Source organism: Pseudorasbora parva, chromosome 13, assembly GCF_024679245.1.
Source record: "Pseudorasbora parva isolate DD20220531a chromosome 13, ASM2467924v1, whole genome shotgun sequence".
NCBI classification, from domain to species: Eukaryota; Metazoa; Chordata; class Actinopteri; order Cypriniformes; family Gobionidae; genus Pseudorasbora; species Pseudorasbora parva.
Genome location: NC_090184.1, coordinates 6,219,139 through 6,349,491, shown reverse-complemented (window position 1 = coordinate 6,349,491; position 130,353 = coordinate 6,219,139). Strand labels below are relative to the sequence as shown.

Below are 130,353 nucleotides of genomic sequence, written 5' to 3'. Positions count from 1 at the left end.
TAAAATATGCAAAGCTTATCCAATCATAGCAGCAGGCGTTTACTTCCGAGTCTGCAGTGCGTCACGTACATAGAAACCCAAGGTTCAAAACCAGGGTAGAAAATAGCCTATTACTTATTCATGTATGTTTTTGAATGTAAAAAGCACACAAACGTCATAAGCTGACTTCAGACAACAGTATAAAAAAGCCAGTTCATGACCCCTTTAAATGACTTTAAAACCTCTAACTTAACATAAATAAAACTAGTACCTATCAAATGTACAAGTGAAGGTGATATCCAGACTTTGTTTTTGGCTCATACCAAGCCTCTTTTACTTCATCTGCCAAAAATACACCAGTCTGCATCCTCACCATATGTGATTATGGAGACACAGTGTACAGATGTCACGTCCAGAACTCATCACTGTGACTTTTATTTTATTATAAACTGGCTATCTTGGCATATTAGACACAAACTTTATTGGCTTACTTTTGTTTACTGGGCCTTGCTTTGGTCTGGGATCAGTCTGTAAGGTTTGAGGTTGAAGGAGTGAGCATAGACTCAGACGCGGAGGTCATTGGGCTTTTATTAATACAAACAATAAACCAAAACAAACAAAAGCTGCCCGAGGGGAAAACTAACTGTCACCAGGTCAAGAAGGGCAAGGCGAGGTAAATTTTAGACAACAGTCTAGCACAGAAAAGAGAACACAAGGAGAATAAATATGAGAGGAAATGAGGAGGATAATGAGGGAGATCAGGTGTGATAATGGACCGATATGCAGGTAACAATAGGGGCGGGGTAAAAAAGACAATAGAGGGTATGCGCATGACGTCCCCGTCCGCTGGAGTGACTGCGGTTAAGCCCACTGAGTGTCAAAAAGACCAGCACTTGTTTACAGTGTGAATGCTGTGCAAACCACAAAACACCCCTGAAATGAGAGAGCTGGAGATGGACTCTACAAATACATTTGACAAGATATCTGAGGTATATTTTTACAGACTGCTGAAAGCTAGATTTAAAAAAAGCAAAACCATCTCTGCAATTCACAGAAACAACTGGACTCTAGGCAGCGAAATGTGCATTTGCAGTTATCATTTTGTGTCAATATGTTGAACTTTGGTTTAAAACTCTATAATGGCTCTATAATTACATACTCTATAATTGTATTATTATTGTATAGACAACTCATCAATTAAATATTATACAGCTTATATTCTGCATAGTTAGGTGTTTTTAGTAATAAACACTGACATAAACTACAAGTTTTAGGGCTGGGTGATATGATGATATACACTTAGGCCCCATCCACACGGAGACACATTTAGCTGTATAAATATACATTTTGTACCGTATCAGCGTTTCGTCCACATGGATCCGGCGTTTTGGGAGCATGAAACATATTTTTTGAAACCGTGTCCCAGAGTGGATAAATCTGAAAATGACACCCTTGCTTTTTCGTGTGTACAGCCAATCCGTATATTTTGTGAAAGGGTGATGTCATCACACCACGTCCCACACGGTAAAGACTAGAAGAGATACAGCCACGGCCACATCAATATTACGTCATTTAATTACTGTACTTGCATTATTGTAAGGGTATGTTTTAGGGTCTACCCCAACCCTAAACATACCCTTACAATAATGCAAGTACAGTAATTAAATGACGTAATATTAATGTGCGCATGCCCAGTGCCTGTAGCTGAATCTAGCTGTTTTGTGGTTTTGTGGTGGTGTAGGCGTTTAATAAAAATAATCTGGTAAATTGCACATTTATTTACTGTTATTTTACTGTGCAATTTTGCTTCACCTTCATTGCTGTACCCCTTCTAGCTTGACTCTTCTTCTCTGTTTTTAGTGTATTTCTGTGGGAGAATTACAGCACACGCACTGGTCTGCAGTGTAAACTACATCGTTTTGAGTTGGTTTCGGTGATCTCATGTGTAGGCAGATATTTCTTGAAACGAGGAAAAACAACATTGGCTTGGGAAAGCTCTGGCTTCGTGTGGAAGGGGGCCTAATATTGCCAAAAGTATTGGGACAGTCCTCCAAATCATTGAATTCAGGTGTTCCAGTCATTTCCATGGCCACAGGTGTATAAATCAAGCACTAGAAAGTTCTACAAACATTTGTGAAAGAATGTTTCGCTCTCAGGAGCTCAGTGAACTCAAGCGTGGTACCGTGATAGGTTGCCATCTGTGCAATAAGTCCATTCGTGAAATTTCCTCACTAATAAATATTTTTAACGTCAACTGTTTGTGGGATTATAACAAAGTGGAAGCAATTGGGAACAACAGCAACTCAGCCACGAAGTGGTAGGCCACATAAAACCACAGAGCGGGGTCAGCGCATGCTGAGGCTCACAGTGCGCAGAAGTTGTCAACTTTCTGAAGAGTCAATAGTTACAGTCCTCCAAACTTTGTGTGGCCTTCAGATTAGCTCAAGAGCAGTGTGTAGAAAGCTTCATAGAAAGGGTTTCAATGGCTGAGCAGCTCATCCAAGCCTTACATCACCAAGTGCAATGTAAAGAGTGGGATGCAGTGGAGTAAAGCACACCGCCAATGGACTCTAAAGCAGTGGAGACGTGTTCTCTGGAGTTACTCTTCTCTGTCTGGCAATCCGATGGACAAGTCTGGGTTTGGCGGTTGCCAGGAGAACGGTATAGCGAGGCAGGCATCTCAAAACTTTTGAGAAATATAGTGTAGACTATATCAGCTGATACCAATACGGCGGCCGATACTGTCATGTATGTTCTGTTTTCATCGTATAAAATTTAATTGTTAATCTCTCAGTTTGTTAATTACTTCAGTCTTCCTCCATCCCCTGCCTGTTTGTCTCCCTGGTTACAGATTTGATTAGAGTCTTTAGTTCAGGAGTGTGTTGTTAATTAGTCTCATTAGTTCCTCTGTTTGTGGTGTACTGAAGCCCTGCATTTAGTCCTGTCTAGTTGTCTGTCGATGTCGCTATACTGGCTGTTCTGTCCTTGTCATTAAGACTGCTGCACTAAGATCCAGTTTCATCTCTGATGCATCCGGGATTGTGACAGATATTGTGCCACCCTATTAAATAATGTTAAGTCATATCTATTTAATATAATATTGTTTAAAAATGAGCATTAATAATTAACCCTTTATAAACCCTTTATTAATTAATATCATTAATATTAATCCTCTTCCACGCTTCAAAAAATCCACTGCCCAGTTGCAGTTAATGCAACAGAGACGATTAGTGTATTCCCAACAAAAATAGATTAAGTACACTTTAGTTTTAAATATATTAGGTGTAGCCTGACAGAACCGAACCGCCCGATCTAAATATGTTGTGGGTGCGGCTAAGTTCGGCTGGCATCCAGGCTATATTAGGTGGATTAAACGCAATGAAATTAAATAGCTTTAGCTCATTTTGATTACAAGTATATTTATTTTTGATGCCTCAAATGTGGCAAGGGGTACGTGTACATGAGAGAGCGAGAACTGACTGCAACAGGACGTGTGGAAGAATGTGAGGGTGAAAGATTCTAGATGCTGAGGAAAATAAAATGCTGAAGTTTCCAGCCTGCAGTTTTACTGAGATTGCCTTTAAATCTCTCTTCTCAGGATCTGTCATCTGCTCTAATCGCTAATACCTGGAATCCAATGCCACTCGGAGCTGATAGATAGAGGTAATTTGAAACAGACCCATATATGACCTCACCCTCATGAGGCTCGGTGCATTTACAGAACAGCAAAATTACCACCAGTCAGGATAAAAAGTTAGCCGAATCAATTCACTGCAGAAATAAATTCCTTTTATCGGTCATTTAGGCACATCAAGCAGCATGTATTGATGTTCCATTGATCTGTTGCCACAGGATTCAGCTTATCGCTTATAATGAAGCTGCTAATTACACTTTAAAACAGTTATGATGTTTCAGAAAGTGGTGTTTTTATAACAGTCTTAAAAATGCTTCTGTTGTTCCTACAGAGACTTAAATATAGCCTGTATAAAAGTTGTGATGCATTAGCACAGCTATTGATTTCAACAGTCGCTGCCTCGAGAGGCAAATGTGGCAGCAAGCGTTCTTCAGTCGGATTCACAGGAGGCCTAGATCTGAGCTGTTTGTTCTGCATGATCTTCACAGAAAGAATTCAAATTTTAAAGTGAATGTGAGCGGCGCTTGCCTGTGCCACAATGCTAGTTTCAATTTCATTTCAATTTATCTGTATAGTGCTTTTTGAAATGCATATTCTCCCAAGGCGGCTTTACAAAGAATAGTGTCTTCCTTCAGAAAAACCCTTCAGAGGTTCTTTTTCCCTGTAGGAGGATAGTTCACCCTAAAATACAAATTCTGTCATCATTTACTCACCATCATGAAAACCTGTAAGTTCTTCTTTCTCATTGGAACATAAAAGAAGATATTTTGAGAAATGTCCCAAACGTGGCTGGCAGGGTGTTCTGGATGGTTGTTAAAGCATCCTCAAACCTGCTTGCCTATTTTCAGGCGCTGCGTAATATCATTGCGCCGCTGACCCATGGCATGGCAACAAAGTTCCTAAACAATAATTAGGATGTTATTTTATTACATATGCATTTATTCTTATTATACCAAGCATATAGCATTTTATTTACAGCATACAATCATGTTAGTGACCACGTGAGTAACGCGTTCCCGATCACAAAACTCACTCCTACACCGTGAATAAATCACCAACCGAATGTATCCGAAAATCACCATCTGAGTTTATCACTGAGGTGGCATGCAAATTTATTTTTTATGGACTTTCATGTGAGAAACAATTACAGCCCGAATAGGGTTATAGCGAATAGTAGTTTTTGTGTAACCCAGATCCTGGGTCAGACATAACAACCCAGTGTTTGGGTAGTTTTTGTGTTAATCAGATCCTGGGTCAGACATAACAACCCAGTGTTTGGGTAGTTTTTGTGTCACCTAGATCCAGGGTCAGACATAACAACCCAGTGTTTGGGTAGTTTTTGTGTTAATCAGATCCTGGGTCAGACATAACAACCCAGTGTTTGGGTAGTTTTTGTCTTACACAGATCCTGGGTCAGATATAACAACCCAGTGTTTGGGTAGTTTTTGTGTTAATCAGATCCAGGGTCAGACATGACAACCCAGTGTTTGGGTAGTTTTTGTGTTAATCAGATCCAGGGTCAGACATGACAACCCAGTGTTTGGGTAGTTTTTGTGTTAATCAGATCCTGGGTCAGACATAACAACCCAGTGTTTGGGTAGTTTTTGTGTTAATCAGATCCTGGGTCAGACATAACAACCCAGTGTTTGGGTAGTTTTTGTGTTAATCAGATCCTGGGTCAGACATAACAACCAGTGTTTGGGTAGTTTTTGTGTCACCTAGATCCAGGGTCAGACATAACAACCCAGTGTTTGGGTAGTTTTTGTGTCACCTAGATCCAGGGTCAGACATAACAACCCAGTGTTTGGGTAGTTTTTGTGTTAATCAGATCCTGGGTCAGACATAACAACCCAGTGTTTGGGTAGTTTTTGTCTTACACAGATCCTGGGTCAGATATAACAACCCAGTGTTTGGGTAGTTTTTGTGTTAATCAGATCCTGGGTCAGACATAACAACCAGTGTTTGGGTAGTTTTTGTGTTAATCAGATCCTGGGTCAGACGTAACAACCCAGTGTTTGGGTAGTTTTTGTGTCACCTAGATCCAGGGTCAGACGTAACAACCCAGTGTTTGGGTAGTTTTTGTGTTACCCAGATTCTGGGTCAGACGTAACAACCCAGTGTTTGGGTAGTTTTTGTGTTACCCAGATCCTGGGTCAGACGTAACAACCCAGTGTTTGGGTAGTTTTTGTGTCACCTAGATCCAGGGTCAGACGTAACAACTCAGTGTTTGGGTAGTTTTTGTGTTAATCAGATCCAGGGTCAGACATAACAACCCAGTGTTTGGGTAGTTTTTGTGTTAATCAGATCCAGGGTCAGACATAACAACCCAGTGTTTGGGTAGTTTTTGTGTTACCCAGATCCTGGGTCAGACGTAACAACCCAGTGTTTGGGTAGTTTTTGTGTTAATCAGATCCAGGGTCAGACATAACAACCCAGTGTTTGGGTAGTTTTTGTGTTAATCAGGTCCTGCGTCAGACATAACAACCCAGTGTTTGGGTAGTTTTTGTGTTACCCAGATCCTGGGTCAGACGTAACAACCCAGTGTTTGGGTAGTTTTTGTGTTACCCAGATCCTGGGTCAGACGTAACAACCCAGTGTTTGGGTAGTTTTTGTGTTAATCAGATCCTGGGTCAGACGTAACAACCCAGGGTTTGGGTAGATTTTGTGTTACCCAGATCCAGGGTCAGACATAACAACCCAGTGTTTGGGTAGTTTTTGTGTTAATCAGGTCCTGCGTCAGACGTAACAACAGTGTTTGGGTAGTTTTTGTGTTAATCAGGTCCTGCGTCAGACATAACAACCCAGTGTTTGGGTAGTTTTTGTGTTACCCAGATCTTGGGTCAGACGTAACAACCCAGTGTTTGGGTAGTTTTTGTGTCACCTAGATCCAGGGTCAGACATAACAACCCAGTGTTTGGGTAGTTTTTGTGTTAATCAGATCCTGGGTCAGACGTAACAACCCAGGGTTTGGGTAGATTTTGTGTTACCCAGATCCAGGGTCAGACATAACAACCCAGTGTTTGGGTAGTTTTTGTGTTAATCAGATCCTGGGTCAGACGTAACAACAGTGTTTGGGTAGTTTTTGTGTTAATCAGATCCTGGGTCAGACGTAACAACAGTGTTTGGGTAGTTTTTGTGTAACCCAGCTCCTGAGTCAGACTTAAAGGACAACTCCGGCGATTTTTTATGTTTATCTTGATCGTTATATCTTTGTGAGTACAGTCTATAGGGGAAAAAAACGAACCGGATTGGTGCTTGCAACACGGAGTTATTACAGTTAATAACCAGAGACCCCCCTCAGCTAAAACGGCAGCTTTGGGGGCATAAACGTAAAGATATGTCTGAATAAACGTATGTCTTTGTGCCTCTTAACACAAAATGCAATTAAAATGTCTGTCCAACATGAACAGGTCCCTCACACGACACAGGATACGTTTAGCCACTTAGCCATTCTTTAAATTCACCTGTTGTAGGTGGCTAGCTGTGTCTCGCGCTGAAGTCCCATGGGAACGCAGCTGTAGCTGAAACTTAAAAATCCGCCAGAGTTGTCCTTTAACGGGTAGTGCGTTCCTGTAATAACTAGTACTGGCGCTCACGCACTCATGTCATAAAAAACCGGTACACAATATTCACTTCAGGAGGTTTTATTATTAGTATTGTATTATTTCTTATCATATACCTTATAGAAAAGAAGAGAGTGGCTTTTTTTTCTTTTGGGCCTGATTTCTCAAAATGTTGCGTGCGTTTATCTTGCGTGCCATGATAACAGTGCATGAGCGCCGCGCATGTGGACGGTTCGTACTAATCATTACACAGAGTGACAGCTGAGCTCAGTGTTTTGACTGAATAATAGTTTATTTCCCCCAAATCCTTATAGTACGCCTCCTGGACACTTCCCATATATGGCGCGCGTCTCACTGTATCCTTCGCGCTATACTTTTGTATCATTTTTGTAATGTTTTACCCTGGTCGCTATCCACTGCAGGAAGAAGCGTGCAGAACTATTTTTAAAATGACCGCTTTTGAGGTCAGAAAGGGATTGAAGGACATAGGGCATTGAATCAACAGCAGGGTGAGTAAAAGATGGCTTTAATTTCATTTCAGGGTGAACTATCCCTTTAATAAAAGTGATGTTTTAAATAATTTTATTTTAAATGAAAAAACAACAGGTGGTTGTTTTCTGTGATATTCTGTGGCCAGTTGCATAAACTGCTTAGACCTAAAAGTTTTTATTTTTACCTCTTCAAGACATTTTACGACTCAAGACAACTATTTAATGTCAGTGTCATTTAAAGGGGAGATTCAGATGTTTTTCAAGTGCCTCCTCCTATGTAAGTCTGGGATTCCCCATGTAAAAAAAGATGTGTGCTTATAAAAAACAGTAGTAAATACAATATAATAATAATATCGACCTCATTACAAATGTGTAATTACAAATATATTTAAAAACACAACATAGAAGTTTCAATAGAAATGACACTTTTTGTCTAAAAAAAGACATGTTTGTCTACCATGAATACTTGTCAGTGCATTCAGCAGTGCATTTTAGCCACATTTCAGAGATAATAAGAGTTATTATAAAATGTAAAATCCTACTTAAGTGTGTCAAAAAAAGCATGTTCATTTAAGTGCAATTAGCATGTATGTAATTAATTAATGTAATTACATGTGTAAAACAATACACCCAGTTTGCACTTTGGATGGATTATTTCCATAATAAGTATTCTTTTTTTAAAGTATGCTAAAATGCACTTTTTCCACTAAGGTATCTCAGCTGTTTTATTGTCCAGCAGGCAAAAATAATTTGGAAAAGAAATAGCACCTCTCCTCAACAAGCAACTGGAGGTAGACCTATTATTCATGCCCAGAACAGTGCAAGGCGAGTTATTCGTCAAGGGGTTTCCTCAATTCCCTTACTCGAAGTATGAGCAATAGTTATAGTGATGCTTGCCTTGAAAACACAAGTAGCGAATAGCAAGAACAAATGCTTCAAAGTAGATTGAGACACAAAATCAATGTGTACAAAACAGACAGTACACACTTATTTCTGCTTTTGCAAATAAAAACAAGACCTTTGTATTCAAAGAAGGGGATAATGAAATGCACCATAAACAGCAGGTGTACGAACACACTGGTTTTTATTATGAAGTCGTACTGTGAATGAGATGCATTTCATCTTATGCAACAGTTACGGCTCTCTAATCTGATTGGACAAGCAGCGTTCCAGGAGTAATGATATACATCATATCTGTAGCACTCCACTGCTCCAGAAAGACTGTCAGTGTTCTTTGAGATGCACTGACAAAGTAACTGGAAATATTCTCTAAAATGTAAGTTCCTCACTATTAACTTCCATGTTTGTAACAAGATCATTTATATGAAAGTGATGATGACATATATTTAAGAGACAGTTCATCTTCGGGTCATTCCTTTAACCATTTAAGAAAGTATTAAAGGGGTGAGTACTTCAGCGCTGGGAAGATGAATCTGTATTTAAACTGGGTCATTAATGTAGTAGAAATGTGAAATTATTTTTGAATTTGGTGCTTTCTAGACTGAGAAAAGAGAGAAAATTTATTTTTGTCTCATGGAGATGAAAGACTACAATTCCCAGAATGCTTCGCTGCCCTGTGAGGCCATTCCCAAAGCCACCTACTGGATTACTGTGACTGAGTTAGAGAAGACACTACAATTAAAAACTGAACGTGTCTGTTCAATATAAAGATCGAGTCGCCACGTGAGTCTCACAGCACTAACTCAGATTAGGAGTCAGATTACATTTAACGTCATAAATGAGCTGATGAGCTCTCGTGATGAGAGCTGAGGTAATCACGACCACACTCGCGGCATACATTCACAGCGCGTGTTCAGTCTGGCGTGTTTTCAGTTCATGCCTTTGGAAGCTTAACTTTCATAGAAATTAATTTGAGAAGTTAAAACACTTACATTGCTCAGCATCCGTTTAAATGAATGCCTGTAGCTGCGAGCTGAGCTGTGAGTGTGATCTCCATCTCTCATGCGCGGGTTCAAAACATGAGGAAATGGTGCCCTCTGCTGGCTGTAGTCTTTAGCCTTTGGCCAAACATTCCAAAGATGAGGAGAGGAATTTTTCACGGGAGGAATTTTTCCAGAAAAAAAAATGCATAAATCTCTCGTCTCAAGGGGATATAGGAGGGGAAAGCACAATCATTTTAATATATAATCCAGGGTTTCTACTGATAAAAAGCCATATGCTAATCGCTGAAGTAACCCTTTAAATCAGCACTAGGTAACTTTTCAACCTTCATAATATATTTTCAAGACTCTTGTGATGATAAATCGACTTACAATAGGTTGAATCACATGTCGGCCATAGCTTGATGGGGTCTGTATTGTTTTTAATCGTACTTTTAAACTTCGGGTTTTGGGTAGTAACCTGAGAACAAAAAGAGCTACAAAATTCGACTGCTTTACGGCATATACGTCACTTCCACCAACACCCGCACTTCCTTACATTCGGACACACGAGCCCAACTTTGTTCGTTGGATAATATAGTCATGTCCGAAGCAGCACAGACAAATAAGAAAGAAAAGGTTTTGTTGGAGGAAAGTCAAAGATACAGGAGACACATAGCAGCCAATACAATCTGTTGTTTAATATCTGCTTGTATTGCCTCATGACTGATGAAAAATTTGCTTTGTGTGCAGTAGAATTTTGATGCATCACAATGCATCGTAGAATCGAATCGAATCGTTACCTGGTGAATCGTAATCGAATCGAATCGTGAAGGCAGTGCCAATGCACACCCCTAACTGTTAGTGCTACACCAACCCGTGGGCCGCTTTTATGAAGTTATTTGGCCCGCCCCGCACCACTGTATATATTTTTACAACCCGCCCCGCACCCGCGACCATTAAATAGACATACGGGGTCCACAGGTTATGAGATGACACGCGCATCACTAGCTCAGGGCTATCAGGGTTGTCATGTCAACAAATGCACGCGCGATGGCATCCCCTGTTGTAGGATGACAGCTCTTACGACAGTAGTTGAGGACATTATTTTTTCCCAACTGTAGGGGGACCCCGAGAGCAAAAGTTACCCAGTGCTGCTTTAAAATGTTCTTTAAGCGCCAGAGAAGCAAGCGCACAGCCATCTTTAGAATTTTGTCTTTAAATGTTGATTTTTTGTGTATCTCTGTATATTTCTGGCATGGCTGGTGAAGTGGATTCACTTATTGTAGAGTTAACTAAAGTTATCATGAGCACTGTACGTTTGGAGCGGATGTCATAACGAAGGTCAGGAATGTTTAAAAACCAGCGGTTCATTCATAAATCTGTAATCTTACCTTCATTCTGTGGAAATACAAATTAAACCATTGCGCAAATTATTCGCACATCAAAATCGCGTTCAGTGTGAAAGGGCCTTAAGTCTAACTAATTATATTTCACAGTGTTGTAATAAAAGGAAAAATTGTGTTGTCATTTTTTGCTATGTCCCAAATTCTACCATGAAAATTAAGATTTATAAAGAAATGTTGCTTCATGCTTTCTTAAATGAATCAAAATGTTTTACACTATAACTCAATGTAAAGCTATCTTTAACATCACTTCCTGTCCTGTGTTTTGTAAAGCTCCATAGTACAACAATAATTAATAATGACGAACTTTTGTCCCACATAATATCATTTTGGAGCTAGAAACTAACAGCAGACATCCGTCTCATCGATGGGTTTGATGAATTCTGTGATATTTTGTGGGTTTAGATTGTTTGTGTCGCTCCCATGGGGAACACCGTCCCATAATGCCTGAAACACAGTCACATTAACATATTTCTGATCTTATTTAATAACGGAGAGGTTTGCGGATCAGTAATGAAGTTTGTTGTTGTCATGAAGGTTTTATCAGTTCAATTACTGTACATCTTCATTGTTTCCTTCTGCAGCATCAGACACATTTCATATCTGGAAATAAACTGAAGGCAAATATGAGATTGACATTTACTGGCATGTTACTGATGTCGGTTGTCATAACGGCACCTCCCAACTCCCATAAGTGCCTGCCGAGCTGAAATAACTGCTAGTCTCATATTCCCATTCAATCTGAAATGAGGTCATAAACTGTCAGGATTCACTGTGACAAACAGGAAATGGCTGCCTCGAATAATATCGTACAAAACTATCTATCTATCTATCTATCTATCTATCTATCTATCTATCTATCTATCTATCTATCTATCTATCTATCTATCTATCTATCTATCTATCTATCTATCTATCTATCCATCTATCCATCCATCCATCCATCCATCCATCCATCCATCCATCCATCATTCTAACCAACCAATCGTTACATCCATTTAACCAACTGATCCATCTATCCAACCAACCAATCGATCCTTTCATCCAATCTAACCCATCCATCTATCTATCCATCCATCCATCCAACCGATCCATCTATCCAACCAACCAATTGATCCACCCATCCATCGATCCATCCATCCAACCGATCCATCCATCCATCCATCCAATCTAACCCATCCATCCACCCATCCATCCATCTTTCTAACCAACCAATCGTTTCATCCATTTAACCAACTGATCCATCTATCCAACCAACTAATCGATCCTTTCATCCAATCTAACCCATCCATCCATCCATCCGATCCATCTATCCAACCAACCAATTGATCCATCCATCCAAGCTAACCAAGCCATCCATCCATCCAAGCTAATCAAGCCATCCATCAATCCATCCATCCATCCATCTTTCTAACCAATCAATTGGTCCATCCAACCAACCAATCCATCCATCCAAGCTAACCAATCCATTCATCTAACCCATCCATCCATCCTACTAACCAACCAATCGATCCATCCATCCATCCATCCAATCTAACCCATCCATCCACCCATCCATCCATCCATCCATCCAACCAGCCAACCATCCATCCATCTTTCTAACCAACCAATCGTTCCATCCATTTAACCAACTGATTCATCTATCCAACCAACCAATCGATCCTTTCATCCAATCTAACCCATCCATCCAACCAACCAATTGATCCATCCATCCATCCATCCATCCATCCATCCATCTTTCTAACCAACCAATCATTCCATCCATTTAACCAATTGATCCATCAATCCAACCAACCAATCGATCCTTTCATCCAAACTAACTTATCCATCCATCCAACCAACTAATTGATTCATCCATCCATCCATCCATCCAATCTAACCAATCCATCCATCCATCATTCTAACCAACCAACCAATCGATCCATCCAACCAACTAATTGATCCATCCATCCAATCTAACCCATCCATCCATCCATCCATCCATCCATCTTTCTAACCAACCATCCATCTTTCTAACCAACCAATCGTTCCATCCATTTAACCAACTGATCCATCTATCCAACCAACCAATCGATCGATCCTTTCATCCAATCTAACCCATCTAACCCATCCATCCATCCATCCATCCAACCAACCAATCGATCCACCCATCCAAGCTATCCAATCCATTGATCTAATCAATCTATCCATCCATCCTTCCAACCAGCCAACCATCCATCCATCCATCCATCCATCTTTCTAACCAACCAATCGTTCCATCCATTTAACCAACTGATCCATCTATCCAACCAACCAATCGATCCTTTCATCCAATCTAACTTATCCATCCATCCAACCAACCAATTGATTCATCCATCCATCCATCCATCCATCCATCCATCCATCCATCCATCCATCCATCCATCCATCCATCCACCCACCCAATCTAACCAATCCATCCATCCATCCTTCTAACCAACCAACCAATCGATCCATCCAACCAACCAATGGATCCATCCATCCATCCATCCAATCCAATCCAACCCATCATCCATCCATCCATCCATCCATCCATCCATCCATCCATCCATCCATCCAACCAACCAACCATCCATCTTTCTAACCAACCAATCGATCCTTTCATCCAATCTAACTTATCCATCCATCCAACCAACTAATTGATTCATCCATCCATCCATCCATCCATCCATCCAATCTAACCAATCCATCCATCCATCCTTCTAACCAACCAACCAATCGATCCATCCAACCAACTAATTGATCCATCCATCCAATCTAACCCATCCATCCATCCATCCATCCAACCTACCAACCAACCATCCATTTTTCTAACCAACCAATCGTTCCATCCATTTAACCAACTGATCCATCTATCCAACCAACCAATCGATCGATCCTTTCATCCAATCTAACCCATCTAACCCATCCATCCATCCATCCATCCATCCAACCAACCAATCGATCCATCCATCCATCCAAGCTAACCAATCCATTGATCGAATCAATCTATCCATCCATCCTTCCAACCAGCCAACCATCCATCCATCCATCTTTCTAACCAACCAATCGTTCCATCCATTTAACCAACTGATCCATCTATCCAACCAACCAATCGATCCTTTCATCCAATCTAACTTATCCATCCATCCAACCAACCAATTGATTCATCCATCCATCCATCCATCCATCCACCCACCCAATCTAACCAATCCATCCATCCATCCTTCTAACCAACCAACCAATCGATCCATTCATCCATCCAATCCAATCCAACCCATCCATCCATCCATCCATCCATCCAACCAACCAACCATCCATCTTTCTAACCAACCAATCGTTCCATCCATTTAACCAACTGATCCATCTATCCAACCAACCAATCGATCCTTTCATCCAATCTAACCCATCCATCCATCCATCCATCCAACCAACCAATCGATCCATCCATCCAAGCTAACCAATCCATTCATCCATCCATCCATCCAAGCCGAATAACTGTCATCAGCATAGATGCTGCATGAACGTTATGTATTCCTTCAGCACACATTTTCCTGTTTTTGTGTCGAGACTGCAATAAGTCACCAGTTTTCTGATGATGGGCAAAAAATAGCCTGCGTGCCCACGGCCTTGACACGAGTGCTGACAGAGTGAGTTTTTGTAATGTTTGGATGTTTGCGCAATTCCTCAGGGAAAGATCCACTACAGCACGTCTCCCACTGAGGGAGAAACCACAGAGCGAGGTCTGTTTTCTCCTACATTTCTAATCTAATTTTAGCTGCTAAATACTTTAGCACACATTGAGGAGAGGATGACCTTTTATGCTGGCACATCAGAAGGCCGTTCTTCAGCACTGGGCGTTCACATGTCTCTGCCAGGTCTCTGAGTGAGGTCCATCTGACGGCAGCCTCTTTTGTGAGAAGGAACTCCAGTGTGTGTCCTGAGGCAAATCCAGCTATTACTGCATTCATGGGTTACAGCCTGCAGGCACTGCACTAATAGACTACCTTCATTCTGAAAGTCATTTGTTTGCTGAAATGTTTTTGTTTGTTTTGTTGGTGCAATACAAGGATTGTCTCATTTATTATGGTAATTTGCAGACGCTTGTATGGAGAATTACAGTGCATTGTGTTCCCTGGGAATTGAACCCATGACCTTGGCTGCGCTGTTAAGCTACAGGAAGGCAAATGAGAGACGCAAATAATGCACTCACAATATAAATTGGAGTCACATTATGTTTACCAGGGATAATGCAACTACTAGGCTGTTTTTTTTTTAAATTGGCCTACACTTTATTTCCCCCATCAGCTCCACTTATAATAGTTTTTTAACAGCAAAACATTTGGAATTTAGTTCCACGTGTCTATTTTCCACCATCTCTCTGGACTTTAGAATTAAACAGGCTATTTTTTTATTGCTGTACCTTTAAAGTTGGGATGAACACATTTCTATACACATACAGTCTCTGGAAAGTAATAGTTGCACTGTAAAAAGTGATCTGCTGACTTAGTAAGGAAATACGTTGACTTAAATAGTAAATAAACGTCATGATTAATTGAAAAAAAAGTTGAATTGTCAAGTTCACATAACTTAATTTTTTTCAATAACACGAAGTTTATAACTAAATTTTAAAGCAGCGTGTTTCCTCACTTTTTTAAGTTAAGTCAACTGTTTACTGTGTACAATAAATTAAATATTCTAAGTAGGTTAATGGAATTCTTAAATGGACTAAAACATATTATATGATCTTATAAGCATTATTACACAATAGAAAGGACTTACAATTAAAGTTAATTAAAATATACATCATTTTTCTTGAAAATTAAAAATAAGGTATTTTCTTTGAAATGTTCATTTATGAATGTAAAATTTGGGGTAAAACTATTTTACAGTGTCCTTTTTACATGTACTTACTATAGAGATAACAGTACAACAAGCAGCTAACCCTCAACCAAACCCTAAGCCTAATTATATAGTAGGTACATGCTGTGAATTACATTAAATGTATAATTACACTGTAACATTGACACCTTAAAATAAAGTGTAACAAAATTTTGCAAGGAACAGAAAAATAAATAAATACAAAACATAATATGAAAGGGTTTACCAAAGACACATTTTTGGCTAATATAGAAATTTGGGGATGAACACCTTTTTATCAAATTAGAGTCAATCCAAAACCCAATAATTAAACACTAAACGCAATGCAAAAGAAGTGGGTGAAATACACAGTCATTAAACAGCAAGTTTATAATTTACTCTGTCTGGGTTACCAATTATTAATTATTTTAAATGAAAACTTCTTGCTGGGTAAAATAAACTTCATCAAACAAGTACTTTTAATTCTGTGTCACTGAATTTGATATTTCAAAACCTTACACCCCCATACTTACCCTCGTGTTGTTTCAAACCTGTAAGACTTTCATTAAATTTCAGAACATAAATGAGGATATTACTGATGAAATATGAGATAGTTCTGTCTCTCCAGTGCATATTCAACTACAACTTTTAAGCCCTATAAAGGGAGTAAAGACATCGTTACAGTAATCATGTGACTCCAATGGTTTAAAGGTCCCATTCTTCGCGTGTTTTCGAAGCTTTGATTATGTTTACAGTGTGCAATATAACATGAGTTCATGTTTCGCGTGTAAAAAAAACAGTATTTTTCACACAATTTACTTATCTGTACAGCGCTGTTTCCTCTCTCCTAAAAACGGCCTGATGATTTCCTTGTTCTATGAAGTCCCTCCTTCAGAAACACGTAACGAGTTCTGATTAGGCCAGCGCTTCCCGCGCTGTGATTGGACAGCAGCTTAGTGCACATTGCCCGGAAAGGTCCCGCCTCTTTCCATAACGTGTAGATACGCGCTCAATGTTATTGCAAAAATGTCTATATTGCCTTATCAATTTGAGCCGGAATCAGATCCGGAGAATATCGAAGAGGATCGATTACAACCTGCTCAGGAAAGACTTTTGCTGGATGTTTCAGAATGGTGAGCTGTCTATTCAGTAGTTTAAACTGATCATTACAAACACCAACAATCGATGGTGTCTGAATGAATTACTACACTTTTATATGCTAAGTTTTTCGGATTAGTTTCAATTACCATCTAACGTTAGTTAACAAAGCTAAACAGCGTTGCACTTTGTGTCATGAGTTACATAAACTGTTAAAAGGACCAACTTAAATAATAAAATACACTTACCGGTTGTCCACCATAAACAACGCCTTCTCCACACAAAGAGGGAACTACGTCATCTTTTAAGAATAATCTTTCTGCGAATCCGGCATTAAACTGATTGAGATTGAGGAAGCAGTCCTCAGCAAAATGTGCTGCACATAGTTTTAAATTGTGATTATAATTTTCCAGAACCGAGTTAACCATAAACTGTAGCCATTGATCTCGTACATCGTCCGTGGGAAGGCCAAACAAAGGTGATTTGACTCCGGGATGAAAATAACAGCGTTTCAATGGCATGGCAACAAACACACTCTACAAAAACAAGCTTCTCTCGACCTGCGAGAGCAAAAGGACCACGCCCCCGAATTTGCGTGTTCTTGTGGGCGGAGGGTTCGTCAACAAACGGTTTTAGTTGCGTCATTAAAGCAGGAAGTGCAGGGCTGTAGTCCAAACCGGCCGTTCGCTGTAGGCTTTGAAAGGGAACTTCTGTTAAATAAAATATCTCGCTTGGCATTGAACTTTGAGCTTTATAATTTTAGAGGTATTATTTATGCTCTAACAGCAACATTACACACTAACTAAAGTTTGAAAGATGGAATCGCAAAGAATGGGACCTTTAACCTCAATGTGAGTGCTTTGTTTGCACAACAAAACATGCATACGTCGTTATGCTCTTTTGAACGTGTTGGAGATTCACTCTTTCGCTGCCATTGACGAGTTAGCTTGTCTTTTATGAGACAATGCTTCCCGGCATTGACAGAATTTTCCGGCTTTCCGTGTTAGTCCTATGACCTTTAACTTACGACACATCTTCTGAAGAGTAGCGTATACCGAATCACAGATCTTGCGTTTCCTCACAATTTTAATCGGTCAAATAAACCTGCATGACCTGTATGAGCGCTTGCGTTTAGTTCGGTAGAATGTCATTTCCTTGTTTCTTTAAATCCCCCAGGACTGGCATGTGGCGATGAAATCTGTCTCTTATTAGTAATCGCGGCCTACTTCATATACCAGTCATGTTAAAAACATGAATGCATTCACTCATCCAGAATCATTGTTTCCACATAAACATTATTAAATCCATCGCTATGACGACAAGTCCCATGACTCCACGCTCATTCACTGCGTCATCAATATATACCTTTGTTATTGTTTTAAAGAGGTAAGCGACCCCTAGCGGCGAATAAATACATATTGTAGCTTTAAACCACCAGAATCACATGGATTACTCGATGTCTTTACTCTCTGTCCGAAAGAGTGAAAGTGAATAGTTGTGTGTCAATGGAGTGACAGAAAGCTGTTAGATTTCAGATTTATTAAAGGGGAGGTTGATTATGATTTCACTTTTTAACTTTTGTTAGTGTGTAATGTTTCTGTTTGAGCATAAACAACATCTGCAGAGATATGACGCTCAAAGTTCAAAGCAAAGAGAGATATTTTATTTTAGGCAAGGCAAGTTTATTTATATAGCACATTTCATATACAATGGCAATTCAAAGTGCTTTACATAGAAAGGAATTAAAATAAGGATTTTACAGAAATCGCTTTTTATGGACTACACCAAACAACTGGTAGGGACTACACAAGCTTCCTCCCAGGTTCGTGAAATCATTAACCTTAAAAAATCTACATAAACCCTTCCCATAGGAACACACATATTGGGTGTGTCTCAATGAGCTCCCTAGTTCAGTAGTCAGGGCAATGTTCAGGGAGTCAGCCCATTGACTTGTCCAGATGTCCAGATCAGTGCCCTGTCTTCTGAACCAGGGGGCTGACTGAGACGCACCCCTTGAGGATTTATAGATTATCATGACAGACAGAATATGCTAATCAGTGACATGAAGATTAACTCCAGATCAGCTCCATAAATTCAACTAACCAATCAGAAATGTCCTGTCTCATTCTACAAGTTGTCACTTCTTCCTAATGGGGTACTTCAGCGCTGGAAAGATGAATCTGTATTTAAACTGGGTCATTAATGTAGTAGAAATGTGAAATTATTTTTGAATTTGGTGCCTTCTAGACTGAGAAAAGACAGACAATGTATTTTTGTCTCATGGGGATGAAAGACTACAATTCCCAGAATGCTTCGCTGCCCTGTGAGGCCATTCCCAAAAGCCACCGCTACTGGATTACTGTGACTGAGAGAGAGAGAGAGAGAGAGAGAGAGAGAGAGAGAGAGAGAGAGAGAGAGAGAGAGAGAGAGAGAGAGAGAGAGAGAGAGAGAGAGAGAGAGAGAGAGAGAGAGAGAGAGAGAGAACGCAGTGCTTACATCTACTGTGTTTATGTAAATACACGTCTTGGCATTTTGATATATTTCTGTGTTTTTTTGGGCCGTTTAGGCGCACATCCGAAGACAGGCTACTGCTTGTCCGTGTTGCGTTGGAGCGCGACTTTCGCAACTTATCGCACTTTTAATATAAATATTTTATATAATTCAATATAAAGCACATACCGCTCTTTTCGTTCTCATTCATCCATTCATGGTTCATTTTTAATAACTTTATCTGCGCAGATTATGATAGGGCCGGCTGGCAAAAGCGAAAGTAACCTGTGGGTGAAATGTTTGGAAATGTGTTTTTGCAAGCACCAGTTTCAATAAAAGCAAGGATATTAAAGTTTAGATAGCCTACTTTTACATTTTCGCTGCTGTTCTAAAAATGGTTTTGCACAGCTGCTTGAATCCCAGTGCAGGAGCTGTTACCACAGAAACGTGAGTGGTTGCTGTCGCGTCTCGTGACACTCACTCGCGAACAGCGCATTTACATGTGCGGCTGGTACAATTTGAATATTATTATCATAAACGTTTTATTTACTTCGGTAGGATGTACAAGGGAATTGTAATTGGATGCCTTTCTGTAGAGAGCGGATCTCCATTGACGTGTGTCTCTTTTTTTTATCGATCATTTTTGGTAAAGGGTGAGAGACCTTGCGAGCCATATGATTTTTGTCAAAGAGCCAGATCTGGCTCGCGAGCCATAGGTTCCCGACCCCTGGTTTAAATGAATGCCTGCAGCTGCGAGCTGAGCTGTGAGTGTGATCTCCACCCCCCATGAGCGGGTTGAAAACATGTGGAAATAGCTCCCTCTGCTGGCTGTAGTCATTCCAAAGATGACGCAAATATCGTCAATTTGCGTCACGGGAGGAATTTTTCCAGAAATAAAATGCATAAATCTCTCGTCTCAGGGGGATATGAGGGGGGGGAAGCACAATCATTTGAATATACTCCAGGGTTTCTACTGATACAAAGCCATATGCTAATCGCTGAAGTAACCCTTTAAGTCTCTCCATCCTTGTCGACTTTTGAATATAAAAGGCTGAACAGTTTCTGACCATTTCTGTGCGAGGTAATCAGAGCTGCTAACACAAGCACTTGAAGCTCCGCCCCATGAGCAGCAGCTCATTTGCATTTAAAGGGACACAAAAAGGGCATGTTTTTGCTCACCCTCAAAAAGTGACAATTTTAACATGCTAAAAATTATCTGTGCGGTATTTTGAGCTAAATCTTCAAATACACACCATTAAGAGGCTTATTTTACATCTTGTAAAAAGGAGCAATCAACCACCCCTTTAAAGATGAACAAATGTCTTATGGATGTGAGGGAGAGTAATTAATGACAGAATTTACATTTTTGGCAAGGCAAAGGGAGGAGGAGGAGGACCCCAAGCTACGGATGGGGCCTATGCCAAAGTACTTTATTGCTTGCTGGGTTATTAAGAAATGGATAATTGTCACCGTATTTATTCTCCCGAGTGTTTCTGGCAGAACTATCTTTAAGGTCCACTTGTCCCTTTTATTGTGCTCGTGGTTGTGCTCATTTGTGCTACTTGGGTGCAGTAATATCACGCAACACATTGCGATCGCTCAACAGCCGGAGGACGTGAGGGATGAGAGCCGTGATATCTCTGCACCCAAGTAGCAGTGCTTCGCCTGTGCTTCCTCATAATATAGTCCCAAGTCAATATCTGCCTAGGAAATGCCTAGTCTTAATCTGCATCGCTATCTGTAATCGTTGTGAATACGCAGGCCACACCTTTTTTTTTTTTTGGATCACTTTTATTGGGGACATGGTAGCTGGCAACATAGGATGCGATTCATTATGCTAAGCTAAGCGAGCGGTGACCCTGCCAAACTAAAACAATGCATGCACTGAGACAAATGCATTCGCCCACATATCTAAATGTAGAAAAGAAGACGAATAAGCCCTATTTCTAAAAACGGTGGAGTGTTCCTTTAAAGAATGTATGATATTCATTACAGCACCCAAATAACAACACAGTACTTTCTAAATGGAGCACAAACTTCAACTTCAACTCAAGTTTGTACAACATAAATAAGCAATGCGTCTGAATTGTTGCATCTGCTTGCAGGATAGAGCATCAACGACTGGCCCAGATCAGTCACAAAAAAAGACACCAGCCTCCCTCCGTCAGTCACCTTATCATAATTCACAACAGCTTTCCCTCATATTTGCCTCGTGTCGCAATTACTTCATTCCCATTACTCCATATCAGCCTCTGGATTGTGATAGTGTGTAATTTCGATGTGATTAATGGCTGCTGTCTTTCCAGACGTGTCGGTGCATTACATTTACATGGGCCGACACCAGCTGATGAGTTTTATATGAAAACTTCTCCAGGTTAACCTGATTTTGATACTCGAGTGGTGAATGAATAGCATCTCATTTGCATCTTCAGTTTGATGAAGTTTTTCCTCTGAAAGGCAAGCTGTCATCACAGCTCTGTTAATGCAAACTTTAGTGTATTTATGCTCGGGTTCCCAGAAACCCCGGTGCTCCATGTTTAAAAATACATTCAAAAATATGTTCATCTGACCTAATTAAACCCAGTAGATACATATGTTTTCCAGCTACGCATTATCTAAAAGAAGTCAAGTTTTTTACAACGCATAACGCTTTTCCCTCTGCATTTCGTTTGATTGCCTGTGGGCACTTAGCTGGGGAAAAAAATCAGAGCGAGCTGATAAAATGTGTGACTTTGTAGAAAGAAATTACCCGCGACTTTTTTCACTCCAGCACAGATAAGGGCAAAGAAAAAGCTTTTATTCGGTGTGACTATAACAAGAATAATGTGAGATCTGCACAGTATTGAAAAATCTGCTCTATTCAATAAGAGGAAAGCGGAGAGGTTTTCATTTGATTTTAATGTAGTTCTGAACAGTGAACAGCACAACATGTATCACAAAAATAAAATGGCAGCAAGGTGCTTAAAGGCATCTGTCAAAAAATGGCAAGTTATTTCAAATGATTCACAGCGAGCTCCCACACGTACAATTACTCTCTGTCACACAAACACACGTATGGATGCGGACACATGCTCAACAGGAAGGCTGAATGAGTTTTATATCATTAAAATACACTTTCTTTAAGCACACTGAACGACTATGAAACAATGCTAAACACAGGTAATGGAGACGTCCCTTTGGACTAGAAGGAGATGGACAGTTTCTCTTAGCCTGTCCAGGTCATATTTCACCACAAAGTCGGGACGGAAATTACAAATGATATTTTGCATAAAGACAATCATGCTGATTTTTTATACTACATTATTAAGCACAATTCTCATTACTGTAATGTGAAGTGATTATGTTTTATATAATTATATATGTATTATATAATTGCATTATATATGATAATTTTTGTTATACATTAGGGTAGAATTTGTTATATTGGCTTAAATATATGGTGTTTTTGTAATGTTAATGCACTAATGTTAGTCTCTCTGTTTATCCTGAGGTTTACTGCAGTCAGCCGGATCCGGGCCGTATCCAGATCAGATGTGCCTGTGCCTGGATATGACCAGCTCATCCCTAAAGTGTCTGCTGAGAGCGTGTCAATTAAACTCTCCACTGTAAATGCTGCATCGACACGACATCTTCAATAAACCCGTCTCCACTGAAATAACTCCGATCCTTTGAAAATTCATATTTTTGTTTAATCTACGTGTCAACCTCAGTAAACCCGTCTCTTGCGTGATTCCTCGAACTTTCGAATATTCCGATCTAATATGATTTCTAACCTGTAAGGTGGCCAGAATAATAATTGTAATAATAATAACTGTTTGACAATAGGCCAGAGGAGAACTGGCACCCTGACTGAGCCTGGTTTCTCCCAAGGTTTATTTTTCTCCATCATGCCCTCGTGGAGTTTTGGTTCCTTGGGGACACTAAAATTATGATCTAAGATTTCAACTAAATGCCCAAATAAAATTAATTACTAAATGAACTGTATCAACTATATCACTGATCTGCCCTCATCGTCGCTATATGATACATTGAAATGAGCTGATGACTACAGCCGAATCAAATTTTTTTAGAGAGCAGAGCAAGGGCCAGATTTACTAAAAGCACAAACCCTCTGTTGGCGTTAAAAACTACTGTCAGTATTTCCTAAAGACATGCAGTGAGACATTAGTGCTGAAAAGACATGACCACGGCTGACCGCAAAAGTATCCCTTTCAGATGCAAAATTTATGGGAGGAGAGTATTTAAGAGTCATGTGAGGTGATTTACTAAGGTTTGCACTCGTCAGTTTACTGGTGTTTGCGCCATTATTTACTGCACAAAAAACATGTCTTAAACCAGATGCTAATGGGTAGATTGCGCTGGCCATTGTGGAAATTATCCACTGCGTCTGTGTTCTTTAATTTGTGTGTTGTCAGTAAATCCCGTGCAGAAATTTCTACTCCCATCGACATTTATGGGATTGCACTCTGGCGTCAATTTGCCCTTTTTTACTAAATCTGGCCCTGAGAGTCTTAAATACCACAGTATCGACGCACATGCAAACACTATTCTTTGTTGTATTTTCCTGTCAAAATTAAAGAAAGTTAATTTGGAATTATTCAGGTTTTAAGAACAAGCAGAAGATACGCAGTTTCTCCAGTAGTGGGCGGGACTAATGCGTAAACGGCAATCTCATCGGTTGGCGCTCATCTATTATGTTTTGATTTCAGCAAATCAGCTCGAGGAAATACTAACAATGTGATTAATATTCACAAACCCAGTAGCTCATCAATCTTTAGTGCATTATATATTGTGCATTATATATATGAATTGTTACAGTATCTTTTTATAATAATTACTACTATAAATGTCTTTAGAACCACCACCAGTCCTAAGTCCAGTTAAATTGACAAATATGCATTCATTGCCATGTTCTAGTTCTAATTACTAACGTTATATCATTAAATAATGCTTGATTATCATAAAATCATAATATAATGCTTGATTGACAGTTTAACAGTGCATGTTCAGATATTTAACAAGCTGTGCCATTTTACAACCATAAACTGATTTGGTGGAATCATACATACTATTTTATTTATATTTATATATACACTGATATACTATTGTGTGTGTTTGTGTTTATATTATATTATATATATATAGAGAGAGAGTAAACAGATAAATGTACTAGTCAATGAAGAGTCTAAAAATAATTTAAAAAGTTAAAAAAAAAATCCAACATAATAGCAATGAGAGTAAGAATATTTTTTCTTGCATTATGGTAATGAGAATTAGATTTTTGTCTTGCATTATAATTACATTAATAATATTTTTTTTCTTACTTGATTGTAATGACATTTTTTCTTTCTTTCACTACAGTAATGAGTAAGATCATTTTTTCTTGCATAATGGCAATGAGAAAGATATATTTTTCCTGCATGAAAACAATGAGAATGAGTTTTTGTGTTACAATATTTTGTATACATGTTTGACATTATGATATAACGATAATATGATGACGATAATGCGTTTTCTTTCTGATATTAAGTTAATGAGAATCAGACTTTCTTTCCTGCATTACAGTAATAGGAAAGATTTGATGTATTTTATTGCTTTATGAATGAGAATTTCTTATTCTCATTGCCCTTAAGCAAGTTTTAAAATATGTTTCTCATTACCACAATTACCATGATTTTTTCTTACATTAAGGTAATGGGAAATTGGCAAAATGTGCTTAATTGTGAAGTAAATGTTACAGTGCAAAATGGTAATGTTCTTAAAGACAGGCTTTCTTGACCTGATTATGTTATTGATAGGCTCCACGAGATTGATTCAAATGCTGAGGACTATTTAGGATCAGATTGCAGTGCTTCAGCAAACACACAGCATCATGTAATCAGTGCTGAGATTGCAATGGGGCTCATTAAAATCCCTTTCTACAGATCTCACTTCGCTCGAGCAGCCTACTAAGTAATTTGCTCAAATCTCTTGAAATGTATTACATCTGTACAGTTCATCCTCACGGCGTCACACACATCCGGCGGAATATTCTCAAAAATATGGGGCACAACACAATGTAGCGGTATAAAGTTTGAGGTCGACAACAAATGCATGCTTATTATTACATTATCAGGTATTTGACAATGTATATAAATATGTTTATGTATATATATATATATATATATTTTTTTTTTAAACCCGTTCTATAGCTTCTCGCTCTTTCTGGCACGTCTGCTTTTTATGGTTGATTGGTTGGTAGAGGAGTGCAATGTTAACACTGCGTCCCAACGCAAGAAATCAATAAAATCATGTGACATTGCCTCAACATAAACACCCACACACATTAAAATTGGTTTTAACTGGCAATACAACAACTAACAAATTCTCTACAGGTTTTAATTGTGCACTTTATGTATTTGACACGAAGCACTATGTCCATTCTCGGCATTGAATGCTTCAAACAGCCATTCAGATGGAATGTTTCATTTCTTTGTTCTTTCTTATTTGACCTTCTTTGACACAGCCGTACTCATTCTCACAATAAATATTCATACAAGCATAAATATTACATGGCAGTCAAGTCTCCGGCACATCCAAGCGTGGATTGAAGTGTTTCAGAGCACAACCAAACACAATGGCTCTTTGTTCTATGGCTGTTCACGCCGCACTAGCGTTTATTTGCACCATGTCTAGACATCGCTCACGGGTTACAGCATTCATTATTCTAAAGGTAACATGATAATTGAGTTTCTTTCATCTATCTCACTCACATGATATTGTATCCGTTATTGTTATCCAATATAAATATTGTTTTTAGCCCATATTGGCTGTGAAATTAACTTAAGTTCGTATGTACAATAGTGTACACATGCATGAATTTTACCGAATTTAATAAAGGGGCAGTTCTAGATTAACTGTAAAGCTGGACAACACATAAATGACATTATATGTACAGCATATTAATGGAGCAATACTAAAAACAATACTAAAAAAAAAAGCCATTATTTACTCGCCATCATATGGAAGCTTGTTTCTGCCATAGAATAAAAAATTAAAAAGGCTAAATGTGATTTTTATCTAAATTTTTTTACCCCCTTGTAATTTCAAATTTACATTTATTCTGACTTTTTTCCCCACATTTCAGGCTTTTTTCTTGCAATTGAGTGTTTATATCCCGCAATTCTTAAAAAAAGCCTGTCTTTTTCCCTTCTGAATTGGACTTTATAACTTTATATCACAATCCAATTAAAAAAAGTTGAGATGTAAACTCACAATTGTGAGATAAAAAGTTGCAATTATCTTTTAAAATGTTTTATTCTGTTGCAGAAACAAGCTTCCATACAGTCAGGTCATTCCACATCAATATTCAGTGAGTAATGACTTACATTTCAGTCTGTTCCTCACACAAAACTATTGCATGTGTCAGATTGACTAGTTGTATGATGATTTATGGTGCATTTATGATGCTTTTATTAAATTTTGGAGCTTGAATGCACTCAATGTTTCGCTGAATGTGAAAAGCAGCGTCGACATTCTTCAAAACACCTCCTATATTCTATAGTAGATAAAGTAGAACTTCACACGGCTTTTGAATGACATGGTGAGTAAATGATGAAAATCTTTACAATTTTAATCGTTTTTTTTTTCATTGGTAAACTATTACTGTTATCAGTCGTAAGTTTATGAGAGCTCGATTTGGTGCAAGACTGGTCTTGGGCTGTTCTTAGTACCATTTGAGACATTACACGATTCGTATAACTAAATGAAAGAGCAATTGTCAATGTCAAAAAATCTTTATGAAATGATGTGACGACTTGATATGTTCACTATATCTGAGCTACGGAGTACACACACAAACACACACGCACACACACACACGCACACACGCGCACGCACACACGCACACAAAATCTTTGTGAGGACATTCCTTGACACAATGCAATCTCTGGCTCCTTACCCAAACTAAAACCTAAACCTAATCCTAAAACCAAGTCTTGACCCTCAAACAGGCCTTTAAAGCAGTCTCAGAGAATGAAGAATGGCCAAAATGTCCTAATTTTACTCTCTTTGTCCTCACACCGATGGTCTAAAACTCAAACCGCTCCTCATAAAGATAGTTGTACAAGTACACACTCACTTTTGTCAAACACACAGTTATGGAATCAGTGCATATTCAGTAGAAATAAAGAGCATTTGGAAAACTGTACACATTTTGTTGAATGTTCATGCTGGCAGAGGCATTGAATTCCTTCAGATATTTGACATATGTCATACACTCACACATACCGCACGCACAAACATGTAAACACTTTCCTGGACAGAATGTTCAAGAGAACATTTTGGCTACCAAAGATGAGTCTCCCGGATCTCTGAGATAATGTTACTGGCTTTCTTGAGGGCCTAAAAGAGAAGGAGTCAGAAAGAGCAGTATTGGTAATACACATACTGTATATTTCTCATAAATCATTACAATTGTTCACCCTTTATGCCTGTCTTTGGGTTTTGCTACTATTTAACCAATGAAAAGTATTAAAAAGAGCTTGTGAATAAACCTCATAACGTCATTGCATCCTCAAACAGTCTGTCAAACATTATAACTCCACCCCGCCTCAATCCTGAATAAAGTGCCACACACATTTTTAACCTTTTCTGCTTGTTTGCAATGCGATGATAACTGAAGAACTGTTTCTGTGAATAAGTACAGCGTTTTCTTTACTCAAGTCTATAAAGGCAAAAGTTTTATGTATTTGAGAAGGGAGAAGTATATTTGTCTAACATTTATTGTCGAGTTATAGCCTATACGCAGGCTTGTGTAACATTTCATCTTTTACAACATGAGATTTTGACCAAAGGACAGAAAAAACTCAATGCCCACATAGCTACAGTAAACTTTATAACTTGTAAGTTGATGAAAACATAGGGCCAGATTTACTAACAGCTCGCTCCAGCGCAAACCCTCTCTTGGCGTAAAAAACTAGTCAGGGTTTACTAAAGATTTACAAATTTGCACTGAAAAGGCATGGACATGGTTATTTTTGTGGCTGATCTTACTGCATATGCATTTGTAGGAGTATCCCTTTCAGATGCAAGGGAACGTCAGACTATAACTATACTGCATCTGATTATTAATTTTAGATGAATCATTATTATTATTTCAGAACCTGAAATTAAAAAGTACAAAACATTTTAAAGTTTGGAATGGTACCTTTTTATTACCATGTTATTACTAATTTAGCCCATTTTTATTAATTAATTAATGAATTAATGAATGAAATTATTTGAACTGTTTAATTATAAAAGGAAATATATATCTTAGAATTACCAATATTAACTGAAATCAATAGATTTAACGAAATATCTTTGTATTTATACTTTTACTTTTATCCTCAAAAATAAAATCTCTTTGGGCTGATTTGCAAAGTTTGGTTCTTATATTAAAATATGACTTTTTTTTTTATCTCTTTTGGGTCAAAACGAGGCTCATATGTGTTTCAGACGCACACAAAACGTACCTCCAGCATGTGTGCCACCTCGGTGCGCTGCTGAGCGGTATCCTGAGACTCAATGAGCAGTTCCTGTAGCAGAGGCTGTTTGTAAAGCTGACCAACCAGCTCACTCTGCAAATGCTCTTTCACAAAATTCACCAGGAAATGCATCACCGTCTTTGGCACACTACAGAAAACAGAAAAAAAGATCAGATGCGAAGTGGTTCCTGGTCACTCAGTTGTTGGCTCCCACACAAACAGGTGCTGACCTGTCCTGGATGCTCTTGCGCACGATCAGGAAGTAGCATTTGATGAGCCGTTGGATGACCTCACAGTCCCTCTGCTCTCGAGTGCTTAGTTTGCGGGATACTGGCACAGCCTATAGAAAAATGTCCAAAAGTTGTTGTTCTTTCCTGGCTTTCTTCAAATGTGCAGGTACAGTTGGCTTCTGTACTTTTGAGACAGCAAAGACATACCGTGTCCAACAGGTTGATGGCTTTGGTGGGGCTTCCAAACCCAGGCACGGGGCCTTTCTCCTCCGACGCCATCTTCTCATTCTTCCATCGCTTACCTCCATCCCCAGTCTCCGCCTGCCAAAGAGACGATAAAACAAAGACTTATCCTGTTTGGATTTAAAGAGAGAGACAGGCAGAGAGAGTTTTAGTACCTGCTGGTTGTTGACAGATGCAGACACTTGGGCAGCGTCTGTGAAATCAGGATGTTTGGTGTTTATATAGGCTAACTCGATTGCAACTAGATTATGAACCTGAGAAGAAGCAAACACATTCCATGAGTTAACATGATTATACATTTACAGAATTAGCCAAAACTGTGCTCTAAATGTGACATGCGCTAAGGATTTTTGACTTATGATATACAGGGGTTGGACAATGGGACTGTAATTGACCAATAAAGTGTTGGTGGTTTGCTCCACAGAGTCAATATTCATGGCCGAGCTTTCATTGCCAAATCTTTGGTCACTTGTGCCAGTGCCAAACATTGGTTTCAATGGTGCCAACAGTGCAAACCTTGGGCTATGTGGACAATGTGAAACCTGTATTGTTCTTTGATGAGTCCACCTTTACTGTCATTCTCACGTCCATGGGCATTACAGTGTAGAGAAGCCCTAAAGAGGCTTAAATAATTGCAATAATTTATTTTAATTTAATTTAGTAAAATCATATAATTTTACTTAACATTTGCCTGACAACACCAACACCTCGTGACTGTATTCAAAATACAGCATTGCCTCGAGTACATTATTGCTAACACACTATATTGCCAAAAGTTTTGGGACGACTGCCTTTACATGCACATGAACTTTAATGATATCCCATTCTTGTTCCGGCAGCTATAACAGCTCTTCTGGGAAGGTTTTCCACAAGGTTTAGGAGTGTGTTTATAGGAAACCAATGTTAGTTCCCAGCATGCTTTGCCTATGGCTGGAAATGAAGAGTTAAGAATGAAATTAAGTGTTTTTTTGAGTAAAGGGAAACATTTGTTAATGTTTAATGTTCAATTATATTTGACATTTGAAAGAATTTCTGTTAAGTTGAAGTTTTGACTATTACCATTGTGCAGAAGAGTAGAGCTTATGGTTAGGTTGTGATATGATCATTATTATGAAACATGTTGCTTTGTTCAATGAACAATAACTTTGCTAATGCTAGTACAATACGTTTGTTTTACTTGTGCTAGCAGCAAGCAGTCTATTAATTAAAGTCTTTATACCCTTTTTTAAAACTTCAATTCAAAAAGCACATTCAACTAATAAAAGTTTAGTTAATTTATTCAGGTAGATTCCACACAAAAAAAACACATAAAAACTATTTAAATATTTTGTTTTATATTGTTATTATATTTTTTTTAGTAGATAGTGTGTAATATTTTTGCAGTGTAGTTACGTGTAATGAAATTGTTATTAAATTACAAAATGTATGTAATTGTATTTAGTTGGTTTCCTGAGGTTAAATGTGTAATTCAATTAGTTACTAATCATATTAAAAGGAAATTGCTTGGCAATGACAAAGTAATCCAAATAAAGTAATCCAAAGTACTTTTACATTTCCAAAGTAACCTTCCTAACACTGAATGTATGTGAGATTCAACACATTCTTTCTGTTGTGTGACTTTGTAGAATTCCCTTTAATTGTCATGAATTTAATTCACTTCCTGTCTTTCCAATTCAAATTCAACTTCCTGTGAGGCGGAGGCGATTCAATTAAAATTCCAATGCATGAATTGAATAGAGGCAATTCTGAATGTTGCACAAGCCTGTATCACAGTACCACGCTTGAATTCACTGAGCTCACTGAGAGCGTCCCATCCTTTCACTAATGTTTGTAGAAGCGTCTGCATGCCTAGTGCTTGATTTATACACCTGTGGTCATGGAAGTGATTGGAACACCTGAATTCAATGATTTGGAGGGGTGTCCCAATACTTTTGGCAATATATATATTCAATTCTAATGGATATATGCATCCATCATTCAGGTGGATGTTTCACATTGGTAGTGGTTGAGGAGATTCCCTCCTTCTATAATGTAAAGTGCTTTGAGTACACTAAAAAACGCTATATAAATGTAACAAATTATATTAGGGGTGTAACGCTTCAATTTACACTTGGTTTTATCATGGTTTTAGGGTCACGGTTTCGGCATGTACTATGCTCAGGAAAAGGAGTTATAATCAAACAACAGCACAAATACACAAAAGAGCAAAGATGCATATAAAATAAAGCTTTCAGGTTTTTCAGGTATCTCACAGTAGTTTTCAGGCACAGAAATTCAATAAAGTAATCAAATATAAAATAACATTGCATATTATAATGTTCACTGTATAAATTAAATAAAGATGAATAATTATTGAAGATACAAAAGCTGTTCGGTCAAGAGTAGTGAATGATTTCTTTGTCATTTGTTGTTTGATTAACATGAACTTCTTTCCCTTTAAGACATTATACACAGAGCCAATACATATACATGAACATATCTTTCTCAAATGTTTGTTTTACTTAAGACATAATCTACTATGTTTACTAGAATACCTGCTAACATTTTTGTGCAAATGTGTCCCTTCAAGTGCAAGAACTCAGTATTTGCAAGCTATCTGCTATGTGGTGTGTGCAAATGAGTGCACACACACACACAAATCTAAAAATATTCAAATTTATATATTTTGGTCTTTTATCATTTTGACGTTTCTGCTGTTTTATAAAACAAAATGTCATAATGTTTAAGTACATGCCTTAATTCTGATTAGGTTACTGTAATTCAAGTCCTGGAGGCGAGTATAAGTTAGTGTAGGTGCAGCCGCAGGCATATGTTCCTACCATCTCATTGGTAATGGGCAGACGTTTCCTGAGTAAGCTGGTAACCACCTCCACTATTGAATCATGTAGTTTGGGAAATCGCAAAAGCTCCTTCAGACATAAACAAACACACATACATACGGTAGGTTAGCTGTCAATTATTTAAACAAATGTACACTTCCTGTGTGAAAGAGTAAAGCATAATATTCTCCCAGCACATTTCCAAATATTATGAGCATCAAATCTGTTCCCTCCAGCACACACCATGACACAAAATGTATGCATATAATAGAGGAAAGCGAAAAGAATGTTGAATGTAAAACAAATGTACACAGTGAAGGCAGCAGGACAGAGAAGATAAGAGCAGAATGAGGAGAGAATCCTAATGCCAGCTGTTCTGAGCCTGTGTGTGTCAATCTGCGGTGCCTGTACAAAGCTTTCACTCTCCTCTTAACATTTCATTTTGTAGAAATTCTGAGCTATAAGGGCTGTCAGGGGAAACAGAAATGTCTTGCTTGATTGAAATAATAGTTTAAAGTACTATGCATACATTTCAACATTCAAGTGGCAACACTTCCTTTATAGGTCACTCAGAACATTTATGAAAACTGAACCACAGAATGCATCACTCAAAAATCATCACAGCACATCCACATTGGCATCTAACTAGCCTGCTAGCCTGACAAGCCAGACCCACATCAAGATGTTTGGTCTGGAAACTCACCATTGACAGCTCAATCAGAGGGGCGGGATAAACGGTCGTCTATCAAACTCCCTCTGCACGCGATTGGATAGTGCTACAACCAACCAGAGCAACGTGAAGCAGAGCTAGTTGACAGATTAAACTTTCACCGTATCCGGTCGGCTAAACTCCGAACACATCTTCCCTTTTTAAGAATGACTTCAGTGCCGTTCTTTGTTCTTTTCTCAGAGAAAAGCTAAACTCCAAGTCTTCCAGAGTCGCGGTCAAAGCCTATTTGAAAGACCGCCGTTCGCCAGTTTCTGTGTTTACTAGGAGCACACAAGCGGAACTTTGCCGTCATTTTGTTAAGCCCCGCCCACCAACTCTATACACGACGTGATTAGCCTGACCAGAGTTTGATTTTTACAGCTCAGACGTGTATTGAGAGTTGCTAGACGACAATAGATAAGATTAGATTTGAGCCGCTAGGGTGCGTCTAGATATCTAGGCTACTGAGGTGTGTTTTCCATAAAACAACGTAACTCAATACTTAAAGTGCCCCTATTATGGTTTTTGGAATATTCCCTTTTATTTCATGCAGTGTGTAATTCAGCTGTTTGTGAATGTAAACATTCTGCAAATCTGTAAAGTCAAAAGTGCACAATAAATACATGTTATTGTAGGAGACCTCCAAAACAAAACTAAGAGCCTTTAAAACAGCATAATAGGGGCACTTTAACCACCATAGTACGATGCATCATTGTAGAAACTAAATAGCTAATCACGATTGTTTCCTGAAAATGGACGCACCTCTGTCATTTGAAACACATTAGTTCAATAATAGCTTATAGACCTTATGTAGCCTCGTCCCTTTCAGAGCTGCGCTAGTTGTGTTCTGTCTTCCAGTTTGTATTTCCAAAGCATGAAAGGTAGATCTTACGAATTTATGAATGAACTGCTCGTAAATCCACTTCAAACCGCAAAAACAGAAGTTCAAAGACAAATTTTAAAGATGGCTGTGTGCTTGTTTCATTCATTAACGACGTCACGTGCAGGTGGTGGAGTAATAACTTCTGCTAATAAATTGATTAGAGATTGCAGTTAATGAATGTAACATTATAATTAATTTACATTTCTTAATCACATTAACATGCAATATTGACATGCAGTAAATCCCTCTATGGTATGGTATTTTAGTTTATTTTTAATAAAATGAAACACCAATTTATTGGTCAAACCTATCTCAGAGAACAACTCAAATACTAATCAATGGAAGAGCAAAAAGTGGTCACATGACCCACAGGGGTCTCCATATTTTCTCCAATGAAAAGTGCATTTTTCACTTAATTACAGTATTGTTCAAAATAATAGCAGTACAATGTGACTAACCAGAATAATCAAGGTTTTTCGTATATTTTTTTATCGCTACGTGGCAAACAAGTTACCAGTAGGTTCAGTAGATTCTCAGAAAACAAACAAGACCCAGCATTCATGATATGCACGCTCTTAAGGCTGTGCAATTGGGCAATTAGTTGAATTAGTTGAAAGGGGTGTGTTCAAAAAAATAGCAGTGTGGCATTCAATCACTGAGGTCATCAATTTTGTGAAGAAACAGGTGTGAATCAGGTGGCCCCTATTTAAGGATGAAGCCAACACTTGTTGAACATGCATTTGAAAGCTGAGGAAAATGGGTCGTTCAAGACATTGTTCAGAAGAACAGCGTACTTTGATTAAAAAGTTGATTAGAGAGGGGAAAACCTATAAAGAGGTGCAAAAAATGATAGGCTGTTCAGCTAAAATGATCTCCAATGCCTTAAAATGGAGAGCAAAACCAGAGAGACGTGGAAGAAAACGGAAGACAACCATCAAAATGGATAGAAGAATAACCAGAATGGCAAAGGCTCAGCCAATGATCACCTCCAGGATGATCAAGGACAGTCTGGAGTTACCTGTAAGTACTGTGACAGTTAGAAGACGTCTGTGTGAAGCTAATCTATTTTCAAGAAACCCCCGCAAAGTCCCTCTGCTAAAAAAAAGGCATGTGCAGAAGAGGTTACAATTTGCCAAAGAACACATCAACTGGCCTAAAGAGAAATGGAGGAACATTTTGTGGACTGATGAGAGTAAAATTGTTCTTTTTGGGTCCAAGGGCCACAGGCAGTTTGTGAGACGACCCCCAAACTCTGAATTCAAGCCACAGTACACAGTGAAGACAGTGAAGCATGGAGGTGCAAGCATCATGATATGGGCATGTTTCTCCTACTATGGTGTTGGGCCTATTTATCGCATACCAGGGATCATGGATCAGTTTGCATATGTTAAAATACTTGAAGAGGTCATGCTGCCCTATGCTGAAGAGGACATGCCCTTGAAACGGTTGTTTCAACAAGACAATGACCCAAAACACACTAGTAAACGGGCAAAGTCTTGGTTCCAAACCAACAAAATTAATGTTATGGAGTGTCCAGCCCAATCTCCAGACCTTAATCCAATTGAGAACTTGTGGGGTGATATCAAAAATGCTGTTTCTGAAGCAAAACCAAGAAATGTGAATGAATTGTGGAATGTTGTTAAAGAATCATGGAGTGGAATAACAGCTGAGAGGCGCCACAAGTTGGTTGACTCCATGCCACACAGATGTCAAGCAGTTTTAAAAAACTGTGGTCATACAACTAAATATTAGTTTAGTGATTCACAGGATTGCTAAATCCCAGAAAAAAAAATGTTTGTACAAAATAGTTTTGAGTTTGTACAGTCAAAGGTAGACACTGCTATTTTTTGAACACACCCCTTTCAACTAATTGCCCAATTGCACAGCCTTAAGAGCGTGCATATCATGAATGCTGGGTCTCATTTGTTTTCTGAGAATCTACTGAACCTACTGGTAACTTGTTTGCCACGTAGCGATAAAAAAATATACTAAAAACCTTGATTATTCTGGTTAGTCACATTGTACTGCTATTATTTTGAACAATACTGTACATCCAGTTAATCACCCACAAAAAATATGGGTCATCTTCACTGGTAAGTAAAGAAGCATTTTCAAGAACTTTACATTATATATCATCAAACATTTTAGAGTAAACAACAAAAATGTGTGTGTAGGCTCAAGGGAACATTGTACCATTATGGAATCACATAAGGTCATACCACACACGATAGGTTGGATACAAATATAGTATATTTGTAAGGAAAAGAGCTAGAATTATCTAAATATATTTTCATTTTTGCATGATTTTGTAATGCACTTGTAGTAATGTACAAACTATATTTACACATATTATGATCTGCACATTTTCTATAGCACTTAAAAAAGATAAAAAACGCAACTGCCAGTTGATGAGGGTGAGGATGAGGTGTCATGGTGAGATGAGGATGAAGACAGATATGATAACTTGATATGATGGTTTGGTGATACTTGTGCTCCACAATGTTGCCTGTGAGCAACAGCTGAATTTGAAATGTAACTTTTTATAAAATATGAAATTTGTAATACATTAAACACTGGATAAATGTGTTTGTTCAAGTGTCTGGTTAAAGAAATTGATGTTTTTTAATAAATATGTAATATTTTTCTACATGAAAATGTCAAATGTTTCAGTTTGTCCATTGTGGTACAATGTTGCCTTGAGGAAACAAACTTTTAAAAAACTAATTAGTAAAAAAAAAAAGTGTTTTTTTTAATTGATCTTGTTATAGTGTCCGATTTTAAGTCATTTTTACTCATTGATTAAGTGTACCATAGAAGGATATGCATTCCTTATGCATGATGTGGTTTATTCAGTCAGTGGCTTTCTCCATGTACATTTTTCTGACATGCTGCTGTAATGAACTGAGGACAACTACACTGTCATCTTGCTTTATTTGATTTATCCAGGTTTCCCTCTTACATCATACTCTGGAGTTCCCTTACGCATTTATGCACATGCGTATTCCCTTATATGTGCTGACTGTTATAATATAGATTAAAATGTATTTAAATGGGATGAAAGAATGTACTGAATGTTAGGTTGCTTATTGTGCCCGATGATATGATCTATTTAAGATAAAAAGTCATTTTAACAAGAAACTATGCTTCTAACAAAAAGCTTGAGAGCTGTCGTTCCAACCACGCAAGTTTGCACACATGATCGTTGGAACTATGTTTTCAGGAAATGGCAAATCGCTGAACTATGTTGGTAATGTTTGAATTTGCGATCACAGTTGGAAACACACCCCTACACAATACTGGGGAAAAAAACTATGTTGCGATGTTCAGTTGTTTTTGTTGTGATATACAAAACATACAGGAAGTTTCCCTAGATGGCTTGAAAACAATTTTGAAAGGATCAATCATTGGATGGATGGGTGGATGGGTGGGTGGACAGATGGATGGATGGATTTAAGACCCAATATTCCATTCCTGTTTTGTTTTCTGCATGCTCTACATCAAATATTAAAAAGCAGTGAAGCACCTGTGTGCTGTAGGCAGAGCAGTGCTGGATGATCCTCTGAAGTTCCTCGTGTACGAGCTCCACACAGCGCATGCTGGGCTCCTCCAGTCTCTTGATCTGTTTCTTCACCAGCAGCTCAAAACTGACCTCAGGAACAAACAGCGCTGGCCGAGGACCCTACGTCCATCACAACAACCAAATACATTAAACACACATTACGACTATATCTGTGCAGTGTTTACACAACTTCTGACCAATTCTGATTTTCCATTTTTGACTATTTGAGCAAAACAAAAGTCTGGAATAATTAACAGTTTTTTATGTCTCTTCTGCATTCATTTGATTAAACATATCATTTTTGTTTATATTTTGATTTATAATTATAGTTTAAAATAACTGTTTTCTATCTGAGCATACTTTAAGATGTAATTCATGTAACAGCAAAGCTGGATTTTCAGTATCATTAGAAACCTCAAGTATTATTGCTACTCAATTTTTAATAATGTTTTTTTCTTATTATCAATCTTGAAAACAGCTTAATATTTTTGTGGAAATCACGATACATTATTTTTGGGATTATTTGATGAATACAAAATTCAAATGAATATGATTTATTTGGAAATAGAAATCTTTTGTAACAATGTCTTTACTGTCACTTTTGATCAATTTAATGCATTCTTATCAGTAGGTATAATGAATGTATTCATTTGTTAATAATTCATTTATTATATATTTTTTATTTTCTTACTTACCCCAAAAATTTAAATGCTAGCGCATCACACATTTCCCCCCACAAAATTAAGCAGCAAAAATTGCTTTTGAATACTGATAACAGGGTGTTGGCTAATAAATGAAATGGTGTCAACCGTCAGTTGGCCAGTAACATTTTTATGAATTATTTTATTTTTTTATTTTATTTTTATTGTAAACAAGAATGAAGTTACAAACAAACTATACAATTTTTATGAATTCTAAAATACACTGTTGTGAGAATATAAATGAGACCAAAAAAGAATGAGAGTAGAGGTGGACAAAGTACACAACTCTACTTGAGAAAAAGTCAATATTACTACTGGTCAATATTACTACTGGTCAATATTGCTCTGTTACAAGTGAAAGGTCTTAAAACAGATCTTTGGTTAGTTAAAAGTACAGAAGTATTTGTTTTTATAAGTACTTCATAATCAAAAGAACATTTCCCTTTTTTACGTCAATGCGTTATTTTATTACTATTGCATTGTATAAATGCACATGCCGTCATGATGGTTTAAGCCAGTGAGTGATGCTCCATCTGACATTCTAGCATACGACCACCTTAAACTCATTTTAATACTTGTATAAAAGTTATGAAGCTCTTTACAAAGCTGCTGTCACTTTAAGGCTGAATGCAGGGACCTTATACTCTAATACACATCCGACATTCTCCCAACTCTTTACTTTTCTCTTTCTCCCAGCCATTTACATTTTTAAACATTTTATGAGACATGCGTCAAGTGTATGCCAACTAAACTAATCTTTTCAAAAAACTGAAACATAAGTTTCTAAAACGGCCACACACTGTGCCGCTGTCTTCTTCCATTTTGCTATAAACTGATCGGTGTTCAAAAACTTTACATGACCCTACACAAGTGATTACTGATAGGCTGTCTGCAAATAAATAAATTAAAAAAATGTAAAGATGAAAAACATCATCCACTGACTTTCAGAGGTGATACAGAAATTATTTTTGACTTTGAGGACCTTGATATAAATGTAGTGGAGTAAAAAGTAAAATTTTTGTCTCTAAAATTAAAAAGTTAATAAGTTAAAGTCATGTTTCCAGAAAAAAAAATATACTTAAGTAAAGTACAGATACTCAAAAAGTGTACTTAAGTACAGTACTCAAGTAAATGTACTTACTGTCAACTTTTGCGTGGCAGTGCATCGAAAACTATTGAAATCTATACTGAATACTGAATTTAGCGCTCGTTCACATCTTTTTGCGCTTGAACATATTCAAACAAAATTATGTCAAAAGACCCGTCTTGGCAAGTATCCTCATAAACAGTCTTTTTTAAATTAATTAATTAATTTTTACTTTTTTATTCATTATTCATTTTTGTTATTTTCCCTTTTCCATTGTAGCACTTTGAGATTCTTTGGAATGAAAAGTGCGTTATAATTAAAATCGATTATTTTTTTTATTATTACAATCACTTACTTCTCTGAATAACTTTAATGAGGACTAATCTATTTTTCATGGCTGGTAAAAATATTTATGACCGGTAAATTTTCTAAGGTCACCAGCCATTGGCAGGTGTGGTAAAAAGTTAGTTTTAGGCAGGGACGTGCACAGGATTTTTGAGGGGCAGTTGCTCTGACCTAAAAAAAGGGCACCACCCCCCCAACCGAAAAAAACCCCTCATCATCTGTCCAATTACATATTATTGTTATTGCCTTTATCATTATTATTTTAATGCCCCCTATAGTGGTATTAATGTTCTGCTCAGGAAAAATATTATAGGTGGGGCTATTTTTTGCAGTGGGGTCTGGGGGTTTCTCCCCCAAGAATTTTTTTTATTTCGTAGATGTGATTTCCTGCATTGTGGTGCGTTTGAGGCCATTTCCCTTGCCTATACCAATAAAGAACTCAAACCAGTCAATATCAATAGTCTAATAAAAAAAGACAATATTAATTTAACTGCCATCAACAGTTTCACAGGTAATGATAATGAATAAGTTGCAAGTTTATTATGCTCCGTGTCCAGATAGAAAAAGTAGATTTATGAAGATTTTAATTAATTTCATAAAACTTGTTGATGAAGATCGTCCGTTTGTTATACCTTTACGACAACGTTAAGTCTCACCCGACAACCGCGACAATCTCCTTCTAGTGCCGCTCATGTAGGCTCAGCCAGGGCGGTCAGGAGGAATTTGGGGGCCCCAAGCAAATGGACATGGCTAACCTTCTACAGATAAACGGCTAATGATTAAAAAATGTTTGTAAAATTTAAGAAACCATTTTTAAAACATCTATAAACATTACATAGATAGACAGGCCAAATATTCCTAACACTTTGTTAAGGGTTACTAGTTGGTTTGTAAACTGTCTATAAACATTATCTGGATGGTTATTATAAAGTTGCAACAGATGACTATAATACCTTGTTAAATAGTTAATAAACAGTACCAGTAAAACATGTGGGTTATCCTGATACTGTACTTCAAAATGCAACAGTGTAAAAATTGCCACACAGAATAAAGTAACTGTTCAAGATCCATTGGTAACTTATAAAAATAATATCATATTTGCATAAACTGTTACTACCATATATCCCGACACTAGCACATTAAGATAAGCTATGAAAAAAATTAATGTTCCTCTGCCTCTTTCTGGTTAAATAATGTTTATATTAAAAGTTAATATAGCATGCTATATTAACTATTCCAGGTTATTTATGTATAGCATAAAAATAGTTAGTATAGCATGCTATGCCACTTTCATCAAAACCTATTACAGCAATTTTATGTCATTAAATACGATAAACAGATATTCTGAAACAGATCTGCATCTTCCTTATCCCGTTAAAAATATATTACAGTATGTAACCATATTCCGTCCGTTCGAAAAAAAAGTTGCACTAACTGTTCGTTGTTACAAGCAACATTTCCCAGGCAGGTAGCTAACATAAACATATTTTTGCTAGCCTACCTAATAGTACAAATATAGCTATTTTATATAGTGTAATTTATCACTTACCACTATCTTGTTTTTTTTCTTTTCTGGCTTCCTAAAGCATAATTCCGCTTCATGATCGCCGAGAAGGTTTTGTATTTTGCCGGCAGCAGAGATTGCGTGGTTGGGTGGCTGTTGTCAGCGACGACTGAGAGGGCCCGCTTGAGGGGGATTCCGATAACAGTGTCATTGCACTTTACTGCATTGACTATCAAAGGGGCGCTCTGTCGTTGCATTTTATTCTTAACCTGTCGTTGACTTGCGGCCCCAGGCCAGCTCGGGACCCCAAGCAATTGTTTGACTTTCACTTTCGGAGGGGTAACATTACCCGAATATGGAAGTGATTGAGGCTTAGCGATTTTTTTTTTTTTGTTATATTTTTTTTATTGATCTAGGCCTACGTGAAATTCTGCATCGATTGGACGATTGTTTTATTTATTTTTTTCCACCTCGGAAGGGCAACGTGAGTCGAGAAGGGCATATGGGCAGTTGCCCGGGCAACCTGAGCAACCCCCCTGTGCACGTCCCTGGTTTTAGGCCCTGACTGATAATAACATAGAATGATTTCTGAAGGATCATTTGACACTGAAGACTGGAGTAATGATACTGAAAATTCAGTTTTGATCAAAGGAAAAAATTACAATGTATAATAATAAAATAGAAAACATTTATTTTAAATTGCAATAATATGTAACAATAACACCGTTTTAATGTATTCTTAATGAAATTAATGCAACCGAGCATAAGAAACCCCAAACTTCGAAACGTTATTGTATATACACAATAGATTTTCAGTGATTTTTATTAAGTATTTTTTTTAGGAAATTATTTTATTAATTTATAAGATTTATTTAACGTTCGGCAGCTTGGAATTCACACATAAGCTATCTAAACCAGCATTTATTTGCAGTTTCTAAAACTCTTCATACTGAGGACATGAATCTGATGCACTGAACTATAACACTGTGTCTGTTTGAAAAACAATTGTCATTATTTGGGATATTCGGTTTATGGTGTAGAAATTACACTTTTAAGAAAGTGAGCAAAGTACTGCATATGCTTATTTGTATACACACACATACTCATGCATAAATATGTCAATATTATACCGTTGCATTTCGAATAGCTGTGAGAATATCTAGCTCGGTGAGTCCTCCAAGTGGGTCAATGGACTGCAGGGTTCTTCCAAATGTCTCGTGGAATATATAACAGATACGAGCTCCTCCACACCTACAATAAACAAATGCTCACAGAGTCAGTCAATCCATGAAAATTAAAAAATCATGCAGCACTTTAGGGCATCAGAGGCATTTTGGCACGTTCACACATTCACACAGGCCTGGAGTCATCCTCCAGCCAGAAAACGTCAATACGAGGCACTTAATTAATCGATGGCTGGTGTGGACTTAGCCAGATATGAGAGATGAACAGCATTTCATCCAACAGTGAACAGGGTGTAAATAAGGAGTTGGGCAGACGTGAGGATTATCTGCCCGTCAAATTCAGCCAAGCACACAAAGTAAACATGGTGTGCTTGATATCTGTCATGAGTTTCGGTGCGAAAATGACAGTCTGCGATGCTGCTAAAGTCACTGGAAAAAAGATTCAGCAGGAATATAGCCGTGGTAATAACAATATGTCAGACTCGATAGGATGGTACAAGATGGCAACTTGTAGTAAGTGGCTTGACAGATTACAATTATGACCCATTTTTTGACTCTCTGATGATGTTTGTTCTGAAAAATGCCAGGAGCTTTCTCAGATCACAAGCTCAAGCCTAATTGGTTGACTTTGCACAATTTCTTTGTGTCTACTGTTGTATTGAATAAATTCTTACTTTTAACTGGGTCAAAAAATAAGGCCTTTTCAAATTCACATTAAAAACGACATGGTTGGTGGGCAAAGCACAGAAGGAAATAAAAATACATAGGTTAACTGTTTGCAGTAAGATCTATAACAAGCATACAGAACATATCATTTTATTTCATGCAAACTTTGTTACAGGTATACATACAATGATTTTAAAGGGCTTATTTCCAACATTGTTTGGTTTTAGGTTTTTATAGGAAATAAACTGAGAAAAGCACTTGATGAATTTTCACCTTTAATCTTTTTCCCACCCGGGCCTCCACTCACCCACTCACTCACTCTCATTCAATCTAATAATTCAGAGGGGAGGAAAGGGCAGAAAATAATTTGAATATTTTTGTTACACGCAGCAGAACAACAACAAAATACAGGAAAAGTTGGAAGGCATCTCCAAAAATATTCTCTGAAATAATTTTACCTTGCCTTTAAGGCTCCCACATACTTCCACATAAATAAGGTTTAAAATACCAGATAATTTTAACAGCATAAGCTTTTTATATAAAATCTTTTTGCTCTGCTTGTGTGTTGCAGTTATTATTTGTTGCAGGCACTTGGCCAGATTGCAGAGCATCAGCTCCAGTGACAGCTGTCAGACATATAATAGCAGAACAAATCTCTAGAATTTATTCAAAATATTTTTTGGTGGTGAATTTCTGTGCTGAATATTTGGTATTAATGTGAAAAGACCTTTAGAGGCAATAAGAAAATAGTGTAATAAGCAATAATAGCAATAGTGTTTTCTTCCCTAATGTGACGTAAATCCGAGTGAAGTGTATATTCTGGAATGAGAAAAGAAATGTAGAGCGGGACTTGATTTCGTCCTCAGGAATTGTTGGATCGAACAAAGTTGGTCGTCCAACAAAATGGAAGCAGATCTAAATGCCAGTGTGCGGTGTGAAGGATATTTAGTCCAACCTTCCGCCGAGACACGTCTTGAAGCAGGGCCGTTTCTAGCCTTTCTGGCACCCTAGGCAAGATACATATGTTACCCCCCCCCCCCCCTTTTATTTATTTATTTTTTTACCTATAATTTATAAAACAAATATGACTTCCTTATTTCATGGACATATTGTACATGCATTAATTGAATAATGTAGCTAGGTTTATTATCACTGAGATCACAGATGTAGGGGGGTTCAGGGGCATGCTCCCCCGAGAAAATTTTAATTTCTATGATCTACATATGTGTATTTTAAGATGTTCTGAAGGCCAAAAAATTAGATAACAATAGCTTGAAAACCATGTCACTCGGCGCCGCTGCGGATTGAAGAACGCAGTGACACAAAGACTACTAATATTCAGTGTAATGTTTTGCTCAACGTTATGATAGAGAGACCAGCTTAGTAGAGAACAAGTAACCAATAAGTAGTCTAACATACCTGTATATTTGGCTTTCTTTTTTATATTTCCTCTTTTTTTCTTTTTACGATACTGAGCCCCTGATGGCTTTGACCTTTTCATGATGATGAAACTAAAGCACGCTCATGAGCACGCTGTAACGAGTAGAAATATAGTGTGGCTCCTTTAAGAGTTGCGCGCGCTCCCTGCAGACGAAGTCTGCCTTTTGTGTATGTGCGCACTGAGTCTTGAGCTCCCATGTGTGGGGATTATTTTCTGTTTTCTGTTGCTAACAGTCAGTTATTTGGTTTTATTAAGTAATGCTGTGGACGGAAAGGGAGTTTGTGAGCGGGAAATAAAGTGCGATCTGTTTGATATTAATCGCCTCCGTGTTTGCATCCACTCCAGATACATCAAGTGAGCTATCCGCATTTTTCACTCGGACACAAGCGTTACAACGCCACCGATGACGATGTTCCCTGCCGCCCTCTACATGATCTCATTTCATTACAGCAGCGCCACTATCACCATTGCGACTTCACTCCAATAATCGCAACTAATCATAATGCCTTGAAATAGCAAAAGTACGAAATAATAATAAAATATATATGAAATAAATAAAAAAACGTTGTGGGGGCGGGGGCTCACTGGCGCCCCCCAGCTGTTGGCGCCCTAGGCGACCGCCTAGTTTGCCTATGCCTAGAAACGGCACTGTCTTGAAGAGAACAGATGATTTTTTGAGGAGGAGGGGAGGTTAATGATTTTTGATTAAAGATTATGAGGACAAATGAATTAGGGCTGTGCGGTATGGACAAAAAAAATTATCAAGTGTTTTTGTTTTTTTTCCCCGATTTCGATTTTAATCACGATTTTGACACAAACAAACATACTTTACAGTTATAAATGCATTCTGTGTGAATTTGAAACATATTTCCAAAGGAAACAAATTAGAGCTTTATCGAAAAGTTAACACGTCTCTAGAACAAAAAAATGGCCTAAATAAATAAATAAAATATATTTATTAATGAGACTAAATGATCTTATGAGTGCTTAGGTCGCTCTCTCAAATGCATCATGAAACTTTTGCTTTCGTTGATATGAACTCTGTTAAATGAGGAGATTTTTATTTGTATTTGTTTAGCTCATTTCCTTTGCAAGCGCCATTGCGAGGAGCATCAGCCTGCCTCAGCTCGTCAAAAAAGCCTTTTACTGTGGTGGTAGGCCTAATAGGCCAGTCGGCTAAATGACCTAACATCGTGATGCTTGAAGTGTTTTATATCTATGGATTTTATCATAGGCAAGACAAGTCAAGAGTTGATTCGAGAGGCTAAATTGATTAAACATGCGGTTAACTCACTGTCGGTTGCTGGCCGTCACTTAATAAAATTAAAACTTTAATTTAACAAACAAAAAATTGCTCTAAACATTTTTCTAAATTAACTTAATATAAAAATGAAACGAAATATAACTACTTTGACATTAAAAACAAAACTGAACTATTTTAATGGCTGCAACAATGTAAAAAAAAAGAAGCAAAAAAACACGGGCTCCAGTCGGACTTGGGCCGTGAACTTTGATAAGCTGTCGGACACGGGCCGGGCTAGGGCCTAGATATGAGGCTCGTGCAGGGCTCTAATCCCACCCCCCTCTCAGAAAATACATAAGCCTAAAGCTGACATTACTGAGCTATGCGTTTAAAAGTAGCCTTATTTAAATGGTACAATGGCATTGCAACGTGGAATATCAACGTAAAAAAAAAAGGGTTAAAAGGGCTTTAAGTGATGGCCTAAAACAGAAGATTAGCTTACTTATTTTTTAGCTTTCCTCACGCTGTGTAGAAATAATACTGAATCGACCGTCCCTGGGTTGAGCCGGTTTAATTCTCGCCTCTATGACTCGACCTGCGGAGCTGAATGTGCGCTCACTGCTGCACTGATGCTGGAACGAAGAGGATCCTCCTTATCAATGGATTTCATAGTAAATTTTGTCTAGTAGGCTACTATATAAATTACAAAGGTTTAATTAGCATCTTTATTTCAAACAGACTGCGACCCGAATATCACTACAAATATTTTTGGATGACTCGTCCGCGGGTGATGACCGCAGGCACTCGATCATTTTGGATCAAGCCGCGCATCACTGATCAAAACAACAAAAACAAAAAACAACCCAGACAACTGTCTACAAAATTGGTAAATTTCCCAGCGCCGCAACAGACACTATTTTTAATGGAAGGATAGGCCTTTTGTCCACATATTAATTAAAACTAGAAGAACAAAATTTTTGATTTTGCATGGTGGTAACTCAAAGTTTTTTTTTCTTTTTCGTTATTTTGGCTTTGAATTTCGTTATTTTTCGTTAATTTTCATTTCGTTTTTTTAGAAATATGAATTGAATTTAGTTCAAAATAAAAAGAAAAGAAGTAACAAAATAAATTATTAAAATAAAGACGCCGTTTGGAGTGAGTGCATGCAAAATAATCCGTTCTCTGAATAATCGGCCTTTGTGAGTGTAAGCTACACAAATAAAAGTAGACAGTTTATAGTTTATAATTATGTCTTGCACATATCTAGTAAAAAATGTATATTGTATTGTGAGTTATATCCGCTGCCATATGTCCATCAGAATGCGCCAACGTCGTCGGCCATGGGTTAAAGAAAACCTAGCTTATTTATTTAGGGTTTGTTTAAATATAAGCCTATAATAATTTTTTTTATTTCATATGTTGATGTGTTATGCCCGGTCTGTTCCGTTCTTTCTAACCCACGGGTCCCATTTTTATGAAGTTATTTGGCCCGCCCAGCATCACTGTATATATTTTTACAACCCGCCCCGCACCCGCGACCATTAAATAGACATACGGGGTCCGCGGGTTATGAGACAACACGCACATCACTAGTTCAGGGCTATCATGGTTGTCTTGCAACAAATGCACGCGCGATGGCATCCCCTGATGTAGGATGACAGGGGGTGCTTCCCAATTCTTATTTGTGCATCCTCGTTTCCTTTCCTAGCTTCCTTTCCTCGCTCCTTAGCTCTGCCCCTTCAGGATGCAAGGGAAGCACACAAGGAAAAGACGCGAGGACGGAGGAATTGAATCAAGTGAATTTATATATCCTCGCTCCCTTTAACGTCACTTCAAAGCGGCGTCAATTAATGATGACACCGCTGGATTTAGTCGGGATTCTTGAACATTAGAGATAATTATTTATATTGTAAGCTTTAGCCTCCACACAATATCACATTTGTCCATATTTTAATCAATATTACCAGTTATTATTAACAACGAATTCCAGTTATTAACTGCTTTTTCGTTGTATAATATTAGTTTCTATTTGTTTCTTTCATTTTCATGTGCTTTGATATAATTCTGCAACTGTCAGGTGTTGTTATTTGATGAACATTTGTGTCTTGTACATGTAAACATAATAATAATGATTAATAAACTGTGGCACAACATGAGGAGAATTAATGCTTGCATCACGTTTAGTCGATAAAACACTTCCGCAAAGGATACTCCAGTGTATCCTCGCTCACTCCTCCATCCTCGCGGTGCAATTAGATCTCCTACAAGATGACTGAGCTCCATCAGTTTCCGGGTCATAGGATGGAGGACGGAGGAGCGAGGAAACGAGGAGGGATATTGAGAAGCACCCAGAGTTTACGACAGTAGTAGAGGACAATATTTTTTCCCAACTGTAGGGGGATCCCGAAAAGCAAGTTACCTAGTGCTGATTTAACACATTATACAGCCTTAGAGAGCAGTCTAATAATGCGGTTCATGGATTCTGATCTGTGAAATGCGCCACTTCTGCTATATTGCCGGTTACTCGACACGGGTAAATTGCAATCGAGAATTTTTTTAAATCAAGTAATCAAATCGTAACAATCCTAAAATATTTTATAATAAACACTAGTGCTGGGCGGTATAGCGGTTCATACCGAATACCAGTATTTATTTTTGTTATGATATTTTTGTTACCGCAATACCGGTATATGTCGCTTAAACAATGTTCGGAACGATGTCCAGCGCGACACTGTTTAAGAGCGGTCCCTTTTCACTGTTGCACTGTAGTGAGAACATAGCTGAGATTGCAAGGCTGAATCCGAAATAGGCCAATGAAGCATCACTCACTATTCCCTACGCCTACGTTATCCACTAATATAGTTGAGATTGAAATAGTCCACATAACGTCCACTACAGGATACCACTAAAAATGGCTGTCCTCTCAAATAATGGTTATAGGGGGCGATTTCAGATTCAGCCCTTGATTACAGCGGAGAATTCAAACTTCACAAGGCGCGCGCGAGAGCATGTTCTGCGCGGAGAGCCGTGATGAGATTAACAACGCTCAACAAATGGATCATACAGATCGAATTCAGAGCGGAGCTAACATGTTTAGTGCTCTAAACATGAACTAGCAGTCTGTATGCGCACATATTTCATCACATCTTCTCAAATGAAATGTATGCAAAGGACTGATACAACCGTACTCTGATTCAAAGAAGATGGGGCAAAAAAGTAACTGCATGCTTTATTCTTTCTTTGTTAAACTGACATGTGTCGTTTGTTCAGAGATTGTATTGGTCTTAAATGTATTGAAAATATCCTTAGACTTTTTAAATATTCTTCTGCATTGCTCCCTCGTTTTGGCAGTTTGTTGTTATATAGGGTTAGCTTTTTTAAATGCTTAAGGTGCCCTCAGATCTGTTTTTTTCTCTCCGTGGTCATATTTTAATATTAATGTGTCTGTAATGAGTTTGTTGCAGGTCTGTGTTTTATTGGTTGTCTTCCCAAAGCATCATTTTGTGGGGCTTTACAAACCTGTTTTGACTCTGTGTGGAATTTTTCTACAATATTCACTCTTCATGACTGTAAAATAGGGCATTCTAGTCAATCTACTGCAAGTATTTCCTCTCTCAATCAGTAGAAAATATAGTTAACACCTGGTCATGCAAAGGGGAAAAAATACCGCTATATACTGCGAAACCGATATAATTAAAAAAAAAAGAGTGATACAAATTTTTGGTCAATACCGCCCAGCACTAATAAACACTGCAACATTCTTTAAAAAAATGTGTTTACATTTTGATATAATGGTGAATTTAGGGTGCTTTCACATCTCTAGTTCGGTTCATTTGGTCCGAACCAAGGGCAAACAATTATACATTGTTGCATTTTTCAGCTTTTTTGGTTCCTTTTCACATCATACTGATTGCTTTGGTCCGAACCAGTTGAAACGAACCAAAACGCAGGCACGTGACAACATCCACATCACTCATTGGCCATGGCGCATTTCCTAAACTGCTTTTCGATTGGTCAGAATTTTCGTGTGGAAAAATTCCAACAGAAGGGGCAAAGCCAGCAAACTATAATAACACTATGAAGAGACGACTGTGCGGGCTGGTTTTGTCCCTGGCCATAATCTACTAACACTGTGTGTATTTACCACAGTATGCAAACAATACATTTCTATAATGAAGCGCGGATGCGACGTGAAAACAACGTTCTAATGCACTGCAGACGGCGAGTGCACATCACTCGTCACTTGAAGCGGAGGCATGCATTAATTAGTCTTAACTGACATGCTCATCTTCCCGAAAATATTGCCAACGATCTATCAGGTAATAATATCATGCACACAATGTCAGCGCAGCCGACTACAGCAGCTGGTTCAGTCCAAAAATGATCAGTACTTTTGCAGTTGGTTCTGTTCGAGGTCGGATCACGTTCTCACCACAAACGAACCGCTCCAGAGTTCGTTTGAAAGCGTACCGAGACCACCTCTTCAAGGAGGTCTCAGTACGCTTGTTTGGTCTGCTTTTGGTGCGCACCCGAGTGCGATTGCTGCTTTCAGACCTGACCAAACGAACCGCACCAAAGAGGGAAACGAACTCTAGTACGATTCAACCGAACTAAATGAGGCAGGTGTGAAAGCACCCTTATATTAACTTGTTTTGCAGAAAACATCCTAAAGTATGTGCTGGTTCATGTACTCACAATTCAGAGGTCTGGATGTGTCTGGCAGTGCCTTCGATGGTGTTGCAGTAGTCGGAGGCGAACTTGGTGACGATCTGCAGCAAGGTGGCGCTGTGGTCTTCCACAGGCTGCCCATATCCGTTTAATCGGGTTTGGTACTGGGCGGTGAGCACCGTGACTCGCGTCTTGAGCTCCGGGAGACAGTCCCTGATGTGATGCATGAGCAGTCGGCTCAGGGTGCGAGCCAGGTAGCGAGAGCCACAGCGGGAGGCTAATGATGGGTAATGGCGTTGCAGAAACGCCTGCTCGTCTTTGCTGGAGTCGGTGAGACTCTTTTGAGTATTCAAGTCATGCTGGCTCCTGGAGAAGTAAAAAAAAAAAAGATAGGATAGGATTGAATAGTGGATCAAAGACTGCAAAATTTTAAACAGGAGTAGGAAAGCACCCAGGCACATCTGAGCTGAAGATGCTTTCATCCTCTAAGGCTGCATTTACACTGCAGGTCTTGATGCACAATTCCGATTTGGTGACTATATCCAATTTTTTTTGAAGACCCGCTTACATCATCTTTTAAAAGCGACCCGTATCCAATATTTGCATTTACACTGTGGACTGGCGAAACAGCCCAAGATGCTCTTAACCGGTGAAAGGAAGTAAAAAAGGCGCGATATGCAATAGAAGTAGATAAAATTATTACACAATGTTTTTCTGTCTGCACTTTTCCACACATCTTTAAGGGTCAGCAAAACATTTCTCTCGTAAGGAGGAGAAAAAGAGGAGAGCCCTTGACAGGGTTGCCAAGTTTTCACAACAAAACCCATCAAATTGCAACTCAAAACTGTGTTAAAGTAGCCCAATTCTGCAGGAAAACAGCGGACTTGGCAACACTGGCCTTTGATCGCAGTTTGTGTCCACCTGAGTTGACGTCATTCGCCTACGTCCTTTTTTTCAATGACGTACGACTCGCGGAATATCAGTTTTGACCGCTTACATGGCAGACACAAATGCACGCATTCATCGGATTCATGTCGGATTTATTCCCACATGAGTGAGGTCTGAATCCGATCTGAGGATATCGGAATTCATGCGTTTTTTTTACTGCTTACAAGTTCACGTCGTATCCGATCTGTGGCACATGAGAGGGAAAAAAAATCGGAATTGGGTCACTTGAACCATGCAGTGTAAATGAGGCCTAAGTCAGTGGTCGGCAACTGGCGGCCCGCAGGCCCAAAATTGGCCTGCCAGCGATAATATCTGGCCCGTGACTGTAGCCAGATTGTTTTGATTGCGGCTGGTTCTGAAATATATCTGCCTTTTTTTTAGGATGAATTGAGAGCTTTTTATTTAATAAACTTCTAAAAGACATTCAAACGAGTGGAATGGATCGCAAGACACGCCTCTAAAAGAGCCGGCATGAAACAAAGTGGACTATTGAAACGTTTGCTTACATCACGGGGCCTCAGCACAAAAACTCAAATTCAGCTTCCTTTTTTAAATAAAAAAATATTGATGAGACAACCAGCAAAAAAAAAAAAAAAGGTACAATGCTTCGTCTTGTGGTGCTGTGTGATATTAAATTCTTTACAAACAGCCACAACTTCATTGCAGATAAAGACACATCGGTAGGATGAACGCACAGTTGTCTTTCCATTCATTTTTGTATGCCCTATTTACGCTGTTGACTCTTTAGACTCTTTAATAGCGCTAGCTTAAATGTTAACATCACTCTGTACGCGATGTAATAATCATGTACCTTTACATGTACAGCACGCAAACAATTTAAAAATGGAGTTTAGTACACCTGTGTTGCAAGTTGGTGAATGAAGATACTTGCCAGGTTACGTGTCACTACTGCTTTATCAATTTATCAAATTTTTTGTCAGGCAATTCTAGTTGCATTTTTCATCCGTTTATTTCAATTATCAATTATCCCTTGGCTATATTCTGGCCTGTTATCTAGTGGCAAATTTTTTTGGGCCCATGGCCAAATATATTGTCGACCCCTGCTCTAAGTTTTAGGCAGTATATACACACTACCTGTCAAAAGTATTCAAAATGTTTTTGAAAGAAGTCTCTTCTGCTAAAAAATGCTGCATTTATTCAATAAAAAAATACATTAAAGATAGTAATATTGAGAAATATTACTACAATTTAAAATAATTGTTTTCTGTTTTAATAATTGAGAATTGTAATTTATTCCTGTGATCAGAGGTCAATTTTCAGCATCATTCCTCCAGTCTTCAGTCACATGATCCTTATTCTAATATGATGATATGCTGCTTAAGAAACATTTCTGACCATTATCAATGTTGAAAAAGAAAAAAGAAGAAAAAAATCATACCGTTCAAAAAATTGTGGTAATATTAAAGAAAGAGAAAATAATACTTTTATTCATCAAGTAAACTAAAACAGACAAGATAAGCATACATGTAACACTACTCTTATTATATATATTAATAAAGTAGTCGCATATGTCCTTCTGAAGCAAAGCACGTGCAGCTAATGATTTAGTTTTTACGACAAAAAAAAATTATGTGTAACATTATACTGGGCTTCTGCAGGTTTTATGAAGGTAAATTTAAGACCAATTAAAGTAAAAGTAAGGAATAAATTGAAGGGAACATAACACATCAATATGTTCTCTATGTAAATGTCTAACCATAGAGTTGTATTAGTGCCACTTCAAAAGTTAAAAAAATACAATTTCCTTTTTTTTTCTTTCTTTTTTTAATAATAAATCTTGGGAAATCTTGAGAACGTGATTTTATGACAAAACAAACAAATAGCTGCAAATGGGTTCATAAAAAAAATAAACTTAATTCAATATTAAGTAATTTCAATACCCAATGACAGATACTTGTTCTTGTTTAAAGCATAAACTTACTTAATTTTGTTAAATTTCTCAGAAAACAAGACTTATTTATTCTGCATGTTATTTAATGTATCTTGATTTAAGAATGTTTTCAATTTGTACTGGAAAACAAAAATCCTGAGGAAGAACAATTTTTTTGCAGTGTGTGCATGCAATTAAAATGTGCAAAAAGATTTTTAAATTAAATCATTTTTGAAAAAAAAAAAAAAAAAGAGATCACTTTGACACTTAAAAAGGTTCATAAAGAGATCGTAAAACTGATCCATAGGAATCCAGCGGTTTATTCCAAGAGTTTGAAGAGACTTCAAAGCGCGAAGTGCAAGTAACTTTGTGGGCGGGTCTCGGCGCTGTTGTTGTTTTCCCGGCGGGATAAATGGCTCTTGCGCCCGGCGCAAATCTAAAATGGGTTGGTCTGAAGTAGCTTCATTATTCATAGGTGTGGTTTGGGCGTAACGTGAATAAACCAATCAGAGCGTCATCCAACATTCCCTTTAAAAGCAGGTGCGCAAGTTCCATTATGGATTGCTATTATTATGGCGTATTTACCAGGCGCACGCCAGGAGCGGTTCACAGCCGAGGAGACTGATTTTCTTGTAAGAGCAGTGAAAGACAGAGAAGTTGTGTTGTATGGGGATGGGAGAAACCCACCCAAAATAGCGTCGGTTAAACAGGCGTCGGTTAAACAGTTTTTTCAGTTTTTCAGTCGAATTTTTTTTCCTGGTTCTTGACGGACAAACCAATTTGTCAGATGTCTTGCCACTATTGGGCAAACAGGTCTGATCCTTAATTACTACAATAAGCCTGAATAATTTGTAAGCTAGATTTATGCCTATTTTTTCACATCTTCGTGGTACACCACAATGATTTCCGTCATCTCATGTGTTAATATATTTTTAGTGTAACAATTTATGATTTGCACAACGCACCACTGACTTTAGACCAGGTTTTTTCTGGTCAGTGGCTCAACTGTTTAATGGAATAGCAAAATAGCACCAGCGATTGTTTGCGCCGGAACACGCCTCCTTTTTTGCGCTTCATTCACTAGTTTATCGACGTGCTTCTGTGGAGGGAAAAGCGCGCTTTGCGCGGGTGCAAAATAGAAATGAAACATTCATCAGTGTACAAAGTCAATTGCGCTGGGTGCAAGATAGGGCCCTCGATCTCTTTATATGATGAAAAAAAGTCTAATGGGTTTGAAAAAAATAACAGGAAATATTATTAAATGTAAAATATTCCAGATGTCAAAGCTGATCATTCTGAAATCATTGTAATATGGTGATTTTGTGCTAAAGAAACTAAAGATTTTTTATTATTATCATCAATGTAGCTTAATATTTTTCTGGAAACTGTGACACTATTTTCATTATACTTTGACGAAAGTTAAGAACATAATTTTTTTTTAAATATAAATCTTCTGAAACATTATTCATGTCTTTACTGTCACTTTTGATCAATTAAATGTGCCTTAGCTGGATAAAAGTAATTTCTTTCAAAACAATAACAACAACAAAAAAACTTACTGACCACAAAGTTTTGAATGGCAGTGTATATGAAAAAGAGGTCATTTTAGCAATGGAGCAAGTCACATTACATTTTGATCAAATATCACAAGATACAACTTTTTTCCCCTTTTGATTGCATGTTGACTTTATATATAGTGAGAGATTGTTGGCATCAATAATTGTTCTTTGACCAATGAAAGTGTCTTCGGCTCTTTTATTATGGTCAAAGAGAATTTCTAAATCAATCTGCAGTGCATTCTTACAGGATAGAGGTGAGCTCAAAATTGTTAGTATACTGCCCACTACTGGAATAAAAAGAAGCTTCTACCTTTGGTTGCTTCTGTCAACAATGTCCCAAGTACTGTGCACATGTTAACTAGGAAAGGAAGCAACATTTGATAAAGAAAGCGTAAATGGTGCTTTCCTACGCAAAACCTATTGCCTCACTTATGTGACATTGTAGATGGTCGCTAGGGAATTGTTATGTTGTTTATATTTCCACTTCTGAAGTCGTGATTACGAGCTTATCGCATTAACATTTTGAAATGGGAGGGTGTTCATGTACAATTTTTACCTAGGAAACTCGTATTTACGATATTTCCGATAGCACATGAAGGCAGCATTAAAGGCCGCGTTAGTAATATGCGTCTATAGGCGTGTCCACAAAACACGTACACTCTGCTTATTACAGACACAGCAGCACACACATTTATAAATATTAAAAATAAAAGGATTCCTTTCTGGAGAAGCGTTCAGTCTTTCCACTTGCAAATTCCTCCATGTAAATATCGAATCTGCCATGGTGCGAGCGCAACTTGCTTTTATCAAAGGGAAGGGGAGATGAGACTCTGATTGGCTTATTGTACATTATGCCCAAAACACACCGATTACTCATTAACCCTTCTGGAGCATGTGCCAGGTGCGCCGGCCGCTTTTTTCCGTCGTTATGCCCTAATTACACCTGCGCCATGCCCTTCAGACCATGCTCTCAGATTGTTAAATAGGGCCCTTAAAAATGAAAAAAATTTAAATAATAAATAAAATTAGAATAAAATTTCAAAAATGAAATTTATGTCATTAATGACTCACCCTAATGTCGCTCCTCATCCGTAAGACCTCCGTTCATCTTCAGAACACAGTTTAAGATATTTTATATTTAGTCCGACAGCGTATCTAAGCGTATGCACACTATACTGTCCATGTCCAGAAAGGGAATAAAAACATCATCAAAGTAGTCCATATGAGACATCAGTTAGTTCATTAGAATCTCTTGAAGCATCGAAAATACAAACAAAAACTACAAATTTATTTAGCATTGTCTTCTCTTCAGGTTTGGTTCTCAATCCTTAAATAAAGATTCAAACGGTTATGAATCAGCGGATTGGTTCATGATTCGGATCAAGTGTCGAACTGCCAAACTGCTGAAATCACGTGACACTGGCGATCTGAATCATGAATCAATCCGCTGATTCATGACCGTTTGAATCTTTATTTGAGGATTGAACACAAACGTGGAAGAGAAGACAAGTCGTAGTTGTTGTTATTTTTGGACCAAAATGTATTTTCGATGCTTCAAGAGATTCTAATGAACTAACTGATGTCTCATATGGACTACTTTGATGATGTTTTTATTCCCTTTCTGGACATGGACAGTATAGTGTGACATCAATTTCATTTTGGGGTGAACTAACCCTTTAAGGTTAAGGATTAGTTTGAATCTCTGACCTCTTAAGCATGAGCAATAGTAACAGTTATTCTTGCCTTAGCAAGGACCACTCACATGATAAAACATAAATGACTGACCGATATATTGCACTGAACACGTCTTTTATTTGTTGCCAGTGCTTGCTTTCCATAAATGCTCTCTCAGGAAATCTTCAAGTGCTTTCCTGTCAGACTGCTCGTTGTTGAATCCTCAAAGAGAGCGTAGGTTAATATTGAAGAGACGTTGGCCTGCAGCTATTTCTGATTAAGTTAACGAGCGTCGAGAAATGAGAAGTGTCACTGCGGTTCTTCTCTTCAACTAAATTGTCTCCCTGTATTCGCACAGGCCCCAAAGGACATGCTATGGCCAAAGCTGAATAAACCAATGATTTATCTCCAATACGGCTCTGTTAGCTGATAGCGTGTAGACGTGGTACCCTTGGGTGCTTGTGCAGGGGCAGGATAGGAGAGGATAACAGCGTAGGGAATGTTACAGTCCCTGCTCCTTAGGGGTATGATAGAGGAACTCGGAATTACACAGTTAAAATGTTGCAATGCTTTTCCACACGCTTGATTAAGTTTATACTGCAGTGAAAGAAGTCAAAAGGGCTGTGTGCTACACTTTTGTAGCACTTTATTTTTTCCCTAAAGCCCACTTTAATGTCATTGAGGGTGTCGTGTGCACGTCGTGAAGTTCTACATGGTCGTTTTTTCACCCTCTCTCTAACCCCTATGCTTAAACATAAAGTCCCGAAGGCACAGCAGTAAAAACAGCATGTAAATGAGTTTTGTAACGATCTCCCGGGTCTCATGAGAAAAAACAGATTCTACATTTTTGCAAAATGTGTGAAATACATTGCTCTAGGTCCAAATTAGTGTAATTTCAAGGTGAAATGACCACCTCTTTTGCTAAAAGAGCTACAGGGCTCCATGAGTTTTGTTTAGAAGCCATTGAGTTTTTTTTTCGTTCCAGAGAGTTGAAATTTGTGAGGGCACATTCAAAATGTACTTTTGTTTTTGTTTGGGGTGATGTCAATACGTTTTTTTTTTTTACATAAATTAATACTTTTATTGAGCAAAGACATTAAATTGAGCAAAAGTGACAGTAAAGATATTTACATTGTCTATAGTATTTCTAATAAATGTTGTTTTATTGAACTTTCTGTTCATCAAAGAATTAGGATTTTTTTTTTTTCACGATTTCAACCAAAAAATTAAGAAGGACAACCTTTTCTTCATTTATAACAATACGAACTTTGGTATTACTTTATTTTACAGTTCTGTTCTCCATGTTAATATTATGTATTTATTATACTATTTACAATAACTAGGTACAAACCCTGAACCTCCCCTACCCCAAACCATAACCCATGGTGTTAAATTATATTAGCAGTACTTTCTTAGGTGAGTAAACGCTAAGTACACGTACAGTAAAATAAAATGCAACTGAATTTTTTTTTCAGAAGCAAATCAGCATATTTGAATGATTTATGAAGGATCACATGACACTAAAGACAATATAAAGGCAATTTCACATAAATATTTAAAAGAATATTTCAATTTAAAAGATTATTTCACAATATTGACCATAAGAGACTTCTTTCAAAAACCTTTTTCAAAAATCTGAATTGATTAGTGTAACTGTATCTGCGTCTTATATACACATTACTATTAACAGTAATAATATTAATAGCAAATTAAATTCATATTAAATGAAAAAAATACTCACGTCTTGAGCATATTTAAATTATAAGTTAAAAGTAGGCTACAAGCACATGATATTGTATTGTATTTATATTCATAACAACTGATTATTATGAATATGAAAATCTGCTCAAAATTTACATCCCTTATCATGTCGCACTGAGGCCATATAACTAGTTATTTTACTGCATTTTGTTTTCAATTTAAATAAAATATTTGGACTGTACTGTAGAACCCTGAACATTGATTTTTAGTTTCCACTGAGAAAAAGCAAAGATTATAAGGGAAGATTATGAGTGAATGAATAATGACTTAAAGGGATAGTTCACCCTAAAATGAAATTGAGGATATAATTTATTCACACAGGTGTTGTTCTGTTTTTTGTACCACATGGTGAAATAATTATTATTTGTAAAGCCCCGCTCACACTAGTCCATATAATGGCAGTGAATAATGACCAGCATCAAGCTTTAAAAAAATATGCAAATGTATCTCAAAATGATCCTATGCAACACGTGTTGTATATTCCAAGTGTCCTCGGGGTTAGGTGAAAAATAAACAAAAATGTAATGTATTAGTTAATGAAAATCTCACCTGCAGGGTTCGTACACCTTTTCAAAGGTCAAATTCAAGCACTTTTCAAGCACTTTCAAGGTCCATTTTAAAGATTTTTCCAGCACCTAACACCGCTGTAAATTACATACCAATACATTGTCAAAATTATTATTTAGTGATCATCACATTAAAAAGATAATAATGCTATAAACAGCCAAAATTGTGTTTCGTAAAGCAGAAGGATCAGATATTTAACCAAATCACAAATTTTATTTATTTTAAATGTATCACTGTCTAAGTAGACTGTGCTTACTATCTAACCTGCCTTTGGGGTAACTGTAAAAACAATTACCCTAAACAAAATCACTTGACGGGTTCACTTAACTTTCACTTCATTTATTGAAAATTTTAAAACTGCAAACATTCGTCTTTGAGGTAGACAGTCAGTCGGATTCAGCTCATTGACCTTTTCTATTTTTAATTATTTTCTTTTTTTTGTGTGTATGTCTAGGCAATCAAATATTTCTTCACAAGAGATCACTTTATATGATGAGGCTTAAGCTTGTTTTTTCATAAACATTGCTCAATTACCATTACAATTATCTCACAAATATGCTTACAGTGCATGTTCTACAATGGGGTAATTGTGTTGCAGTAGCTTACATACAGCACAAGAAAGCTTGACTTCAAATGGTAAAAAGAAGAGAAAACAGTAATAAAATAAGAACAAATAAGAAAAAATAATTGCACAAATAATTCAGGTATAGGCCTAGGTCTAACTGTATTCAGGTGAGAAACTGAATTAAAAAAATAAACAAGTTATCAAATTTAAAATAACATTGGCTTTTCATTGTAAAAATTTAATATATATTAATCTGTTAAAGTTACATAAGTTAATCAGTAAAGAGCAGCAGGTGATCTTTTGTCTTGTAGTTTGAATAACTGCTGCCCCTTTAAGACCTGACGCAAATGTAGAATCAAAACACTGTTCCTGTTACTCATTCTTCTGAACTGTTTACAACGGTATTTACGTTAATACACACCCAGGTGAACATTGTAACATTTTTATGTGTGTATTTGACCATTCATAAGCTGGGAAAATGAGCTATTTTTTATTTTATTTACTTGTATGTGAGAGGTCGGCTTATAACGGTATGTGCTCACTTCAGATATGAGCGCGAAATCTGCGGGAATTTGTAGAATTATGTGCAATCCTGTGCGAAATTCAGACCAATCACACACTAACACACTGTCATAAAGAAAAATCCAGCAGAACGCGTCGGCACGTTAATGTTCAGAGGGTTAACCTGTCAGCCGGAGGCGGAGGGGAGAGCAACAGGTGTAAAGAGGAGAGGTATCGTTTCGGATATTACATTATCGATGCATATCAAAAATATCAATATTTTTGACAGCACTACTTGTATGACCATCTGACACTATTTTTATGCACTAAGCTAACGTTTGTAGGTTTTAATTTGCGGATTTGTGGCTATGTTACGTTCACTGCCTATTCCACAAATGAACATGCCATAACGGACATCCTAATCTTACATTATCACATTATACATGAGTTTCGTTGCAAAACGAGATATATCCATTTTGAGAAATGTTGGTTATTTGACATTATTATTTAAGATATCAACAGTCAAGTTCATTCACAATTTTTGTACATTAAACTATTACTTGAGCTCAGTGCAGGCCAGGGACACAATATTCTTCAAATCCAGGATATTTTTTATTTAATTTTATGTCCATGAATAGTTCATAAATAAGTCAAAAACCATGCCAAACTGCAACATATTTATCTTAACATTGTCAGACATCTTAAATTGGTTAAAAAAACAAATACATCATAAATATATGGAATAGTATATACAAAGATTGATTAATAATAATAAGATTCCGAGTAAGTTTTGGCCAGAACAAACATACATATATATATTTTTCTTTTTTCTTTTTGCAAAACGCTATATATCCACCACAAGCTATATTATTCTACTGTAATACCATTAAAAAAAGCTTGTGGGTGTGCGTGTGTGTGTGTGTGCGCGCGCGCGCGCATGACACAGACCAACGTTACTCGCAGTCGCACGATGAACAAAATAAATCTTTGGATGTTTTCGCTCCCCTGAATGCCTTGCCGTTTGGTCTTCTCCCTTTGATTATTTTCTTAAGATGCCTTCCCTGACCGGCTCCAATCCGTCATCGAAATCCATAACGTTAAGCTCGACTCTGAAGCTTTGATTCTCTGACTGACAGACAGCTGTTGATCAGTGACGTAGCCTATACGTGACTGACAGCTCGCCTACAGTATAAACAATTAAATGGTAAACCTTTTTTAGTTAGCCTATTGAATCCTCTTTTTAAAAATATGTTTTTTGTTTTACTATTATCGTTAAATCACTGAGCAAACTCGGAGCACTTCACCGGCGGTGACTCTCCTCGCGTGACATCCTGAGCTCGCGCAGCATCTTGAACGTTCTTTATCGCACTTTGTAAAGAAACTGGGCTGGCGGATATCGCGTTTTGTGGAAAAAAATACATTTTGTAGGAGGCTTAAAATGTCAGAGCTGCCAACTTTTCAAAAAAACTTAGAGTGAGATTTGGTGGTGCCAACCAAAATGTTGCCGTACAAAGCAAAAATTGCAAAAAATAAATAAACAAATAAATAATAATAATAGCTCTCTCTATATATGCATCTGCATTTAAATGGGGTACTATTGTTCGTTTGTTTTTTGCATCTATATGGCGGTTTGTATACATCCTATAGACACACACAATTTTAAAGCACTATAGAGACAGTGGCGTAACTTAGTAATGACGGATCCAGTGAGGGTATGACAAAAATGGTAAAACTTTAGTTTAGGGTCCAATTCTATATTAGGATATTGGCTGTTTATTGCTACTTATAAATCAAATATTAAGGCCTTATTCTGTATAGGACCTACATCCCTTAATCATAATAAAGGCACCGTTTTATAATCACTGAGATTCCAAATGTGAGGTAGTTAGGGGGGTTCGGGGGCATGCACCCCCGAGAAAATTTTGATTTCTATGATCTACATATGTGCATTTTAATATGTTCTGAAGACCAAAAAAATTTGATAACAATAGCTTAAAAACCATGTCAAGGACAATTTTCGTCAGTGAAGAAAGTAAATCTGGTTAACTGATATTTATGTTTTATGAATCATTTTTGCAGACACGTTAATTTATTGAAGGCTACTGGGAAAGGTGACTACGTTTATTAAATTAATTCACAATATGCACACATTCATTAGGCTACTAATCTTATGCCCAATACAGGCAGAAAAAAAACTGAGCTATTTAATTTACTGAAGGCAACAAATGGAATTGATTTAGACCATTTTAGTTGGCCGCCCATGATTCAGACCAACTAAAATCAGTAGCTTAGTTTGGTATAGTTCTTTTTGCGTGCATCTCTCTCCAACACACACAGAGATTCGCGATTGCACTGGACACGTTTTAAGTGCAGGCATATTCTCTGAGTGAGCCCAGAGAAAAATCTTCCAAGTGCAGCGTATCTGAGAGCGCACGCAGAGTTCTCGCGTACGAGCAGGGAGATTCGCTCTCGGCACATTACATTCCCATAGACAGTAAAAGAAATGGACCGAGCGACCCCATTGACGTCTACGGCGAAATAATGAAGTCAACCTAGGGGCACTCACTTCCTGATGGCTGAGCGAACTGCGCAGGCTCAGACTGAGCTTGAGGACGTAGATGTGACGTGAGCCTCCTGTCTGACAGCTGTGAGTCTTCTAGTAGATGTGGAAAGCGAAATCTGAATCACGTTGTTTAAATATTTTCTCCCGTTGCTTTTGGCTCACTATGGGCTTCTCCCCATTCTTCCCCCTTGACTTTATCAGACTAGTCTCCAGGACATGTCTCCACGTCCCCCCGACTGCCTCATAGACAGTAAAAGATTGCCTGGGAGCGTCTCCTCAGGTCTATACGGTAATTTCTCAACTGTGCGACAGGGTCGCGTTGGTTATGACGCAATCGTTAGCCTATTTTTACAAAAACAGCTTCTGCGGGGCGATAGTGTAAGATACAAGGTAATGGAGCCTTTTATACATTGTCGTGTTTCTTTAGAAATAAACAATGGACAAATGGAGTCTTTAAACGTCTCAGATGTAAAGTTATTCACTGTCAAAGTGACTCAAAAATGAATGGGAGTCAATGGGATGCTAACAGCAGGTGATGGCTTGGTTAGCAATGGCAGCCCCTAGGGGTGGAACGCTTTCCGAGCGCTAGATTACCCCCTTGTACATTCCGCGCGCGAGAAGAGAGAAATTTGCGCTCGCGCATTATATTTCGCGCGCGAGCAGAGAGATTCGCGCTCGCGCACTACATTAATGTACTTTCGCGCTGCAATAATGCGCTCTCGACGGGGCATCCCAAGATAAGGCGGGGCCCTAGGCGACCGGCTCTGATTAAGAGTTGCTCATCAGGTAGATCTATAGATAAACTTATCTTTCAGGCATTTGACCGACAGGGTTGACACTTCAGCGTGAGAAATAAGGGGTGTGGCGTGTGAGCGTGTGAAACCAATCAAATGCGTGTGTCTCACGGCCAATGCGTGAGAGTTGGCAGCTCTGAAATGTACATTTTTAAATCTTATTAATGACAGCAATTAACACATAGATTAAGGTACATCTAAACAGTGATTTCCAATAATAAAATCTAAATGTCAAAAAATGCCGTTTATTGCGTTTTGCAACCAAACTCTTCATATGTAACATACTCTTTGTCACTTATGCGAATTCCTAGCTAGCAGTTAATAGCGCAAGTTAAACAAATAGTCGCTAATGTGTACATTAGGCTACAGTAAACCTTAGTTAGCTTACTTGAAAGTCAATGAGTAAGCCTACCTTTCATGTGACTCAAAAGAGCAGACTCGCCCATAGTGAAAAGCTGCAAGTGTTTTAGCAGAATTTACAAGAGGCACTTCGTGGGGATTGTGGCCGCTTGATCCAAAATTCGAATTTAGCATCTTTCAACCAACGCTCATTGAAACGACAACATGGGGGCGGAGTCACACATGGAAATAGACGGGCAGATCGCGAGCACAGCAGGTTTCATTTTAGGCTCTCCAACATATTATATTTCTACATTTAATAAACAAACTATTTAGTCAGATAGGTATTTGTTGTAAAATAAATAGTTACAATTTCAAGCATTTTTAAGCACTTTATCTAAAATTCAAGCACTTTTCAAACCTTGAAAACACAACATCAAAATTCAAGCACTTTCAAGGATTTCAAGCACCCGTACGAACCCTGCACCTGTCTGTCTCACCCAGAAAAAGCACACAAGCTGTGAGAAATCGAGATTAACAAAAAAAAATCCCCAAAAAGTATCTGTGTACTTTCTCTCCAGACTGGAACTGTTTGTCTGATGACAGTCAGAATGGCAGCTGACAGTTGTGAACAAAATAAATTCTTGTTACGACAAACACAACTGATGAATTCACCTCAGAGAAGTAAGTACATGGATTGGATTTCATGTCACGATTTCATGTCACGACAAGTCTTGATTTCTCACTTTTTTCTGGGCTAGTTTTGCTCAGCCTAGCCTAGAAAATCAAGATGCACCTTAGCGGCAGCAAATCTAATCTGCCGCAGGTGTCATCTAGCAACTCTCAATACAGTTCTGAGCTGTAAAACCAAACTCTGGTCGGGCCAATCCCATCGTGTATAGAGTCGGTGGGCGGGGCTTAACAAAGTGACGGCAAAGTTGCGTTTGCGTGCTTCTAGTAAACACAGAAACTGGCCAACGGCGGTCTTTCCAATCAGTTTTAACCGCGACTCTGGTAGACTTGGAGTTTAGCTTTTCTCTGAGAAAAGAACAAAGAACGGCACTGAAGTCATTCTTAAAAAGGGAAGATGTGTTCGGAGTTTTGCCAACCGGATACGGCGAAAGTTTAATATATTAACTAGCTCCGCTTCACGTTGCTCTGGTTGGTTGTAGTGCTATCCAATCGCGTGCAGAGGGAGTTTAAAAGACAACCGTTTATCACGCCCCTCTGATTGAGCTGTCAATAGTGAGTTTCCAGACCAAACATCTTGATGTAGGTCTGGCTTGTCAGGCTACGCTCAGCCATGAATAGAAGACCAATGGCCAAGGTCAGGATTTTTGTTAAATAATACATTTAATTTCAGTTCACTTTTTACCAAACCCTTTTGTAAACCCTTAGAACACTTGGAATACATGACACGTCACACACAACCATTCTGAGGTATTTTTGTGCCTTTTTGATCCTGGTCGCTGTTCACTGTTATATGGTCAAACACTAATTATTTTAAAAATGTTGCCACACTGCATTAAAACAACACCAGGGCGAGTAAATGATGACTTAAAGGGGTGGTAAAACACATTCTTTTGGAGGCTTGATTGTGTTTATGGGGAGTACTGTAACATGTGTTCATGCTTCGTTTTTATTATTTTTTATACATTTTACCTTTATTGTAAACTGTTCTGTCTCTCCTTGTAAAAACGGTCTGATAGTTTCCTGGTTCTATGAAGCCAGTCCCTCAAAAATATGCAAAGGGCTCAGATTGGTTAGCTGACCCAGCTATGTTGTGATTCTCTAACCACCTAGCGCACTCCAGCCTACTCTTCTCCACAGCAATAAAAAATGGCCTCGCCCCCCTTATTTAACATTCTCGGAGGAGGAGTTTATGTAAATATTGGAGCTGCTGATGTCAGCAAGTCTGGAGGAAAAGGCTGTTGTTCCCTACCGGCCGTTTGCTGTAGTCCTTAGAAAGTGATTTCTTTAAAAGCAAATATCTCCCTTGGCTTTAAACTTTGAACGTTGTAACTTTGCAGATGTTACAGTTTATGCAATGCTGTTTTACCACCCCTTTCATTTCCTTTTTAGGGTAAACTTACCCTTTAAATATAAGTCTGCTGCTTTTGAAAATCTAAATCAATAAAAATTGCATTTAAAATCAGGATAGGATACGTTTACATTTCTATCTGCATTGGGGGAAAAACAAAAATAGTTTTCTGCATTTTCAACAAATGTCTAAAGTAACTAACCTGTTAACCACACCAATGATGCCCAGTCTGACTGGTATGACGCGGCCCAGCAGCACCTCCAGAGCGTCTGTCCCCGCGTCCATCAAATCCAGCTTACTCACGACCAGCAGCGTCCTGTGACCTGAGCGCAACAGCCAATGAATACATTCCCTTCTCACAGTGCCATTCAGAGGTGTAATAATGACTTCTCTGCACGATGCTCACCATCTGGATCCACCTCTCGTGCCAGTTTAAGAGCATCAGATGTGGCGAGGTCAGAGTTTGCAGGAGATACACACAGGATGAGGGAGTTGGGGTTGGAGATGTAGGACAGAATCATCTCTTGAACTTGAGTCTCAATATCTTCAGGCTGGTCACCAACCGGGACCTACTCAAAGAACATCACATCATATGACAGAGATTGAGTGGGAGAATGGATTTCAATTATTTTATCTTTAAAAGAGTGGACACATCTACAGTTGACTGGAACATTTTACTGGTCGCAGGGATTAAACGATTACAACAGTTCGAAAAATTCTTGATATAATGCTTACGCGCCATGCGTAAGTCTGCGCATGCATATTGCAGACCGGGCTTCTGGGAGCTGCACGCGGTGCTGTTTAGAGTCACAGCAGCTGACAGGCTATGAGGATCGGAGTGAAGTGGAGCGAGAAAAATGAGAGAGAGTGAAGAAAATTCAGCACTCATGACCAGCTCAAGACTCAGGACACAGATATCGTTGACAAGTTAGTTCGCTCAACTTCAATGGTTTGGAGATATTTTGTCGATCCCATCCGACATAAAACAGAGCGACGGACGTGGACTACTTATCATAGGTTCACCACGCAGAATTTAATTATTAAATGATCATGCTTCTTCGAAGATCTTCCATAAAACATTGAGCCCAACACAGCGGTGAATCTACATTAACTACATTCACGCACAGGCTTTTAAACTGGTTAGTTGTAGTGGGTGACTTACAAGCTAACGCTACCAAACTATAATCACTAAAATATCGGACTTGTACATCTCTATCATAATTGTTTGTCTTTAGTGATGTATTAATGACTCAGCTTCGCCTGTACCAAAGGAGAAATAATTTCATCCGATGTTTAAAATGAATAAAATAGACAGCCCTTACTGGAGCTTCACAACTGAACTTTGCTCTCTCCCTCCCCTCCTCTCGAGACCAGCCCACTGTGAGGTGCGTGTTGGTAAGATGTATGCACGTGTGTGTGTGTGTGTGTGTGAGAGAGATGCATGGTGGACAAATCCACTGTGAGGCAAGAGAGGGGGACTCAAAATGTTTCTTCAATTAAAACGCTTTTTTTGTGCCCGTTTCCGTTTTTAGTGTTTTACTTCTTACACAACTAAGTATATATAAAATGATATTATTGATATATAGTGTAGAGTAAAAAAAAGCTGACCACAGTTAAGATTTTAATAAATAAATCTACCTCAGTTTTAATAAATTGTTCACCTGTTTGGGAAGTGTTTGTCATACTTTGACAATAAAGGATAGTTTAAAACCACAGTTAACTGTCTGCTTTCTACATCTTTCACTCAGGAGCAAAAATATGCATTTAGAATTTAAAGAAATAAAGATTTTACATTTATCATGATATTTATCGATATCGTTCTGATATGGAAAATTATATTGTGATAATTTTTTGTGCCATAATCGCTCAGCCCTAACTGGTCGAATTCCAGTTATCTCAATAGCAATCCATACGAATGGGAATTCTGAGAAAGGGCGAATGATTTCCCCAATCAAGCTTTCACAATGGGTACAAGTTTTCATTAGTCTTGTGCAGCCCGACCTTCAGACTAACGGCAGAAGGTCTGGACTCCATTGCAGCTTTCATTGGTCAAGGACCGCCTAAGAGGACGTTTGACCGACATGTACCGCAAACAAATCAGTTTGCTTTGTTCCGTGCCATGTTTAGGGGTGTGAAAATATAAAGTCGATGTCCCTGCAATAACAGACCGGCGTGCAGCTATGAATTATTCATTCAAGAACGATGTGCAATTACATACAACTCCACATACTTTTGAAAATCCAGCATTTAGTCACTTTGGCCTGGTTTCACAGACAGATAGATTAAGCCAGAATTAGGCCTTAGTTTAATAGGACATTTAAGAAGCTTTTATAAAAGTGCCTTAGAAAAAACATCACTGGTGTGCAACTTGAAACATAACAATGGCACTGATCTATTTTAAAAGTGCAGTGTGTGAATTTTAGCAGCATCTAGTGGTGAGGTTGTGAATTGCAAACGTCCACCACTCACCCCTGTTTGATTTACAGAACATGACATGTTTAATTGACAGAACTGGATTTCAAGAGATAAAACAAAATATAATACCTATTTTTATTTTAAAAGCAAATGAGTTTGTTTGCATTACATGTGAAAATAACATGTACAGTCCTTGTGGTTACCTTAGTGATGCCAGGCAAGTCAACCAACGTCAGACTGAGTACGTTTGGGGAGTAGATCTTCAGGTAAATGGGCTCTGGACTAATGCCCTAAGGAGGAAAAGAGAACAACTAAATTAGATCATTAAAATCAGGGCCTTCAAATGATACAACAAGTGTGTGTACAAAGTGCCATGTTTCCACTGCACCTTATTATGGGTACTGCGATCTGTTTCCTCCTCAATCTCTTTCCGGATGTCATTGAAATCTGTGAAAATCTGAGCATAAACAGTTGACATGATAATAGCTTGGTTTAAAAGTGTTCTTAATGTCCCTTTTTTTAAACTTAAGCTGTATTAAGATGGGACTATTATTCTAAAAGATGTCTGAGTTACAGTTCTTATCACCTGATTGCTGTGACTCACGTACAGATTGGGACGGGACTAACATCTTCGTGTTTATTAAAGTGATGGGAGTGCGTTTCTAGACGTGAGCATTACAGAAGGTCATCTGCTGTCTTTGCGTGCATTACGTATGACACTAGAACTTAACATGATTTATAAAAAGTTTAACAAAAATGACTTGTTTAGGGCCCAATAAAATTAAAAATAATAATAATATATATACACACAGTGAGGAAAATAAGTATTTGAATACCCTGCTATTTTGCAAGTTCTCCCACTTGGAAATCATGGAGGAGTCTGAAATTGTCATCGTAGGTGCATGTCAACTGTGAGAGACATTCTAAAAAAAATCCAGAAACAAGTATTTGAACACCTATCTATCAGCTAGAATTCTGACCCTCAAAGACCTGTTAGGCTGCCTTTAAAATGTCCACCTCCACTCCATTTACTACCCTAAATTAGATGCACCTGTTTGAGGTTGTTAGCTGCATAAAGACACCTGTCCACCCCACACAATCAGTAAGAATCCAACTACTAACATGGCCAAGACCAAAGAGCTGGCCAAAGACACCAGAGACAAAATTGTACACCTCCACAAGGCTGGAAAGGGCTATGGGGAAATTGCCAAGCAGCTTGGTGAAAAAAGGTCCACTGTTGGAGCAATCATTAGAAAATGGAAGAAGCTAAACATGACTGTCAATCTCCCTCGGACTGGGGATCCATGCAAGATCTCACCTCGAGGGGTCTCAATGATCCTAAGAAAGGTGAGAAATCAGCCCAGAACTACACGGGGGGAGCTGATCAATGACCTGAAAAGAGCTGGGACTACCGTTTCTAAGGTTACTGTTGGTAATACACTAAGACGTCATGGTTTGAAATCATGCATGGCACGGAAGGTTCCCCTGCTTAAACCAGCACATGTCCAGGCCAGTCTTAAGTTTGCCAATGACCATTTGGATGATCCAGAGGAGTCATGAGAGAAAGTCATGTGGTCAGATGAGACCAAAATAAAACTTTTTGGTCATAATTCCACTAAACGTGTTTGGAGGAAGAAGAATGATGAGTACCATCCCAAGAACATCATCCCTACTGTGAAGCATGGGGGTGGTAGCATCATGCTTTGGGGGTGTTTTTCTGCACATGGGACAGGGCGACGGCACTGTATTAAGGAGATGATGACTATGGATGATGGCTATGTATTGCAAGATTTTGGGGAACAACCTCCTTACCTCAGTTAGAGCATTGAAGATGGGTCAAGGCTGGGTCTTCCAACATGACAATGACCTGAAGCACACAGCCAGGATAACCAAGGAGTGGCTCTGTAGCATACCAAGGTTCTGGCGTGGCCTAGCCAGTCACCAGACCTAAACCCAATAGAGAATCTTTGGAGGGAGCTCAAACTGTATTTCTCAGCAACAGGCCAGAAACCGTCTCAGGTTACGTATGTAACCATGGTTCCCTGAGAGGGAACGAGACGCTGCGTCGAAACGCTAGGGGAACGCCTCTGCGTGATGCGTCATGAAGCACTCGTGAAATCAGTCCAATAACGGGGAGATACGTCATGGGCGGGTGACGTCATCGACCAGGAAGCTATAAAGCACACCTGGACCAAACATTCATTAGTTTCTGGAAAAAGTCGAACAAGTCGATCACAGGCATGCCGGGAGTATGGCATAGCGACGCAGCTTCTCGTTCCCTCTCAGGGAACCATGGTTACATACGTAACCTGAGACGCTCCCTGTCTCGAGGGAACTTCGAGCTGCGTCGAAACGCTAGGGGAACTCAATACCCACGCCGCCAGAGTCCCAAATGTCTGTATGTGTGAATTCAACCCAGAAACACCCGGGACCCCGTGGTAGAGGCCACGTCTAGATTGCAGAACCTCACAAAAGTGTGCGGAGAGGACTACCCTGCCGCATTACACACCTCTTGAAGTGAAACTCCTGATATGAGAGCCACAGAGGCCGCCATACTCCTAGTCGAGTGGGCACGGACCCTAAGCGGTGAAGGCTGTCCGGCCGACTCGTAAGCAAGTGAGATAGCCTCGACTACCCACTTATTCAGTGTCTGCTTTGACGCCGGTTTTCCCTTACTCGGGGACTCAAGTCACACGAACCGCTGTTCTGACTTGCGCCACAGGGCGGCTCTGTGGACATAAGCGTCTAGGGCCCTGACCGGACAGAGCAGATTTAGCTTCTCTTGGTATTGGTTTGTGAAAGGAGGTGGACAGAAAGCCTGCAGCATTACTGGTCCCGGCACATTAGTCCCCCCCCCCCCCCCCCCCCTTCTAGGACCTTCTAGGAGAGACAGTGTCGGAGAGCCATACTCGGCCCGGCCAGAGCGGGGCTACCAATAAAAGCTGAACCCCGTCCCGGCGGACTCTCTCCAGCACTCCTGGGAGCAACGCCAGAGGGGGGAAGGTGTACAGACGCAGCCTCGGCCACGTCTGTACCATTGCGTCCAGCCCCAGCAGGGCTGGATGTGTGAGGGAGAAAAATGCTGGACAGTGTGTCGTCTCTCGAGACACAAACAGGTCCACCTGGGCTCGCCCGAAGTGGATCCACAGCTTCTCCACCACCTCGGGGTGGAGTCTCCATTCTCCCGGCACCACTCCCTGCCTCGACAGGGAGTCTGCTGCTACATTCAGGACCCCCGGGATGTACCTCGCCCTGAGCGAGAGCATCTTGCCTTGGGCCCATGTTAGCATACGATGCGTCAGCTTCCACAACCGACGCGATCTCAACCCCCCCTGGTGATTTATGTACGAGACCACCGAAGTGTTGTCTGACCGAACTAACACATGGCGGCCCCGCAGGTCTGGGAGGAAGTGTTTGATTTTATGTGATTGAAACACAGCCATCAGCTCCAGCTGGTTTATGTGCCAGGAGAGCTGACGGCCGCTCCACAGACCTTGGGCCGAGCGGCCACTCATGACCGCTCCCCAGCCAGTTAGGGAGGCATCCGTCGTTAGCGTTACGCGATGACAAGGAGCCCCCAGAACTGGACCTTAGGACAGAAACCAAGGATCTTTTCACTTCACTAAGGCACGTAGGCAGCGCCCCGTGACCTTGATCAAGCGAAAAAGGGTTTCCCCTCGGGGAGAACCCCTTGGTCCTGAGCCACCACTGTAAGGGTCTCATGTACCGCAGGCCAAAAGGTACCCCGTTGGAAGCTGCTGTCATCAGCCCTAACACTCTCTGAAAGTGTTTCACAGTAAGTGACTGACCTAGCTTTATCTGGTTCACGGTATCCAGGATCGTTTTTATCCTGGTAGGGGATAGCCGAGCCGACATTATTTTCGTGTCCCAGACTACCGCCAGAAAAGTAGTGCTCTACAGCTTATAGGTGCCAGCACACTTTTCTTTCCGTTCAACCTTAGCCCCAACACTCTCCTATGGGCGAGAACAGCATCTCGATGCTGAACGCCCGCTGTTTCGACTATGCTAACACCAGTCAATCGTCGATATAGTTGAGCACGCGAATGCCCTGGAGTCGCACTTGAGCCAGAGCTGCATCCACGCACTTGGTGAAAGTGTGGGGTGATTAAAGGGTTACTTCAGCGATTAGCATATGGCTTTGTATCAGTAGAAACCCTGGAGTATATACAAATGATTGTGCTTTCCCCCCTCATATCCCCCTGAGACAAGAGATTTATGCATTTTATTTCTGGAAAAATTCCTCCTATGATGCAAATTGACGATATTTGCATCATAGGAGGAATGTTTGCCCAAAGGCTAAAGACTACAGCCAGCAGAGGAAGCCATTTCCGCATGTTTTGAACCCGCGCATGGGGGATGGGAGATTACACTCAGCTTGCAGGGAGAGCTCAGCTGGCAGCTACAGGCACTCATTTAAACGGAGCTATGGTGAGCAATGTAAGTCTTCTAACTTCTCAAATTAATTTCTATGAAAGTTAAGCTTGCAAAGGCATGAACTGAAATGCGCCAGACTGAACTCGCGTTGTGAATGTATGCCGCGAGTGTAGTCGCGATTACCTCAGCTCTCATCACGAGAGCTCATCAGCTCATTTATTTCACTCCTGCAGTTAGTGCTCAGTGCTGTGATACTCGCGCGATGACTCACTCATTATATTGAACAGACACGTTCAGTTTTTAATTGTAGTGTCTTCTCTAACTCAGTCACTGTAATCAAGTTGGTGGCTTTGGGAATGGCCTCACAGGGCAGCGAAGCATTCTGGGAATTGTAGTCTTTCATCCCCATGAGACAAAAATAAAAATTGTCTTTTCTCAGTCTAGAAGGCACCAAATTAAAAAATAATTTCACATTTCTACTACATTGATGGCCCAGTTTAAATACAGATCAATCTTCCCAGCGCTGAAGTACCCCTTTAAGCTAGGCCGAATGGCAGCACTCAATACTGGTAAGCTTTGCCCCCGAAAGCAAACCTGAAGACCTGTCTGTGCTGCAGAATGATGGAGATGTGGAAGTATACATTTTTTAGGTCTATTGTGACACACCAGTCCTCGGACCTGACGTGACACACGATCGGTTTTATCGTGAGCATTTTGTTTAGCTGATGCAGATCTAAAAATAGGCCTTAACCCTCCATCCTTCTTTGGAACTATGAAGTACCGGCTGTAAAAGCCTGACTCTCTGCAGAGGGGAGGGACCCGTGTATAGCCTCTTTTCGCAGAAGAGTCTGTACCTCTCGTTCCATGACCAGAGCCTGCTAGGGGGTTACTACCGTAGGAGTAACCCCGCTGAACACGGGTGGGTGTGACCCGAACCCTTTTTATAATGTGAGCAGGACCCATTCTGAGATATTCGGCAGAAGTTTCCACGCTGCCAGAAAATCTACTAAGGGAACCAGCCTCTCGAGGCTGGTCTCTGGATTCTCCTGGGTGGTCAGCCTGGTGTCCTGTAACGGATAACCGGCAGGTAGCAACCGAACTGACCGCCCAGGGGCCCTCACGAGAGGGCGCGAACATCCCAAGCCGCTACGTTTCCGGGCGGACAAGGAGATATATGTTCGCCGGGGACCGCCGCGCCCTGAAGCACCAACGGTGGCAGGGTTGGCAGACCCCCCTTTTTTGAACACACACACAATAAATGGACATACAATTCACACAGAGCGCTTGTGAAGACACAGAAGCTAATGAATGTTTGGTCCAGGTGTGCTTTATAGCTTCCTGGTCGATGACGTCACCCGCCCATGACGTATCTCCCCGTTATTGGACTGATTTCACGAGTGCTTCATGACGCATCACGCAGAGGCGTTCCCCTAGCGTTTCGACGCTGCTCGAAGTTCCCTCGAGATAGGGAACTGACTGATCTAGAGAAGATCTGTGTGGAGGAGTGGGCCAAAATCCCTCATCTGCAGTGTGTGCAAACCTGGTGAAAAACTACAGGAAACGTTTGACCTCTGTAATAGCAAACAAAGGCTACCGTACCAAATATTAACACTGATTTTCTCAGGTATTCAAATACTTATTTGGAGCTGTATCATATAAATAAATAGTTTAAAAATCATACATTGTGATTTCTGGATTTTTTGTTTTAGACTATGTCTCTCTCAGTGGACATGCACCTACGATGACAATTTCAGACCCCTCCTTTATTTCTAAGTGGAAGAACTTGCAAAATAGCAGGGAGTTCAAATACTTGTGTGTATATATATATATATATATATATATATATATATATATATATATATATATATATATATTTCATATATATATATAAATCTTTTTTTTCTACAGGGCCCTAAAGAAGTAATTTTTGTTAAATTTTTAATAAATCACGTGAAGTTCAAGTGTAATACGTGATGCATGCAAAAACAGCAGATGACCTTCTGTAACGCTCATGTTTAGAAACGCACTCCCATCTCTTTAATAAACACGAAGATGTTAGTCCCGTTCCAATCTGTACGTAAATCACAGACATCGGGTGATAAGATCGGGTGATGAGTGTTTTTGTCTTTAGATTTCAATAATCAAAAGGATGTCTAATTAATATAATTCATAAAAACTACTATTAATTTTATTTTTAATTAATTTATATTAAATGTTGTTGTTTTTTCAGAAATTCTGTTTTGTTTTTGTTTTTTCTGGAAATCAAATTATGGCATAAAACATTATTTTAATTTATCTTTTAATCATGAGAAATTAAACAAACTTTTTTCAAAAAAAAAGTTCTGAAAAAAGAGCTTTACTGTTAAAATTAAAACATGGAAGAAAATGTTTTGATTATTCCTTTAATAATAAAGTTTATTATTTTAGTTATATTATTACCTCCAAATGTATTATTATTATTATTAGTGTTAAGTTATTATTACATTGAGACGTAGCTAAATTCCACTGTAATGTATTGTATTTTCTATAATTACATTTTCTGTAATTTTAATATCATTGCATTTCTGTCAATGTCTTAAAGTTAACCGAACTTTTATTTTGACTGGTTGCGTTTCTGTGTGTTTATGATATGAAGAGTTTGATATCTTCTTTTTTTCTCTAATTAAATGGTAAAATGCTCATGAAGTAATTATCAAAGCGGCTCTGGAGAGATGAAGTTCATGCATTCGCCGACCACCTTTTTATTTAATTCAGAAAAAATCTGTAAAATTCCGTGTTATAGAGTTTAAAATCCATTTTTGTGACTGGATTCTGCGCTTCTGTCCATCTATTTATAATAAACCCACATAAGTGAGCAGAGAAATCTAAACAAGTATCTTACCTGACACTGATATTAAAATGGACATACTTCGCAGTTTCTGCAATTTGGCTATGTTGATTAATGTTATAATTTTTTTTCTTGGTCGGAGATTACCTGGTTTTTGCAGTGAAGAAAGGTTCCCCATTCCTCTGCTTTGATACCTTTAGAAAACAGAACAAGACAGAATGAGAGAGAATAACGCCAACACAAATCAATATTAATGCCACTGAATCGGCAGAAACCTCTTCCCATAAAATGCCTCAAACAGAATAAAAGCATTTTACAGGCTTTCACTGAAAAGTGAGCTGACGTGAACAAATTGTGAAATCAATATTCAACCAGAAATGTTACAGTGGCCGGATACATTAGTACACAACTGAGGGATTGGAGCCCAAACATGCATTTGCTCTAGTCTCAAAGTGGAAACAGTATCAGTTGTTTCACTAACAAATGAAAACACAACAGATGGGAAAACAATCTATGCTATGAAGAATGACATTTACAAAAAAGAAGATGGAGCAAGTGCTGTGGGATGGGAACCACGCCAGGAGAGTGATTTGGACAGATCATGCAGACGAACATGCGTTGAAAAACAGAGACCTGGATACGTGTTTTGAGAGTTTTGTTTAGCTCCAATTCCTGAGAAAGCGAAGAGAGGACAGCAGAGAGAGTTAGGAAGAAATGTTACTGTAAGCATATTAGGAACAAATTCACAGAAAGATCCGAATACATCAGTGAACAGATGTTAAAGAGGTCCTGACATGGAGTTTTTATTATTGTAATATGTTCCTCGAGGTTCACTTATAATGTTAATCAAGTTTTTGCACACAAAAACATGTAAGCTGTTACCATTGTCTTGTTTGCGCCTCTCCTCCAGCGATGGCACGTTCACCAGCTGTAACACTAGAGGGCGCCGTGTCACTATTCCTGAGCCTCGGGGCAGGAAGTCTCGTCCAACCAAACTCTCCAATACTGAACTCTTCCCACTGCTCTGTAGATTCATTTGAAGAGACAAACACCTGTAACATACTTGACTTCATAGAGAAAATACTGGGCTGGCACTGTGTTTACATGATGTCCTACCAAGGTGTACCCTACAATCACACAACAGAGATCATACCTTACTAGTGAAGGTTTCCATTTCAATGCACTGCACTGCATAAAGACTCGAATTCAAACGATTCACTATTAGATTACTGACTGACCTGTGATCCCACGACTATGATCTGAGGAAGCTGGATGATCTCGGCTCCAACTGTGAGGAAAACCTCCTGCAGTCTGTTAATGATGGGAATAAGAGTTTCCATCTCTGCAAGAGAAAGAAAATCGATGAAATGAGTGTAAAGCTGTTATACATGAACAAAAGATTGTGACTTAATCAATATACTGTATTTGAATATTTGCAGCAATATCTCTCTGTCTAGCTAGTCTTTATTTATAGAATTTACACACACAAATATATATATATATATATATATATATATATATATATATATATATATATATATATATATATATATATATATATAATCTCACATACAGACACACACACACGTGTAGATAGATAGATAGATAGATAGATAGATAGATAGATAGATAGATAGATAGATAGATAGATAGATAGATAGATATTGTGTGTGTGTGTGTGTGTGTGTGTGTGTGTGTGTGTGTGTGTGTGTGTGTGTGTGTGTGTGTGTGTGTGTGTGTGTGTGTGTAAATATATAAATAAAAGCTAATCAGAGAGATATTGCTGTAGATACTCACACACAGACACATGGGTGTATTTAGGCTACATTTTACATGTTACCGTTACATGAATAAAGAGCACTAGTCTGCTGCACAACCCATCCATGCAACTAATTTAATAATTGATTTGCCGATATAATACATTTTCAGTTATTTTTAATATTTCCCGACAGACAGAGCCTTGCAGGGTGTGATGCTGACAGGAGAACAAGGTTATCTATACATGATAGGAGAAACGATAAAAACACTAGCACAACCGGTTCGATAAATAATATCCTTACCGTGTGTCGACCCTTTTACAAAATTACACAATCACAGCGTTTTAACGCTCACTCTCATGCTGGAAATATAGGAAATACAACGTACAGTCAGTCAGAGGAAGACCGACATGTTTTGAGGTTTCGCTTTTCTGCGCCCTTACCGTAGGCTGTCAAAGATGGGCTGGCGTCAGTTACAAGAAATTCGATTGGCTAAATGTATTGGTGACGTAAGAGTAGATGTTCAGCTCATTGGATGAAACACCTTTCAATCACAATATGCCATGGCCGCGTCTCCACGCCCCTTTCCAACATCAGGACCCCTACAATTTCATCCGTGGCATTCAATCACAAGACATAAAATAAATAAATGTGTTTGTTTATTTATTTATTTATTCATTTATTTAAAAAATAAAATAAAAATAAAATGTTTGAAATGCGTCGAATCTATATATCTGTGTAAAATCATATTTCAAATGATTAAGGAAGTAGCCTAGGTAAGCCATAGATAGGCACTGAGGAAGTGTGAATGAGTCAGAAATTAGACACAAATTATCAAAATGTAAGCTACAAATCACATGACAGAGGGAGGGACGAGGATCACGGGATGAGCCTCTCCCTGTCCTGGTTTTTCCCGGTTAAACTTATCAAAAATGCACATCCAGATATATTTGAATTGCATAGAAAGTTCTATAATTGTGTTAATTTTACTAGCTTAATTCTACAATACAGATTTCTGCCAGTATACTTGGGAAACCGGCGAATATTGATTTAGGCCTTTTAGTTTAGATTTGTTGTGCGTATGTATTTAAAAAGCGAGAACAGATCAACATAACGTTTAATGCTGTATAAACTAAGCTGCTATAGAGTGGTTTAAATCATTTTCTCCTCCTCCTGCCATCTTGGAGTCATTTTCGAAAATGAGGGAGGGCTTTTCGAGGTTCCAGCTGAGCTAGTAATAGGAAGTCCGATTCATTTGAACAAATCGGTTCTTTCAGACGGTTCATTTAACTAAGTCACCGTTTTATTTGAGGCATATCGCTCAAAAAAATTCGGAAGTCTCCATGTTATATTTTGTAGTAAAAACAAACAACTGCACTCATTGTGTGTTGTGTTGTTAAACGCTCTACCGTGTCGCCTACCTCGTATTTTTCTCACATAAGTAAATTCCTTGCGAATCGGTTCGAATGAATCACTAAATTGAACCGATTGAAACCTGATTCGAACATCAATATTTTGCGTCAGTCCCTTGTGACTCTACAGTCATGTCCTGTTCTGCTAGGAAGAAACACATAATGCTCGACAACAGCTGATGTGCTTCTGGATCATTAAAAACACTGGGTGATTTTTGTGTCAGTCGCTTTTGAGAAGATTTGGACGCGCAGCGAAATATCAAGACTCCCACGACGGTAAACGCGAAGAAGGTAAACAGTCTTGACAGTTTGTTTTTCCACACAATATCTGTAAATGTGATTGATGCAGAGAATTAGATACATTTTGTATGTTTTTAACACTTATTAATTTCACAATGGATTAATATGTAGGCTTATCGTTCTGACTGGTTAGTATTTTCTGTACCCCTGTATCCTGAACAAATACTTTGTGGTTTATATGGCCGTTTCGTTTCTGTAATGTATTGTTACAATGTAACTGCCATGTTTTTCGCAGCAGTGACGTCACATGACTCAGTGAATCACGTGCATTCATTCTTTGTACTTCTGCCACTGAATACTGGAGGTGGCTGATGATCGCTGCTCGTTTTCCCCTTGGTTTCAGACTGACATTTATTGCAAATCTTGATACGAGTTCTGAAACTACCGTTTAAAATGATTTATAATTAGTCTGCTTATTTGGTACATTAATTTCCAAGTAAGGATTTGGCAAATATAGGCTATGGAAATATATAAAATATGAGCATTGCAAAAGCAATTCAATAGGCCTATAGAAACACAGACCCTTTCGATAATGACATTTATTATCAATGATTGATTGTCATTATTGATTTTATCCATTAGTTCTGGCAGCCTCCATTTTATAAATCCATAACATGACCAAAGTCTATGACCCTGGACCAAAAAGTCATAAGAGTCTTTTATTATTATTATTATTATTATTATTATTATTATTATTATTATTATTATTATTATTATTATTATTATTGAGATCTATACATCATGAAGAAATAAGCTTTCCATAGATACATCTATGGAAAGCTTATTTTTTTCATGATGTATAAATATGGCAATATTTGGCCGTGATTTGAAAATCTGTAATCTGAGGGTGCAAAACAAAATATAAATATTGAGAAAATCGCTGTCCAAATGAAGTCCTTAGCAGTTCATATTACAACTAATCATACATTTTTTATGGTAGGAAATTTACAAAATATCTTCATGGAACATGATCTTTACTTAATTTCCAAGTAGTTTTTGGCATAAAAGGAAAATCGGTAATTTTGTCCCATACAATGTATTGCTGGCTTTTGCCACAAATATACTTCTGCGATTTATGACTGGTTTAATGGTCCAAGGTCACATATTGTATAATTTTACATATCAACATGCCATAAACAGTCACATGCCTGTATTTTGGAACTGCAGCTGATAAAAATGATAAACATCAGTGACCTCGTGAAAATTCATATATTAATCGAATGAATTAAGTATAGTAATTAAATAATAAATATTTAAATGTAGGGGTGTCACAATATATTGCAATAAAATAATACAACAATATGTATCATAATAAAAATTACAGTGTGAGAGTTTTAGTGTCACTAATATATATATAATGTTGAAAATAAAGTATAATAATGCAGTGTGGGAATATTTGTGGGTCCTGATGATGACAAATGTCTTCTGTGGCCTACATTATTTTAAATACATCTAGTTAGAAGAGTGCAAGCGTATTTGTCTAAAATAATTCTGTATTTTCAGCATCAGAATCATGAATATTTTTATATCAAATAACAAACATGCCGTTCCACTTTTTACAGTGTAGGTTTACCTTTTGTCTGTGGAAAAAGAAGTATCTTCTGCTACTGTCTAATATCCTTCTCTGTGTCGTAGCGTTCATCTACACATCATGTCTTCTCGTAAGAAGGTCCTGCTCAAAGTGATCATCCTAGGGGATTCTGGGTAAGTGTTTGCGCAACATCCTTGTGGTATCAGTGAGGTTTAGATTGTCATAATCAGGCTTCATAGAGCTCAAATGCTCTTATCAGTTGGACACTTTGTCCTCTGTAATGTAGGCCTATATTTAAGGTAGCTATGTAAGGTATTATGACACCTATTGATATCACTCAAGGAATTCCCCTGACTTTCTATCATCAGTTAAAATGTGCTCAGGCCGGATGGCTAATCACACTATCTCTGTGTGAATAACTTTAAAGGGGGGGGTGAAATGCTGTTTCATGCATACTGAGCTTTTTACACTGTTAAAGACTTGGATTCCCATCCTAAACATAGACAAAGTTTCAAAAACTAATGTTGGACGTTTGATGGAGTATTTCTGTGTCAAAAATACTCCTTCCGGTTTCTCACAAGTTTCGGCGAGTTTTTTTCGAGTATGGGTCGGCTTGACGTTAATAGAGCGGAAGGTCCTTGTATGGGCCGTACGGGCTCTTCTCCCGGTAGGGTGTGTGCGCGCGTGACTAGAGCGAGAGAGAGGAAATGCACGCCCATAAACACACTCAGCTGCAGATACACTTTATTCCTATGGGTGACGTCGAGCGACTTCAACGCTTCAGCACAGCATTCTGGGAAGGCAGCGCTGCATTTGAACCGATTTGAACGCAGAAATGACGGGAAGCTTCACAACATCGCTTCAGTCCCGTAGCAAAGTGGATCTCCACTGTTCACTGCTGTCAGGACTTTACCAAATCATACCAAAGAAGTGTGTTTTTGACGTAGCGGTCCCAGCGATAAAGGTTCGGTCCTGCTTTGGAAGCAGTCGGTGAGTAAAACTGCTTCAAATGTCTGTGCTGTCGGCTATCGTCACGTGAGTAAACATCAGTAAACGACACGATCGCGTGCTTCGTCATTCAAATGCGTTAAGGTTACTCCATTGTTCTATATATAACGTTACACTAGTCTGACGTGCAAAACCGTTTTGCTTGCTACTGCTAAGGTTTAGTCGCATACAATAGTCCATAAACCGAATCATGTCCTCATACACTGCGAGTAAACACACACTAATGTTGACAGGCCACTAAATACAGTACATACCACAGAGACGGACGTCCTGCTGTTGCTGTTTCTCCAGTTCAATTTATTTCAGCCTCAGATTTGATTCTGGATCATTATCTCTATTAGCTGAGATAGCCATGAGTTTCTCCACGCTTGAGGACGTCACCGCTTTGTGCGCTTGTCTTTCTTTAGCTCCGCCCACACGATACGCCTCCAGGCGCTCGGTTTTTCCCGGAAAGAGTCGGTACAGCCCATATTTCTTTTATAAATATAATAAAACTAAAGACTTTTCGGAGATATGAAGGATGCAATACTACTCTATAGGTACTCAAGATTGACATGAGATTGACTGAAACTGAGTGTTTCACCCCCCCTTTAACACTGCAGCTCAAAGATAATGATTTTACTTGTGCATGTTTCTGAAGCCTTGCCGATTGAATCATTGTGTCCCGTTTGTCTTTGTCAGAGTTGGGAAGACCTCTTTGATGAACCAGTATGTGAATAATAAGTTCAGTAATCAATATAAGGCCACTATCGGAGCCGACTTCCTGACCAAGGAGGTGATGGTGGACGACAGACTGGTCACCATGCAGGTTTGTATCCTTGTCTATTACATAAGATTACATTTTCATTTGAGGACAGTACAATTTTTTAAATTATTTTTTTTAAAGAAATTAATACTTTTATTCAGCAGGGATATATTAAATTAGTCAAAAGTGACCTTTATAATGTTAAAAGTTTTCTATTTCAAATAAATTATGTTCTTTTGAACTTTCTGTTCATCAAAGAATCCTGAAAAAGTTAATAAATTTTTTCCATAAAAGTACTACATATGAATGGTTTTGAAGGATCATGTGACACTGATGACTGGAGTAATGATGCTGAATAAATTACAATTTTAAAATCTATGAAAATAGAAAACATGTATTTTAAATTAAGTACTGTATATCTGATAAAATAAATGCATTCCTTGGTGAGCAGAAAATACAATTTCTGCTCACCAAAGAAAAAAGACTGAAAAAAAACATTTAAAAATACCACATTTTGAATGGAAGTGTAACTTATATATGGGTGAATCTCTCAAAGAAATGCCACACTTCATTCTAAAAAAATAATAATAATAATTGTATTTATATGTTTCATTTAATTTATATAGTGCTAAATACCCATGATTTTAAGCAGCTTTTCTTGCAATATGCAACATTTGAGAAAAAAATTGATAAAACAATTTATTATCCTATAGAAAATATAACCCAAAAAAACTTTTGAGTTCTTTCATGAAGCTTTGAAACCTTGGCAAGTCTTGTGACTTTGGTAAACGTGGCTTTATGTCACAATTATTTCAAAATTGCAATGTTTCGCCATTAAAGGGAGATGATTTTTTTTAACCCTAATCTCTGATCAAGTTTATAAATTTGACACATTTAATGACACATTTGTATAATAAAATGATCTATTTGTAGATCAAAGTATCGTTTTGGTTTGAATAACCACGCCCTTCATAAAATTAACAAAACAAGCCCTACAATTTAATAAAATATCACATATTATAAAGACATTTCAAGCGCTTCGAAACAGTGATTCATTCTGCAAAGTAATCGGTTTAATTGATTCAGAGTTTGTAAAAGTTTTGTTTCTCCTATCACTATTGACTATCACTATCAAACAAGAGACTCACTTGCAGCATGTTGACACAAGCAAAGCTAGGCAAGAGGCAAGAGGGATAGAAATACACAAAGACTAGTTAATAAGTTAAATTACTTATGGAAATTTACATGCCAAATAAAAAAAAATCAATAAATACTTTTGCCTTTGATTTGGGAGTAAATAAATACTTAATGTCACACTTTAACTTGCAGTCCAATTCTCACTATTAAAGGTGTCATAACCTGGCTTTTCTTCTTTTTTTTATACTTATAAAGGTCAACTAGTGACGTTTGTGCGGTTTTTACATTCAAAATCACCATAACTAATAAGTAATAGGCTATTTTCTACACTGGTTTTGAGGCTGTCTTCTAAACGCTGGGTTTTGATGGGCGTGCAGCACTGAAGACTTGGAAGTAAACGCCCACGGCTAGGATGGGATAAGATTTGCATATTTAATGAGCTTCAGCTCCTGTCATTACTATGCCCCTGACAGTTCAGTTCACATGAGGGAGATTATTTTGAAAGTGGTAACTGCAACTTGTCTTTATCAAACAAACACAATGATTTATTTCCACCCGCGATTGTATTACATGGCCCGCACCCGCATGATCAGGCGATATAAGCGCGAACCGCACACACACACACACACACACACACACACAAATGCAATAGTGCATGCCCAGATCAATAAAGAATTTCTGCTGACAGGCCTACGTTTTGGTCTGGTACAGCCCTATGTCTACTATTACATATAATAAAGACGTTTTACTCACATAAGTGTGTTGCACCATTCCTGTCGGCTCTAATATAGAAGGCACAACATTGTGTCTGCAAATCCACCTGAGACTTGTTTACAAACGATTGCGCAGTGAAATGAAGCGAACACACAAGCGGTCTTCCCCACGTGAACTTACAGGATATTCTTATATTAACATGACCTTTTATATATCAAAAGCTCAAGGGAAAGTTCTTTTCTCAATTCATCACCCCTTTAAACTACGGCTTTTGCCTCAAATTTCTAATAACTGCTTATTAATATTAAGGTAGTTAAGTTTAGGTTTTGGTAGGACTCGCTACGTAATACTACCTAGAATAAGGCATTAACATGTGCTTTACAAGTACTAATAAACAGCCAATATCTAGCAATAAGCATGATAATAGGCAACTCGTTAATAGTGAGAATTGGACCCTAAACTAGAGTTACCATACTTTCGTAATATTTATTGAATATTTACATCAGATTCACCCATGTATTATAGCAGTCATTTGAGCTATTATATGAATTGTTTGGAAACTGCTCAGAAAGAATAAAAGGCCTGCGTGTTTTGAGGACGATGATGTCATTTCCTTAACAACCATTATTTTGTGTGCAATGCCTCATGGCAGTAATCATGTCTGGTCATGTGATGTGGTTAAAGGCTCTGCGTGATAGGCAGTACAGTCATCTCAAAATATATGAAATCTCTGTAATAACTCATAGCTGATCGGCAGGAAGTTTTACACTCATTCTAATGCAAATGTTTTTCTGTTTCAATATGCCAGTCATGTGAGATAAATAAGTCACATTTAGTCTGGTATTTCCCTGAAAGCGAAGTTTCATGTTGTGTTTGCATGATTTCTAACCGGTATGACCAGTCATGTGATGCAGATCCCTCAATCATGCCCAAACAAGCAGTGCTTGTGAAGTTATTCCTGTAAAATAATGTGTTAATAAATACTAATTATTATAACAATAAAATATTGTAGTTATGTCTGAGCAGTTACGCATAATTACTTTGTTAATGAATACATTTCTGAAAACCTTATTAGTCTTTAAGAGATGGACAGCTCAAGGATAGATACTGAAAGTGTTATATTTAACCAATACTGTTGAAGAGGCTGTGCTGCATTATTAAAGGATTAGTTCACTTCAAAATGAACATTTCCTGATAGTTTACTGACCCCCATCTCATTCAAGATGTTCATGTCTTTCTTTCTTCAGTCGAAAAGAAATTACGTTTTTGAGGAAAACATTCCAGGATTTTTCTCCACATAATGGACTTCAATGGGAACCAAAAGTTTGAAGACCTAAATCAATGCAGTTTCAGAGGAAGAGCTTCAGAGGCTCTGCACGATCCCAGACGAGGAATAGGCTCTCATCTAGACAAACCATCGGCCATTTAAAAAAATAACAACTTATTTATATACTTTATAACCTAAAATGCACAACTTTTGTTTTGTTTTGCTGCTTTATGGTGTATGACGTCATCATGTCGGAAAGGTCACGGTGGAAGTAACAACACAGAGCCTAAAATCTCATGTTCTCCTCCAGCTTTAAAATTGTCAGACATCGTTGTTTTACCTTTATTTTTGTAAAGGGCATTTGATTTGGTCTTTGCACGTTAGTTGTAACACTCAGGCAATACTTCCACCTACCACCGACGTGATGACTTCATACGCCGAAAAGAAGAAAAACAACACAGAGGTCATGCATTTGAGGTTAAAAAGTACATAAATGTTTTTTAAAACGACCGATGGTTTGTCTAGACAAGAGCCTATTCCTCGTCTGGGATCGTGCAGAGCCTCTGAAGCTCTTCCTCTGAAACTGCATTGACTCGGACCTTCAACCGTTGGTTCCCATTGAAGTCCATTAATCCTGGAATGTTTTCCTCAAAAAACGTAATTTCTTTTTGATTGAAGAAAGAAAGACATAAACATCTTGAATGAGATGGAGGATTTTAATTTTAAAGTGAACTAAATCTTTTTTTTTTAAATGCAGATAAAGTCAAATAATATAGTAGCAAGTATTATTAAGTGTTATTTACCATACACTGCAAAAAATTATTTTCTTACTTTTAGTATTTTTGTCTTGTTTCTAGTCCAAATATCTAAAAATTGTTAAAATAAGAAGTATTTACTAGACTAGCAAAAGTAATTGTCTTGTTTGGGGGAAAAATAACTCAAAATTAAGAGAGTTTTTGCTTAAAATAAGCAAAATAATCTGCCAGTGGGGTAAGCAAAATAATCTTAATTCAAACAGAAAACAAGATTATTTTGCTTACCCCATTGGCAGATTATTTTGCTTATAGTAAGCAAAAACTCTAATAGTAATTTTCTAAACTCTAAGAGTAATTTTTTCCCCCCAAAACAAGACAATTATTTTTGCTTGTCTAGTGGGTTTTTGCAGTGTAACTAATTTGATTTTCTTCCTTCAGATTTGGGACACAGCAGGTCAGGAGCGGTTTCAATCTCTGGGCGTGGCTTTCTACAGAGGGGCGGACTGTTGCGTGCTGGTCTATGATGTCACGGCGCCCACTACATTTAAGACCATGGACAGCTGGAGGGATGAGTTTCTCATTCAGGCCAGTCCACGTGACCCGGAGAACTTCCCCTTTGTTGTGCTAGGAAACAAAATCGACCTGGAGAACCGACAGGTCAGTGGACAGACCAAAAGGAGCGCCAATGCTAGGATGGTTATGAATGTCACACTTTTAAAGAGTTGAAAATTAGTAGATTGTGTGCTTGAGCAATGGGCTTTTCAATGGTCGAGTTATGGATTTAAAGGGGTGGTTCTGTGGGTTTTTTTCTAGGCTTTGTATGTTTATGGGGCGCAATATAACATGTCTTAATACTTCTTCTTTTTTTTAAACGCATATTTGTTTACATTTGACCTTTATCCCACACCGCTGTCTCCACTGTCCTTCGAACGTCTCGTTTGCTTCCTGCTTCTATGAAGCCCATCCATCCGAAAAACGCAATGGTCTTAGATTGGTTAGATGGCCAAATGTAGTTTCCTGTATTTTTATTGGCTGAAGTGAAACGCCACGCCCCTTCCCATTACGGGCAGAAGTCACATCTACGGAGACTAGCAAGGGTTTATGATCTCACCAACCAGGAAGAAGCTCGTTGTAGTCCAAACCGGCCGTTTTTGTAGGCAATAAACTGCCGTAACTTTAAAAGACAATATTTCTGTTTGCATTGAACTTTGCAGATACTGTTTATGCTCAAGCAGCAACATTACACTAACTAAAGTTGAAAAAGTGATATCGCATGCAACCACCCTTTTAAAGTGTTAGTTCTTTACTTTACAAGCTTTATAGTGGGAGTGTATGGTAAGCCCGTAAAAGTACATCCATCCATCATATAACTGCTCCACACGGCTCCAGGGGGTTAATAAAGCCCTTCTGAAAGCGAAGCCATGCGTTTTTCCCCAAAATGTATCAAAAGTGACAGTAAAAGACTATTTAAGATCAAATGAATGCTGTTCTTTCAAGCTTTATTCTTTAAAGAATCCTAAAACAAATGTATTGTGGATTCCATATAAATATTAACTGTTTTCATATTAATAATAAATGTTTCTTGAGTATCAAATGAATTCTCATATTAGGATCATGTGACACTGAAGACTGGAGGAATGATGCTGAAAATTCAGTTTTGATCACAGGAATAAATCATATTTGAACTTACATATTCAAATAGAAAACAGTTATTTTATATTGAAATAATAATTCACAATATTCCTGTTTTCACTGTATTTATGCTCAAATAAATGCAGCTTTGGTGCGGAAAAGAGACCCCAACTACATAAAAAAATCTAACCAGGCCAAAACTTTTGAGAAGTAGTGTACATAAAACATGCTTAAGTTAAAATAGCCAATAAATAGCTGACAGTATATAAAAGATAAAAAATTCAGACAAGATTGAAGTCCTTTACGTTGGGGTTTCAGAGCCGCTTTGACCTCCACATGTAAAGCATTGCTGGCAGTGTCATGGCGGAATGATTGAACAAGGTCGCTTGTTAGCAAGCAAACTGGACGCTCGTATGGTCAGCAATGAAAATAGTGAGCGGTTTTCTTTGATGCTTCTCAGAAAGCACATTTATTTTCTCTGAATGTCAGGATCTGCCTTTGGTGTTCTGTCGTGCCATCTTGTTTTGATCTTTGTGTCAAGAAGATTGTGCTTAGAAAGGTCAGCTGCAAATGAGGGCAACGCTGAAATAGTTTGAACTGTTTGCATCAAAATGCTTGACCTGTGCGCATTGCGCCATCAGGCATAATGCTGTGGCTTTTAATCCTGTGGTCAAAGCTGAATTTTCAGCATCATTATTCCAGTCTTCAGTGTCACATGATCCTTCACAAATCATTCTAATATAAGGATTTGATGCTCAAGAAACATTTCTGAAGCCCGCTCTGCTGATTAATGTTTTTATGGAATCCGTGATACATTTTTGCCAGGAATCTTTAAAGAAATAAAAAGTTAAAAAACTATTTTCAATTTAATAAAGGCCCTCTGAAGCAAAGTGGTGTGTTTGAGTAAGAAAAATATCCATATTTAAAACTTAATAAAGCAAAATAGCTTGAATAGGCAATTATCAGCCAATCTACACAACCTAGCACTTTTCTATCAAGAGAATATTAAGTGACATAATCAAATAATTAAAAGCCATATTTTGATTGTAAATTTTTCAGATTGAATTCATAATTTCATTCCAAAATCCTTTTTATTTTGAACAGGTGACAACAAAGCGAGCACAAGCATGGTGTCTGAGTAAGAACAACATCCCCTATTTCGAGACCAGCGCCAAAGAAGCCATTAACGTGGAGCAGGCCTTCCAAACCATCGCCCGCAATGCACTTAAACAGGTAGAGATCCTGTTTGATATAAGATGATATAACAAAAAGCACCATAAAAGTAGTTTCTACAACTCATGTGCTGTATTACAAAGGTATATTATCTGCTGTCGCTTTAACACCTAATGCACATGTCCAATATAATAATACGCAGCTGTTTTCTTTCTCAGTTTATGTTCACTTAAGACATAAGCGATTGTGTTACCGTGATCCTCAAATTTTGACATGTTTTGCGTGTTGGTGTCTCTTCAAGCACAAAAAGAAATTAATTCTGTGCTTTCGAGCAATTTCCGGATTGTGTATTCTTGCACTTGAATGCTTTAAAATCGATTAAACGCATGCAAATGATAAACTTTCATTCAACTCTGCAATTAATCCGCATATCAAATGCGTTCCATTATGGATCAACTACGATCCATTACACCCCTATTTTTTTATCCTATTCATAATTTGTTTTATTACCATTATTCTGTTAATTATTTAGGATCAAGCTACCTCGCAAAGACACTTCCTGATCCAACTCAACCAACATGAGAGTGAACCTCATTGGTTCTCGCTGAAGCTCAAACGTGCTGCGTAACACGAGAATGAACCTCATTGGTTCTCGCTGAAGCTCAAACGTGCTGCGTAACACGAGAATGAACCTCATTGGTTCTCGCTGAAGCTCAAACGTGCTGCGTAACACGAGAATGAACCTCATTGGTTCTCGCTGAAGCTCAAACGTGCTGCGTAACACGAGAATGAACCTCATTGGTTCTCGCTGAAGCTCAAACGTGCTGCGTAACACGAGAATGAACCTCATTGGTTCTCGCTGAAGCTCAAACGTGCTGCGTAACAGGAGAATGAACCTCATTGGTTCTTGCTGAAGCTCAAACGTGCTGCGTAACAGGAGAATGAACCTCATTGGTTCTTGCAGAAGCTCAAACCTGCTGCGTAACACGAGAATGAACCTCATTGGTTCTTGCTGAATCTCAAATGTGCTGCGTAACAGGAGAATGAACCTCATTGGTTCTTGCTGAATCTCAAATGTGCTGCGTAACACGAGAATGAACCTCATTGGTTCTTGCAGAAGCACAAACGTGATGCGTAACACGAGAATGAACCTCATTGGTTCTTGCTGAAGCTCAAACGTGCTGCGTAACACGAGAATGAACCTCATTGGTTCTTGCAGAAGCTCAAACCTGCTGCGTAACACGAGAATGAACCTCATTGGTTCTTGCTGAAGCTCTAACGTGCTGCGTAACACGAGAATGAACCTCATTGGTTCTTGCTGAAGCTCAAACCTGCTGCGTAACACGAGAATGAACCTCATTGGTTCTTGCTGAAGCTCTAACGTGCTGCGTAACACGAGAATGAACCTCATTGGTTCTTGCTGAAGCTCTAACGTGCTGCGTAACACGAGAATGAACCTCATTGGTTCTCGCAGAAGCTCAAACGTGCTGCGTAACACGAGAATGAACCTCATTGGTTCTTGCAGAAGCTCAAACGTGCTGCGAAACACGAGAATGAACCTCATTGGTTCTCGCAGAAGCTCAAATGTGCTGCGTAACACGAGAATGAACCTCATTGGTTCTCGCTGAAGCTCAAACGTGTCGCGTAACACGAGAATGAACCTCATTGGTTCTCGATGAAGCTCAAACGTGCTGCGTAACACAAGAATGAACCCCATTGGTTCTTGCAGAAGCTCAAACCTGCTGCGGAAAACTTTTTGGAGCTTGTAATGTTCAGGCTGTTATGTGTTTATTTCATGGAAAAGTGCAGCATGAACATTCTGCAAAATTTGTCCTTTTTTGATTTTCACAAAAGAATGTCATGCGGGAGAGTAAATGATCACAGAATTTTCTGTTTAACTGGCAGGGCTTTGCCGTTACGTAAACACTTAATCTTAATCTGAAATGAATCTATCTTGCAGGAGACAGTGGACACGTATGATTTCCCTGACCAGATCAAACTAAGAGATGACAGACCTGCGTCTACCAGCGATGGCTGCAGCTGCTGAAGGAAAGAGGGAAGAGAAAGAGCCAACATGGGAAAGGGAGAGATGGAGAGATGGATAAGATCCAGGCCTGTAATTCTAGCGCCCATCCTCCCCCTTTCCTCCAGGGTGTCAAATGCCACTTGTGAAAGCTGAACATCCATTTACTTGCTGAACTCCAAGTCACATGTGGTACGATGAACCATCAAGGAATAGGAAGACCAATGTGTTGCATATCCTCTGACATTGCATCTATTACACGTCACACTCACTACAGCTGTCGAAGAATTTCCTTGTCTCTATTCCTGCTGTCTGTGCAACTTGACTGCAAGTGTTTCTTTACTCCGAAATGATCCTTTCGTCTGCTAGTTCATTGTGCCTTTATATTTTGTAACTTTGAGTTGTTGTTCTTTCACTTCTATGCTGAACAAACATGTTAAAATTGCATACATATTATGTAATAAGGCTGGGAAATATATTAAATAGTTATAAAAATGTATACATTTTGTCTTCAGTATAAAAGGAAACAACATTTGCAATGATCTTTTAGCCATAACTAATAATTAGATTTTCTTCGACTCAGCACCGTCACTGAAAAATATACATAAAAGCCTCCGTTTGGCATTTCACATCATTTTAAATGTTGTAGTAAAAATATATGAACAGTTGGGAATATTTTTTTTTTTTACTAATGTGCACATAAATAAAAATGATTTAATATATTTCCTAGTGTCCACAGAGGGAACCGTTGTGGATTTTTACGGTATTTTACTTTTTACTTCAAACATGTGCATGTTTACATGATCCTCTTTTCAACAGAAAACAAAAAACTTTTTATGCGTTTTGTTCGTTCATTTACACGTCTTCGTTGTTTTGAGGGCCTGAAAACACACATTTTTGAAAATGAGTGCAAAGTGCACATTTTTGAAAATGATACCAATGTTGTCTTTTTAACTACAAATACACGTGAAATTTATGAAACGTGTTCAGTCTATAGGCCCCATCATACATACAATGCCAGACTTGACGCAAGTGTTTTTTTTTTTGTGTGCTAGTTTAGTCTGAAGCAGATATAATTTTCACGTCCAGCACGTTGTTTAAATAGCAAATGCACTCGGGTCAATCTGTTCACCCATGGGCGTGCTGGTCTGTAAACCAGGTGTGTTCAGGCGCATTTTTGGTGTGTTGCTATTTTGAGGAACTGAAAACGACTGTGCCACTGACCAACAAAACCAGCTCTAAAGTCAATAGCGCAGCATTTTTTGTTATTTAAAGGTGTGTTCGTAATATGCGCCTATAGGCCGGTGCACAACGCTTATTACACACATAGGGAAAATAAAAAGGATTAAAAGATTATTAGTCATAATGGATAGTCATTGTATCAGAATTAGCCTACCTACTTGCAGTAATGATAAGCAAGCAGATGTCATTGGACAAGCAGATCGGTTTCCTCTCTGGAGAAGCGTTGTCTTTCCTCCATTAAAGCTACACTGTGTAACTTTTTTAGTTTATTCTTAGCTAAAAACACTTAGTTCTTTTAAAAATATATGTGCTCATTAATGTATATTTACTTCTTTCAAGTAATAAAGTATTCTCGTAAGTTTATAATATGCCATTGAAAGACATACGGGTGAGGGGTTCGAATGCCGTCGCCATGTTGCTCCTCCATCTTGAAAGTACATTAGCCAGAGAGGGACATACCCGTAAATTCAGGCTTCGCTTTTTGCATTTTAACACTCGATGGCACTCATGAACGAGGTCGAACTGGAAGCCATGTTAATCTTGGACTAAATCGGCCACCATAGGAGTTAAAACGAAATCAGAATTGAGAGGAACAGAAACTAATATTCACTGGATGGTCATATACCTTTACACTGCTAGATGGGAGAAAATATCACACAGTGTAGCTTTAAAAATAGTGAATCGCCATGGCGCAAGCACAACTGGCTTTTAAAGGGAATGGGAGATGACACTCTGAATGGTTCGTTGAACGCCCAAAACACATCCATGACTCTTTAAGAGACTAGATACAACCTTTTTGGACTATGCGCCAAGTCTATCCCGTCGTTAAACTAGCAAACTCTTTGCCATGCACCCAGATCGTTAAAATAGGTGTGTAGTTTCTTTAAAAAGTGACTTCACCATCTACTGGCCTAGCAGCAGAATACAGCTTTATTTGGTCATTTTTGTAGATCCATTTGGAGGGAATCGGTTTGAAAATTGGGTCACCCCGTGTTCCGTGTTGTGTAAACGTGCCCTTAAAATCTACTTGGCAACAACTGCGGTTTGTTGTGAAATCAATGCAAATTTCTCTCAAGATTTTTTAGCTCGTCTCCCAGCCCAAATATGTAACATGTCATGAATTAAAGGCGAATAAGGATGTGGTAACGGTGTATTAACTTGAATCCTAAATATCCTAAAGGTACTGACATTTGGTATGTTCACTTCAACATCAGAACACATTTTAGTCTGTTGGATTGTAAGTACTTCTGACTGTTTTAAAGCCACTTTCTGTTTCTCTAACAGATTTCTTAAGAATGTTACCAACCATGCCAGTTCGAATGGTTTACATGTAGAGCTGTTGTAAATAAAATCATTTCTCCAGTGTTTATCAAGAGGTCATGTTTTAAGTAGCACAGTAATGGTGCTTACGTCATGCTTTTGCCTTTAGACTTTTACATGTTAGGCTTGCGTTCATTAATAGACCCATTCTCAACCCAAGAGCTCCTCCCGTTTATATGCCAAAAGGAAAAAAGTAGGCTTTTTTTTTCTTTTTTGGCCAAACATTAGAATGACTTCAAACCAAAAAAGCAAAATAAAGACACATTACAACCAAGCTGGCTGTCGATTACACTTGATTTTCTTTCTTTTTCTTTTTTTTTAAACAAGACTGCTGAAGAACACTTTTTATTATCATTGTTTAATCATTTGCACACAGTATTTACAAAGCTGCACTAAAAGCCCCACCGGTTTTCTCTGATGGGAAAGCAATGGTAAGCATCGTGGCCTCTTGAACATCAGAGAAGCCCAGTCTGATGTGAAGGGGACGTCTGATTTTTTTTCTCTCCCTAAAAGTCCAGATGAAGTACATCCCACTCCCTGGCCTGGACTTTTCAAACCATGTATGTGGTAGGGGGAGTTCAATGGAGCTGGAGTTTTTCCATCAGTCTAGTGTGTTTTAGTCCATATATGAGGTATCCATGGCCTCTGTCTCAGGATGAAGCAGGCGGCTGGCCAGACGCTCAATGTCATCCAGACTGAGCTGTCTGAGGGAGCGCTCATAATCCTTGGAAACAAAAACAAATAAGAAATTAACCATGGCTCTGCAAATTCATAACCAAATCAAACACTCGATATGTTGACCAGTGATGTTTTCGGCCCTGTTTAGTGTTTACACCTCACCTGGTGTTAAGATGTGTTTTGGTGAACAACACTAAATACAGGTGTAAACAGGTCTAAAACGCTTTGAGCTTGCCCACTATCCAACACTTCTAGTGCTAGGCAAAAACACATTCGACTGGATTGCTTTCGCAGTGTAGACGCTCATGTGGTTGAATGTGTTCAAACAGCCACAAAACACCGTCTACTCTCCGCCCACTGACCTAAAACATTATGGGAAGCGGACTAGACAGACGGGATCTAAACTTTGACGACCGGAGACCCAAGTTTGGTTTGAAGATGAAAAACCTACCAAGCACAAAGTTCTCTCACATTCCTGATCTCTAACACACACACACACTCACAGCGTTGGCGTGACTCTGTATGTTTTTCCTTCTTCTTGTGCGTTCATATGTACGTTTTCTTGAGCTCATTTTGTCAATTAGATTGAAAGATCTGAAAAAGCACATTCATTTACCCGCCCATAGACCCTCCCCTTGAAGAAATCAGGACAGAAGACGATTGAAAGTGGACAAAAGAGACGGATTAAAACCCCAGGTGTAAATGGGAATGTCTCCCTCATCTACTTATGATCTAATTGACTAAAATCTTAATACCAGCAGTAAACGGGGCCTGAGATACATTTGTGATGCTCACTTCTTACACAGCTAACAAATGTAGATGTGTAAGACTAAGGAAATCAAGAGCAGTGTTGTTATCGTATGTTAACTAAAACTATTAAAATAATTAATAATTAAACAAAGCTGAAACAAACGAATGAAAATGAGAAATTGTGTTGGCAACTAAAGTTGTAGTACTAAAAATATTAAAAAAAAATAATTCAAATCAAATAGCAAAATGATAAACTAAAATAAAATAAAAAAGACTTCATAATGTATAATAAATACTATAATAGTATATAAATCACAATGACACTGAATCATATCAAATTACTCTAATAAAGACGCTAACACCATCATAAAAAGCAAACATTTCCCAGATATTTTTAACTATGCAAACATTAGTTTTTTCCTCATATAGTGAAACTGGATTTAAGGATCCCTAATATGTTTTAACTTTTCATTTTTCTTTAGTGTGTAATGTTGCTGTTCAAGCATGAAAAAGATCTGCCAGAGCAAAGTCCCTCCAGCGAGAGATATTCTCTGCATCAGTGTCTCCATTGTAGTCTTCAGTTTTCTTCCAGGATCATATCACAATATTCCTCATTTCAATAATTCCTACCCAAGGCATGAGTGAAATAAAGGAGATAAAGTCCTGGTTACGTTTCTCTGTGTGCTGCGCATTTTATGAAGGACGGTTTTAGGAGAGTACAATGCTTCTTCTGAAAGACGATCTGTCATTTCTGGATCACAACCTGCTGGCTAAGATTATCGCAAAGTCATCTTTATTTATCTAATTTTCAAAGCAGCTTTACAGTGTTAAACAGGAAAATAATGCAACAGAATTTGATTGTGGCAACTTTATTGTGTTACAAAAACTGCTAGGGGGGGGGGGGGGGGGTGATTCCAACATCCTTTTGTAAGTGTATGCACACTATACTGTCCATGTCCAGAAAGGGAATAAAAACATCATCAAAGTAGTTCATATGAGACACCAGTTAGTTCATTAGAATCTCTTTAAGCATCGAAAATACATTTTGGTCCAAAAATATCAAAAACTACGACTTTATTCAGCATTGTCTTCTCATCCGTGTTTGTTTTCAATCCACAAACAAAGATTCAAAATGTTATGAATCCGAATCATGAATCAATCCGCTGATTCATAACCATTTGAAACTTTGTTTTGAAATCGTCCCATCACTATAAGTCGTTATTTAGGTTTTTTGCACACAAAAACTGCCGTCGTCGCTTCATAAAATTACTATAGAGCCGCTGTAGTGAGATGGGTTTTGTAACGACGTCTTAAGTGGCTTTATGGGTCTTGAGAGAGGAAATGACATTGGTGTCAATGAAGGCCTTTCTGAGCCATCGGATTTTAACAAAAATATCTTCATTTGTGTTCTGAAGATGAACGGCGGTCTTATGGGTGTCGAACGACATGAGAGTAAGTAATAAATGACTGAATTTTCATTTTTGGGTGAACTAATCCTTTAAGGTCCATGGGATCAAAAAGTTAACAAAAAAAAAACTAAACTACACCACAAAAGACATTCAAATGACAACAAAGGGTAATAAAAAGAAAATGATTTTTTTTTTTTTTAATCAGTACAATTCAAAAGATGGCTAGAGTAATACTGCATAGGTAGAAAATATTGCAAAATTTGTATTTTTGTCTTGAACGTACCTTAATAAGTTGCTCCTGCACTTTTGCGGCATCGACTGGGCTGAAATGTTTGGCCAGGACAGTTGATAATAACTGCCATATGCCACTGCCTGCTTTATCATTATAACAGCTGCTGGTTCCCCCCGCGCCGCCGCTCCTCTCTCCCGCCGGACGCACCACTAGATTCAGCTTGGCCTCCGGTCCGATGGAGTAATCACTCAACCTGTGTTCATCTGGAAACAGCAAAGCAACCGTCACGATGACATGCACAACACACCGCAACCTAGAGTTCTGCAACGGACCGGGTACCCGCGGGCATAAAAGTGGCTAAAACGGGTGGATTGTGACATTACTAAAATTCACGGGCGGGGATGCGGACCGATAATTAACTCCATGCGGGCAGGTAGTAGCACGGATGAAAAATGGGCAATATTTCTATGTATAATTTACCATTACACATACGCAACAACGATATGCCATTTGACCCACTACGGAAACAGTGCAACTTTTGTTGATGCCTCTCGTAGCCCAGTTAGAGTGAGCGTTGCAGGAGTTATATGGATGAAGTAAAAGTGAAGTTGGTGAGTGGAGTATATAATTGTTGACATCGAGTCTTTAAAGGCACTTTAGCTTGTTTCATTAGCCCATTCAGTATGCTGTTGTGATGTTGAGAGAGGTACAAGATAAAAAATAAAGCATTTTAACTGGAATGATTTCAGGGTGTGTGATTTATCACAGACATGGATCAGGCCAAATATTAACCGATCTGGGCGGGTGCGGATTTAAAGGTGCACTATGTAGTATTTTTGCAGTAAAATATCCAAAAACCACTAGACCGGTGTTATATATTTTGTTCAGTTGAGTACTTACAATATCCCAAATGTTTCCAACTATTTGTAAATTGTGAAAAAACTGCTATTTTAACTAAGGACGTGTCAGCATAGCGTCTGTGAGAGTTGCCTGTCAATCGCGTCATATCTGCGCTACCCCCGGTTTTATTCTGCAGAAGCGCTTTTCTCTTGGCAGTGTGAACATGTCACAGCAGCGCCGAGTGAACGCACAGAGTAATGTCATAAAATCCTTTTCAACACACTTAAATGTATCTAATATGATAAACAAACAGAAGAGCTGCTTTACTTTATAATCATGACCGGAAAAAGCGGAAGTGCGAGTGCCCGGCGACTGTGTCCCGTCCCGTCATAATAAAAGTCCCGGTACTCGCGAGCCGTGTGTTTGTATAACAATCGCTCCAGCAGCCGTGCTCAGCTCCACAACACTCGGTCCTGCTCTGCTTTACACTACAGTAACGTTAATAACCGCATCCATCAACATGATTTCTGCCCGAGTCCTATTTTCCACCGGCTGTGAGGTGAAGACCACGTCCCAAAATACTGCGCTTAAACTTGCCGTCATCAAACTACGCCTTTGTTTAGAATAGGCGCCCTCTAGTGGACGGAAAGTTGCATAGTGCACCTTTAATTTTGATATTTTCACGGGTCACGGGTCGGATTTGGTCTTTAAAAATGGGCCCGTGCAGCACTCTGCTGCAGGCAGGAACAGATCAAACTAAATGTTAGTGTTAGCTTAAATTATCAATGCAAGTATTGATTAATGATCAACATATGACAAAAAACCTTTTACCTGCGAGCGCTTTTCCTTTATACAGCAGTCTCTGCTGACTTGGAGGGATGTTTAAACGCTCTGATACCAACTCTTTTACTGTCGAAACCTTTTCATGTTCTGTCACCTGTGCATCAAAAGAAAACATCTGCTGACAAAAGCATTGTATAAAATAACCGACACAGATCATTTAAATATTTATATACATGTACTGTATTTGTATAACTGAACGATTGCTGTCTGTGTGTCAGTCTAACTGGGGTTATACCAAGGTTATTTCTAGGTTGTCCATGTGCCTTCATCTTTATTCAAAAAAGAAAAAAATAGCTTCCTCTCTTGCAATCACAGCTCTTCGGTGATGATGCGCTTACTGGCGCAAGGGCGGGGCCTCTCACTTACATGAAAACTACCAATAGCAAACCATAACCATCTGATTCTTTCCCCTTGGACAAAATAGAGTCCCGCCCTTCATTTGTTCTTGTTCGTCGTTTCACTCGCTTATACGTAACAATAGGGAAGACAACACTATTGCGACTGTTTCATGCCGACTAACTGAATCCAAATCCATAAAAAAAACACTTTACTGGAACATGTTACTTCAAATAAATAAAAAATGTTAAGGTTAGTTCACCTAAAAAATTCTGTCATTAATTCCTCACCCTCGTGTCGTTCTAAACCCATAAGACTTTTTTTTTCTTTTTAGGAACACAAATGAAGATCTTTTTTATGAAATATGTGAGATTTCAGACTGTCCATTGACAGCTGCACAACTACCCCTCTGGATAGCTTCAAAGTACATGAAGAGATTGTAAAACTAATCCATATGAATTGAACAGTTTAGTCAAAATTTTCTGAAGAGACACAATCGCTTTATATGATGAACAGATTTAATTTAGGCTTAATTCACATAAGTTTGATCAGCTAAACCGAACCTGTATGAACAAACCTCTTGCTGAAGCTCAAACGTGCTGTGTAACATGAGAATGAACCTCATTGGTTCTCATGCTTGAGCTTCTGTTTACCACAACTGATGTGAGAGTTGATAAATGTTTATATGTGAATAAAAATTTCGGACTAAACCACTCAACTCATATGGATTAGTTTTAAATTCTCTTTATGAACTTTTTGAAACATCAAAAAGTTCTGGTTCTGTGGTTCTGTGAACTGTCAATGGAGGAACAGAAAGGGTGGATTACTTTTAGAATGGATGGATACACTTAGTGTTGTCAGAAGTACCGACCGTGATACCAAATCGGTACTGAAATGTTAAAAATGTGACGCTTCGAGCGCTGTTGAGCTGTAATCGTAAACACCTCTGACTGGATATTGTGCTCATCGGATGTGCCTGTGATTGGCTACAATGATCAACGCACGGCAGCGGTTTGAAAGAACACGCAGGTGTTTCGAAGTGTTTTGAAAGCACAAGCAGGCGTGGACCAGCGGACCGGTAGGCTGATAGACGCCTGCATTCAAACGCTCTGTGTGTATCTGCGCAAGCGCTCTGTGAAAAGTGTCTTTGGGTGCGTCTTAATCAGCTCCCTAGTTCAGTTGTCAGGGCACTGATCAGGGAGTCAGCCCCTTGACTTATGTCCTGATCAGTACCCTGACTAGTGAACTAGGTAGCTGATTGAGACACAGGGATTGATTTATTTTTACAACATGTTTGTACAATCACTGGCATATTTGCTGAGCGCGCGAGCACAATGGCCAGTCAGAGGTGTTCACGATTCCACTCAACAGCGCTCAAAGCATCACATTTTTTACATTTCAGTACCGATTTGGTATCGAGTTTGGTACTTTTGACAACACTAGACACACTTCTTGGGCTTCAGATTTTGGGCTAATATTACAAAGCTTTGGAAAAGACAGGATGTTTTTAAAGGTGCAGTGTGTGAATTTTAGCAGCATCTAGTGGTGAGGTTGTGAATTGCTCACTCCTCCCTTTCGAAGCACAGAGAAGCTACGGTGGCCTACACAGGACAAAATGTCGTTGTCTGAGACCGCAAAGAGTAGCTAGCGCTCTGTAGAGCAGTTTGTCCGTTTAGGGCTACTGTAGAAACATGACAGTGCAAAATGCAGACTCGCGGTGTATGTAGATAGAAATGGCTCATTCTAAAGTAATAGAAACTTAACGGTTCATTATACAAGTTCTTTAAAGACCACTGAAAACATGATATGTATATTATACGGCATTTCTGTCAATATATCCTGATAAATACTACACGCTGCACCTTTAATATAACTTAACTGCTTGTGCTCGTCTGACAGAAGAATGTCATATAAATTACACCTGGGATGGCTTGAGGGTGAGTAAATCATTGGGTCAGTTTCATTTTTGGGTGAACTACCCCTTTATATCTCACGTTTGCCTGATACAAGCCACTGACTGTGACTTAAAATTCACTTATTCTTTCTACCTAGACATTATTTCTGTCAATACGTGTTCATATTAACGTTATATCTGTATACTATAGGTTGATGGCTAGCACACGTTAGCATTACATGTACAACATGTTTCACAGACAGTGCTTAGATTAAACCAGGATTGGGCCTTAGTTCAATACGGGCATTGAAGTAACGTAGCTTTTATAAACATGCCTTAGAAAAGAAAAGCATTACTGATGTGCATCTCTTAAGACAAAACCATATCACTGATATATTTTAAGATATGCCAGTTCAAGTTGCTTTCAGTTAAAACAGCTCAAACATGCATTTTAGTCCGGGACTAGCTTAAGCCTTGTCTGTGAAACCGAAGAGAAGATGAATAGAAAGCTGCAGCTCAGTGCTATGCTAACACAGCTAACACAGCCACATTACTACCTCAAACCACCAGACGACTCATTGAAGCTTACCTGAACATTACACTCTTTTCCTTGAAGAGGCTTTACTGTAATAATCATCTTTACATTTATAAAATTAAATACAAAACAAAGAATAGATAATTATCTCACTGGACATTCGTGAGCTAGCAGCCGACGTCTCCCACGGACATGATGTCGATGACACCGCAACTGCGCATGCGCTGTAAGTGCGCCTCACCCAGCTCAAGAACGTGCCATTTAATGACTTGACAAACTGGGGAAAACAATTGTATTACCGCATATAAATATTATAAATATATTTACAAATAAAACGAACACCTAATATTTTCAATAAAAAATGAACATGTAATGTTTGCCATTTCCTAAAATACATAAAACGAAACAAAACTTACGTTTGCTGCTTCTGAGGTACACCAAAACGGGACATGCGATCTTCTGTGTGGGGTCATGAAAAGAAACCATGTCCAGATATATTGAAAATAGACTGTAGTCTTATACTAGACCATAAACCAAAACTCAGACCCAGAACTACATTGTTAGGCTTTGTTTTAAGGTGCCTGTGTCCCAGTGTAATCCTACATTTAAGTACTGAGTAATATTACCTCTTAATTAAATACATGTAGGCTACTCACTATAGGGTTAGGGTGAGTTGCAGATAATTATGCCTAATTTAGTTACTAGTAGTAACATAACAAGGACACAAAACAGGTTAGGCTTTTTTAAAGGTGTCATTGTTACAGTGTAATTGTACATTAAAGTACTGAGTATATTAATAAATAACTACTTGTAATTGTGCATTATTTGTAGTTACAGTAACTACTAGTAACATGTGCAACAATGACACAAAAAAGTGTTACACTTGGGGACACTAGAATTAGGATCCAAGTTATTAAACTAAATATACAAATAAAATGAATTAATTAGGTCTTATTTAATTCTATAAACTATAATACTGATCTGCCAACATTGTCGCTATATGATAAATTAAAATAAGCTGATAACATCACTGTTTTCTCCAGAACGACTGTACAGCCAAATCAAATTTTGTTGCAGTATTGTCCGGTTTAACACTGTGAAGCTCTTTTGAAACAATCGTCATTGTAAAAGCGCTATATAAATAAAGTTGATTGATTGACTTTGTTAGTCTAACTATACAAGTACGGAATAATATTAACTGCATGTACTTAATATAGGGTTAATTGCTTGTAACGTGTAACAAAGACACTAAAATAAAGTGTTACCCAACATTTCATTTGAGACTGCAAGATCAACACTAAATCTATACCCTACCAGATGCAAGGTCTCCCAATTTACTTTTTATGTTTTGTTACATAAACACACTTAGGAGGAAAAAAAATATTTTATTGATTTGAATAACAGAACATTATGTTATACATCATGGACAAATCCTCCATATATATCTTCCATTTCTAAGGCTTTTTCAGATTTTTTTATATTTTTTCCCAGATTTTCCAATTGACTCTTTTATTAATGGTAAATTACAAAAAAGAAAAAAGCCTGCTGGAAGCTGCAGTCTGTTAAAAAATTACATGTTTCAACCAGTGACTGCACTACTACAACTAACAAGCCACTTTTCCTGAAACTTCAAATGAATTACATTACAAAACAAAAGGAATTTAGTTGTAAAAAGGTGCTCATGTTGTAAAGACAAATTAAGGCAAGAAATTCCACACCCAAGGTTATTAGTAAATTGCAGTAAAGCATATACAGTGTAATACAGGCATATGAATGTGACATCAGCCCCCACTAGACATGTCAATCAAAGAAAATTGATAAACAATTAAAGAAATTAAAATAGATAGGATAACATATTTCCATTTAATCTACTCAGCACAGGCAGCATATCCTACAGCAGGAGTGTCCAATCCTTGTTCAGGAGTGTTTCATGTTGGAGTTAAACTCTGCAGGAAGATGACCTTCCAAGAACAGGACCAGACACCCCTGTCCTAAACAATGCAGCTGAAAAATGACATTAGAGGTGTCCAATACTCCTCCTGGAGGGGAACTATTTTGCAGAGTTTAGCTCCATTCCTACTCCAACTAATCAAGATCTTCAGGTGTGAGACCGCAGCTATGAATTGCCCTCCTGGAGCAGGACTGGTTACCCCGAAATTACATTAATAATTCAAAGCTGATGCAAATGCTTAAGTTTAAATTTATGATAAAATGTGAGTGGGGATGAACTGTTGTTTTCAGGAATCTGTGGAAAAACATAACAAAAAAACATACAGTTCCTGATAAATGATTCTGCTAGCAATATGTTTTAAACGACAGTAACTAAAATACATAACACAATACAATTTGACAGTATATGCTAAATTACACACAGCATGATTTATGCAAATTACAACAAAAAAATAATTACTATTATCAAACTTTCAAGTCTTTTTTCCCACAAAACTATTAGTATTATCAGAACTTACTGTTGTATGTTCACATGTCAGGCTCTACAAGAGAGAAAAACAAACATTAATTTAATTTATTAGTCTTTGTAAATTTCATTTAATTAATTATCACAATTTATTTTTGTGTAGTGAATTATTGGCTGTGAGCATTAAACCTTCAAAATTTAAGAGACATTTAGAAGTCAAAAATGCTAATAGTGAAGACTTTTATTTTTACAAGATTGGATGGATGGATGGATGGATGCATGGATGGATATGAGTAGGTGGATGGATGGATGGATGGATGGATGGATTGAAGGATGGATAGATAGATATGAGTAGGTGGATGGATGGATGGATGGATGGATGGATGGATGGATGGATGGATGGATGGATGAATATGGCTGGGTGGGTGGATGAATAGATATGGATGGATGGATGGATGGATGGATGGATGGATGGATGGATGGATGATCGATATGGGTGGGTGGATGGTAGACAGAGATGGATGGATGGATGGATGGATGGATGCGTGGATGAATATGGCTGGGTGGGTGGATGAATAGATATGGATGGATGGATGGATGGATGGATGGATGGATGGATGGATGGATGATCGATATGGGTGGGTGGATGGTAGACAGGGATGGATGGATGGATGGATGGATGCGTGGATGAATATGGCTGGGTGGGTGGATGAATAGATATGGATGGATGGATGGATGGATGGATGGATGGATGGATGGATGGATGGATGGATGGATGGATGGATGGATGATCAATATGGGTGGGTGGATGGTAGACAGAGATGGATGGATGGATGGATGGATGGATGGATGGATGCGTGGATGAATATGGCTGGGTGGGTGGATGAATAGATATGGATGGATGGATGGATGGATGGATGGATGGATGGATGGATGGATGGATGGATGGATGGATGGATGGATGGATGATCGATATGGGTGGGTGGATGGTAGACAGAGATGGATAGATGGATGGATGGATGGATGGATGCGTGGATGAATATGGCTGGGTGGGTGGATGAATAGATATATGGATGGATGGATGGATGGATGGATGGATGGATGGATGGATGGATGGATGGATGGATGGATATGGGTGGGTGGATGGATAGATATAGATGGATGGATGATTGATAGATATGGATGGATAATTGATATGGTTGGGTGGATGGATAGATATGGATGGATGGATCGATGGATGGATGGATGGATGGATGGACGGATGGATGGATGATTGATATGGTTGGTTGGGTGGATGGATAGATATAGATGGATGGATAGATATGGATGGATGGATGGATGGATGGATGGATGGATGGATGGATGGATGGATGGATGGATGATTAATATGGTTGGGTGGATGGATAGATATGGGTGGGTGGATAGATAGATAGATAGATAGATAGATAGATAGATAGATAGATAGATAGATAGATAGATAGATAGATAGATAGATAGATAGATAGATAGATAGATAGATAGATAGATAGATAGATAGATAGATAGATAGATAGATAGAGATGGATGAATGGATGGATGGGTGCCTGGGTGGGTGGGTGGATAAATGGATAGATAGAGATGGATGGAATGAGGAATACTCAAACAGATCCAAAAAGAAACCAACATAAGACCTGTACTAGCCCTTTCGAGAAGTCTGAGAAAGTGAAATAGAAAATCAAGAACCAATGGGGCTTCTTTAAACAATGACAAGTTAAAACTTCAGATTTGTTCTCACCCCACGTGTAGGACTTCTCTACGTTTTGCATGTGGCGGACTCTGCAGGTGTACTGCTCTCCAGCCTGGGGCGTGAAGTCAACATATTTTGTCAGGTGGAACTGCCAGCCCTGCTCGAAGGCCAGGTCGGTCTGTGTGCTGCCCGGGATCTCCACCCCATTCTTGTAGAGCCCAATGGTGATGTCAGGGGGGTGAAAGCCACTCACATAGCAGATCAGCACGTTTGGTTTCCCAAACTCTCCAGGGTTGCGGCTATACACTTGGACTTTTGGGTCAGCTAGAGATGACACAAAAGGAAGCATTGATATTTTGATACCGTTTACACTTATACAGTGCAGTAATGCCTTTGAAAATGTTTTATTTTTCATTTATCTTATATACGTAATATGCATGCATGATGTATACTATCCTACGCTGTAAACCCTCAAAATAATGAATTGCTTTTAAACTTAAATTAAACAAATTAGTTCAAACTAATTAACTTTTATGAGTATTTAGAACTTTCTTTTTCTTTTGAGTTCTCAAAATGGACAAGTTTGGAGTTATCTGAATTTCTTCATTGTTTTGAATTTTATGAACTTTTAATTTATAATTACTTAAATGTGCCCCGAAACTCGGTAGGGATTTCTATTTCCCAGCATGCTTTGCCATGACTATCACAAAGGATGGTATAAATTAAGTGTTATATTGTGTGTGTGTAGGGGGGGGGGGGGGGGGTTAAACTGTTTAAACCCTTTAAACTGTTTAAAGTTTAAAGGGTTAGTTCACCCAAAAATGAAAATGTATGTCATTAATGACTCACCCTAATCTCTTGAAGCAGGGAAAATACATTTTAGTCCAAAAATATCAAAAACTACGACTTTATTTAGCATTCTCTTCTCTTCCATGTTCCTCAAATAAAAATTAAAACGGCCATGAATCAGTCAATCGACAATAGCTTTTTCCGGGGAAAAATGGCGTTTGGGGGGTAAAATATGTGTTATTTTGCACGGTTGCCTGCTAAAATTCACATTCATGGGTCTATATAAAACATAATAGTCGCTTCAACCTGCGGAAAAAAAACGCGGACTTGGCAACACAGTGCATTTCAGAGTTCTGTTGACATTTGACAACTAACGTTATGTTAAAATTCATTGCTCTGATTGGTTGTTGGTCTATCCAGTTGATGTCTTTCTTGGTTCGGTTGAAAATAATCACAGCCCAATGGAGCAGTATCAGACTCATATTCTGACTAAAATTCAGTATGACCACGTCAGGCAAGCAGTTTGACACAAGATCCAAACTGCTGAAATCACGTGACAATGGCGATCCGAATCACTGAATCCGTGAGGAACACAGAAGAGAGGACAATGCTGAATAAAGTCGTAGTTCTTTTAAAATTTTTGGACCAAAATGTATTTTCGATGCTTCAAGAGATTCTAATTAACTAACTGATGTCACATTTGGACTACTTTGATGATGTTTTTTATTCCCTTATATGCTCTGCGACTAAAATATAAAATATCTTAATCTGTGTGTGAAGATGAACGGAGGTCTTACTGGTAAGGAACGACATTAGGGTGAGGAGTTAATGACATCAATTTCATTTTGGGGTGAACTAACCCTTTAATGTTTTGTTATGCCAGTTTTAAAGAGCGTCCGTTATGTTGGTTTTTTGGGGGGTTACCATCATAACCATGAGAGGAGTAGGAGCTTAGTTTGAGAACAGATATGTGTTAATTGTATTATATTGCTGTTCTCATTCAGCAAGTGCTATGCTATGCTAATGCTACCAAAGCATTGTGTCACCAGTTAGCAAGGTGGCATTTACTGATTTAACTAGTTAAAGCTAGTCAAGTTTACACTATTAAAAATGTGAGATTAGACATATTTCTAAGTTAAATGTATTAATTAATTTACTCAAATATTTAAAGTTCAGAGCAATTAAAATGTATGATTGCAAAATAAAAATCTGAAAGTTCTGCTAACTTTTAATTTCTTAACTTAAAAACATATGGCTTTACAGTGTAGCTAAGTTTAGCGTCATTATGACGGTAATTTTAAAACAAGAAAGAAACATTTTATAAATAAAAATATCTAAAGCATGTTATCATGAGTTATTTTAAGGAAACCTGTTAGCTACCAAACATTAATCCAGTCAAACGAGTTATAGGGTAATTCAGGATTTCCCCACCCCCCACCGTAAGTAAAAGTGAAAGTAAAATGTTCTGGGGATTTCAGACAAACAAACATGTCTTAGGACAAGCCTAAATAACATATTTGACCGATTTTCACATGCTATTTAAGGTTACATAAATACGTTTGGTGTTTTAACCATTTTAAACGCGTTTAACCTCTATATTTACGACGTCTCAAAGTCGTCCTACGTCATAGTCTATTTAAGTAAAAAAACAAAAACATAATGATTCTTAAAACTACTGAAGGATTCGCTTTTGATAAATATTGCGTAAAAAGCATAGAAACATATGAATATGAATAAAAGCATGGGAAGATTAGTAGAACACCTTCTTCAGAAAACAGAAGCTGTATAGGCTAACGTTACTTACTTTGTTTGGCAGAACAACTGGCGCACAGAAACACCAGAGCCACGACAGCGAGTCTAAGCCACATGGTTTTCACAACAGTAATGTCTCAGATCGCTATTAATCTTTTCAAAATTATGATCTCTGTCGAGTTCACGTCTTGCCTCCTATTCTCTGCCTGAACATAAAATGCAGCAAGACGGAAGAGGAAAATAGAAAAAAGCATGCGGGTCAACCCCGCCCTCAACTATTTTTTAACAAATCATTTTTCTGTTGCTAGGTGGTTGTGGCGCTCTGATGTTTAAGATTTGCTCTAAAATCGCCTTGAAATAAGGGACACCCATCTGTCCCCCACCCCTTTGACACACACACAGGTTTGTTTTGCTAAGTGTGGTGTGGGCTTTATTGTTTTTATACTGTAAACACACATTTGTATGTACGGGTATTAAACTGTTATTACGACGTAACATGAATTATGAGGACATTTCATATGCTTTAAAAACATACTAAACAATGTTTTATTAAAATGAGATAGAAGAATGTAGGCCTACTCATTTTAATAAAAAATTGTTTAGTATGTTTTTAAAGCATATGAAATGTCCTCATAATTCATGTTACGTCGTAATAACAGTTTAATACCCGTACCATTATACAAATGTGTGTCCTCATAAAGCTCCCTCTCTCTCACACACACACACACACACACACACACACACAAGAATGAGAAACAGATTATTAACACATTGGCCCTCATTTATCAAAAGTGTGTGCACGAAATTTCTAGCGTACACCTTGCGTACACCCAAACCCACGGTGACTCTGAGATTTATCGATATGGACGTTGGCGTACGGCATGCTCAAATCCTACGCCAGCTCAGGAGCTGGTGTACGCACGTTTGAGTTAGTGGGAAAATGCGCAGAAAAACAATCCCTAACACCACAAAACGCACTGACAAGATATGCTATATTATGACCCACTGTAAAACAACATCAACATAGTGATTTTAAACGTCAGGGTTTATTTTTGTGCAACATGGACTTCAATGTTTAATTTGTGTGATTACCAAAGCATTTGATTTGTAGGCATATGTATTCCTCCACACTCAAAAAAATGAACTTATGATGCTGTTCACTTTATTTAAGCAATTCTTCTTGATTTAACGCCATTATATCAGGTTTCTGGTTTAAATGTAATTGATTCATGTTAAACTAACTTAAAACTGTTACTCTTTGACATAACTTGATTTTTTTATTTTGAAATAACATGTTTCAATCAAGTAACCCAAACAAACAGGACTTTCACTTCCCATCATGCTTTGCAAATGGGCTGAATTTGGAGAGTAAACGTTTAAATAAAGTGCTATTTTATGCATTTCTAACGAGATGAGAAAATGAAGAGACTTTGTAATGTTTAGTTATGTTGGTATTTAAAAGTTTGTCTTATGTTAGTGTTTTTGGACGTTACCATTATAGTGAAGTGTAGAGCATGTGCTTGAGGTAAGGATCTGCTAATAACAACCGTTTAATCCCACCGGTCACAATTGTGACCGTAAATTTTCCTCGAATATTTTAGTGTTGTATTAAAAAGCAACTTCTATTTGTCACGTCACAGACAAAGGAAAATGGTGCGAGGACTCAAGTGCAGAAAATAAGATATTATAATAATAATAACAAATAAAACATAAACTCAAAACAAAACCCACGAGGGGGAAAAACACATAATGGAATAATAAAATATAAACTTAAACAAACCAACAGAATCACGGGGAGGACGGGAGACGCAGACATTACACAAGGATCCAACCCAGACTGACAAACACAAGGCGCTTATAAGGGGAAGAAATCAAGAGGGAACAGGTGGGAGAAATCAACACTAATCAGATAACAAGGGGGAGGGATCAGACAATGACAGGAGCACATGCAAGACATGACAAAACCCACATGTGCACACAAGACAGGACAGGCATGTGACATTACCCCCTCCTTAAGGAGCGGCTACCAGACGCTCCACTAGGGACGGGAGGGACAGACCAGGGGGGGACGGGAGGGACAGACCAGGGGGGCACGGGAGGGACAGACCAGGGGGGCACGGGAGGGAAAGGGGAAACAGACAAGGAAGGAACAGACAAGGGAGGGGTAAACAAGGGAGGGACAAGGAAAACAAAAAGTTCAGGAGGCCATGGTGGCCCACAAAGTTCGAATGGCCAGGGCGGCCCACCGAGTTCGGGAGGCTCACCGAGTTCAGGTGGCCGGGGAGGCCCGGGTAGAGCAGGGCGCCAGGGTGGCGCAGTCAGTGCAGGGCGCCAGGGAGGTGCGGTGAGAGCAGGACGCCTCGGCGGCGCAGGGAGAACAGGGCGCCTCGGCGGCGCAGGGAGAGCAGGGCGCCTCGGCGGCGCAGGGAGAGCAGGGCGCCTCGGCGGCGCAGGGAGAGCAGGGCGCCTCGGCGGCGCAGGGAGAGCAGGGCGCCTCGGCGGCGCAGGGAGAGCAGGGCGCCTCGGCGGCGCAGGGAGAGCTGGACGCCTGGGAGGCGCGGTGAGAGCTGGACGCCTGGGAGGCGCGGTGAGAGCTGGACGCCTGGGAGGCGCGGTGAGAGCTGGACGCCTGGGAGGCGCGGTGAGAGCTGGACGCCTGGGAGGCGCGGTGAGAGCTGGACGCCTGGGAGGCGCGGTGAGAGCTGGACGCCTGGGAGGCGCGGTGAGAGCTGGACGCCTGGGAGGCGCGGTGAGAGCAGGACGCCTCAGCGGCGCAGGGAGAGCAGGACTGCTCAGGGGCGCAGGGCGCCTCAGCGGCGCAGGGAGAGCAGGACTGCTCAGGGGCGCAGGGCGCCTCAGCGGCGCAGGGAGAGCAGGGCGCCTCAGCGGCGCAGGCAGGGCGTTGGGGAAACTTCTCCCGTCCAGCAGTATCCACCGGCACTGGGACCACCGGAACACGATCTGCCGGAACTGGGACCACCGGAACACGATCCACCGGCACAGGGACCACCGGAACACGAGCCACCGGCACAGGGACCACCGGAACACGATCCGCCGGAACTGAGACCACCGGCACACGATCCACCGGAACTGGGACCACCGGAGCTGCCTCCGGGGCTTCGGATAAAGCCCTGTGCTCCTTCCACGCATGCAGGACTGCCACCACAAAGCATCCCATCACAGCCCTCCAGGCCGTCTCCGGACTCGGGACCACCGGAACGGAGTCCACCGGCACAGGGACCACCGGAACACGATCCACCGGCACAGGGACCACCGGAACACGATCCACCGGCACAGGGACCACCGGAACACGATCCACCGGCACAGGGACCACCGGAGCACGATCCACCGGCACAGGGACCACCGGAGCACGATCCACCGGCACAGGGACCACCGGAGCACGATCCACCGGCACAGGGACCACCGGAGCACGATCCACCGGAACTGGGACCACCGGAGTGGTGGATGACACCCTGTGCTTTTCCCAAGCATGCAGGACTGCCACCACAAACCCTCCCATTACGGCCCTCCAGGACATGTCCGGACTCGGGATTCCCGGACTCGGGACCCCCGGAACTGGCACCGAGGGAGAACTTCTCTGCTGAGTCCTCATTGTAAGGTTGGATCCTTCTGTCACGTCACAGACAAAGGAAAATGGTGCGAGGACTCAAGTGCAGAAAATAAGATATTTATTTATAACAAATAAAACATAAACTCAAAACAAAACCCACGAGGGGGAAAAACACATAATGGAATAATAAAATATAAACTTAAACAAACCAACAGAATCACGGGGAGGACGGGAGACGCAGACATTACACAAGGATCCAACCCAGACTGACAAACACAAGGCGCTTATAAGGGGAAGAAATCAAGAGGGAACAGGTGGGAGAAATCAACACTAATCAGATAACAAGGGGGAGGGATCAGACAATGACAGGAGCACATGCAAGACATGACAAAACCCACATGTGCACACAAGACAGGACAGGCATGTGACACTATTATGAAGCAAATTTTCATTTATAATACCCATTTAAGATGTCTACATGAGTTCTGGGCAGGTTTAACATTGCTGCATAGTTTGGTCGTGTGACCACACACACTTATTTCTTGGTACTGCCATCTTAGCACAATGACAATGTGAAAGCACAGAAATGACAGGAAAATTTAATGAATTAATCAAAGTTAATTTTTGAATAGCTCATTCATTTTTTGCACACATCATCATGAAAGGGTCATCTATACATACATATTGAAATTATATGAATACATGGTTTATTCTGCTGTCAGGATGCATATAAAAGAAGACGGTCACAATTGTGACCGGTAGTATAACACAGAATATGTCATTCTGTGTTATTCATATGAACTCACTCACAGATTGAACTGAAAACTATCCATCCGTCCATCCATCCGTCCATCTATCCATCCATCCATCCATCCATCCATCCATCCATCCATCCATCCATCCATCGTACTTCTGTCTGTCTATACCTTTGTCTAGCTATACTTCTTTCTGTCTGTCTGTCTGTCTATCTATCTATACTTCTGTCTAACTAACTATACTTCTGTCTGTCTGTCTGTCTAACTATACTTCTGTCTGTCTATCTATATGTCTGTCTGTCTATACTTCTGTCTATCTATCTATCCATCTATCTAAACTTCTGTCTGTCTGTCTATACTTCTCTCTGTCTGTCTATCTATACTTCTATCTGTCTGTCTGCCTGTCTGTCTATCTATCTATACTTCTGTCTGTCTGTCTGTCTATCTATCTATACTTCTGTCTATCTGTCTATCAGTCTATACTTCTGTCTGTCTGTCTGTCTGTCTGTCTGTCTATCTATATCTATGAGATATACCTTATAAACCTTATAAGATATACCTTGTAAACTTCCAAATTTCGGATTTACCAATTGGTGCTTCAGTGTTCAAAGTTGCTCTTCCTAATATTTAGGAGTAATAACTACATGTATGTGCCTAGATCTTTTCAAGGTTTGTTGGTCACCTCTTCCCCTCTCTTTGGCCAGACACGTTATTCAGTGAAGATGAACGTGTTACCTAGATTTTTGTATTTATTTCAATGGGCTGCAATTTTCATACCCCCATTTTTTTTATTTATTGTGTATCATGAACAATAGAAATAGTTTTGAAGTAAATCCTAATCATATCTCATTCTTATATGTTGGATATTTTATTGTTATTTTAAGTTTCAAACCGGTAAATAGGTCTAATAGAAGAATTTGTATGAATTCTGTCTTTGCTGTTTCCCACCGGTCACTATTGTGACCGAGTATAAAACCTAATATTTCACTAACTTAACCAACATAAAATCAAAGAAGGCATACCATTTGTGTGTTAGGGAGGTCTAAGGAGTAAATTGCATGTACTCACATTGCAGGAAAAAATTTGGGATTAAACGGGTTAACGTTGTTTTAATAATAAAAAAACAACTACTATAGGCATGCCATGGATGTTACAAAACCATCTAGCCAATACAATCTTGTAATGTAAAAGGTTTTGTAAATGTTGTAAAAAATAGGATTTCACTAAATAAAAATAATCAATTAACTGGATTACTTTTTATTATTATTATTATTATTATTATTATTATTATTATTATTATTATTATTATTATTATTATTATTATTATTATTTTATTAGTTTTAGAGTAATTAAACGTAATAGTTTTGGACAAAATTAAGAATGTTAACCTGATTTAACTAAATGGCATTGAATTAACTTTACATAAAAAATTACCGAAATAAACAATGTTAATTAAATTCAACATAACCCAATTACGTGGAACTTGTTGACATAAAAAAATTAAGTAAATCCAACGTATAATTTTTTTGAGTGACGATCGAGCCTGCGCTTTACCTGACGTTTCAGGGTTAGGCCCGGCAGCTGCGCACGGACTGGGGCTGAAAATAATTCAGAATGACAAAATAATAAAAAAAACGACATTCTTCTTCTTTTAAATAATAATAATAGCTAATAATAATAATAATAACATTTTTCTAAATAACAAAAAGCGTCATTAATAATCATGATAATAATAAGAAGAAGAATCTTACAAAGTGTCATGCAATTATTAATGTGAATGAATGGTACTCCACATCACTCATCATCACTATTGTACACCCCAATACATGTGCCGACCGTGATACTAAATTAAATGCTAATTGTTTCAAAACATGTGCTGTAAAAGAAATAATGCATTGTGATAGGTAATTTCTCATCCAAACAGCTATTTAAACTGCTGGAGTGCACTTCTCAATTATCCCCACACTATTAACAGTAACTACTCGTAATTTGGGTCCATATTTTGTTTTTGTGGGTGCCTTTAATCCCACTCTTTAAACTCCCAAATAAAATAAAAATGTTTTTTCCACCTGTTGATGGTCTTGATCTCCACGTCGGAGAAGTTTCGCTTCTTTGCCGTCTTCCGTGTGTCCATGGCGTAAAATGAGGGCGTGGGGGAGGCAGAGACTTGGGCTGCATCAAAAAACTTAGGGAGCTGACTCGTTGCGTAAGGCATTTTGTGCATGAAGGCACCTCACAAAACTAATTTCCAACAGACTTCCAAGGCAGTGTAACGGTTTAATGTTCTACAGCAAAATAGAGAGAGCTTTGGCGAGAACTAAACACATATTTAATTAGGCTACTTCTAATTTCTCGCTAGAAATGACATCAGAATTGGAACATATTAATAAAGAACATACATTTATACACAAACTGACCAGCAAACGCAACTTTCGGACGCCATCTTTTTCCCCCAGCTCAACTGTCACTGAATGGAAAGCACAGGATTGTGGGATATCAAAGGCAGCGAAGGATACACGTATGCTGCCTTCAAAAATCCATCAGATGAAGGTATCTCAGGAGACAGGAAGTGAAGCTAATATTAGATTCGGACGTGCCTCGATGCCTTCCTGCCTTGAAACGTGTCCTCCGAAGGCAGCATTTTGCCAGTTTCGGACCGTGAATATATAGGGGCGTGTTATTCTAATGACGATTGTTTTTAGCCGCAGCATTTATCAAGGGCAAATATTGCGTACACCTGGAATGCAGAGGTGCAAACAGCTTCATAAATCAGGCGGTGAGAGGAGTGTAAGCATAATCTTACACCAACATATACGCTCGTTTCTATGCAAGATCGATAATAAAACATGGGAGCAAGGCCTATGTGAACTTGCATTTGATATTATTTTACATTTGATTGTTTTACATTTTATGTCATGATATGTCTGTGTGCCTTAAAGGGATAGTTCCTCAAAACAGAAAAGTTGTATCACCCTCAAGTTGTTCTAAACCTGAATGAGTTTCTTCTCCTGAACACAAAATACAATATTTTGAAGGATGTTGGTAATCAAACAGTTGACAGTAGCCATTGACTTCCATAGTATTTTTATTTTCCTACTATGGAACATTAAAGACTTTATATATAGGAAGACGGTGCACTCTGATTACTTATAAATGGGAGAAAGTGCAACGCCAAATATGGTGAATAAGCCCCGCCTTTTAAACGAAAGAGCCAATCGTTGATTAGTTAAGTCAGCTGCTCCGGTTGCTATAAAAACAGTCTTCTGAGATGCTAGTTTTAGGACTGTGCATGCATGTTTGCTTTTTCCAGGCTTAAAGAATGAAAAATTGAATTAACCATGGCATAGTTGAATAACGAGTTCAGTACATGGACATCATATATAGTGAGTCTCAAACACCATTATTTCCTCCTTCATATGTAAATCTTGTTTGTGAAAAATACCACTGGAAAACAGGCGATTTTCAGCCGAACACCAACTGTGACGCAATCGCTGGGATCATTAATATATACGCCCCCAGCATTTGTATATGCCAGCGCATGCGTCACGCGAGGATAGCAAAAATGGCAGATCATGGAAATGGATGTTATGTTCCTGGCTGTGCTGGGGACGTGGGGACTTTTCATACCTTTCCCACTGAACAAAACTGTCAACAGGCATTTTTATTTATAAATGGATACCGCAACAATTTAATTAAAAGTTGTTTGTTTGCTCGGCTCATTTCACCACGGACAGTTTTTTCTAACCTGGACAATATCAAGCAGGCTTCGCTCAGAGTCTGATACTGGAGAAGTGGCAATTCAAACTATATCCCTGCAAACAGTAAGTAGTGATTGTATCCACTTATTGACTTTCTAAACAATTTCTGATTAAACTGGAAGTTTCTTAGTGAGACAACATTAACGATAATACCCCCTGTGTTGTCTAGATCCAACATAAGATGCTAGTACAGTAACAATAGGAATCTCAAAGTAGCACACATAACAGTATGACAAATGTCAAATGACAACGGTTAATATTATTTCCTACCTGTGTTGTCATACAAATCTACCAAATACATCTGTATATGGCAATCCCTTTTGTCGGATAGAATTATAATTTGGCCTACATTTCATCAACAGCACATAACTCAGGAGGTAAGTTAACTATGTTAGTTTAGTTGTTTACAGATTGCTCACTCGATCCTTCTAGCTAACGTCGCCTTCTCCACCACTTAAGTTGAAACGGTAGTAATTTGACACGGCATCGTCAATTGTTTTAAAAAACTGTACTGTACAAACAACATATCTGTGCGCTAACGTTACCCAGTTTGCTGTTTAGATTTTGTCATATATTATTAATATATATTATTGTTATATGTTAATGTTATATGCTAGTTCACATGTAGGCTGAAGCTATAGTACTACTGACGGTACGTTTTGCAGGTCTTTTTGAAAATAAAGACTACATTTACCACTCAAAAGCATCCATTTCCAATCTCAAAACAATTGGTTGTTCCTGAAAATCTTTATCTTTGTCAGAAACAGGATCAAACATAAGGTTGGATGCATAATCTCTTCATGATTGACAGTATACGGTAGATGTGTTTCTGTCACTGATATGAGCCGCAGTGAAACAACCAATCAGAGCAGAGCTCATTAATATTCATGACCCTTCCAAATAAGGCAAAAACAGACCATTTCATTCTAGGGACAATTTCTGGGGTTGTAAATGGGCCTGTAAAACTGTATCTGGGCAATTTTAACCCTTAAACAAGTCACATACCCTTTCAGAGAACAATTTAAAATATTGTTTCAACTTCAAATGTTGCCAAATTCTAGGGCACCTTTAATGATTCTAGCATTTAGAAACCACATTTATGAGGCAATTGTCCAATTTCATTGGTGATTTTTTTAATATCAGAAATGTTGTCGTATTGGCGAACAGTTCTGTAGAATTTGATGTTTCCCCTTTCAAAGAAACAGGGAGGTGTTTCAAAGATGGCCGCCAAATGGAAATACTTGTCTTAAAGGACATCCGTAAAGGACTTTGGGAACATTCGTCAAAATATCTTCTTTTGTGTTCAGCAGGAGAAAGAAACTCACAGGTTTAGAACAACCTGAAGGTGAGTAAGTAATGATTAAAAGTTTATTTTTGGGTGAACTATTCCTTTAAGGCACACAGACATATCATGACAGATTTCTGTAAAAAAAAAAAAAAATAATAATAATAATAATAATAATAAAAATTTTATTTTTTAAATTAAATTTTATAAATTAAAAAAAAAAAAAAAAAAAAAAATATATATATATATATATATATATATATATATATATATATATATATATATATATATATATATATATATATATATATATATATATATGTACAGTGTGTGTATATATATATATATATATTATTAGGGTGTAATATATGCACATTATCCTTTAATTATCTTAAACAATATAATTATATTTGTTATATATATATATAGTACAAGGGTAACGCAGATATGACGCAATTGACAGGCAACTCTCTCAGACGTCCCGGCTCCTTGGTTAAAATAGCAATTTTCTCACAATTTACAAATAGTTGGAAACATTTGGGGTATTGTAAAAACTCAACTGAACAAACAGTTGAGACATATATACATATGTAAACATATATAACACTGGCCTAGTGTTTTTTGTGTGTGGATATTTTACTGCAAAAATACTACATAGTTCACCTTTAATAGCATTCTTATAATCAATTATTTATAATATTAATGAATGATCTGTTTAATAATGTCAAAAAAAATCTGTCTAAGCTCTGATAATGTATGGAATATTTTATTAACAGTTAGGCCTATTAATATTTCATCCCAGTTAAAAAACAACATTTACATGCCCTGACCTTGAGACTCAGTCGCTATGGAAATAAAAAGATACTAAAATGCAATCATGTACAAATAAGCTTCTAAAACTACTACTTATACTACTTACTACTTCCTTTTTTTCAGCCATTAGTATTTTCTACACTAGTAAAATATGGGACAAATTGCATCCCATATTTTGATCACATATTTTAAGGGACGGGTGGCTATCCATGGAATAAAAATTACAAATACTTCAATAATATTGCATTATTCATTCTAAATAATTAAATTGTGCACATAATTTTTTATTCTCCTAATCTTTAATCAAAATAAATTCCTCTACTTCTTGCAGACATCTCTGATGACGTGTTTACTGGTATGTGGGCGGGGCAACCTGTCACTGAGATAGACCAATAACAAACCACAATCATCCAATCAATTCCCCATGGACAAAATCAAGTCCCATTCTTTTTGTTTGAGAAGCCATTTCAATCAGATATAGGCCTACCATATGTCACAGAAAAAAACGATCACAACCCGACTTCTGTTTCATGTCACCTTTTTAAATTGTACTCAAATATTACTAAAAAAGTTTATCATTGCACTTAATAATATATAAAAAGGGGCAACAATTTAGAATACTGTTCAATCATTTATTAATAACCACACATGAACAAATGAGTAACACAAAATTAACATTAGGCCTATCTACAATTGACTAACAAGAAACCTCCCAGAAGACTAAGAACTAGATATACAGGTTCATAATTAATGTGAATAATGCATAATGCATAATTCATTCTAAAGTGAAGATCATAGCCTAACACTATGACTCTAGTGTTACTGTATCCTTCTAAAGGAATTACTAATTTATAATGGCCTAAAACCATCAAACTCACAGAAAGGGCTTATTCATTTTAAAACTTATATTTGAAAAGTATTTTGAGGCAAGCCTGCAGTCGAGGCCGAGGGAGCGTGAGAGAAACGGGATCGGTGCGGCACGCAGCTGACGCTCATTATCAATCACACCGCCCGCCAAGGCCTTGTGCTGTCCTCTCACGGTCCCTTGGCCTCCACTGCTTGCTTTATTTCAGTTCAAAGCTGTTTTTATTAGGAGAATACTTGGTCCTCATTATTACGTTTATATAAAGCAGGGGTCTCAAACTCAACTTGGGGGGCCGTTGGAGGTACAGTCTGGGTCAGGCTGGGCCGCGTCAAGTATTCCACACAAAAAAAAGTTGTAGCCTAGGCTATTCCAAAAAAAGGAGCACAACTGATCCAATCTTCTCAATCTTTATTACTAACAGTTCTTCTACATGAATATTTCAACTGTTCCTCTGAATTTGAACATATCTGAAGAGCCGACTCTATTTGTGAATATATAGATATTAAATCATTAGCTATGTAATAATGAAATATGGGGGACGATTTGAAAAATGTATAAAGCATATGGAAACAGAACAGTTTTTTAATTTCAACAGAACAACACATTTCTGTGTCTAATTTTAGTTGGGAAATTATCCTTTTGGGATTATTTTACAAACAATATTTGCATTAATTTGCATCAAATATGTCATTAGTCCTGAGATTCTTCGCATTACTGAATAAATACAGCATAGATCTGCTAATATCACTTGATTTCCTTAATGGATTGGTGGTAGGTTTTTTGTTAAACCGTGTCAAAGGTTCTGGGTTCTAATCTGAAGAATGAAATGAAATTAGATATTAATTAAAGGTGAATGTAGGATTTTTGCAATAAAATATCCAAAAACCAGTAGACCAGTGTTACAGTATTTTGTTCAGTTGAGTTCTTACAATATCCTAAATGTTTCAAGCTATTTGTAAATTGTGAGAAATTTGCTATTTTAACCAAGGAACCAGGACGTCTGAGGGAGTCACCTGTCAATAGTGTCATATCTGCGTTACCCTTGGTTTCCGACTCGATCACATGATCTGCTCTGTGCCGTCGAGACTCTGGACCGACTCGATCACATGATCTGCTCTGTGCTGTCGTGACTCTGGACCGTCTCGATCACATGATCTGCTCTGTGCTGTCGAGACTCTGGACCGACTCGATCACATGATCTGCTCTGTGCTGTCGTGACTCTGGACCGACTCGATCACATGATCCGCTCTGTGCTGTCGTGACTCTGGACCGTCTCGATCACATGATCCGCTCTGTGCTGTCGTGTCTCTGGACCGTCTTGATCACATGATCTGCTCTGTGCTGTCGTGACTCTGGACCGACTCGATCACATGATCCGCTCTGTGCTGTCGTGTCTCTGAACCGACTCGATCACATGATCCGCTCTGTGCTGTCGTGACTCTGGACCGACTCGATCACATGATCCGCTCTGTGCTGTCGTGTCTCTGGACCGACTCGATCACATGATCCGCTCTGTGCTGTCGTGTCTCTGGACCGGCTCGATCTCATGATCCGCACTGTGCTGTCGTGACCCTGGACCGACTCGATCACATGATCCGCTCTGTGCTGTCGTGTCTCTGGACCGTCTCGATCACATGATCCGCTCTGTGCTGTTGTGACTCTGGACCGACTCGATCACATGATCCGCTCTGTGCTGTCGTGACTCTGGACGGACTCGATCACATGATCCGCTCTGTGCTGTCGTGACTCTGGACCGACTCGATCTCATGATCCGCTCTGTGCTGTCGTGACTCTGGACCGACTCGATCACATGATCCGCTCTGTGCTGTCGTGACTCTGGACCGACTCGATCACATGATCCGCTCTGTGCTGTCGTGACTCTGGATCGACTCGATCACATGATCCGCTCTGTGCTGTCGTGACTCTGGACCGACTCGATCACATGATCCGCTCTGAGCTGTCGTGACTCTGGACCGACTCGATCACATGATCCGCACTGTGCTGTCGTGACCCTGGACCGACTCGATCACATGATCCGCTCTGTGCTGTCGTGTCTCTGGACCGTCTCGATCACATGATCCGCTCTGTGCTGTCGTGACCCTGGACTGACTCGATCACATGATCCGCTCTGTGCTGTCGTGTCTCTGGACCGACTCGATCACATGATCCGCTCTGTGCTGTCGTGACCCTGGACTGACTCGATCACATGATCCGCTCTGTGCTGTCGTGACTCTGGACCGACTCGATCACATGATCCGGCTTTGTGCTGTCGTGACTCTGGACCGACTCGATCACATGATCCGCTCTGTGCTGTCGAGTCTCTGGACCGACTCGATCACATGATCCGCTCTGTGCTGTCGAGACTCTGGACCGACTCGATCACATGATCCGCTCTGTGCTGTCTTGACTCTGGACCGATTTGATCACATGATCTGCTCTGTGCTGTCGTGTCTCTGGACCGACTCGATCACATGGTCCGCTCTGGGCTGTCGTGTCTCTGGACCGACTTGATCACATGATCCGCTCTGTGCTGTCGTGACTCTGAACCGACTCGATCACATGATCCGCTCTGTGCTGTCGTGTCTCTGGACCGTCTCGATCACATGATCCGCTCTGTGCTGTTGTGACTCTGGACCGACTCGATCACATGATCCGCTCTGTGCTGTTGTGACTCTGGATCGACTCGATCACATGATCCGCTCTGTGCTGTCGAGACTCTGGACCGACTCGATCACATGATCCGCTCTGTGCTGTCGTGACTCTGGACCGACTCGATCACATGATCCGCTTTGTGCTGTCGTGACTCTGGACCGACTCGATCACATGATCCGCTTTGTGCTGTCGTGACTCTAGACCGACTCGATCACATGATCCGCTCTGTGCTGTTGTGTCTCTGGACCGACTCGATCACATGATCCGCTTTGTGCTGTCGTGACTCTGGACCGCCTCGATCACATGATCCGCTCTGTGCTGTCGTGTCTCTGGACCGACTCGATCACATGATCCGCTCTGGGCTGTCGTGTCTCTGGACCGACTCGATCACATGATCCGCTCTGTGCTGTCGTGTCTCTGGACTAGGGGTTGCAAAGACTAGTCGACTTTAATCCTCTGCCATGATGCCTTAAGCTTGACGTCGACTAGTCGCTGGCCCATAGAGGGCTCAACATGATAAGCCATTTCCTGACAGGCATGCCTGTTTTCAACAATTAAAATTACAAAAAAAAAATACACACTCAGAGAGCTCTCCACAAGACATGTTTGATTATACCATCTGGATGCTCAAAATTGATCAGGAGAAAATCTGATGAGACATGCAGACTGCAGAGTGATGTCATCAAAATCATTGCTATATTGGCGGAAAACTGTCCATTTTAAATGATTATATCTTCTAAATGCGAATTTTGTCCTTGTTTTGGAGCACACTAGCTTATAGATAACAATAAGGCTAACATATTTAAACTTCCATTTAGATTTTTATTGGGGATTTTAATGCAGGGTTGAATGCAATCAATTTATGCAGCTCGTCTAGTCTAAACACTGTTCTCCGTAAATGCTAGAATATTAGAATGAGTCCTCATGCACCCCCCCCCCCCCCCCCCCTCTCTCACACACACACACACACACACACACACGCGCGCGCGCGCACGCACACAGAGAGAAATCACCGTGCGTGCTGTGAAGATATGATTCAAACATTCACACTCTGGATTTCTTCAGAAGCCTGTTCCAAAAGCTGACCAGCTCTGTAATTCCAGAGGAAAAATCGCCTTCGACGTGTTTATAATTCCCATGCTCCTCGATCGTTTTATTCAGGTAAACGTCTTCTGCAATATATTTAAACAAATGAAATATAGGCTAAATTTGGTTTTGTTTTGCTTCTTCTGGCTTATTATGCAGCACTGCCTGCACCTTAATATTATACAGTCGCCGATCTTGAGACTTCAATAATTTCAGAGCAACTTCAAATTTGTCTGCCATTCATTTATTTGAATTATCCAGTTAGGCTAATTCACTCTACATTCCCTCTCGATGTCCCTTTATGCAGGGCTTATGGGCACTCTTAGAGATCTTCAGTTCGCACTTCAGTTGAAGATTGAGGAGTTACGGCAAAGAGATGCTCTTATCGACGAGCTGGAACTGGAACTGGACGCTAAAGATGATCTGATACGCCGCCTGCAGGGGGAGCTCGACCGCCTGCGCCTCTCCGCTCCCGGCATCTCTGCAGCCAGTACTGGTACGGAAAGCAGTTTTATTTTTGAAATGTCTTACACTTTACGACTTTGGCAGTGCCAGTACATAAGAAATACATTTTGACTAGAATGCTGAGGAAAAAAGAAAAAGAAAATCTTTACTTAATATCCGAATGATTTGTAGCATAAAAGAAAAATCGATAATTTTGACCCATACAATGTGGTCCAGGGTCACATACAGGCCATTAGAATTCAGTTCACGCGGTGGAATCTCATCTCTTCCTTTTTACTTCTAGTTATTAATAGTAAATAAACACAAATTAAAATCAGAAGGTATGTTGAAAGATAGCCTAAAGAAATCTATCACGTCTAAGTAGCGCTCTATCGATGTTTCAAAAGCGGAAAGAGGTGAATAAAACAGCTTGTAGGCTACACACATTTACCTCAGCAAACAATTTAAAGGGATTGTTCACCCAAAAATGAAAGTTCTGTCAGCACTTACTCATCTCAATGTACTCAACCCTGTATTAGTTTCTTTGTTATATTGAACACAAAAGAAGATATTGGGAAAAATGTTGGTTTCTGATTCCAATTGACTTACATTTGTTTTTAGTAGGCTACTAAGGAAGTCAATGGGGACCAACTGTTTGATTACCAACCTTCTATAAAATATCTATTTTTGGGTGAACTAGCCCTTTATTGACCATAGACCGTTAGTTCGCTAGAAAACTGATCTATATAGGAGTGTTTTTTTAAATAAATATATGCACTATACATATTTATTTTTACTCATATGATTCAAAAAATAGTATAATGTTATTATATTAAAGCATTAGGCTATGTTCATTTGAGTTGTTAATTTTAACCTTTAATAATAATACCAGCTGACAGTAATTCGTGTTTATTTACAGCAGTAGTTGAGAGATTTTTTCCTTATGCTTATACCATGTAAACACTGTAACATGTTGTCTGTAAATGTAATAAAATTCTGTTTAGTTAGCCTACTAAATGTTTTTGCAATCACAATACACTTAATATAATGCAATTTATATAAGCAATAATACATTTACCAAATGAATCGTCATCAATGTACGAAAAAAAAAAACCAAACAAAAAAAAAAAAAAACTTGCTTGACTTTTCTTCAACAGCAGATGTGTATGACTGATGTGTATGGGCCAACCAGTGGACCAGTTTTATTGCACAGTATCTAAAATTGTTTTTGTCATTCTGAAATTCCTGAGCCAAAGTCTGTCATCAAAGTGGTTGGGTATAATTACCTCCCAGTCCCAGAAGCCCCTCACACGATTGCACATTTCCAAAACACCAGGTATCCGCCTCAGAATGCAAGATAACATGACAGCGTTTATTGGGTTTCATCTGCAGATATGGGAACAGAAATTTCAAGTGTAATTCAGTTTTTTTGTTTAACTGACAGGTTTTCCCTATCGCTCGCTTTTAATTAAATCAAATTAACTGCTGAACAATAATCACCATACAATAATTTCTGTTCTATAATATTTCCTCCTATGACAATTGTATGATTGGTTTAAGCACTACAAACACATTTGGATCGTCGTGGATTGTATACAAGGCAAAAAAAAGAAAGCTGACTGTTATGATTTATTGTATTGTTATCATATTTGCTTTGTGTACTTTTTTATATTTTAAAAAAGAAAAAAAAACTGTAAATAATAACGGAGTGTCTATTTTCTCTTGTATCCCTCACATATCTTATCAGATGGTCTAAAAGTGGAAATAAAATGCCTAAGAAATTTTTAATAATAATACAAGTATTTATTGGGTAGGGTTAGGTGTAGGGAGGCCCATCTATTTAATAATCGTAATAACTAGGATCATTTACACTCTGTTATTATTGCATCCTGTTAATGTACAACAATACTGGTGCAAATAGTAGTGTAGTGTATCTGTATTGCAATAGTTAGATACTAATTATCCTTTATTTTGACAAAAAATGCTAATTTTACATGGTGTAAATAGAATATATCACTATTTTCATCCAGTATGCTGTTTTACTTAGTAAATTTAGCTATTTTTACTGTAAATATCATCTACCGCTAAGAAAATGTTATTTTCACTTAGTGTTAAATATAATCTAATTTCTATTTACACAGTAAAATAGCAATTATTGCTAACAAAATATGCTATTTACACTTAGTGCAAATAGCCGTTGCCAAATAATAAATCAGCTCCATTGTGGATTCCAAGGGTTTAGGCGTTCCATTCAAACACATTGCAATGGTCTCGCCAGAAGTGAGGACTCGTTTGACATAAGCACTGATGGACATCCGAGTGAATGAGCCGGAGGGATTTTAGTGAAGGTATAGGGCACAAAAAAAGTGGACTTTTGAACACAGCCCTGCGCTGGATCCGAAATCACAAACTTATCTACTATACTAGGCAAAAAACAGACGTAACTGATGCCTGTAGGTCACATGATAATTACAGCATTGCAAATGTAGTACGTCCAGATTATATTCATACTACACACCTTCATGCTATATAGAATGTACTTTTTTTAGCGTGAAAATAAGTACCTACTCAAGGGTTTATGCGATTTTCGGACGCCCACTGTTGCTGAATCCGAAATAGCCATTTGTATTGGTGTTCGAAACCATAGCGGACGTTATTGAGTGCACTCATTCTATCCCACAATGCACTTCAGTAATGATTATACAGGCAATGCACACTCGACAACTGTCAGAATTAACATGCTCGTTTCCATTTACTCCTTCAAGTGAACTGACTAATGTAGGGAATAGTGATGGAGGCTTTAGAGGGAAATTTCTGATTCAGCTCTTGTCTGCTACCTTTGTCCATGGGTTCATCTCATTCAGTTCCCTAACTCCCAAGCTCATGAATCAGTATTTTGTGTACATGAATTTGGGCACTAGTAAGAACTTTAGAGGACGCTGGCTGACACTATCGCCGGTGACGTGACATCCTCATTGTACAGCATCATTACTGGTCTTAATGAACAACAGCAGAGCTGAAATCTTTCTGACATTAATTGTAATGTTATTTAAGGTACATTATGATAAATACTTTGCTTGTTACATGCAAAATTTCAGCCATTAATCAATTATAAACACATATTACGTGTCGTTATTGTTATGGGTAGTGGGTTGGCTTACGTGATTTAAAGGGGTGATGAATTGAGGAATCAGCTTTCCCTTGAGCCTGTGATATATAAAAGGTCATGGTAATATAAGAATATCCTGTAAGTTTCAGAGCTGGAAACTTTCTTGTTAGTCAAAGAAAAGCTTTTATAGACACCAGGCTCAGAAAACGGTCCTGTGCTTTATATTGACGTCACTGCGCAACGAAACACCGCCTCTACCGCCCGTCTAATCCAGTAGCCCCACCCACCGACTCATGGAGGGCTCGTGCTAGCTGGTCAACAACAATAAACATACTGAGGAAGATTAAGATATTGCGCTATTCCTGGTTGTGGAAGAACACAGTCGCTGCATAAGCTTCCTTCTGATCCTAATATTATGAATGGGTGGTTGGACTTTATCTTTAATGCGTTAGACATGTTCACTTCATTTCACTGCGGGATCGTTTTTAAACCAATTTCCGGTCGATCCTGGATTTGGATCCAACAGGAATGGTGCAACACACTTATGTGAGTACAGCGTGTTTTTATTTGTAATAGTGTTGCATTGTTATAGATTGTTTTGCTTATGTGTACGTGTCTAACAGAACATACCTTTAGCACGCTGGACTCAGACACGTATGGGCCATCGCTCGCAAAGCCCGGCAGGCCGATTAATCTCATTATAGACGGTTTCATCGAACGCACGCGCGTTGCTACGGTTACGCGCCTGGCCCGAAGTTAACTTCCGGTCTGTGTCTGTTTGTATGGCGCACTACTCAGTAGAAATACATTTTAAAGTACTATTCTTGGTTAACATGATATAAATATTAAAAATCTAGCAGAGAGCACATGACACAAGTTTCCCAACATTATTCTTATATTATGAAACAAAGAAACATGTTATGCCGACGCATTGCATAATTGAAAGGCGAGTGCGCATGCATTTATATAGGCTACTGTGAACCCACCGGTAAAATGATGTTCGTTCAAATCCAGCTCAGGCATGACATAAATCTGTAGCTTACTATACTTGTTGTAGCCATTAAACAATGTTTTTTTTCTTCTTCATATTTATGTTTAAATATTATAATATTATTTTTAGATCTCATCTGATTATGATGCTATAAGTGCAAAGATGCGAGTGGGTCAGAAATGATTTTGGTGGTTATATTTAGTTTAATATTAAGTTTTGTTTTGTAAAAAGCCTTTCTTTCGTTTTGTACAAATTGTCTCTTAATTTTAATAAAGGGTTGTTCGGTTAATTTCATGTATTTAATTAATAAGAAATAAATAAGTAGACTAGGTCGCGGAAGCCATCGCTTTCATCATGAACTGAAGCGCGTCTCAAACTGAAACTCGGCAGGCTTGCCTCACAGACATGAGGAATATGTAGCCTAATATGTGTAGAAACGAAAAGATTTAAATAAGCACATGGTGCAGTGTTCAGAACTCACGGTAAACAACCAGCGTTATACAGATGATCACGGCGATGGGCATGAGCGGTATGTTAAAGTTTAAGGGATTTTTTTTTTTTTTTTTTTTTACCTTCTACTGAATATGATCGGGTGCAAGCACATTTTAAACAGGTGGCACTTATTCACACGTAATTTTGTGAATAAGTAATTTTGTCGTTTTCTCTAATGATTTCAAAAACATCTTGTAGTGCGCTTGTAGTTATCAGTATACTGTTATATTCTATTATATGATTTTGTCATTTCACACTGTGGCCAATTTAAATGTTACCAACTAAATGAGACATACTGAGTTTATAATTAAATTTATTAATTGCGTTTAATTATTGCATCTAAAGATTTTTCACGTGAATAAAGGCAAATAGATTTGCACACTTTGCTTAATCACTGGTCTAGTCTGTTAAACTTGTCAGAAGTTCTCGTTTCTAATCTGCCCTCGTGGTCTATTTTTTCTCTCATCAAAACCGAATACCATCAGTGGTTGTACATCAAGAGCAGGAACAGTTTTTGTGCATTTTGTTTCGCGATCTGACCGGAACAAACAGAAAGTCTCTGCAACGGCGTTAAGCGTCAGATTAAAGCGCTCGTCTGTGTGAAGACTGCATGAGCCGCGTTTGCTGCATTGAACTGCATTGTTTGTATTAGTTAGGCTAATCCGTGTAGCAAGATGTTTTAAAAAAGTGGTAGGGACATGTCCCACCCTTAAATTACGCCTATAAGTTAAAAAAATTGGTTGATTGACGCCAATCGGACGTTCATGTTTTTTTTTCCGTCTATTTGAAAGTTCGGCTAATAAACATGGTCATTTTTTTAATAAGTTACATAAACTGCTTTCAGGAGTTTTTGACCGGCATATATAATCAAAATGTCCGGAAAACGAAACCTCTGCCGGTCACTTTGACCGGCTCCATTTTTTTCTAGCGGAAACTCTGGGATCAACGTGACGGTGAGTAATGACAGGATTTTCAGTTTTGGGTGACCTACCCTTTAAGTGGGGCGTTTTCCCACTCTATATTAAAGACATAAATGGGAGATTATTTATAATAAACATGCTAAAACAAAAAAAAAAATCTATACATTAAGATAATGGTGCACAATCAAAATTAAAGATGCTAACGCATAAGAAAGATAACGCATCCTCTGGTGTTATTGATGTCTACCGGAAGTTAAGTTTGGGCCACAAAAGCGCGCATGCGCAGTAGCGTTTGTTTATGTTGTTACCGTTGAAACCGTCTATATTCCGTTCTTGTTCTGCTATTCTCACTCTCTCTCTCTCTCTCTCTCTCTCTCTCTCTCTCTCTCTCTCTCTCTCTCTCTCTCTCTCTCTCTCTCTCTCTCTCGTTGACATCTGAAGGGCGGTTTGCGCTTATATTGTCCGATCTTGCGGGCTATGTTTAATATAAAAATAATATTCCAATCAATCGTGGGTGGATGAGAAATAAATCATTGTGTTTGTTTGATAAAGATGTTTACGAGCCCTGTGATCGAGAAAATCATTGTGGTTGCCGCTTCTCCCTCATTGTCTCCTCTCTCATGTGAAGCTGTAAACTGTCAGGGGAGCTGAAGCTCATTAAATATGCAAATCTTATCCAATCCTAGCCGTGGGCGTTTACTTCCTAGTCTCCAATGCGGCACGCCCATCAGAACCCAGCGTTCAGGAGAGAGCCTTTAGAGAGCTATTACTTATTAGTTATGATGATTTGAATGTAAAAAACACACAAACATCATTAGTTGACCTCAGACAACAGTATAAAAAAATTAAAAAGCCAGTTCATGACACCTTTAAGTTTCACGCTTCAGAACTTCTGTTAAAGGAACAGAAGCATTGATGCACCCTTGGTTTTGTGATGCATTGTAGGACATTTTAGGGAGCGACACTTTCCATGCACTGAGAGGATTCTGTGATTGAGGCCAACTCCCTGATCAGTGCCCTGACTGCTGAACTATCCCAGCAAACAATGTTAGGTTATAAGAACGTTACCCTAACTTTCTCATTAAGTTATAAAAACGTTTTCATAATGGTCTAGCAAAGTTAAAATGTACAGTTTTGTTCCCTTTCAGTCGGTCACGTTCGACGTACGTCAGAACTGAACCGACGAATGGGATCTTACTTTAGAGACCAATCCTACTTCGAGCATCTAACAACGAGCCAATGAAATTTGGCATGCGATCACGCATTCCACGCTCCGCCCCGCAGCGCGGGTATAAATAGGAAGTGGAATGGTAGATCAGCGCTTTCTACTTCGGAGCCGAGCAGTGCTTACTGTTTCCTACGAAGAGTGTCTGACTACGAGTCAAAGAGTGTTGAGTGAGAGAGTCTGCCAGTGCGGGTGATACGGCGCGTCAGTGAGAGACCGTCTGATCAGTGATCAAGCGATCTAAAGGAGCTTGTTGGTTCGCTGAGCGTTTCCCATACAAACTGTTGGTTCGCTGAGCGTTTCCCATACAAACTGTTGGTTCGCTGGGCGTTACACACACAAATACACATCACTGAGAGCTCACACAGGCTTGCAGAACGAACTGTGTGGAGCCGCGGTCATCTCCCTGAGTGCTTCAGCACACTAAAAGAGCAGCTTTCCATTCACAAAAGAGCAACACGGTTTGACCCTGCGTCTTTTTCAAGATGTCATTCAAACCGTGTATTCCTGGTATGCAACTGTTTCCTGTCCTCTTTGACGGCCACGAGCGCATGTGAGATTGCGATCGTGGGTGATTCATGTTCTGGTAAAGAACATGGTCACGTCGGCGCGTTGTTCGTCTCCCCCTTCTCATAAAGGGCTCGAGTGTTCAGCGCGCCGTGTGCCGTCGAGCGACCGGCTGACAGCGGTGGTTGTCACAACAACCGGCGCGCGTCAGTCGGCGCTCTAGATGCGCGGTCGAGACTATGAAACCTCAGATGGGGTCGAGTCCCTTCGCCTATCCCCCGATCTAGTTCATTTCTAGTGTTACTGGAAAAGGGCTACTTTGGCTGATAAGCGCTGGTGGCCTGAGGATTACAGTGGGGATTCCCCGCCGGGTAAATCCCCTCGGGCCCCCACTCCTCTATCGCATCAAAAGCATGCTGAGACTCTGTTCGTGGGTGGTACGGATTCTCTCATGAGAACACGACCACGTCAGGGCATTGTTCGCCTTGCCTTCTTCATAGAGGCTTGAGCGCTCAGTGCGCTGTGTGCCGTTCTGACGGCCACGTTCACTGTCTCGCATGCCTGCTGGTAGTTGAAGGTGGAATCGCTGATCCTAAAGAGAAAAGGGCTTAGCGTTTCATTTTTGGCTCTGGCAGAGG

At 38.8% G+C, this 130,353-nt stretch overlaps 5 protein-coding genes across 5 annotated transcripts in view; 2 read left to right on the top strand and 3 right to left on the bottom strand.

Moving 5' to 3' along the window:
- Window positions 1-24,591: 24,591 nt before the first annotated feature.
- si:dkey-32e23.4 (dynamin-1-like protein) lies at window positions 24,592-77,219 on the bottom strand. The gene is made up of 18 exons (XM_067413040.1): window positions 77,087-77,219; window positions 76,265-76,368; window positions 75,909-76,050; window positions 75,660-75,698; window positions 75,174-75,220; window positions 68,193-68,261; window positions 68,008-68,094; window positions 65,796-65,958; window positions 65,592-65,712; window positions 50,214-50,552; window positions 42,115-42,235; window positions 37,312-37,467; window positions 32,197-32,286; window positions 29,533-29,631; window positions 29,342-29,455; window positions 29,135-29,244; window positions 28,893-29,052; window positions 24,592-27,780 (listed from the first exon to the last, which is right to left on the bottom strand). Exons 2-18 carry the CDS (start codon window positions 76,364-76,366, stop codon window positions 27,724-27,726), a joined length of 2,016 nt encoding a protein of 671 aa, XP_067269141.1. The 5' UTR covers window positions 76,367-76,368; window positions 77,087-77,219; the 3' UTR covers window positions 24,592-27,723.
- Window positions 77,220-78,310: 1,091 nt separating this feature from the next.
- Window positions 78,311-93,089, top strand: rab7b (RAB7b, member RAS oncogene family). The gene is made up of 6 exons (XM_067413041.1): window positions 78,311-78,486; window positions 80,131-80,199; window positions 81,716-81,842; window positions 86,091-86,309; window positions 88,389-88,517; window positions 90,418-93,089. The coding sequence occupies exons 2-6, from the start codon at window positions 80,147-80,149 to the stop codon at window positions 90,502-90,504; spliced, it is 615 nt and encodes a 204-aa protein (XP_067269142.1). The 5' UTR covers window positions 78,311-78,486; window positions 80,131-80,146; the 3' UTR covers window positions 90,505-93,089.
- Window positions 93,090-93,371: 282 nt separating this feature from the next.
- Window positions 93,372-100,782, bottom strand: ubl4a (ubiquitin like 4A). Its single transcript, XM_067413042.1, has 4 exons — window positions 100,614-100,782; window positions 97,783-97,888; window positions 96,163-96,374; window positions 93,372-93,766 (listed from the first exon to the last, which is right to left on the bottom strand). The coding sequence occupies exons 1-4, from the start codon at window positions 100,659-100,661 to the stop codon at window positions 93,659-93,661; spliced, it is 474 nt and encodes a 157-aa protein (XP_067269143.1). The 5' UTR covers window positions 100,662-100,782; the 3' UTR covers window positions 93,372-93,658.
- Window positions 100,783-101,924: 1,142 nt separating this feature from the next.
- On the bottom strand, window positions 101,925-107,478 carry b2ml (beta-2-microglobulin, like). Its single transcript, XM_067413039.1, has 4 exons — window positions 107,295-107,478; window positions 104,750-105,025; window positions 103,028-103,051; window positions 101,925-102,804 (listed from the first exon to the last, which is right to left on the bottom strand). Exons 1-3 carry the CDS (start codon window positions 107,356-107,358, stop codon window positions 103,038-103,040), a joined length of 354 nt encoding a protein of 117 aa, XP_067269140.1. The 5' UTR covers window positions 107,359-107,478; the 3' UTR covers window positions 101,925-102,804; window positions 103,028-103,037.
- A 14,448-nt stretch (window positions 107,479-121,926) lies between these two features.
- Window positions 121,927-130,353, top strand: part of prkg1l (protein kinase cGMP-dependent 1, like) — a 70,498-nt gene continuing 62,071 nt past the window's right edge. Inside the window, exons 1-2 of the mRNA XM_067413036.1 lie at window positions 121,927-122,102; window positions 122,335-122,523. Of these exons, the coding sequence (XP_067269137.1) occupies window positions 122,340-122,523 (184 nt within the window). The 5' untranslated portion in view covers window positions 121,927-122,102; window positions 122,335-122,339. The remainder of the gene's footprint in view (window positions 122,103-122,334; window positions 122,524-130,353) is intronic.

What these genes read in the sequence shown, in the direction of transcription:
- si:dkey-32e23.4 (XM_067413040.1), bottom strand. Translation starts at nt 76,366, where the DNA reads ATGGAAACTCTTATTCCCATCATTAACAGACTGCAGGAGGTTTTCCTC. An exon ending in TCATAGTCGTGGGATCACAG is followed by an intron (nt 76,051 to 76,264) that starts GTCAGTCAGTAA and finishes ATGAATCTACAG; the next exon opens with AGCAGTGGGAAGAGTTCAGT. An exon ending in GAGGCGCAAACAAGACAATG is followed by an intron (nt 75,699 to 75,908) that starts GTAACAGCTTAC and finishes TCGCTTTCTCAG; the next exon opens with GAATTGGAGCTAAACAAAAC.
- rab7b (XM_067413041.1), top strand. Translation starts at nt 80,147, where the DNA reads ATGTCTTCTCGTAAGAAGGTCCTGCTCAAAGTGATCATCCTAGGGGAT. An exon ending in ATCATCCTAGGGGATTCTGG is followed by an intron (nt 80,200 to 81,715) that starts GTAAGTGTTTGC and finishes TGTCTTTGTCAG; the next exon opens with AGTTGGGAAGACCTCTTTGA. An exon ending in CCCGCAATGCACTTAAACAG is followed by an intron (nt 88,518 to 90,417) that starts GTAGAGATCCTG and finishes TCTATCTTGCAG; the next exon opens with GAGACAGTGGACACGTATGA.
- ubl4a (XM_067413042.1), bottom strand. Translation starts at nt 100,661, where the DNA reads ATGATTATTACAGTAAAGCCTCTTCAAGGAAAAGAGTGTAATGTTCAG. An exon ending in GAAAAGAGTGTAATGTTCAG is followed by an intron (nt 97,889 to 100,613) that starts GTAAGCTTCAAT and finishes TTTGATGCACAG; the next exon opens with GTGACAGAACATGAAAAGGT. An exon ending in TGCAGGAGCAACTTATTAAG is followed by an intron (nt 93,767 to 96,162) that starts GTACGTTCAAGA and finishes TTTGTTTCCAAG; the next exon opens with GATTATGAGCGCTCCCTCAG.
- b2ml (XM_067413039.1), bottom strand. Translation starts at nt 107,358, where the DNA reads ATGTGGCTTAGACTCGCTGTCGTGGCTCTGGTGTTTCTGTGCGCCAGT. An exon ending in CAGTTGTTCTGCCAAACAAA is followed by an intron (nt 105,026 to 107,294) that starts GTAAGTAACGTT and finishes TGTCATCTCTAG; the next exon opens with CTGACCCAAAAGTCCAAGTG.